This window comes from Anomaloglossus baeobatrachus, chromosome 2, assembly GCF_048569485.1.
Source record: "Anomaloglossus baeobatrachus isolate aAnoBae1 chromosome 2, aAnoBae1.hap1, whole genome shotgun sequence".
NCBI lineage: Eukaryota > Metazoa > Chordata > Amphibia > Anura > Aromobatidae > Anomaloglossus > Anomaloglossus baeobatrachus.
In genome coordinates this window covers 724,109,523-724,253,701 of record NC_134354.1, presented here as the reverse complement: position 1 = coordinate 724,253,701, position 144,179 = coordinate 724,109,523, and positions in this window count along the sequence as shown.

Genomic DNA, 144,179 nt, shown 5'->3' with positions numbered 1-144,179 from the left:
TCCTGGATGAGAGGTCGTTTGGCAAAAATCCTCTTTTATATCTTCTATCTTCCAGGCTATGGGGTGTGTACTGCCCGGAAGATACAGAAAAACTGTGGAATGCCCTACCATAAGAGGTACTGTAGCAATGGCAGATGCTAAAACAGCATTTTAAAAAGGGCTGAATGTTTATTTGAGAACAAATGGCATTGTAGGTGATAAGTAATCTAACAATAAAAAATGTACTGGTGGAGAAACTATGGCCTTGACAGACTTCAGTCTTTTTCAAGCTGCATAATTATGTGTGGGACATAAAAAAAGGGGCTGTGGGGAACATCACAATAAGGGCTGTGGGGGACATCACAAGAGGGGCTGTGGGCGACATTATATGAGGAGCTGTGGGGGATAACACATTATATCACAGGCTATGGGGGAAATTATACTTGGGCTGTGGGGACAACACACTGCATGGGGGCCTGTGGGTAATATTATACTGGGAGCTGTGGGGGATGTTTTACTGGGGCTGTGGAAACGTCATACTGTATAAGGCTATGTGCGCACGTTGCGTATTTGAATGCAGTTACGCTGCGTTCTGTCTCATGATACATAAGGTGGTCCTTTGTGTCCTATCCTGTCTCTTAGTTATACTCAGGGCTGTAGTGACTATATTGTATAGGGTGCTGTGTGGAATATTATACTAGGGGCTGTGGTGACTACAGTTCAACAGGCCACATCATACTGTATATATTATTGGCTGTGGAGGGCATTATACTGGTGGTGCATCATACCCTATGGGGGACAGTGGGTGCCATAATATTGTATGGAGTGCTCTGGGTCCATCATATTGTATATGGAGGGCTGTGGTAGTGACCATACTATATAATGGGGGGCTGTAATGATCATCATTCTGTGTAATGGGACAGTTGAAGGAGGGTGTATTGTTTGGAGAGGGCAGTATGAGGGAGCACAGAATGGAGATGCTGATTGTCAGTGTGAAATAGGGGCACAGTATGGAGAGAGGTTAACATGTTGGGGAGACAGTGTGGAGATACAGAGCATGCAATGGAAAACAGTGGAGAGGGGACAGCCATGGTATAGTCTATGGTTCATAAGGGTGCATGGTGTGGTGGTTATAACTGATAATGGCAGGACAGCGGAGAGGTATAGATCATTAAGGCGGACAGTGAGGTGGATGGAACTCATAATGGCAGACAGTGTTGAGGCTGTAAACTATAGGATGCTTATTTAAGACACCGTATGGACAGATATTTTTATGCAGAGGGCATTTTAATAACATCCTTATTTTTAAGGGCACCGTTTTGGGATGTGCTGCAGAAGAGCGGGGAGGATGGAAGTCTGGAGAAACGAGCTGTGCTTGAGAAAAGTCATTATGGAGTCTGGATAAAATGGAGACAAAAAAGAAAGAGAACGACTCAATCAGAGAAGATGTTATCTATAAGTCTGCTTTCACACCTCCGGTTTTTGCTATGCGGCACAATCCGGCACTTTGCAGGAAAAACGCAACCGTTTTTTTTTTGCTGCCGGTTGCATTTTTCCTGCATAGACTTTAATTAGTGCCGCATTGTGCCGCATGGCCTTGCGTTCGGTCCGGTTTTTGCCACATGCGGCAGATTTAGCCGATGCGGCGGCCGGATGGAATGTTGCCTGGCACGTTTTTTTGTGCGGCAAAAAAAACCGCATCGCGCCGCATCCGGCCGATGCAGCGCTTTCCTTAATGCATCCCTATGGATGCCGGATGCGGCGCGATGCGGCAAAAACCGCATCCGGCCGCCGCATGTGGTTTTTGCCACTGCGCATGCTCAGTAGCATACCGCAAGTGGCAAAAACCGGACGGGCCGCATGTAAAAAACTTATGCAAAGGATGCGGTGTTTTCACCGCATCCGTTGCATAGGTTTCACAGCCGGATTGAGCCGCACGTCTCAAACCGGATGTGTGAAAGCAGCCTTAGGCATCTGGATGTAAATGTTAATGTGTGATTCTGCTTGTGTATCATCAGTCATCTGGTTACTGTACGGTCTGCAGTTTGATGACTGTTAACAACAACTCCCAATATCTCCTTATCATTGTTAAGGACATTCTGGGAGTGGTAGGCGATACAAATGTACATGGAGCTGATTTGACAGCATTAATAGTGGTACTAAACTTGGTTCTTGAATTAAAGTACTTACGTTGGTTCTGGTGGTATTTTCATGTACTGATGATGGTTCTGGTGATGCATTAATTTGCTGATGATGGTTCTGTTGCCGTATTCATATACTGATGGTGGTTCTGGTAATGTATTCATGCAATGATGATGTTACAGGTGTTGTATTTATTTTTGATTTACTGATGGTGATTCTCAAGATGTATTTATGTACTCTTGATGGTTCTGGTGCCATATTCATGTACTGATGGTGGTTCTGGTGCCATATTCATGTACTGATGGTGATTCTGGAACACTGTATTGTCCTTTTCATACCCATAGTACTCGTGTATGTGAAGGAACTTGTCTTCTATATTGCTCACATATAGCTCAGCATTGAGACCACCATCGATCCTGGTGAAGTATCCAACACCTTTGACTGTGAAACATCCCCATATCATCAAGCTTCCTCCACTTGACAGTTTCTTCAATTTCTCAATCCATTCATCTCTTTTTCCCCTTGTTTCTTCCACTCCCATGTGAACCCATCAGAGCCTCGTCTATTGACTTTGTCTCATTGACTTTGTCTTTGTTTCATACTTTTTTGCAAACTTGAGCCAGCACTTATTATGACAATATTGAAGTTAGGGTTTCTTCACCTTTTTGCAGGTCACCATTCCATACATGTGATCTCACTCTTACGAAGCATACGAGCCGCCTCCACTGCCGTGTTTGTCGCACCAGAACTGATAGACCATGTGATGAGCCAACTTGTTCAATGGACTGACTTAATTTTGTATTCTTCCATGGCTTCACATGATGCAGTTTGACAATTTTCTTGTCTGAGACACTGCTATTGATGAGCTGGATGATGCTGTTTCTATTTTCTTGGGAAATCTTCATGGCTGCTAGACTGAAACCAGTGACCTTTTGCTTGGGAATCAACCAAATAACACACTGAGCTATTAGGGAACAGGTTGTAATTTGTAGTATACAAGAAGAAAATGTTTTCAAATACAAGGACCAAAACAGTAACAATGCAGTGACATGACAAGAATCTGCATAAATAATTATATGGTAAATAGTTGCAAGTCAAACTTATGTGTGAGATAGCAAAGATGATTGTCTATAAAATCAAGGCAGTCTCATGTTCAAAGCTGTAGTGGATGGTAAGAGATGGACCCTGGAAGTCACAAGTTCAAAACATTGTTACCTTTTGTTACCTTTTTCTTGTCAGTGTGTTCCTTTATCTATAAAGGGGTTTGTTTAGTTTTAATTAAACTATCCACCAATTGCTGGACACCTTAATTGAAACCAAACAGACCCCAATATAGTTAAGCTATATTGTTTCCATGCCTATCCTTGGGTCTGAGATTTAAAATATAAGACGTCAGGGATGAATATCGCTATTTGTTCCTTGTTTAGTGTAAATAGTCTGTAAACAATTAATGATTCTATATCTAACTTTGAAATTGTATTCCTTTTTACCCTCAATCATAAAGTCCACTGCTTTTCATCTTTTGCTAGTATTTGTTTTTATGAAAAAGGCAACAATGCCTTTCTTGAAAAATTTAATATTACCAGTTATGTATATTAGATTTTATGACAGGGTATTGATCCAGGGAACTAGTCTGATTGCCGGATGTGGAGTCAGGAAGGAAATTTTTTCCCCATTGGAACTTGTTTGCCACATTGGGTTTTTTTTTGCCTTCCTCTGGATCAACATGTTAGGCTACGGGTTGAACTAGATGGACTTAGAGTCTCCCTTCAACCTTAAAAACTATGATACTATGATATTATGAACAATTCTAGTGAAAGTGGTTGTCAAAGCTTATTATCTGACCCATCAGAGGATGGGGATGTGCATTAGGGGTTCTGTTATCTTTGTCTCTAACCTATTCCTTTTGCATAGAGTGGGTGCCATTGGTTTTGGGAACTTAAAAACCTTGTGCCAGGCTTGTGCACAGGGAATCATCTAAAGTAAGGCCAGCCCTGGAAAAAGGTTCATCCTAAAGACCTGTACCCATCATGTCTCAGTCTTCATTCAAATAGGCAGGCATAAAGTGACATACAGTATGTCTTTCATTATTTCTCAATGTGAAAAAAAACCCAATAAACATTTCTTTTGGAGGATGGTTCTGCATAGAATAATGTAGTCAATGAGGCGCATCAGACCAACAAGACATTTGGACACACTTATGTTCTTTGTTGGGTGAACGGAACCTTATAGATACATTTTACATACAGTTAGGTCTAGAAATATTTGGACAGTGACACAATTTTCGCGAGTTGGGCTCTGCATGCCACCACATTGGATTTGAAATGAAACCTCTACAACAGAATTCAAGTGCAGATTGTAACATTTAATTTGAAGGTTTGAACAAAAATATCTGATAGAAATTGTAGGAATTGTACACATTTCTTTACAAACACTCCACATTTTAGGAGGTCAAAAGTAATTGGACAAATAAACCAAACCCAAACAAAATATTTTTATTTTCAATATTTTGTTGCGAATCCTTTGGAGGCAATCACTGCCTTAAGTCTGGAACCCATGGACATCACCAAAAGGCTGGGTTTCCTCCTTCTTAATGCTTTGCCAGGCCTTTACAGCCGCAGCCTTCAGGTCTTGCTTGTTTGTGGGTCTTTCCGTCTTAAGTCTGGATTTGAGCAAGTGAAATGCATGCTCAATTGGGTTAAGATCTGGTGATTGACTTGGCCATTGCCGAATGTTCCACTTTTTTGCACTCATGAACTCCTGGGTAGCTTTGGCTGTATGCTTGGGGTCATTGTCCATCTGTACTATGAAGCGCCGTCCGATCAACTTTGCGGCATTTGGCTGAATCTGGGCTGAAAGTATATCCCGGTACACTTCAGAATTCATCCGGCTACTCTTGTCTGCTGTTATGTCATCAATAAACACAAGTGACCCAGTGCCATTGAAAGCCATGCATGCCCATGACATCACGTTGCCTCCACCATGTTTTACAGAGGATGTGGTGTGCCTTGGATCATGTGCCGTTCCCTTTCTTCTCCAAACTTTTTTCTTCCCATCATTCTGGTACAGGTTGATCTTTGTCTCATCTGTCCATAGAATACTTTTCCAGAACTGAGCTGGCTTCATGAGGTGTTTTTCAGCAAATTTAACTCTGGCCTGTCTATTTTTGGAATTGATGAATGGTTTGCATCTAGATGTGAACCCTTTGTATTTACTTTCATGGAGTCTTCTCTTTACTGTTGACTTAGAGACAGATACACCTACTTCACTGAGAGTGTTCTGGACTTCAGTTGATGTTGTGAACGGGTTCTTCTTCACCAAAGAAAGTATGCGGCGATCATCCACCACTGTTGTCATCCGTGGACGCCCAGGCCTTTTTGAGTTGCCAAGCTCACCAGTCAATTCCTTTTTTCTCAGAATGTACCCGACTGTTGATTTTGCTACTCCAAGCATGTCTGCTATCTCTCTGATGGAATTTTTTCTTTTTTTTCAGCCTCAGGATGTTCTGCTTCACCTCAATTGAGAGTTCCTTAGACCGCATGTTGTCTGGTCACAGCAACAGCTTCCAAATGCAAAACCACACACCTGTAATCAACCCCAGACCTTTTAACTACTTCATTGATTACAGGTTAACAAGGGAGACGCCTTCAGAGTTAATTGCAGCCCTTAGAGTCCCTTGTCCAATTACTTTTGGTCCCTTTAATAAGAGGAGGCTATGCATTACAGAGCTATGATTCCTAAACCCTTTCTCCGATTTGGATGTGAAAACTCTCATATTGCAGCTGGGAGTGTGCACTTTCAGCCCATATTATATATATAATTGTATTTCTGAACATGTTTTTATAAACAGCTAAAATAACAAAACTTGTGTCACTGTCCAAATATTTCTGGACCTAACTGTATATTGCTTATACTAGACAGGTAGGGCTCAATTGCAATGTGAACACTGCCCAAAAAGATATGCATAAAGTATGCCTTAGGGTACAGTTCCACTTGCTATGACTCATGCGAGTCTCGCATCGGTATCACCCAGCACGGCCGTACACTCTCCTGCCAGGAGTGGGTCGGCTGCATGTATTGCTATGCAGCTGAAGCGCTCGTGTCTGGAGAGTGTAGAAAAAGTTTGAGCAGCAAGAGTGGATTTCATTGAAAGTACACAGGCAACAACTTCAATTAGTGTAAATATATAAGAAAAGACAGAAGTCTTTAAATTTGCCTAAATATATCCATACATCCCATGATCAAAAGATAAACAAGAAAAAGCTCTACGATGAACATAGAAATTTATTGGAACATAAAGTACATGGGATATAAAAGTACAGAGAAGTATATCATAACCAGAAAAATGACACAAAAAGGTGAAAAACACCCCATGTGGGGCCACATGTCAAGACAACGTATATACTTGCTCCCTAATAAAGTGCTGAGTGAGAAAATCACATATACAGGTAAGAAAGCCGTTTGCTGCAAAGCACCTTACTAGATACACTGAATAAAGTCAGAGGGCTGCATGCTGCAAAACAGTAAAGCATGAGTATCACCACAGCACTACACTTAAAGTGAGGGAGCTTACCAGGATAAAACACCTTGCATGTGGACACACATGGGGACAAGTCCCAACACGTGTTTTGTGTGACTTCCTCAGGGGACCGTGCATCTGGAGAGTGTACAGCCTTGCCGGGTGATACTGATGCGAGACTTGCACGAGTCATACGCAACTGAAACTCTGGCCTTAATGGCAATCCCTGAGTGGACACCCTCTACAACAGGAATTGGAACCTATTTTGGCTGAGAGAGCCATGAAAGCCACATATTTTAAAACATAATTCCCTGATAGCCATACTCACCAGGGGGAGCAGCAGTGGTGGAGTGGCTCAGAAGGTTCCAGGAGGCAGGATAGGTGATGCTGTGGGTGCAGAAGAGGGGGTGTCGCGGCTCAAGAGGGTCAGTGTGCGGTAGGTCAGCAATACTGCTGCGGGCTCGTGGGGTGTCATGGCGGTGGGCACCATTGATCTGCTGACGGGCTGGGTTGAATCTCCCACAGTTGACGAGATCAACTTCAACAAAATGGCCATGGCATGTACACAGATCGACGCGATGAACTTCAAGAAAATGGCCTGGAGTCCTAGCTGCGCACACGCCGCATCCGCTACCATTTTCTTGAAGTCGATCTTGTCAACTGCGGGAGATTCAAAGCAGCCCACAGAATAATGGCGCCTGCTGACGCGACACCCCACGAGCCTGCAGTTCGCCGACCCTGCTCCACAAATGCCGCCCCTGTAAGCCATATGCAGTTTGTAGCCATCAAATGAACCACATCTGGCTCGAAAGCCATAGGTTCCTTGACCGCCGCTCTACAACTATGATTTACTCCTTGGAGCTTTCTGTACATGTGTTTAGATAGACCACACTCAGGAGCAGATTCCACTTCATATAGGGCAGGTGTAGGCTGTGTAATACAGCTTGTCCCTGTCCCTAACATCAGCGATTGGAGCTAGCTCAGATTGCTCCTGTTTAGATGACTTAGATGACACTGTCATTCGATGACTACGAGTTTAAGTGGTTAGATCCTGGAGGGGTATGATTCTCTCCATTGCCGCCATCACAGGTGCTGATCAGTTATCATGGCAGCAAGAGGTCTGCTAAAAACCCCTATCGCTGCCATCTTGATAGTCTTTTTAAATTCCAGCCTGTGGCTTTGCTTCATTTAAGATGAGAAAACTTACAATATATTACAAAATATCAAACAATTTCAGGTTCAAGTTCCCCAATAATTTTTTTTTTCTATTGAAAAATTAAAAAAAGTTTGTATTAACGCCCTTTACCCATTCTAAAAAAAAAGCATATTTGGTGTCCCTCTGTCTATAAAAATTCAGTGTTAAAAATATATAGAAAGTGATAAAAAAATGGAAGCTATTATAAATAATACTCAGTGCACCAAACAATAACCTCCATCAACGGAAAAAAAACAAATATGCATCTCAGTAAATAACAACATAAACTATTTTTTAACATCTGAATTTGTTAAAGCAGTTAAATATAAAACAAAATATATCAATTTAGTTTGGTCGTAACTCGTAATAATACAGACCTCGGGAATCATGTTGCCAGATCATTTTTACTGCCCAATGAACGCCATTAAAACAAAACCCAAAAAACAAATGGCGGAGTTGCATTTTTTTCACTATTCACTCCATTTGGAATATTTTTCCTGTTTTTCGTTACATTTTATGGTCAAATGAAATTAGTAAAAAAATAATTTTTCAGGAAAAAAAAATCAAAAACCTTGGAAGAAGAGAAAGAGAAGAAGAAAATAAAGTGTAAAAAGGGGCTAAGCAGAAGAAACTGTCTTGTTATAAAACATAGATAGGATCTCAGATTCAGGATAAATTCTGGGTGTGAAATTTGTAAATGGATGACTATACATAATGCAAAATAATAATAACCTTCCTTTATGTTCTTCAATTATACTTAACATAATGTTCCTGTTATGCTGTAGATTCTCGGTCTGTTCTGCTTCCAATTATAAGTATGACAATACTTGCTATCCCTTTAATCCCGCTTGCTCATGGTTGGACATAGGCTGAACCAGCCTCTATTCCTTTGTGTGATGTATTATTCATTATCGTTGCAGAATAATGAAATGATCATTTGAATAACAAAGACCTCCAGACTCCTTCCATGAACTGCTTAAAGGATAAAACATAGATTTTGGTTGTTATTATTAACTGCACATTTTAACCGTAATAGCCCCAATAACTGCATGAAATGCATTTTCTGCTCTATTGTGTTTTATTCCTGAAATCATTGAAAATACCGTATTAATTTAAAAGGATATATCACATAGGAACATCTATTACATTATCAATATCTGCTTTATGGCGCTGTTCCCATTGTACAACTCCCAAGTGTGCTATACTCAATTTACCCCAAATTTTAGGGAGTTTTATGAGATAGACGGAAATAAATACATTTATATATATATATATATATATATATATATATATATATATATATATATATAGAGCGAGAGTGTGAGAGAGAGATAATATACACACACACACACACACATGTGTATATATATATATATATATATATATATATACATACAGTACAGACCAAAAGTTTGGACACACTTTCTCATCTCTAGAACAACTATTCAGAGGAGGGTTTTTTTGCAGCAGGCCTTCATGGTAAAATAGCTGCTAGGAAACCACTGCTAAGGACAGGCAACAAGCAGAAGAGACTTGTTTGGGCTAAAGAACACAAGGAATGGACATTAGGCCAGTGGAAATCTGTACTTTGGTCTGATGAGTCCAGATTTGAGATCTTTGGATCCAACCACCGTCTTTGTAGAAAAGGTGAACGGATGGACTCTACATGCCTGGTTCCCACCGTGAAGCATGGAGGAGGAGGTGTGACGATGTGGGGGTGTTTTGCTGGTGACACTGTTGGGGATTTATTCAAAATTGAAGGCATACAGAACCAGCATGGCTACCACAGCATCTTACAGCGACATGCTATTCCATCCGGTTTGCATTTAGTTGGACCATTGTTTATTTTTCAACAGGACAGTGACCCCAAACACACCTCTAGGCTGTGTAAGGGCTATTTGACTAAGAAGGAGAGTGATGGGATGCTACGCCAGATGACCTGATCTCCACAGTCACCAGACCTGAACCCAATCGAGATGGTTTGGGGTGAGCTGGACCGCAGAGTGAAGGCAAAAGGGACAACAAGTGCTAAGCATCTCTGGAAACTCCTTCAAGACTGTTGGAAAACCATTTCCGGTGACTACCTCTTGAAGCTCATCGAGAGAATGCCAAGAGTGTGCAAAGCAGTAATCAAAGCAAAAGGTGGCTACTTTGAAGAACCTAGAATATAAGACATATTTTCAGTTGTTTCACACTTTCTAAAGTACTTCATTTCACATGTTTACATTCATAGTTTTGATGTTTTCAATGAGAATCTACAATTTTTAGAGTCCTGAAAATAAAGAAAACTCTTTGAATGAGAAGGTGTGTCCATACATTTGGTCTGTACTGTGTATATATACAGTGGGTATGGAAAATATTCAGACCCCTTTACATTTTTCACTCTTGGTTTCATTGCAGCCATTTGGTAAATTCAAAAAAGTTCATTTTTTTTCTCATTAATGTACACTCTGCACCCCATCTTGACAGAGAAAAAACAGAAATGTAGAAATGTTTGCAAATTTATTAAACAAGAAAAACTGAAATATCACATGGTCATCAGTATTCAGACCCTTTGCTCAGTATTGAATATGAGCACCCTTTTGAGCTAGTACAGCCATGAGTCTTCTTGGGAATGATGCAACAAGTTTTTCATACCTGGATTTGGGGATCCTCTGTCATTCTTCCTTGCAGATCTTCTCCAGTTCCGTCAGGTTGGATGGTAAACGTTGGTGGATAGCCATTTTCTGGTCTCTCCAGAGATGCTCAACTGGGTTTAAGTCAGGGCTCTGGCTGGGCCAGTCAAGAATGGTCACAGAGTTGTTCTGAAGCCACTCCTTTGTTATTTTAGCTGTATGCTTAGGGTCATTGTCTTGTTGGGAGGTGAACCTTTGGCCAAGTCTGAGGTCCAGAGTACTTTGTAAGAGGTTTTCTTCCAGGATATCAATGTACTTGGCCGCATTCATCTTTCTTTCAATTGCAACCAGTCGTCCTGTCCCTGCAGCTGAAAAACACCCCATAGCATGATGCTGCCACCACCATGTTTCACTGTTGGCATTGTATTGGGTAGGTGATGAGCCGTGCCTGCTTTTCTCCACACATACCGCTTAGAATTAACACCAAAAAGTTCTATCTTTGTCTCATCAGACCAGATAATCTTAATTATCATAGTCTGGGAGTCCTTCATGTGTTTTTTTGCAAACTCTATGCCGGCTTTCATATGTCTTCCACTGAGGAGAGGCTTCTGTCAGGCCACTCTGCCATAAAAGCTGCAGTGGAGGGCTGCAGTGGTAGTTGACTTTGTGGAACTTTCTCCGATCTCCCTTCTGTATCTCTGGAGCTCAGCCACAGTGATCTTGGGTTTCTTCTTTGCTACTCTCATCAAGGCTCTTCTCCCATGATTGCTCAGTTTGGCTAGACAGCCAGATCTAGGAAGAGTTCTGGTGGTCCCAAACCTCTTCCAAGGATTATGAAAGCCACTGTGCTCTTAGGAACCTTGAGTACTGCAGAAATTCTTTTGTAACCTTGGCCAGATCTGTGCCTTGCCGCAATTCTGTCTCTGAGCTTCTTGGGCAGTTCCTTTGACCCCATGATTCTCATTTGGTCTGACATGCACTGTGAGCTGTGAGGTCTTATATAGACAGGTGTGCGCCTTTCCAAATCAAGTCCTATCAGTTTAATAAAACACAGCTGGACTCCAATGAAGGAGTAGACCCATCTCAAGGAGGATCACAAGGAAATGGACAGCATGTGACTTAAATATGAGTGTCTGAGCAAAGGGTCTGAATACTTATGACCATGTGATATTTTAGTTTTTCTTGTTTAAAAATTTGCAAAAATGTCTACATTTCTGTTTTTTTTCCTGTCAAGATGGGGTGCAGAGTGTACATTAATGAAAAAAAAATGAACTTTTTTGAATTTACCAAATGTCTGCAATGAAACAAAGAGTGACAAATTTAAAGGGGTCTGAAAACTTTCCATATCTACTGTAACTCATTAGTGTTACAGGTCTCAGGTGGCAATGGCGGAGCAGGTGTGGTAAATTTGGTGTTATATCTCACACACTCTCTCATACTGGTCACTGGAAGTTCAGCATGGCTCCTCATGGCAAAGAATTCTCTGAGGATGTAAAAAAAAGAATTGTTGCTTTACATAAAGATGGCCAAGGCTGTAAGAAGATTGCCAACACCCTGAAACTAAGCATGGTGGCTAAGATCATACAGTGGTTTAACCCTAGTACGCGCAACCATAGAAATCAACCATAGAAAACAAGTAACCTAGCAGGCCTGCGAGGCCCCAGGTAAGTGTTCTAGGGTTAACAAGACAGGTTCCATTCAGAACAGTTAGTTAACAAACTTGTCCAAAATTAAATCATAAAGCATCACTCCAATTCAACAATCTTCAACTTTATCTCATGATTTAATCAGGAGATACCCAGAGTATATCGATGCAATATACAAAAATTCCATAAACCTTTTTTTGTATAAAACCCAAAACTTTATTAAGCAATTAAAATACACATTAAAATAACAGGAAGACACACCTTTTGAAGGACGGAAATTATGCCTCTAATTAAAGCACACATAGGTATGATAGTCAGATTAAACGCAATTATTCGAGACTTTAATGTCTACAAGCATTGATACAAACATAGCAGATGTATGTCAAATAAATATCGCTACTATTGCCGAATTTATCAAAAAATTGGACAGTATAAATGGCGGTGCGATAGTTTCTAAATTATATGAGGATGTAATAAAGTCCTCACCTATATATACGCCATACCATTGATACAATCCAATATTGCAATTAGCCTAAAGCATGTTAGCCACATATAGACTAGTTGTTTTAATCACCATCAACTGTCTATGCGTTGGATGTGACCATGTGCACACAGTAATCCTGAATTTGGACGGTACAAGCGGCAATGTTGCGATTATTCTCTCATATAAAGGTGTAGTAAAAACTTTCACCCATATGAGCGCAACACCGCTAATATCATCCAACTAAACATTATTACTAGCATGGAATATATTGGCAAATATATGCAATCAAATTACGGTGATAGCGCCCCTCCACGTTGTCAGTTGTCCACAGATTAATTATAATCTCATGTACAAGATCATCAAGAAAATTGGACCACACAAACAGCAATTCAACAACTTCTTTTAAATATATACAGTGTGAAAAAATTGTTACCTATAAGTACGTATTGCTGTTAATACAGTCAAACCAATTGTAGTCCTCTACATAAACTATGTTATAATATCTGATCACTTTGACAAATTGAATGTGCACCACCAACTGTTTGTAAATTAAGAATATCCCCCTGCACAGAAACAACTATTCTATATGTGCGGTATATTAATGCTGGTGAAAATTCACCTATTGTGTAGCGATCTGCAGTATATTTGTGAATAAAATAGCACACCTGTTATAAATCACTGAGTGCACATGTGAGACCAAATGCTGTTAAGTGCTTGTAAAGTATATATGGCAATGCCTGTATCTGTCACGGCCAGGTGGACGGGCAGACCCAGGAGGTGGATCCATTGGGCCGAACTCCTAGATGGTAGTAAAGAGTCCGGTAGCTGGAACACTAAAAACAGCAGAACAGTCCGTGCACACGAGTATAGCGGAGAAGTCCCTGGGACCACGGAGTCACGGGTGGTAGTCCGGGTGACGCAGCTCAGGTTCGGAAGCCGAGATGATGTCAGGCGGGGTCCGGAACCTTTGGAGCGAGATGACGGGTCACCGCAGGGATCCGAGATGGTGCGGACTGTCAGGATGGCAGATGGACAGCGTTCGGGGTTCAGGATACGGCAGGACTGGATGGCGAGGCAGGCACGGCTCTACAAGAGAGATAGGTGAGTATATGCACAGAGACACCAGGAGACCTGACTCCTAGCTTAGGAAACACGAAGATCAGGCCCCGCCCCCTTGGACAATAACCCCCTTTATACCCTGTACCTGTTTAGCCTCATTTCCTGTTAATGGACGCTGGCCCTTTAAGAAAGGGTCAGTGACCGCGCGCGCGCCCTAATGCGCATGCGCGCCGCCCGGGTGCCAGAAGCCAGGGAAGGAAGCTGAGAGGAGGACGCAGGGGAGCCGGCCAGGGCCTGGGAAGCCGTCGGGCGCCGGGATCGGAGACCAGGGGACCTGGGAAGGACGGGCACCGGAGGCTGGAGAGCGGGGAGCGTGGCAGGTGAGCCGGGGAGCGGGGGTGAGGACCCGGGGAGCGGAACCGAGGACCCGGGGAGCGTGACAGTACCCCCCCCCACGGCCCCCTCCCCGCAACCGGGACATGAAGGCACGGATCAGAGGAGTGCCCACGTTCTCCCTGGGCTCCCAGGACCTATCCTCAGGACCATACCCTTCCCAGTCCACCAGGAAGAACTGTCGACCTCGTACGGTCTTCATGGCCACGATATCCCTTACCGCATAGATGTCGTCATCGGCAATAGGTGGAGGAGCCGGACTGGCAGCAGCGGAGAAGGGACCAAGGACAACCGGCTTGAGCAGGGAGACGTGGAATGAGTTGGGTATCCTCATCGTGGCCGGGAGCTGTAGCTTGTAGGAGACCTCATTGATCTTGTTGAGGACTTTAAACGGCCCAATGTAGCGAGGACCCAGCTTGTATGATGGTATCTTCAGGCGGACGTACTGGGAAGCAAGCCAGACGAGATCTCCAGGAGAGAAACACGGAGGGTCCAGACGTTTCTTGTCTGCGTGTCTTTTCATCCGCAGGGAAGCACGCCCAAGGGACGCTTTGACAGAGTCCCAAATGGTTGCAAAGTCACGGGCTACTGTATCTGCAGCAGGGACATCCGAAGAAGGGGATACAGGCAATGGGATGGAAGGCTGAAGTCCGTAAACGACATGGAAGGGAGAGCTGGAGGACGACTCACTGATGTGGTGGTTGTGGGAGAATTCAGCCCAAGGAAGAAGAGCGGACCAGTCGTCGTGATGGGCGTTAACATAGTGACGTAAGAAAGAGGTCAAGATTTGATTGACCCTCTCTACCTGGCCATTAGACTGAGGATGGTATGCAGATGAAAAGTCCAGAGTCACTCCCAGATGTTTACAGAGAGCCCTCCAGAAGCGGGAGGTGAACTGAGTTCCTCTGTCGGATACGATGTGTAATGGAAAGCCATGCAAGCGGAAGATGTGTTGTATATAGGCGTCCGCGAGTTCCTGAGCAGAGGGCAGTCCAGCCATAGGGACGAAATGGGCCATTTTAGAGAACCGGTCCACCACGACCCATATGACTGTGTGTCCGGAGGACAATGGCAAGTCCGTAATAAAGTCCATTGCTATGTGTTGCCACGGAACTGAGGGTATCGGCAGAGGCAGAAAACGGCCATATGGGAGGTGTTTGGGCGTCTTGTTCCTGGCACAAGAGGAACAGGCGGATACAAAAGCAGCGACGTCCGTGCGAAGGGATGGCCACCAATAATGACGTACAATCGCACCCCATGTCTTTTCCTGACCAGCATGACCGGCTGTTTTCGAGGCATGACCCCAGTGTAACACTTTTTCCCTGTCTACCTCGGAGACATAGGTCTTCCCGGGCGGTATCTGGGCCAGGGTGACAGGGGCCACCGGAATGATTTTACTAGGACAAATGATGGGTTGGGTAGTCTCTTCCTCCTGCTCCATGGGCATGAAAGACCTGGACAAGGCATCAGCGCGTACATTCTTGTCCGCGGGTCGGAAGTGAAGCTGGAAATCAAACCTGGCAAAGAATAGGGACCACCTGGCTTGCCGTGGGTTCAGACGCTGAGCGGACCGTAGGTATTCCAAGTTCTTGTGGTCCGTGTAAATAATCACGGGGTACACTGCACCTTCCAGGAGGTAGCGCCATTCCTCCAAAGCCAGTTTGACTGCCAAGAGCTCTCGGTCACCGATGGTGTAGTTGCGTTCAGGCGCTGAGAAGCCCTTGGAGAAGAATCCGCAAGTCACCATCTTCCCGGAGGAGGACTTTTGCATGAGCACTGCTCCGGCTCCTGAGGAGGAGGCATCCACCTCCAAGGTGAACTGGCGGTTTAACTCCGGACGGTGGAGTACAGGAGAGGAAGCAAAAGCCCGCTTCAGAGAGCCAAACGCGGCGTCAGCCGCAGGTGACCAGTCCTTTGGATTAGCCTCCTTCTTAGTCAAAGCGGAGAGAGGAGCAGTCAAGGCAGAGAAGTGAGGGATAAACTGGCGGTAGTAGTTGGCGAATCCCAGGAAGCGTTGGATTGCCTTCAGTCCAGAAGGAGGAGGCCAGTTGAGAATGGCGGAGACCTTCTTGGGATCCATCTGCAGTCCAGTATCAGAGATGATGTACCCCAGAAAGGGGAGAGAAGACTGCTCAAAGACACACTTCTCATACTTTGCGTACAGACGATTCTCTCTCAGTCTTTGTAGAACCAGCTGTACGTTTTCTCTGTGGGTTTGGAGGTCCGGAGAGAAGACAAGGATGTCATCTAGATACACTACCACACAGATGTAGAGAAGGTCCCGGAACACGTCGTTCACCAGTTCTTGAAAGACGGCAGGAGCGTTACACAGGCCGAAGGGCATCACGCAGTATTCATAATGTCCATCGCGCGTATTGAACGCGGTTTTCCATTCGTCACCAGAGCGGATGCGTACCAGATTGTAAGCACCCCGAAGATCCAGCTTGGTGAACACACGAGCTCCTCTAAGCCGGTCAAACAATTCGGGAATGAGCGGCAGAGGGTACTTGTTTTTTACGGTGATTTGATTCAGACCCCGGTAGTCTATGCATGGGCGTAAGTCGCCCTCTTTCTTCTTGACAAAGAAGAAACCTGCTCCAGCAGGAGAGGAGGATCTCCGAATGAACCCCCTTGCCAGGCTCTCTGAGATGTAAGCAGACATTGCCATTGTTTCGGCTGGAGATAAAGGATATATGCGTCCTCGTGGTGGTGTTGTTCCTGGGAGCAGGTCGATGGCACAATCGTATGGACGATGTGGCGGCAGTACCTCGGATTGCTTTTTATCAAAGACATCTGCAAAGGACCAATAGGCCGAGGGCAGCCCCGGTAGGTTCTCTGGAACTGGAGGTCGTCGGATGGGTTGTATGGACTTTAGGCACCTCTCATGACACGAAGAGCCCCATCGGGTGATTTCGCCAGTGCCCCAGCTAACTGATGGTTCGTGTGTCCGCAACCATGGAAGTCCCAGCAGGATCTGGTGGGACATGTGTGGGAGAACGTAGAAAGCGATGTTCTCGGTGTGAAGGGCACCGATACGCAGTTCGACCGGCCTGGTGATCCAGGAGATGGTGTCAGAGAGGGGTCTCCCATCCACCGAGGCAATCACTAGGGGCTTGTCGAGTGGAATAACAGGCACCCGGTACTTGTCCACCGTGGCCTGCTGGATGAAATTGCCTGCTGCCCCGGAATCGAGGTAGGCATCAGCCGTGAACCGCGTCTCTCCCGTTGTCACTTGCACTGTCCATGTAACCGGGTCAGAGAGAGTCCCAGCACCTAGGGTGGCCTCTCCTACCAACCCTAGGCTTTGGAGTTTCCCGGCCTCTCTGGACAGGAGCGTAGCAGGTGTGTGTCCTCACCGCAGTAAAAGCAGAGACCCTTGGCGAGCCGCTCTGCTCGACGTTGTTCAGACTGACGCACTCGGTCGATCTGCATGGGCTCGTGGACGGGAGCCCCAGCTGTCGATGACTGAAGTACGGAGGGTTTCTGCGGAGGAGAGGAATGCCGTACTGGACGTCTCTCACGGGACACTTCCTTGGATCGCTCCTGAAAACGAATGTCCACTCGAGTCGCTAGGGCAATCAGGGCATCCAGGGTGGTCGGTACGTCACGACCCGCCAGCTCGTCTTTAATTCGCCCTGAGAGTCCTTCCCAGAAGGCGACGGTTAGGGCCTCGTTGTTCCACCCGAGTTCTGAGGCCAGGGTGCGAAACCGGATCGCGTATTGACCCACCGTCAGAGTCCCCTGACGTAACCGGAGAAGAGACGAAGCAGACGCGGAGGCGCGTCCGGGCTCATCAAAAGTACCACGGAATGCCTGCAGGAACTCCTGGATGTTCGTGGTCACAGGATCCTCTTCTCCCACAAGGGGTTCATCCACGCCAGTGCCTCACCCTCTAGATGGGACATGATGAAGGCGACCTTGGCTTGGTCGGAGGCAAACAAATGCGGCAGCTGCGTGAAATGGAGGGAGCATTGGTTTAAGAATCCCCTGCAGGTCTTGGGGTCTCCGGCGTACCGGGGTGGTGAAGCCAACCGAAGTCTGGTGGTATCTGAAGAAGTCGCCACAGGAGCTGGATCCGTGGATTGACTAGTGGAAGCCCGGGATGTTGAAGTCGTAACTGCCGTTTGTAGCGTGTTCAGGCGGGCGTCCACAGAAGACATGAATTGCAGCATGCGGGTCTGGACTTCACGCTGGCGTTGGAGTTCCTCCTGTACGGCTGCTAGTGCTGCAGCGGGATCCATGGCCTGATCTTACTGTCACGGCCAGGTGGACGGGCAGACCCAGGAGGTGGATCCACTGGGCCGAACTCCTAGATGGTAGTAAAGAGTCCGGTAGCTGGAACACTAAAAACAGCAGAACAGTCCGTGCACACGAGTATAGCGGAGAAGTCCCTGGGACCACGGAGTCACGGGTGGTAGTCCGGGTGACGCAGCTCAGGTTCGGAAGCCGAGATGATGTCAGGCGGGGTCCGGAACCTTTGGAGCGAGATGACGGGTCACCGCAGGGATCCGAGATGGTGCGGACTGTCAGGATGGCAGATGGACAGCGTTCGGGGTTCAGGATACGGCAGGACTGGATGGCGAGGCAGGCACGGCTCTACAAGAGAGATAGGTGAGTATATGCACAGAGACACCAGGAGACCTGACTCCTAGCTTAGGAAACACGAAGATCAGGCCCCGCCCCCTTGGACAATAACCCCCTTTATACCCTGTACCTGTTTAGCCTCATTTCCTGTTAATGGACGCTGGCCCTTTAAGAAAGGGTCAGTGACCGCGCGCGCGCCCTAATGCGCATGCGCGCCGCCCGGGTGCCAGAAGCCAGGGAAGGAAGCTGAGAGGAGGACGCAGGGGAGCCGGCCAGGGCCTGGGAAGCCGTCGGGCGCCGGGATCGGAGACCAGGGGACCTGGGAAGGACGGGCACCGGAGGCTGGAGAGCGGGGAGCGTGGCAGGTGAGCCGGGGAGCGGGGGTGAGGACCCGGGGAGCGGAACCGAGGACCCGGGGAGCGTGACAGTATCTATACACGAACATCTAATCACATAATGCACATATATATGTGAAAGCGCAACTACATTAGAAGCAAATCTGACAATAAATCTGACACGAATTCATTACCTCGGTGTGGGGCTACCCGTCCTTCCACCTTGACGTACGTTTTACATTAACTTCTTCACAAAGAGGCGTTTCGTGTCAGATTTATTGTCAGATTTGCTTCTGCTTTAAAAACAAATTGCACATAGATGACAAGTGAGAAAAAAAATCGGACCACTTTGCCGGATGAAATTCGGAACAATTATTAATACAAAGTTTCCTCAGTATTTTTGATCAGAGTGTCATCAGAGTTTTTACCATCAGAGACTGCTCAGAGTTTCATCAGTTTTCAGTTTTTCTCAGTTGAAGAAAAAACATTTCTCAAGTTTCTCCTCTCAAATAATCTATGACTATCGGACAGCACATAGATGGCATCCAAGTGATGTCCAATTTTTTCACTCACTTAGGCCCCCTTTACACGTCAGTGATTCTGGTACGTATGTCGCTGTTTTTATACGTGTCGTAATCACTGACATACGCAGACCCATTAAAATCAATCACACATCAGTGTTTTCCCAAGGACCCTGTGTCCGTATGGAGACACATGTGTCCGTGTGCTCTGCACTGCGACATATCCGTTTTTCTTCAGCAGCACTGATGTCACACGGACCACACCTAGTGATGTGATCCGTGTGACATGTACCAGAGAAAACACGGTTTTGAAGTAAAATGAATTTCTATACTCACCTGTCTTCAGCACTGCTGTCAATTTTTTCAGGGTCCGCTCATTATGCTCATGAATATTCACTGCACCGCAGACCCAGAAGCAGCAGTTCTGGAGACATCAGCAGCACGGACCGGTGAGTAAAAAAAACTTTAAGCACACGGAGAACCATACGCACGTCGATGAAAAATATGCATGGTGAGATTGATCTGAGAATCGGATCAATATCAGACAAGTCTCCATTCTTTTGTGCGGACCACCTAGTCTGAGAAAAAAATCAGACTACTACCCCATAGACTATCATAGGTACAAATTTACGAATTCTATCTGTGATAAACAGAGATAACACTTGTACAAGACAGAAAGACGTGAAGGAACCTTCTGCCTTGGTAATTTCTAAAGTACAGTTAGGTCCAGAAATATTTGGACAGTGACACAAGTTTTGTTATTTTAGCTGTTTACAAAAACATGTTCAGAAATACAATTATATATATAATATGGGCTGAAAGTGCACACTCCCAGCTGCAATATAAGAGTTTTCACATCCAAATCGGAGAAAGGGTTTAGGAATCATAGCTCTGTAATGCATAGCCTTCTCTTTTTCAAGGGACCAAAAGTAATTGGACAAGGGACTCTAAGGGCTGCAATTAACTCTGAAGGCGTCTCCCTCGTTAACCTGTAATCAAGGAAGTAGTTAAAAGGTCTGGGGTTGATTACAGGTGTGTGGTTTTGCATTTGGAAGCTGTTGCTGTGACCAGTCAACATGCGGTCTAAGGAACTCTCAATTGAGGTGAAGCAGAACATCCTGAGGCTGAAAAAAAAGAAAAAATCCATCAGAGAGATAGCAGACATGCTTGGAGTAGCAAAATCAACAGTCGGGTACATTCTGAGAAAAAAGGAATTGACTGGTGAGCTTGGGAACTCAAAAAGGCCTGGGCGTCCACGGATGACAACAGTGGTGGATGATCGCCGCATACTTTCTTTGGCCTCTGCCACACTCACGTGAATTTCACGCACGTGCCGAGAGACACGTATTTTCCCTGCGTGTTGCGTGCAGGTAAGTACGTGTCTCTGGTACGTGCGTGACACGTGTGTTCTACGTGTGCTATCCGCGATAGCACACGTAGAATCAGTAATTATTATACTCACCTGGTCCTTCCTGCTGTCCGCGCTGCTGTCCGTGGTGCTGATCCGCGGTCTCCAGCCCTCCCGTCTCCCCGCTGCTGCTGCTGCCAGGCAGTGAAGTGAATATTCTATGAGATTAATGAGCGGCGGTCGGCAGCAAGAGGCAGCAGCGGCAGAGACAGGAGGGCTGGAGAAGGTGAGTTAATGTTTTTTATTTTTTTCCCTGACATGTGTGTTTACTCCGGCGCGTGTCACACGGGACCGCATCCACACTACACCCGTGTGGTACGGGTGCGGGCCGTGTAACACCCGTGCTGCCGGAGAAAACACTGACATGTCAGCGCTTTGAAAATCGCACACACGTACAAACGCACACGGACACACGTTCCGTGTGGTTTTACGTGTGTGTGCCTGCTACAATAGGGTAGCATTGGTTAAAGTGTCTCCGTGCCGCCGGTACGTGTAAAAAATGACAAACACGTGCCGGCAGCACGGATGTGTGGCACAGGCCTTTGGTGAAGAAGAACCCGTTCACAACATCAACTGAAGTCCAGAACACTCTCAGTGAAGTAGGTGTATCTGTCTCTAAGTCAACAGTAAAGAGAAGACTCCATGAAAGTAAATACAAAGGGTTCACATCTAGATGCAAACCATTCATCAATTCCAAAAATAGACAGGCCAGAGTTAAATTTGCTGAAAAACACCTCATGAAGCCAGCTCAGTTCTGGAAAAGTATTCTATGGACAGATGAGACAAAGATCAACCTGTACCAGAATGATGGGAAGAAAAAAGTTTGGAGAAGAAAGGGATCGGCACATGATCCAAGGCACACCACATCCTCTGTAAAACATGGTGGAGGCAACATGATGGCATGGGCATGCATGGCTTTCAATGGCACTGGGTCACTTGTGTTTATTGATGACATAACAGCAGACAAGAGTAGCCGGATGAATTCTGAAGTGTACCGGGATATACTTTCAGCCCAGATTCAGCCAAATGCCGCAAAGTTGATCGGACGGCGCTTCATAGTACAGATGGACAATGACCCCAAGCATACAGCCAAAGCTACCCAGGAGTTCATGAGTGCAAAAAAGTGGAACATTCTGCAATGGCCAAGTCAATCACCAGATCTTAACCCAATTGAGCATGCATTTCACTTGCTCAAATCCAGACTTAAGACGGAAAGACCCACAAACAAGCAAGACTTGAAGGCTGCGGCTGTAAAGGCCTGGCAAAGCATTAAGAAGGAGGAAACCCAGCGTTTGGTGATGTCCATGGGTTCCAGACTTAAGGCAGTGATTGCCTCCAAAGGATTCGCAACAAAATATTGAAAATAAAAATATTTTGTTTGGGTTTGGTTTATTTGTCCAATTACTTTTGACCTCCTAAAATGGGGAGTGTTTGTAAAGAAATGTGTACAATTCCTACAATTTCTATCAGATATTTTTGTTCAAACCTTCAAATTAAATGTTACAATCTGCACTTGAATTCTGTTGTAGAGATTTCATTTCAAATCCAATGTGGTGGCATGCAGAGCCCAACTCGCGAAAATTGTGTCACTGTCCAAATATTTCTGGACCTAACTGTATTAGGCCTCCTTCACACATCGGAATAAAACACGTATGTGAAAAAATAATGGTGTCAGTCAGTGTTTTGCATCCATGTGTCATCCATATGTAAATTTTGACCATCAGTCAGCAGTGTTTTTCAGGGATGGCTAAAGAAATGAAGAAATTACACAGCTTATCCTATACTGTGCAAGGTTGAACACCGCCCGCAGCATCACCGCACTCCAGCACCACCCCTGCCTCCTGTGACCCCCACTCCACCACCGCTGCCACCCCCTCCCTGATAAGACACCACCGGATTATAAAACAGAAGCCATATTTTTTTAAATTTTTATTTCTCTAAATCTTGGGTGCATGTTATAATTCGATGCATCTTATAAAATGAAAAATACGGTATTCCTTTTCTTAAAGACTCTACTTTATTTAAATTGTACTGATTCTAAGATATATCTAATAGCGAGTGCTTATCTAGTGCAATCTAGCTATTGAGATCAAATCTGTCAGTACCCCCTCCTGTTTGTGTCTGTACAAATCTTTTCTTGACGATTTCTCTTCTGTTGAATGTAGTCTTCAAACCCAGTATCGCTCAGTCATCTTTCTTTTGTAGGAAAAAAAAGATCTCCCAAACTTTCTGTAATGCGGTGTTCAGTTCCACACTCGCAGGGTGCCGCTACAGTGTCGGACTTTGTTCATATTGTAGCGTCTGAGAAGCAACCTGAGGTCTCCTAGTTGCTCAGCCAGAGCCGTGCATCGGCTGATTCACTTCCATTGCTTCCCAGCCCTGCACTTTCTCCTGTTCACCTCCCCCTTATGAAGCTTGAGGCGAGACGCGTAGGGTCACACGAGTTGTGATTTTACCGGCACAGTCTGACATATGGGTAAGCCTGATTGGTTGTATATGTATTGTTCTGAAATACTCCGTGCAATTTTTTCTGGAAACATTGATTTAGCCATTAATATATAATTATATATGGAGACTTCAGTTATCTAAACTTGGAGTGTAATTACCTTCTACCTCCATTAATCCAACCAATCTGACTTGCCCTGCTATCCCCATGGTATACTACCTTTATGTATGATCTATTACTAACTTCCATGGGTGAGCTCATTATTAGCCTGTTATACTTTACATGCTTGGGTTAATGTGCTGCTTTTTTTTCTGTCCTCATTTTCACTGTGATCACAAATACTCTGTACCAAAGTATATTTATATATTATGAAAATCCAACCTGCTTTTTATATATCTTATAATAAAAATGACTTTTTTATGCATTACTTGAGGTTGTGATTTTGATTTATTATGACGATTCTGATTTTTTGCACGTTAAGTCCTTTTTTCCTCTATTCATTAAAGAGTTAATTATTGTGGATTTGTGTGTGACTCGTAGGAGCACACACAGCTGTCTCTTGTCCTATTTAAGGTATGATAGCCTGTGGTTCTGAGCCAATAATAGTTCAGCGTTTCAGCAGTGCTACCGATCCTATTGTAGTGATCCCGAGCCTGGTGATCTGTCATGTGCTTTTGTGCCGCCCTGACACATCAGGTAGTCACACTTAGGCCCCCGCATAACACCTTCCCTCACAGGGTTACATTCAGCCAACCTGAAACCCTAATCACCTCCCCCAGGGAAGGATAGGCACACCAGTCGGCGGGACTAGGCGGATGTAGAACGCCCACCTAGGGGTCTGGAGAACCCGGGGCGGGAAAAGCAGTCAGTCTAAGTCAGAGTTGAGCTTGGGAAGTCAAGTGGAGTAGTAGTGGAGGAGTAGCGTGAAGGTGAAGCTCAAGTACTGAGAGCAGAGGCGCCGGGTTTGGAGCCCCGGTGCATTGGCTAGGTGGCAGACGGTGGTCTGTGTCTGACAGGAGACGGGAAGACGGCAGCCGGAGATCCGAGGTGGACCGGGGCAGGGTTGGAGCTCGCCGGTGCACAGAGGGGGTACTTGGACCCTGAAGCCAGGACCGGAACCAACTGCCTAGCTAATTAACCAAATGGGCAGGATTATAGGTCCTGTCCCAACCAAAGTCCCAAAAGCAGACAACCATCCGCCAGGGTCCGGTAGATCCCACGGGTCAGCAGCAGTGGGCACAGCTCCCAACAGAAATAACGGGAGCAGACTCCCGCGTTCCACACCGGGAAGTTCACCACATCACAACACAGTGCAGAGGAAAGTGACACAGGCCACCAGCCCGGGTGGGGGACCAGAGTACACCCGGCCACGGCGGCCGGCCACCAGCACCTTGGTTAACCACTGGACTTGTCTGATTTATTTAACAGTGAGTAAGCTGAGACTCCCTGGTCTGACTAGGCGCGCCGGCCCCTGTCATCACTGTTCCCTGCACCGAGTCACCGGGCCCCGGGGCAACCATCCCTACCCACGGAGGAGTTAACAACCAGCTGCCATCCCATCGCCCCTGGGTGCCCCACAGCAGCAGCGGTGGTGCCACACTTCACCACACACCGTGGGTGGCGTCACAGACTGATTACGGCAAAGCCCTTTTATTTGGAGTGTCCGCGTGACCCCCGGGTCCGGAGAATCCCTCGAGCCACACTGCGTATCCGGATCCAAGCAGCCCGGCTGCTACTCACGTGAGGGCGGCACACTTTCAAGTGTGGTGTGAAAATGAAACGCCCATGCTGGAGCCTGCAGGGCTTACACGGTCACTGGGTCGGTGGTGTTCAGGGTCAAGCTGTGAGTGGCCCGACCTGACTTCTGTGACCCCGGCGGGTTTCATTAAAAGAGTTCGATAGTCCGGTGTAACAAGCGGGTAATGGAAGGAGGGTGACGGGGTTCCTGGGTAGCATGTCACCGGTTGCAGCGGCGACTGGGGTCTTGGCCTCCTCCCCCACGGACCCCCTCCACCTGCAACTCTTCTCTCTCCCAGGAGTGGTATGGGACGGGAACGGGGGTTGCTAGCAGCACCACCCGTGGTATGCAGCCAGGTGATTAGCTGCCGCTGCACAGTCTGTCTCCGGGGGAAAGGTGTCAGGTGCAGCCGGGATAGTATCGCTCCCCACGGGTGGAGCGGGGAAGCCCCGGGAGGTTAGTGAGAACCGGGGGCGGCAGTCCACGGAAGCACCGCATGTACTCACAGAGTCACCGGGTGCAGGTTTCAGATTCTTTTTATTCACTGGTCTGTTCAAAGTCGCACCCGGGTGCTGGTCATAGCCGTTGTAGCCTCCGGTCGGTCCCAGGCAGGACAGAGGCAGAGTCCGGCAGGGTAATCTGAGGGTCTTTCTTTTGTGTGCGGATTGTTCCGGTACCCGTGGCCTAGAGCAAATGGAGACTCGCCTGCTTTTCTCTCTCTCTCCCTTCTGCAGCAGCCCGGGGACCAATAGGCGCTACCAAGTACATTCCCCATGATCACCCATACCAGTTCCCCTTCCTCTGGGTGTTACTAGCCCTGGTCTGGCTGGTTCCCCTCTGCCGGAGCTGCCCCTGCAGAGGTCTGTGCTGCTTCACATCACAGATGGTTCAGACTGGATTTCCTGTTTGCCCTGCATCTTGCTCCTAGCTCAGGCCCCTCACCCTCACAGGAATTCAACATGTTGTCATGGTGACCTGTCTGTGTGAGGCCACCTGCTTCCCAGTCTTTTAAGAGACAGGATGTGTTATGCAAACCTAAGCTAGATTCTGGAAAATTATTAACTCCTTCCTGGTGGTGTGTATGTGAACTTACCAGGGTGACATCTTCCTGCCCGGGAAGGATATTATGCAATACCCTGTAACGACCAAGCGACAGGGGCGTTACAGAAATATTTCTGTTCTTAGTTTATTTCATTCCTGTGTTTTTGTCAGAGTTCCGGGATTTCCAGTTTGCTTCTGAAGGATCTTGCCCTTTGTTAACATGGAGTTTTCTGTTCTGTTGCCCTACTTCCTGCTCATCTGTTTAAAAGCCCGCCCCTAAGCTTAGTCTAGTTGCTTGAGTATACTGCTTCCTGTCTACTCCTGCCCTGCTGCTCTTGGTTCCTGATTGCTATTTTGGATCCTGTTGAAACACCCGACACCGGCTCTGGACTTCACCTGGTCTCAGCAAGCTGTGCCCTCGCTGGTCCCGGACTCCGTCTGCCGTCTCTTGTCGGCACTTCCGCCCGGTTCCTTCCGTTTCATATCCACCCTAGGACTCACATCAAGTACGGACATTTTTGGACTATACCTGTTGCCCTTTCGTGTCCCGGCTGCTGCGCATTTAGGCCTTCTGGGGTGATTGCCAGACAGCCCCTGTATAGGGGTTCGCTCCTGGTGGTCTCCCTGGGGGAGTCCGGTGTGCGGCCCCGGGAATTCCCCTTTGTTCCGAACCTGGCAGGTATTTACTGTGTTTATGTTCTACTGTGTTTATGTTCTGTTCTGTGTACATATTGTTGGTTGCATATTATAAAACGTCTTTGCACCAAGAACCCGTCTCTGACTGTCTTTGCCCTAACGCAATCGAAATCCTCAGTTCATACAATAGTATTACAGTTTTATTTTCTCCTGGGTTCGTATTGTCTCTCCCGTGTCTGATTGTAGTGTTTATGTGTTTTGGTTTTTCCCCTGTCTGGGTTATTTGTGGGGTTTACTTCTCCAGTCCCGGTCCTCTCCTGGGGTGGGGGAGACAGAGTGTTAGTTCAGGGTACGGACAGGAGTTAGGGTCACACTGGCTGTCCAGACCTGGCTACCATTAAGCCTACCTCTGGGATAAGAGAGTGCAGCGTCCTTTGTCTGCGGGCCAGTTTAGAGGTCACTGCTCCAGTTACCCCTAAACTCCCATGATACTTTCCTACAGCAGAAAATATTGCTTTATAGGCACTCAAAAAAGAAATTGAGTATTTCCAATAACAATCCATTGAATTGTGATTTCAGCTCTGAGATAAAATATATAGTGTGGGTGAAATGAGGAAATGTGTCAAGCAATATGGCCTTGAAATTGCAGAAAAAAAAGTGGAATTCATGGTAGGTGACAAATGTATTTTTTACAATTACTTTATCTCTAGTGTCTAGAAAAGAAGCAAGACGAAAGCAATGAAATCGTAACGTGTCATTCCGTGGTGCAAAATATTGGCAAACCTGTAGGTGTACAGCAGTTATAGATTGACATTAACTGGGAATAAATTGCATTTTCTCCAAAAAACTTAAAAGAGCAGCCTTTTGTACATATATATATATATATATATATATATATATATATATATATATATATATATATACAGTGCCTACAAGTAGTATTCAACCCCCTGCAGATTTGGCAGGTTTGATAAGATACAAATAAGTTAGAGCCTGCAAACTTCAAACAAGAGCAGGATTTCTTAACAGATGCATAAATCTTACAAACCAACAAGTTATGTTGCTCAGTTAAATTTTAATACATTTTCAACATAAAAGTGTGGGTCAATTATTATTCAACCCCTACGTTTAATATTTTGTGGAATAACCCTTGTTTGCAATTACAGCTAATAATCGTCTTTTATAAGACCTGATCAGGCCGGCACAGGTCTCTAGAGTTATCTTGGCCCACTCCTCCATGCAGATCTTCTCCAAGTTATCTAGGTTCTTTGGGTGTCTCATGTGGACTTAAATCTTGAGCTCCTTCCACAAGTTTTCAATTGGGTTAAGGTCAGGAGACTGACTAGGCCACTGCAACACCTTGATTTTTTCCCTCTTGAACCAGGCCTTGGTTTTCTTGGCTGTGTGCTTTGGGTCGTTGTCTTGTTGGAAGATGAAATGACGACCCATCTTAAGATCCTTGATGGAGGAGCGGAGGTTCTTGGCCAAAATCTCCAGGTAGGCCGTGCTATCCATCTTCCCATGGATGCGGACCAGATGACCAGGCCCCTTGGCTGAGAAACAGCCCCACAGCATGATGCTGCCACCACCATGCTTGACTGTAGGGATGGTATTCTTGGGGTCATATGCAGTGCCATCCAGTCTCCAAACGTCACGTGTGTGATTAGCACCAAAGATCTCGATCTTGGTCTCATCAGACCAGAGAACCTTGAACCAGTCTGTCTCAGAGTCCTCCAAGTGATCATGAGCAAACTGTAGACGAGCCTTGACATGACGCTTTGAAAGTAAAGGTACCTGACGGGCTCATCTGGAACGGAGACCATTGCGGTGGAGTACGTTACTTATGGTATTGACTGAAACCAATGTCCCCACTGCCATGAGATCTTCCCGGAGCTCCTTCCTTGTTGTCCTTGGGTTAGCCTTGACTCTTCGGACAAGCCTGGCCTCGGCACGGGTGGAAACTTTCAAAGGCTGTCCAGGCCGTGGAAGGCTAACAGTAGTTTCATAAGCCTTCCACTTCCGGATGATGCTCCCAACAGTGGAGACAGGTAGGCCCCACTCCTTGGAAAGGCTTTTGTACCCCTTGCCAGCCTTGTGACTCTCCACGATCTTATCTCTGATGGCCTTGGAATGCTCCTTTGTCTTTCCCATGTTGACCAAGTATGAGTGCTGTTCACAAGTTTGGGGAGGGTCTTAGGGGTGCTTCACACACAGTGAGATCGCTACTGAGATCGCTGCTGAGTCACGGTTTTTGTGACCTCATTAGCGATCTCGCTGTGTGTGACACTGAGCAGCGATCTGGCCCCTGCTGTGAGATCGCTGCTCGTTACACACAGCCCTGGTTCGTTTTTTTATTGTTGCTCTCCCGCTGATAAGCACACATCGCTGTGTGTGACAGCGAGAGAGCAACAATCCTGAATGTGAAGGGAGCAGGAGCCGGCGTCTGACAGCCTGCGGTAAGCTGTAACTAAGGTAAACATCGGGTAACCAAGGTGGTTACCCGATATTTACCTTCGTTACCAGCCTCTGCAGCTCTCATGCTGCCAGTGCCAGCTCCTGCTCCCTGCACACACAAAGCTAAGCGGTGTGCGCTGGTAACTAATATAAACATCGGGTAACCATACCCGATGTTTACGTTAGTTACCAGTGTCCGCAGCTTCCAGACACCGGCTCCGTGCAAGCGCAGCGTCGCTTGCACGTCGCTGCTGGCTGGGGGCTGGTCACTGGTCGCTGGTGAGATCTGCCTGTTTGACAGCTCACCAGCGACTATGTAGCGATGCAGCAGCGATCCTGACCAGGTCAGATCGCTGGTCGGATCTGCTGCATCGCTAAAGTGTGAAGGTACCCTTAATTAGTCAGAAAAGGCTGGAAAAAGAGATAATTAATCCAAACATGTGAAGCTCATTGTTCTTTGTGCCTGAAATACTTCTTAATACTTTAGAGGAACCAAACAGAATTCTGGTGGATTGAGGGGTTGAATAATAAATGACCCTCTGAATAAACTTTTCACAATTTAAAAAAAAATAAATAAAAAAAGAAATAACATTCTTTTTTGCTGCAGTGCATTTCACACTTCCAGGCTGATCTACAGTCCAAATGTCACAATGGCAAGTTAATTTCGAATGTGTAAACCTTCTAAATCTGCAGGGGGTTGAATACTACTTGTAGGCACTGTATATATATATATATATATATATATATATATATATATATATATTATATATTTATTTATATGTATATATATATCCGGTATATACATCCATGTATAAATAAATGATGAGGAGGTCTTATTGAATGGTAGAATTAGCTTGGAGTGGATCAGAAGCATCATGTGCAGCCAGTTAACAGTCTACAGATAAATGTGCATGTCATTTTACAGCACAATTGTTCTCATTTCAGACCTGATGATTTCCCAGAATTCATGAATTATAAAGGATGTTGCTGTGTCACCTCTCACACACTGCAGGGGGTTTATCTCAGCAAAGTAGGAACGTCTTTTAAATCAAGCCAGCGCGTGTTACATGTTTATGGCTGAGAGGCAACGAGTGCCATATTTTTTGCCTACAAAATAAAGACACATTGAAAGTGCAAATGTGACGCACTGGCAAAACCAGGTAGTTACAGTTAGGCCCCCGCATTACACCGTTCCCTCACCAGGAAACATACAGCCAACCAGAAAACCCTAGTCACCCCCCCCTTAGGGAAAGATAGACACACCAGTGGACAGAAGACAGAAGACAACAGCCCACAGATTAGGGATAAGAGGTCACCGCCAGGGCCCATAGATCCCACGGGCCAGCGTCTGCGGGCATGGCTCCTTAGGCCACAACCAGCTGAGAGCGGACTCCGGAGTTTCACACTAGGAAAGTCCACCTTACACAAAGCAGTGCAGGAAAAGGATAGAGACCACAAGCCAGGTAGGGGAACCGAACGCAAGCGGCCACGGCATCGGCGACTATCACCTTGGTTTACCAGAGACTTGTGTGTTTTACTAACAGTGAGTACCCTAACATCGCCTGCGGTCGCCATCCCCTGCACCGAGCCACCGGGTCCCGGGGCCACCATCCCTGCCCACGGAGGGGTTAACAACTTGCTGCACAACATCTCCCCCGGGTGCCCCATAACAGCAGCGGTGATATCCCTCCTCACCACAAACCGTGGGTGGCGTCACGAACTTACTACAGCCTAGCCCGTACATCTAAAAAAGCTGGGGAGCGGGTTACCGGTGGGAATCCATCGCTACCAACAACCGTATCTAGGTGCAGGGAAGAGACAGTCACCGCTAACTTGCAGGGAACATCTACACCGCAGCCGTCCGAGGGACCCGTCCAACCAGCCATTTGTTTACCGTGAACTGTGTCTTCATCCTTGGGCTGAGTGAGTACCTCCGTGCCGTGCGGCACAGCGCTGCCCCTGCGTCCCTGCACCTCCACAGGCCCCATAACCCGCCTGTCAACCATCCTAACTCCCCATCATCGGGCCCCGGGACCACCAACCCCCTACCCACGGAAGGGAGGGCCAACATCTAGCTGCTCCATACCACCACTCCCGGGATCCCCATACAGAGCAGCGGTGGTGTCCACACAATCACCACAACCGTGGGTGGCGTCACGGACAATAAATCCCCCAAAGACCAATTCCCCTTTTCACTCACGGGCGAGGAGCGCCGCTCGAGTCCCCGGGATCCGGCCCATCGCTCGAGCCACCGAGCAGCAGCGGCCGCGGCAGCAGCAGCAGCCGGACCCGAGCAGTGGGAGAGCGCGGCGTCCCCTCCTCCGCCCGCGACAACTTGGCGTCACGAACAGGATCTTACCGCTCTGCCGTCTGGTAGAGGTGCGCCTTGTTACCGCCGGAGGTGTCCGGCCAGAAAATTTCAGAAGCCGCCATCTTTGGCGCGAAAAGTTCCCGCTCGAGCGTCTTCTCGAGTAGTGGAGGCGCGAAGGCCAAAACCCGCCCCGATAGAGGAGGAGCCGGAAAAAGGCTAAGGGGGACGGAAACAAGACGGAGCTGCTGGAGGAGCGGCGGTCGCAGCCAAAGCGGCACCCGTGGATGGGAATGGGCCTGCCCAGGTCCCGGCCGTGCTGGCGGGGGGTGCCGCGGCCCCAGGTCTGGCTCAGGTAATGCCGTTATCCTTGCCCTATGTGCCCGGAGCTACCTGGCTACCGCAGTACGACGGGAAGCCTGATGCGTTACAGGTTTTCCGGAAAAAGCTTAACCCGCTCCTGGAATTATACCCCCTGACTGATAAGCAACGTGTAGTGGTAGTCCTGGGCCAGCTAAACGGCGCGGCTGAGCAGGAGGCGGAGACCTGGGCCGACGGGGACCGGTTCTCTGTAGCCACCATCTTTGAGAAACTACAGACTGCCTTTGAGACCCGTACCGAAGCTGAGCTGAGGATGCAGTTTTACCAATGCCGGCAACGGTCCGTGGACAGCATTCGGGACTACGCTTTATGTCTGCAAACCGCCCTCCGCACACTGAAGCGGGTGGACACCATCAATGAGGCGGACAGCAACAAAATGTTAGTAGAGCAATTTGTGCAGGGGATGAGATCCTCTGAGGACCGCAAACAACTCCGGCTGTGGGCCCTAGAACACCCTGACGTGGACTTTGCAGTGTTAAAAGAACGGGCCATTAAAGCTCTGCAACCCCCAGCTTCGGAAGTCTTGCAACCAGCCCCGTGGCCAGTTGAGACGGCCCCCATCGTGGTGGCCCCTGCCCTACCAGCCTCTCCAGTACCTTCAGCTCCAAGCAGCACAGTGGAAGAATTGGCTGCCCAGGTCCGCCGCATGGATGGAGACCTTGCCAAGATTCTCGCCGCACTCCAACCTCTGACCAGATCCCAGCCTCCAGCCAAGATACAGCTCGCCGACAGTCCTGAGGATGTTCCCTGGATGCAGCGGAGAGGTGCTAACAACTCGCGGAACAGGTCTCCAACCTGCTACAAGTGCAGCAAGCCTGGCCATTACTTCCGACAGTGCCCGTTAAACGAGCAACCCCTGGGGCCACGGGCCAATCCTCAGGAGTAGAACCCCGTGGCCCCCCAGACTGGCGGGACCGGTATATCGGGGCCCGGCCCATCATCCCCGTAGCTGTTCACGGCGTACCGGTGATGGCTCTCTTGGACACTGGATCGCAGGTAACCACCATACCATACACATTGTACCAACGGTATTGGGGGACAGACGAGCTGGCTCCCCCAGATACTAGTATAACACTAATTGCTGCTAATGGATTCCCATTGACCCAAGTGGGGTATAAACAAGTGGCCATGACAGTGGGGCAAGCTGAACTGCAACGCCAGGGTATGATTGTGATCATGAATGAACCCAGTGATCATAACCCGAAGATAGTGCTGGGAACCAATGTGATGGAACACTGTATGAGTGATGTATTGGCCCTACTGCAGCAGCTAGCCGCCACGGCGGCGGGGAGCCGACAGAGAGCTGTGCAGCGTGAGATCCGAGCCTTGATGTACCGCCAGCATGTAAAATCAACAGGAGGAGAGATTGGTGGAGTGAGAGTGATGGATGCCGCCCCGTTGACTGTGCCCCCCAGGAGTGAGATGATGATTTGGTGTAGGGCAGCAGTAGGGCCTCAGGGGTGTGACTACCCTGCCATGATAGAGCCCATGCCCTCTGAACACTGGCCCACAGTAATGGCCGCCCAAGGGGTGGTAGATGTAAAAAAGAGGAGAGTGCCCGTGAGGGTGCTGAACTGTGGGGAGGAAGAAGTCAAGCTTCCCCGGTATGCTACACTTGCCAAGTTGCTCACCCTAGATCCCCACACCATCCATGACGCAGCTCCTCCAGTCTCACTACCCACTGCCAACACTCACCCGCCCCAAGGAGAGTTAGAGGGGTGGCACAAACAGTTACACGTGGGCACTGACGAGACCCCTACACATCACAAAGAAGGGGTATACAGGGTGGTAAGGGAGTATGAGCAAGTTTTTAGCAAACATCCCCTAGACTTTGGTCAGATTAAAGGGGTCCAACATCATATCCCTACCGGTGAACACCCCCCTATCAAGGAGAGGTACAGGCCCATTCCCCCTGCACACTACCAGTGCGCCAAAGACATGTTGAGGAATATGAGGGAGGCAGGGGTTATCAGGGACAGCTGTAGTCCCTGGGCCGCCCCGTTGGTACTGGTTAAGAAGAAAGACGGCACCATGCGGATATGCGTAGATTACCGGAAGATTAACCAGATAACACATAAGGATGCCTACCCTCTGCCCCGTATTGAGGAGTCTTTGTCCGCGCTGAGAACCGCCAACTACTTCTCCACCCTTGACCTCACCAGTGGGTACTGGCAGGTGGCTGTAGCGCCCGAAGACCGAGAGAAAACTGCCTTTACCACCCCTATGGGACTCTGTGAATTCAACAGTATGCCGTTTGGGCTGTGCAATGCCCCGGGTACCTTCCAACGGCTGATGGAGTGCTGTTTGGGGCACTTGAATTTTGAAACCGTCCTGTTGTATCTGGATGATGTAATTGTGTATTCACAGACGTATGAAGCCCATCTGGAACACCTAGCCGAGGTGTTCGCGTCCCTTGCCAAGTATGGGATGAAGTTGAAGCCCTCCAAGTGTCATCTGCTGAAACCCAGGGTGCAGTATCTGGGGCATGTGGTGGGAGCAGAAGGTGTCGCCCCCGACCCCGAGAAGGTCACTGCCATCCAGGACTGGCCGAGGCCAACCACCGTGAGGGAAGTAAGGCAGTTCCTGGGTCTGGTGGGGTACTACCGTCGCTTCATCAAGGGATACACGAAGATGGCTGCCCCCATGCAAGACCTCCTCGTGGGACAGACCAAGGGTGGTAGACCCATCGGAGCCCCACTGGTGTGGAAGGAGAGGCATGAGGAATCTTTCCGTCAGCTGAAAGCGGCCTTGACCGGGGAAGAGATCCTGGCTTATCCTGATTATAGCCACCCATTCATCCTCTACACCGATGCCAGCAATGTGGGCTTGGGGGCCGTCTTGTCCCAGGTCCAGGATGGGAAGGAAAAAGTGATTGCCTATGCTAGCCGAAAACTTTGACCGACTGAAAGGAACCCTGAAAATTACAGCTCTTTCAAACTGGAGCTCCTGGCGCTGGTGTGGGCTATCACCGAGCGGTTCCGCCATTACTTGGCCGCAGCAAAATTCACCGCTTTCACGGATAACAATCCGTTGACCCATCTAGACATGGCCATATTGGGTGCGTTGGAACAGCGGTGGGTGGCCAGGCTAGCCAACTACGACTTCACAATTAAAAGCAGGGCCGGTCGTGCCAACGTTAATGCTGATGCACTCTCTCGGATGCCCCACTTGTCAGAAGAAGGGTGCAAAGATGTTGACCTCGAAGAGATTGAGTTGCCTGCATTTCACCAGCCACCAACTGAGAAGGTACATGTCCACCAACAACGGGTAAACCTGGATCCACTGCCGAGCCAGGAGTGGCAGGAAGCTCAAAACCAGGCGCCCGCTGTCCGCCTAGTCAAAACTCTGGTGGAGCAAGGCGCTGCTGGAATAGACCCTGCCGCCCCAGCTGAAGCCCAACGCCTATGGAAAGAACGGACCCGGCTGTATCTACACCAAGGGAAGTTGTACCGCGAGCTGGTTAACCCAAAGACTCATGAGAAAATCCGCCAGTTGGTGATTCCCCAAGCTAATGTGTCCACCATTCTACAAGCGTACCATGATGGTGCCGGACACTTTGGATGGAAGAAATTGGTAATGCTACTGAGGGAGCGGTTCTATTGGAGTGGGATGCGGGAGTCTGTGGAGGCCTGGTGCCGAGAGTGTGGCCCATGTACACTGAGAAGGAAGGACGAGGCCAGCCAGAAGGCACCCCTGCACCCGATCGTTACACATCAACCGCTGGAGCTGGTCGCCCTGGACCATGTGAAGCTCACCCCCAGCCGAAGTGGGTACACTTACGCTCTCACCATAGTGGATCATTATTCAAGATTAATGGTGGTTGTCCCGGTCAAAGACCTAACCGGCCGTACCGCCGCTAGAGCGTTCCAAGCTTACTTCTGTCGACCACATGGATACCCTGAGAATGTGCTCACTGACTAAGGACCAGCCTTTGAAGCAGAGGTGTTCCATGAGTTCTGTCAGCTGTACGGCTGCAAGAAGATCCGGACCACGCCTTATCATGCCCAAACCAACGGTATGTGTGAGAAGATGAACCATTTGGTCCTTGGCCTCCTCAAGACGTTGCCGCTAGAGGAGCGGAACCTGTGGCCGGAGAAGCTGCCTGACTTGGTCGATATGTACAACAATATCCCATCCAGCTCAACGAAGTGCACAACAGCATATCTGATGAGGGCTCGCCCCGGCCGACTGCCGGTGGATCTGGAAATGGGACTGGAAACCCCAGAGACACTCCCCTCGACGGCTGAATGGGACACCCGGCAGAGGGTTCAGTACCGACAGATTCAAGAATATGTGGAGAAGAACTTAAGCCGAAGTCGAGAACAACAGGAGCGGCGCTTCAATCAGAAGGCGTCTGCTGGCCCTTTCCAGCCTGGAGATGTAGTGCTGAAACGGAAGAGGAGAACCCACAAGCTGGATGATCAGTGGGAATAAACCCCATACATCATACAGCCCACAGGATGGGAAGATGGGAAGGCTTACCAAATCAGTCGTGACCAAGGGGGCACTTTAGCTACGGTTTCCCGGGACCATCTGAAAAGGTGCCCACCAGCATTGAGGGCAATGGCTGAAGTACTGGTTCCTCCACCAGCAGAGAAGGCAAAAGAGGTAATCCACACCGTGATGGGTGACTTCCCAGCAGACTGGCCTACACAGAACGGCGCAGTGATTCTTCCAGTGATACTGTTCCCACAACCCGTGGATGAAGAAGTGATGGAGGTGGTCAACCGTGAGCCAGAGCCAGTGCCAGTGCCCAGGGATGAACCTGTGCCCAACTCCCCACACATTAGCAGGGAAGAGGAACTGATTGTTCCCTCTCCCCCACTGCCTGCCACCACTGACACCGGACCCCGGAGGTCCACTCGTCCCAACCTAGGTAGACCCCCACTTAGGTACAAGGAAACTGTTCTTTAGAAGTGTGTGTGTTTGTTTTGAAAAGTTTAAAAGTTTTGAGAAAATGAAAATGATTACCGAACAGTAACCTGATTGTCTGCATTCGTGATTTGCAACCGGCCGTTGCCGCCACCGTTGTCCCCGTGGGGACCGCTCAGAGTTGCGTAAGGGACTCCTTACGGACAAGCCCGTGAACTTGTAGGGCAACCACAAACGTTAGTGGCTTGTAAATAAAATGTTTGTTACCGCTGCCACCATACCGCCTCCGGAGAGGCAGATTGGAGGGAGGGCCCGCAGTGGAGCAGGCTGGGGCCCAGCCACCACAGGAACCGGTGGCTACGCTCTGGAGGGGAAGGACAGATCCCGCTCGGGTAACTTGGTTCAGGACTGGGGTCAAGGGGTGCTGCCTGTTTCTTAGGGGCAGCATCAGGGCCAGGTTACTTGGGTGGGAGAGAGCGGCAGCAGCAACCGTTTAAAATGTTACCGTAACGTTTAAGGAAAGTGCCTCCCGCTGTGGGATGATGTTAATATAATTGTATGTGTTACCGTTTTCTATCTTTTCAGAAAAAAAAAAAAGGAAAATAAAACCGGTGTTGGACGGGCAGCCCGAGGACGGTCTGCGTTTTGCTAAGGGGGAATGTGACGCCCTGGGCAAGCCAGGGGTCACAGGTCAAGACACCACCACACACCACACATTCCCTGCAGGCACACCAAGGTCAGAACACAAATCCTTGTTGCCTTCCTCCAGGGGCTGATGTCCACACCAGGGGGTGGGCCAGGCGGTTGGTTCTGCCCACCGAGGAGTTCACAGCCCTTGAGGCGGGAAAACCGGGCAGATTAGTTAGAGAGTTGAAGGAGGTGGTAAAGGAGCAAGTGAAAGGAGTGGAAGTGAAGGAGAAAGTGACAGCAACTGAGCCTGAAGTTGGTCCGGGTGTGTGCCCCGGACTGAGACAGCAAGGTTGACAGACGGTGGTGACCGTCTGCAGGAGTGGCCTATTGGAGTATACCGTAAGGACCGTGGACGGGTGGTGGCCCGGCAGTACCGGACCGGTACACAAAGAGAAGCCAGCACCATTGGCAGGGGCCTTTCGGATCCCGGCAAGGCTTGGAGTCGCCGTACAATTTGCCAAATCCGTCAGTGAAGGGGACCTCCGGGTCTCCCAACAGCCAAAGTCCCGATTGAAGGCAACCGTCCAACCAGATTGGAGAGACACCGCCACCGCCAAGGCACCAGTTTCTCAGGGCCAGCGCCTGCGGGCAAAAGAGGGGCTCCTCCGGCTCATATCCAAGCTGGGGAGCGGGTTACCGGTGGGAATCCATCGCTACCAACAACCGTATCTAGGTGCAGGGAAGAGACAGTCACCGCTAACTTGCAGGGAACATCTACACCGCAGCCGTCCGAGGGACCCGTCCAACCAGCCGTTTGTTTACCGTGAACTGTGTCTTCATCCTTGGGCTGAGTGAGTACCTCCGTGCCGTGCGGCACAGCGCTGCCCCTGCGTCCCTGCACCTCCACAGGCCCCATAACCCGCCTGTCAACCATCCTAACTCCCCATCATCGGGCCCCGGGACCACCAACCCCCTACCCACGGAGGGGAGGGCCAACATCTAGCTGCTCCATACCACCACTCCCGGGATCCCCATACAAAGCAGCGGTGGTGTCCACACAATCACCACAACCGTGGGTGGCGTCACGGACAATAAATCCCCCAAAGACCAATTCCCCTTTTCACTCACAGGCGAGGAGCGCCGCTCGAGTCCCCGGGATCCGACCCATCGCTCGAGCCACCGAGCAGCAGCGGCCGCGGCAGCAGCGGCAGCCGGACCCGAGCAGTGGGAGAGCGCGGCGTCCCCTCCTCCGCCCGCGACACATACAGGTGGCATAAAGGTGAAATTAACCATACCTGTATGCCTGCTGGATGAGAGGTCATTTAGCAAAAATCCTCCTTTACATCTTTGATCTTCCAGGCTATGGGGCGTGTGCTTCCCGGAATATAAGCCGGCCTCCAGTCTCCATTATACAGGATTCTTCCTCCCCTTCTCTTCCCTCACGTCCCTGTGACGTCAGGAGTGCAGACGGAAATCTCACGCCGGCACATTCTGTTTGTCACCTCTCCCCTGCACTGTGAAGTAGCAGTAACTCCCCGGTGCCTCCGCAAATCTAAATTGAAGCCTTTGCCCACAGAATGGCAGAATAGTGCAGGGAGGAATGGCAGGCAGATTGTGCAGGCGAGAGATTTCCGGCTGCACACCTGACATCACAGGGACATCAAAGACGAGGAGGAGGAATCCTGTATAATAAAGACTGGAGGCGGGCTTATCTTACAGGTAGCAAATGCCCCTTAGCCTGGAAGATAGAAGATATAAAAGAGGATTTTTGCCTTACAGGAGGCATACAAGTATGACAAATTTCACCTTTATGCTACCTGTATGCCCTTATTAAGAACTGAAAAAACACAATAGTGTGACAGATTCTCTTTAAATATATGTATTGAGTGTTAAAAGGGAACCTGTCACCACTTTTTTGGCCTATGAGCTGTGGCCACCACCACCGGGCTCTTATATACAGCATTCTAACATGCTGTATATAAGAGCCCAGGTCGGGGGTATAACATAAAAAACACTTTATAATAATTACCTAACGGTAGCGCGATTGGCCTTATAGGCGTCTCCGTTGTCCGCTGCCGGCACCGCCTCTTTTGGCCATCTTTGTGTTCCTTCTTCTCTAGCCGCGGTGCATGACGGGTCCGACGTCATACACACTCGCCGGCATTCAGGTCCTGAGCAGGGCAGATCAAAGTGTTGTAGTGCGCCTGCGCAGGACCAGCGAGTGTGTATGCATGCACCCAGGCTTCAGAAAGAGGACGGAGATGGCCAAAAGAGGAGGTGTCGGCACCGGACAACGGAGACGCCCATAAGGCCGACAGTGCAACCGTTAGGTAAGTATAATAAAGTGTTTTTTATGTTATACCCCCGGCCTGGGCTCTTATATACAGCATGTTAGAATGCTGTATATATGAGGGCGGTGGTGGTGACCGCAGCTTATAGGCCATGAAAGTGGTGACAGGTTCCCTTTAAAAAGAAATCTGTTTTGCAATTTGCTTCTTTAAAAATTTTGCACTATTTTTCTTTTAAAGATTCTTTGTTTTCCTGAACTTTGATGGGTTCTGTGGTCATAAATAAACTGAGAAGAGCTGAAAAACAAAACAAAAAGAGACATCAAAATACGCTCACTGACAAATTCTCAGTTAAACCATTTTGAAGCCAACAATAGACAGTGCAACACAGGAAAGCAAAATTCCGAATATTATTTTTAACTAAAAACACAAACAGGAGAACACAAAAAGGACCTTTCAAAATTATGTTGCTCTAGTAAAATAAAATATTTTTTTTACCTCTCCTCTAACGGGTGTGTCATGTGTGACAGACAGTCATGTGGTTTTTGGTGATAGAAGGTCACAGCACTTGGCTGCGCACAATGCTCCCTGAATTTCCATTGCTCCTGCTGTCACTATTCATTGGTATAGGCAGTTTTCCTGTTAGATTCATCTCTCTCCCTTTCGGACCCAGGAGGAGCTTGCCTTCCACCCAGCTGCTGCTTATCAGTATTCCCTTGGTGTTTAAATACCCCTTCCTTCCTTTTGTAGGTGCTGGTGATATCTTCAGTTCCTGAAGCCTTGGTAACAAGCAGGTGGCTTGTACTCCTCTGTGGCATTATTGCTGAAAGCTCTGCTGAACTTCTGCCTGAGTCATCTGTAGATACATAGTTCATGTTTTTCCTCCTGTGTGTCTTCCTTGTGTCTTCTATAGTTGTTTAGTGGGGTTGACGAAGAGCAAATCCCATCTGTTCCCTTTATGGGGCCCAGCACTAGGAAAACAACCTTTAGGTGCGGTTTATAGTTGTTCCTGGCTGTGGTCTGCAGTGGTCGTCTCCTTTTGTTGTTTCAGAGACTTCTGCTGCTTCTAAAATGTGTTTGACTTTTGCACTCTACCGGCGCTCAGGTGGTAGCATTTGTGTTTCCCCTGTATTGTTTCCTTTTGTCTCCCTTATCATTAGTGGTGTTGACAAGCGCTCATACCCTCCATCCTTACTTAGGGCCCAGATCAGGGTTTGCATAGAGTGAGGTATTCCAACTCGGCGACAAGTGCGGAACCTGTATAGGGTTGGTGAGGGCAGTGAGGGTGAGCTGCAGGGTGTATTCAGGGGTCACCACTTCCCCTTTTCCCTACCAATAGGGCATTCCTTTCCTCTTCCTTTTGTATTGTACTATTCGGCCGGTTTAGCTTCTATCCCCTTCCGTGACACTGGTAGAGTGACTGTTGACACTGCTAGAACGGTGCCGGTACCAGAGGTGAGTATAAATGTTTTTATTTTACTGGGGGGCAGACACTCAGATTAAGAAGGGAGTGTCTAAGTAGTGGATGTTAGATGGGCGACGGGGTGCGGTGGTAGTCGTGACAGATACTACTGGTTTACTGCAGCGCAGCCCTGGTATAGTCCTCTGCACCGCGTCCGCCCCTCTAGTACAGGAGAAGGGTTTCTGGGACTTGTGGTGCGGTGCACTTACTTGCAGGCTGAAAGCCAGGACTTGTTCCAACTTCAGGACCACTTCCCAGCTGCCGGTTGCAGCAGGTCCCAGTGCCCACACACCAACACAACACCACACACTGACAGTCAAAAACATCTGTTTACCTGTAACATTTCGCCAGCGGCGGGCATATCACTTTTTATTTACAGGGGACATCTTTCTTAATAAATGCCGTCCTTTGGACATACACTTCGGTCTTCCTCTTCGGTCATTGCCATTAGCGACAGGAGCCACTTTTAATTTGTACATTTCTCCGGTCAACCGCTTCCCTGGTACTTGGGCTCCCGTTGGGGTCCCTAAGCTCCTCTTCCTCCCCTTCAGCTTCACTGTCCACAGCATACTCAAGCGTCTTTCCGGTCAGTCAGGACCTACTCCTCTCTCAAGGGTTCATTGACCTTTCGCTGATTGAGGGGATTCGTTAGGTCTTCGCCAGGGAATGGCCCCCACCCGGGCCGACCTGCGTGTCCGGCACCCGGATTCGACCCAGAAGGTCACGCCAAATTAAAGTTATTGGGGTTTTCCTCCACCACGCCTCTCACAGATGCGATCTGTTGCTCTTGTACCGCCCCTGCAGCAGTCGGACTGCTCGGATCCGGGGTTGCTGTAGCTCAAGGGTCTCGAGACCCGGGGGCTTACGGCCACTCGAAAATAAAAGGGGGTTATTTACAGGGATTAGTGTTCGTGACGCCACCCGTGGTTCGCGGTAAGGGGAGTACCGCCACTGCCGATGGGGAGTACCCAGAGGAGATGGAGCGGGGCAGCCAGATGACGTTCCCTACACGGGTAGGGGAGGCCCCGGGACTCTGGATGGTGGAGGTGGAGGGGAGCATGGTGCAGGCCAGGCGGGCAGACTCAGCGGAGGCCATTAAGTTGGTGCGACCATTAAGCAGACTCTGGAGTTACACAGGAGTAAACCAAGTCTCTGGGTGCCGCTGACACTCGGGGAAGCTCGTCCGAGAATCCGTCCCCATTGGTATTGCTGATGTTTCTGGACCTGTGTTTAGAAGTTTCTGAGTGACCGCTTGGTCTGAAGCTGTCGGTGTCCTACTCCCTGTAATTAAATGGAGGAGCTGTGTTCTCGATAGCTGACACTTGGGATTTCAGTGGGCTGCATAAGCTGGAAAGCCCTATTCCCCTTGTTGTGTTGGTGCCTTCGATCTCTGAGCTCTTGGGGAAAGTTCATGAAGAGACTATCCTCCACAGGTTAATTATCAGGTTGCGTGAAGCTACTCCCTGATCTAGGGTCCAGTACCCCGCTGTGCTTGATCCCAGAACCATGGAGGGTGAATTCTGCACAATAAGAGAAAGGAGTGCAGTTCCCTGGGACACCCTGATAAGGTCAGGGGCGTCACACACTCCCTCAGGGACTCTCCTCACACCAACTGACTCTTTAACCGTTATGTTTCAAAATAAGCCCCCCTACTTCACTAACTCCCTCTACCCGGAAGTGCCAGGGAAGCAGCTTACGCGCTGTGGCCACCTAGTGGCCGTTTACCAATAATACACAGTATACCAGAACAACATACAATATATTGCCGGTTTGCAGGTCTGGGGTGGGCTGAGCCTTGCCCCCCCCTTACATGGACAACCCCTTTAATATAGCTTTGAGAAAATGGAACAATGCTGTAATGCCAGGAACCGCCTCTACTAATAGTATAGAGCTCTGCTTGGTAAGCAATAAAAGGGTCCCTGCATTTGTCAGACATCAGTAATTATTGGAGCCCCACTGTGGCCAGAACTTTTCTATCTCCTCTTTTCTTTGGATCCATTACCATTTTGGGCTGTCACTAAAGCTGCTCGAAGCATCATTGTAGCACCCCTGAAGCCACCAAGGAGCTACAAGGTTCTGCATCCCCACCAGGATGCAGGGCCTACAACCTAGGGCCCCGGAAGACCAGTGCCGGTCACACACAAACACTTCACAAAATCCCAGTTTTTCCCTAACAATCCCCCATAGTATTGTACAAAGCTAGGGTCAGACCAATGGATGGCTGCCTAGAGGTGGAGACAGTCCAGTCCACTTGTTGACCAGGTGGGAGGGGCAGACAGTGGACAGTCAGAGTAGTTTGAGTAGGGAGTCAAGCAGTGAAGGTGGACGTGAGGAGACGCACTGACTTAGAGTGAAGTAACCTGGTGCCCAGGACGGTAGTTGCTGGTAGTGTGGCGCCCTGGCCTAGCCAGGTCGTCACAGACAACATACAAACACCCCACTCCCATCAGACAGGGACATCAGCCAAACAAAAACCCTTGCTGCCTCCCTCCAGTGTCTGATGTCCACACCAGGTAGGGCGGTGCTAAGCGGTTGGCCCCACCCACCGAGGAGTTCACAGGCCTGGAGGCGGGAAAAATGTTAGTTAGGAGTTAAGTGTTGGAGTTTGAGGAGAAGCAAGCACTTGGGTGTCTGGGTTTGTGGCCCAGGCACTGACAGCAAGGTTGGCAGACGGTGGTGGCCGTCTGCAGGAGTGGTGGAGCAACGCGGAACCGTAGGACCGGGGACGGGCGACGGCCCGCCGGTACCGACTGGGGAGCGAAGTGAAGCCAGCACACACAGACAAGGCCATCGGACCCCGACCAGGCTTGGAGCCGCCAACAATAGTCAGATCCGAATGTGACTGGAACCCCAGGGGTTTCACAGCAGCAAAAGTCCCCATTGAAGGCAACAGCCCACACCGTGAGGGTATACAGCTACCGCCTAAGGCTAGAGACCCAAGGGCCAGCGTCTGCGGGCAAATGGGCTCCTCCGGTACCCATACACCGGGGAGCGGACTACCGTTGGGAATCCATAGTAGTCAAAGAAAGAACATTAGGTGCAGGGAAAGACAGCCGCCATCACCTGTCCGGGGAGAAGCACTGCAGCCGGCTGCGGGACCCGTCCATCCAGCCGTTTGGTTTACCGAGGACTTTGTACCTTTCTTGCTGAGTGAGTACACCCGTGCCATCCAGCACCGCGCCGCGCTGTCCCTGCAACCCTGCACCTCGCCAACCCTGCCTCCCCATCACAACAACATCACCGGGCCCCGGGACCACCGACCCCTACCCACGGAGAGGGAAAACAACATCCCAGCTGCTCCCTACCATTGCTCCCAGGATCCCCGTCACCAGCAGCGGTGGTGCCCATCTTCACCACGACCCGTGGGTGGCGTCACGGACTAAATCCCCAAACAAACCAACCACCCCTTTCACTCACGGGCGAGGAGCGCCGATCGAGTCCCCGGATCCGGCCCACCGCTCGAGCCACCGAGCAGCGGCAGCAGCCGGACCCGAGCGTTAGCGAGAGCGCAGCAGCGACAGCGTCCTCCCCGCCCGCGACAGTAGAGTATGGTGGAGCACTCCCAGAACTATGCACCAATGGGGTACAGGGCTTTAAATCAGGCAAATGCTCCAGGCAGGCCTGATAACACCTGCACAGCGAGGGGACCATCAAGGACCTTGCTGACCCTAAAAATCCTAGACTCAGTAGCAAAGAGAGAGCCAGAACAGGACCAGAGACTCCAACCCCACAGGGTTCACGCTACCGTCATACGGACAGCAGTGGAAAAACCACCGGACGGGGACCCCAGTTACTCTACGCCACGGGGACCCATCAACCAGAGACAGGTGCAGGGGAAGAAGGTACCAGATACTACACTGACAGTGGGACAAAGATGGTGAAACCAGCCGGCCTCAGATGACCAGCTACCACCAGAAAGTGAGTAAAGAACCAGTTGCACTGAACCCCTTGTGTGGACTACCTTCTTCCGACACCCGTCATTATACCTACCCTCTGGGGCCTGGCCTTGTTTGCAGAGGGTCTAACATCCAGGCTGCCATTAATACCAGCCCCAGTATTGGACATTGTGCAGCGGCAGTTCCATCTACATAGCCGCAACACCGCAAGTGGCGTCACATGTGAACACTAATCTAATCCCCTGTAAATATTCCACTTTTCAAAAAGCACCCAGGGCACGGGACCGGCATTTTATTATTAAAATAAAGTCCAAATAAAACTAATTTCCATGCAGTGACTGCGGCTTATTGCCTTAATTTAGTGTACATCTATCATCAAGCTGCAATTCTGAACACAAAAAGTAAAAACAAACGTATGTACAGTGACAATGTTCCTTCTGTAGACACATTATAAAGCTATTTGTTATCTGTGTCTAATAGACCTCGCATGTGCACAATATCCATGATCCTACTGTCTCCTGTACCCTGCAATTAGAGTCATTCTATCATTATAAAAGCCATTGCACAAAAGGCTTCTACTGCACCAAAACATTCAGTCCTCCAGCGTCGGCACAGATCCGTATTGTTTGTTTCATTCTCTCATATAGTTAAATATGTGACTAGTAATTGTCTGCTTTCTAAAAGGAAAAAAAAGGAGGACACCATGGCCTTGTGATACTACGATGCGCAACAAGTGGTGATATAGAGTCATGTTGCAAAATAAACAGGGCAGGTGTGCTAAAGGGGACGGGCGGTCTTGTGAAAAATACAAATGTAGGTGCTGATCCATTTTTTGCAGGTCTTGTAAAAAGTGTCACCTACAAATGAATCTCAATGAATTAGAATATCATCAATAGTTAATTTATTTCAGTAATTTAATACAAAAAGGGAAACACATATACAAGGGGCTGCTGATAAGTCTTTTGCTTTGTGATCTTTACTTGTTCCTATGGTAACGAATGTTACATCACATGACAGCCTTATGTGTCTAATATATGTTTTCAAAATGTTGTGTTTGTTGCTTATGGCAACAGTTTTCTACGCAAGCGGGAAAACAAAATGGCGGAGTCTAATGCGATATTCACTGAGAGCAGAGGAGTGATAAAATTCTTGTTTCTGCAAGGATAGTCCTCGAAGGATATTCATGGTGATATGTCGCAGACATTGGGGGATCAATGCCCTTCATATTCCACAGTTAAGAACTGGGTTTCCAAATTTAAAACGGGCCTCCTTCAGCACCAATGGTGAGGAACATCCTGGACGACCGAGAGTGGTTGTTGTTCCGGAGATCGTCGATGCTGTGCACAACCTCATACTGTAGAATCGATGAATTTCAGCTAAAGCAATAGCAGACATCATGGGGCTTTCCCGTGAACGTGTTTGTGTCATTATCCATGAACATTTGGACATGAGGAAGCGATCTGCAAAGTGGATCCCCAAATGTTTGACAATCGATCAGAGAAGCAGCGAGTGAAAACTTCCCGGTCCATTTGTCAGTATTTCTGGACTGATAAGAACTTCCTGGATCGACTGGTCACTATAGATGAGACCTGGATTTATTTGTATGACCCTGAAAACAAGGAGCAGTCAAAAGAGTGGAGGCACAGTGGTTCTCCTCATCCAAAGAAGTTCAGGGTGCAAAAATGAGCCACTAAAGTGATGGCGTCTGTTCTGGGATAAGGAGGGTGTGCTGCTAGTGAACTACCTTCAAAAGGGTTCCACCATCAACATAAAGTATTACATTGAACTTTTGGACCAATTTTAGGCAGCTCTGAAGGCCAAAAGGTGTGGCAAGCCGTCCAAAGGAATCTTGTTCCTGCAAGACAACGCCTCCGCTCACACTGCAGAAGCGACCACAGCAAAACTGGCAGAGCTGGGCTTCCAGCTGGTTGACCACCTCTCCAACTATCATTTGTTTACAAACCTGAAGAAACACTTGAAGGGTACCTAATTTCGCACCATTTCTGATGCCATGGCTGATACAGATGCCTGGTTTGAAGCACAATTGAAATCCTTCTTTTTGCTAGGCTTACAGAACTTGGAATACCAATGTAAGAAGTGTGTTGACATCAGTAGAGAGTATGTGAAATAAATGTAAAGTTTCATCATACTATTTCATTTTTTTCTGGATAAAGCCAAAGATTTATCAGCAGCCCCTCGTGTTATATAGAGCTATTACACACAGAGTGATCTATTCCAAGTGTTTATTTCTGTTATTTCTGTTAATGTTGATGATTATGGCTTACAGCCAATGAAAACCCAAAAGTCATTATCTCAGAAAATTAGAATATTATATAAGAACAACTGAAAAAAATGATTTTAAACTCAGAAATGTTGGCCTACGGGAAAGTACAGCTCTGGCAAAAATTAAGAGACCACTGAAAAATTGTCAGCTTTTCTGATTTCTTTCTTTATAGATATATTTTTGAGTCAAATGTAAATTGTTCTTTGATTCTATAACCTACTGACAACGTCTCCGAATTTCCAAACAATACATTTTGTCTTTATTTTCTGAAAATGAGAAATGGTCAAAATAACAAAAAAATGCATTGCTTTAACACCTCAAATAATGCAAAGAAAACAAGTTCATAATAATTTAGAAACAACAATACTAATAATGTTTTAACTCAGGATGAGTTCAGAAATTAATATTTTGTGGAATAACCATGATTTTTAATCGCAGCTTTCATGCGTCTTGGCATGCTTTCCACTAGTCTTTCACACTGCTTTTTTGTGACCTTATGCCATCCTTGGTGCAAAAATGTAAACAGTTCTTCTTTGTTTGATGAATTGTGACTATCCATCTTCCTCTTGATTACATTCCAGAGGTTTTCAATGGGGTTCAGGTCTGGAGATTGGGCTGGCCATGACAGGGTTTTAATCTGCCGAATTTCTACAGTAAGCAAGACCTGAAATAAATAAACAACATTAATTATCAATATTGGTGGCAGCTCGGTATTATACCCATTCTCTCCTTTTTCAATATCCAAGAATTTCCACATGGGACTGCGGCAGCCGCATTATCTTTTTAGCTTACAGAGGAGTTGTGCTATTCACAACCCGGCCAGGTGAGTGTCTCTTCACATGTACCTCACTTTTTAATCAGTTAAAACCTTATTGCTCTCTCTATTTTTATAGTTTCCCTTTTTGTATTGAATTACTGAAATAAATTAACTTTTTGATGATATTCTAATTTATTGAAATGCACTTGTAGAAAGTCAAGAATATGTTAAGGAAATAAAAAAAAAATAAGCAATAACTCTGTTCGATCCAACATCTGACCTTGTCCGACATTATGATTGTTCTATTTTGCTCTGAATATTTGAAGTTGTCCAAAACATTTGTTGCACTTTTTCTGATTAGTGCTGCCTTTAGTCAGCAGATAGCACAGGTTCAACTCTGTTTCTCGGTAGACCTTGTGTTTTGAAAAATCAGGAAAAAAATGAATTGGAAAGGTTTAATAGCCTCCTCCAATGGCTAGGAAGCCACAAATGCAAGAATATATAATGCTCATGTGCCGCCCCCGTGCCAGCAGCCGCCGCTGCTCAGATCCGGACCTTCTAATGGGGTGGCTCAAGGGTCTCCACACCCGGGGGTCTCGCGGACATGCCGAATAAAAGGGGGGATGTAGATGTACAGGCTAGGCCGTATTAAGTTCATGACGCCACCCACGGTGTGTGGTGAGGTGGGACACCACCGCTCCTGTTATGGGGTACCCGGGGGAGATGTAGTGGCAGCTGGATGTTAACCCCTCCGTGGGTAGGGATGGTTGCCCCAGGACCCGGTGTCTTTGTGCAGGGTATGGCGATGGCAAGGGCCAGCGCGCCTGAGCAAGCAGGGGGATGTTTGGTTACAGTAAATGAATCACATGAGTCTTTCGGTAAACCAAAGGTGCTGGTGGCCGGCTGCCGCGGCCGGTTGCATTCAGGTCCCCCACGCAGGCTGGTGGTCACTGTCCTTTTCCTCTGCACTGATTTTGTGTAAGGTGGACTTCCTAGTCTGAAACTCAGGAGTCCGCTCCCAGCTGGATGAGGCCTAAGGAACCGTGCCCGCAGACGCTGGCCCGTGGGATCTATGGGCCCTGGCGGTGACCTCCTATCCCTATCGGTGGGCTATTGTCTTCTATGAGGGACTTTGGGTGGGACGGGACCTCTAGTCCTGGCCTCAATCGGTTAATTAACCAGGCCGCTGGTTTCCGGTCCTGGCTTCAGGGTCTGAGTATCCCCATTTGTGCTTCGGTTTCTGGGTCGGTTCCCCGTGTCGGTACCGGCGGGTTACAACCATGTCCCGGTCCACTTCGGTTCTGCCAAGCCATCTTCCCGTCTCCTGCTGACGAAGACCACCGTCTGCCACCTAGCCAAAGGCACCAGGGCTCCTACCCTGGCACCGTTCAACTTGAATCTCCTCTGCTGGAGCTATACCTAGCTCCAACCCACAGTCCTCTCAACTTGAGCTACAAACTTAATCTACTTGTTTTCCCGCCCCGGGCTGTCTAGACCCCTGGGTGGGCGTGTCCAACCACCTGGTTCCGCCCACTGGTGTGTCTATCTTTCCCTAAGGGCGGTGACTAGGGTTTCAGGTCGGCTGTGTGTTTCCTAAGTGAGGGAAGGTGTTATGCGGGGGCCTATCTGTGACTACCTGGTTTTGCCAGGGCGTCACACTCAGTTGTACATTACGGTAGTTGCTGTCGCAACTGTGATGAGTTAGACGCAGCTTAAGCTAGGCCTGTATCATTGTAAGGCTATGTGCCCACGTTGCGTTCTGTCCCTGAAGAAATTTCTGCAGCGATTTGAACAGCACACGTGCGCTTCAAATCGCTGCAGAAACACTGCGTACTGAAAAGCCGATTTCATGCGCTCTGGATGCAGCCTCTCCCATAGACAGAGCGGAGGCTGCATCCAAAGCGCATCAAAGAAGTGACATGTTGCTTTTTAGAACACAGCGATTTGGCAGCATGCAAATCGCTGCGTTCTAAAACGCAACGTGTGCATGAATAATGCACAATCTTCATAGATTGTGCTGGGGACGCAGGACGCATGCAGTTACGCTGCCGTGCAGAACGCAGCGTAACTGCATGCAATAGACACACGTGGGCACAGAGCCTTAAAGTGCTAAGAGCGCAGTATTAAAAATGGCACTTGGTAGATAGAAGACCCTGTTACAATATTTGCAGTTTTTCAGACTATTTCTTTGTGGTTGTTTTCCAACACAGATTGTTTAGTTCCTAAAAACTGATCCCTGTGATGGAATTGACAAGGACAAGCTCCAGCACCTTCTGACTTTGTTCGCCAGACACACAGATTACAAGAGCACACTGATATATCGCTGGTGAGCTTCGGGAAAGTGGTTCTCTTACTTCGAATGATGTGATGCTGAATTTTTGGTGACACTCTAAATTGCAAGAGTCTTTATCAAAGTAGCTGTAACTCGTGAAAGAAGTGCAACATCAGCAACCCTGTAATTTTTTTAATGCCTGTTGGGCATCACTGTCCCAAAATTACACATCCAACTTTAGTCCCAGAAAAATTGAACTTTTTTTTTAGAGTGTAACCTAAAGGTGTATTCTCAAGTTATCTCTTAAGCAGCTCAGAGCAATATAGCCTCCTTGCTTCTTGGTTTCTGGGGAGGTGGCTCTCCACTTTTTTTTTTAACTGTTCTGATCAGCAGCAGAACTGAATTATTAGTAGAGCTATAAAGTTCTACACTAGTTCTGCTACAAAACATTCAGCTATTGGTGATTTGTTTTGCAGTCTAGACTGTTATCACTCTATTTACACAGAGATAACAGGGCTGGAACAAGCACAGGGCTCAGTGAGAGCTGTGAGAATGGAGAACTGCTCTGGGAAAAGCTGATGCTGTGAGGCACATGCACTGAAGCTCATCTGTGGGTGGAGCTAGTGCGCAGTGTGCTCCCATCCCACAGATGAAGAGAGGAGCTGCAGCACCATCTAGACTCCCCCAGCACAGTGTATGCCCCACCTCCTGCCCCTACCGAGCTGTATGGCCCCCCAGAGCTGTATGCCCCCCACCTCAGTAACGTCTGTGCTCCCCGAAACATCTATGCCCCTCAGTAATGTGTATGCCCTCTCAATAATATGTATGCCCCTTAGTAATATGTATGCCTGCCCAGTAATGTGTATGCCCTTCCAGTAATTTGTATGTTTCCAGCTTCTCCTGTGATGTATATACTATAGCCCCCAGCCCCTCCTATGATGTACAGTTAGGTCCAGAAATATTTGGACAGTGACACAAGTTTTGTTATTTTAGCTGTTTACAAAAACATGTTCAGAAATACAATTATTTATATAATATGGGCTGAAAGTCCACACTCCCAGCTGCAATATGAGCGTTTTCACATCCAAATCGGAGAAAGGGTTTAGGAATCATAGCTCTGTAATGCATAGCCTCCTCTTTTTCAAGGGACCAAAAGTAATTGGACAAGGGACTCTAAGGGCTGCAATTAACTCTGAAGGCGTCTCCCTCGTTAACCTGTAATCAATGAAGTAGTTAAAAGGTCTGGGGTTGATTACAGGTGTGTGGTTTTGCATTTGGAAGCTGTTGCTGTGACCAGACAACATGCGGTGTAAGGAACTCTCAATTGAGGTGAAGCAGAACATCCTGAGGCTGAAAAAAAAGAAAAAATCCATCAGAGAGATAGCAGACATGCTTGGAGTAGCAAAATCAACAGTCGGGTACATTCTGAGAAAAAAGGAATTGACTGGTGAGCTTGGGAACTCAAAAAGGCCTGGGCGTCCACGGATGACAACAGTGGTGGATGATCGCCGCATACTTTCTTTGGTGAAGAAGAACCCGTTCACAACATAAACTGAAGTCCAGAACACTCTCAGTGAAGTAGGTGTATCTGTCTCTAAGTCAACAGTAAAGAGAAGACTCCATGAAAGTAAATACAAAGGGTTCACATCTAGATGCAAACCATTCATCAATTCCAAAAATTTAAATTTGCTGAAAAACACCTCATGAAGCCAGCTTAGTTCTGGAAAAGTATTCTATGGACACATGAGACAAAGATCAACCTGTACCAGAATGATGGGAAGAAAAAAGTTTGGAGAAGAAAGGGAACGGCACATGATCCAAGGCACACCACATCCTCTGTAAAACATGGTGGAGGCAACGTGATGGCATGGGCATGCATGGCTTTCAATGGCACTGGGTCACTTGTGTTTATTGATGACATAACAGCAGACAAGAGTAGCCGGATGAATTCTGAAGTGTACCGGGATATACTTTCAGCCCAGATTCAGCCAAATGCCGCAAAGTTGATCGGACGGCGCTTCATAGTACAGATGGACAATGACCCCAAGCATACAGCCAAAGCTACCCAGGAGTTCACGAGTGCAAAAAAGTGGAACATTCTGCAATGGCCAAGTCAATCACCAGATCTTAACCCAATTGAGCATGCATTTCACTTGCTCAAATCCAGACTTAAGATGGAAAGACCCACAAACAAGCAAGACCTGAAGGCTGCGGGTGTAAAGGCCTGGCAAAGCATTAAGAAGGAGGAAACCCAGCGTTTGGTGATGTCCATGGGTTCCAGACTTAAGGCAGTGATTGCCTCCAAAGGATTCGCAACAAAATATTGAAAATAAAAATATTTTGTTTGGGTTTGGTTTATTTGTCCAATTACTTTTGACCTCCTAAAATGTGGAGTGTTTGTAAAGAAATGTGTACAATTCCTACAATTTCTATCAGATATTTTTGTTCAAACCTTCAAATTAAACATTACAATCTGCACTTGAATTCTGTTGTAGAGGTTTCATTTCAAATCCAATGTGGTGGCATGCAGAGCCCAACTCGCGAAAATTGTGTCACTGTCCAAATATTTCTGGACCTAACTGTATATACTGTAGCAGCGTCTTTAAAATCTCAGCAGATACACCGGTGTCTAAAAGAGGTTATGTGCACAAAAAAAACATATAGAACTATATCAAAAAAGAAAAACCTACCAGAGGTGCCAGACCAGATATTGTATGCACAAACAGAATGTAGTAGACCTTCCTCTTGAAGGCGGCCGCAGCCCAGGTGAAAGATGCTGATGTTACAGCCACTCAACCCATTCAACCTAGAGGAGAGGGGGACGGCTGCTTAGCAAAAAACTTGCACACTAATAAGGCTTGCACTGGGAGCCCGTCATATAGGTGTGATGCACAATGTCTGAACTGTGACCTATAGATGACGCCAGAAACCCAGGTCAGGTGGGCTAATCAGCACTATACAAATGTGTGACGCCCTGGGCAAGCCAGGGGTCACAGGTCATGACACCACCACACCCTACACCCCGGATAGGTACACCAAAGCTACACAAAAATCCTTGTTGCCTTCCTCCAGGGGCTGATGTCCACACCAGGGGGTGGGCCAGGCGGTTGGCTCCGCCCACCGAGGAGTTCACAGCCCTGGAGGCGGGAAAACCAGGCAGAACAGTTAGTGAAGTTGAAGTGAAGTGGTAGAGGAGCAAGGGAGAGGAGTAAAGGTAGAAGAGAAAGTGACGGTTGAGAAAGCCTGAAGTTGGTCCGGGTGTGTGCCCCGGACTGAGAGCAGCGAGGTTGGCAGACGGCGGTGACCGTCTGCAGGAGAGGCTGCTTGGAGGTTGCCGAAAGGACCGTGGACGGGTGGTGGCCCGGCGGTACCGGAGCGGTATAAGGAGCCAGCACCATTGGCAGGGGCCTTTCGGATCCCGGCAAGGCTAGGAGTCGCCGTGAATTTGCCAAATCCATCAGTGAAGGGGACCTCTGGGTCTCCCAACAACCAAGTCCCGATTGAAGGCAACAGTCCAACCGTTAGAGAGAGACACCGCCACCACCAAGGCACCAGTTTCTCAGGGCCAGCGCCTGCGGGCAAAAAGGGGCTCCTCCGGCACATATCCAAGCCGAGGAGCGGGTTACCGGTGGGAACCCATCGCTACCAACATAGACTTAGGTGCAGGAAAAGGGACCGTCACCGTCAACTACTGGGGAAAAGCAACAGCTGCTGTCCGTGGTAACCGTCTTTCCAGCCGTGTGTTTTACCGAGAACTGTGTCCCCGTCTCAGGCTGAGTGAGTACCACAGTGCCGTGAGGCACAGCGCTGCCCCCGCGTCCCTGCACCCCACCAAGCCCTGCACCGGCCCCGCCATCCCTCATCCCCCAACTCATCACTGGGCCCCGGGACGACCACCCCCTACCCACGGAGGGGAGAACCAACAACTTTGCTGCTCCCTGTCACCGCTCCCGGGATCCCCATACAGAGCAGCGGTGGTGTCCATACAATCACCACAACCGTGGGTGGCGTCACGGACAATAAACTATCCCAAAAACCAAACCCCTTTCACTCACGGGCGAGGAGCGCCGCTCGAGTCCCCGGGATCCGGCCCATCGCTCGAGCCACCGAGCAGCAGCAGGCCGCAGCAGCAGCGACAGCCGGACCCAAGCAGTGGGAGAGCGCACCGTCCCCTCCTCCGCCCGCGACAACTTGGCGTCACAAACAGGATCTTACCGCTCTGCCGTTGGGTAGAGGTGCGCCTTGTTACTGCCGGAGGTATCCGGCCAAAAAAATTTCAGAAGCCGCCATCTTTGGCGCGAAAAGTTCCCGCTCGAGCGTCTTCTCGAGTAGTGAAGGCGCGAAGACCAAAACCCCGCCCCGATAGAGGAGGAGCCGGAAAGAGGCTAAGGGGGACGAAATGGCGACTAAGTGCATGTAGCCGCGGCTATAAAAGCAGGGACGCCAGGACTCTGCAGCCATCTTGTTCCTGGGAGAAGCTGCCAGCAACATGTGGATGCCGTCCCGTAGCACCGAAGCCCCCGCGCCTGGAACCGCGGCGTGGGTGGAGATCCGGACCGCGCAGCTCTACCAGAGGCTGCAGGTCAAGATGCAGCTCCTCATGGAGGAGTGGGAGACCGACATGGCGGAGGTTATAGCGGCCATGCGGAGACGCGAGGAGGAAGCTGAGGAAGGGAGGGTGAGTGACCCACGCCCCGATGCCCTTGAAGGGCCGGTCATCGCGGCTGCGGGACCCGGTCTAAACCCTCTCACTCTGCTGCCTCCCTTGCCACCCGTCTCGGAAGCCGTGACCCCGCCACTAGGCCCGCTGCCACCGCAACCGGTAGCGATACCCAGCATGCCCGCCCCGGCGGGCCGACCTGCAGCCGGAGCCCGTAGCTGATTGGAGGTGCTGCCATGGAAAGCCCCGAAAACCGAGCCGGAGGTGTCCCCCGAGAAGTCCCCCGAGCCGGAGCCGACAACCCGCTCTGTGCCGGAGGCCCAGCAGCGGAAAGCCCCTGTGCCCATCCCCCACACCTCGGCCGAGGTTGCGCCGGGTTGCCGCTGCAAGGCGGCGCCCAAGGCCAAGACACCGTGGGGCCTGCCGCCCAAATCACCAACAGTGGGCAGTATCCAGCAGGTCCCGCGGGGCCTGATCCGTGCGCCGGAGCTCGCAGCAGCGCCGTACTGGGACAGGGAGCCGGTACCACTGGGCCTGGAAATCGGTGAGAGAGAGAGGAAGAAGGCAGAGATGGTGGCCCGTACAATCCGGGAGAAAGAGAGCCTGAGGCAAGCTACCTTCCGGGTCCGGGGCCCGCTGTATGAGGGGCAGGTGAGGCGGTTTGATGTCCGCCGGGGCTATGGATTTTTTTACGAACCGGGCCTGGAGGCCGAAGTGTTTATAGCCCGGCAGGATGTGAATGCTCACCTGCCAGAGGAGCACCCAGGCCGTAACCTGATGCCGGGCGACATAGTTCAGTACACCCGGCACTGTGGGGAGAGGGGGTGGTTCGCGCTGGATGCCAAGCTACGGGGCAGCCAGGAGGCCCGTGTGAGCGCCGCGCCCCCTCCCTCAGGTGATGCCAAAGAATCCGAGTAAGGCAGCGGAGCACCGTTGCACCGTCCCCGTTGGGATCACCAGTGTTTGTTTACAAGTTACAGATTTGAAAAGATGAGTGATCAACCGATGAGTCACCCGATTTACACCGTGATTGGAACCGGCCGTTGCCGGCATTGTTGTCCCCGTGGGGACCCTTCAAAAGGTTGCATAGGGAACTCTCTATGAACAGGACCGAGAACTTGCAGGGCAAACACAAACATTAATTGCATCATTTGTCCAACTCTAGAACCAACATTACGTAGGAATAACACCTAATAACTGCAAACACCACAGAAAGAACACTTGGGAAGGTGCATAACCTAAATATATTCTTTTATTTCAATTATTCCAATCATAAAATTCCATATACAAACTGCACATATGTATACAACTGGGTCCAGTTCGTGATCACACTGGACTGGCTCCTATACCGCATTAGTAGGTTTCAAATTGCTGCATAAACTGTTTATGGCTTATAGTAAGCCTCCACTAAATTTCTATTACTTTTTCCTTAATATATAATGACTCTCTCCCTTCTAACCAGTTCTCTGTAAGTGCATTACCCAGAGCCTGCGGCCGCACAATGCATCTGGGGATTACTACCTTAATCCGATCACTGTATATAGCGATAGTGGTGAAAAGTGGAGCGCAGCTGAAACTGACCTGTATAGTGTTACTAGCGGTTGTGCCGTCCTCGGTCCCGACGCGCGTTTCCCTAGTTCATCAGGGGACGTGTGCCTGGTATGCCGTGAGATGGGCTATTTTATGCGGGTGCTGTGAGTAGATTATCGTCGTCACCTGTGTAGTGACGTCAATGGGGTTTCCCTTTGTGACGCGTAGCCCCGCCTACTTCCGGGACTATGTGCCGATCCGGATTTCCGGCTTTTGGAGCGCATTTTGCGTGTCAGTCACCACGGTATCGCTGCCATGGAGACCGAACACGCGCATGCGCGCCAAGTTTGCCGTACTGACAGGATCGGCGCCCCGACCAGCAGGAGCGGCCACGCAATCAGGGCGGACTTACCGTTCTAATTACATACAGTAATAAAGCTCAGTGGTGCCAGGGGAATGGAATTCCTAATTTAATATTATCCCAAGTCAAATCATAATTATAACCCCAGTATCCTCCAGATTAATTTAATACTATCGATAATAATACTACTTTATACTACCGGGGGAATGGAGTCGGGAATTTAGTATGGCAAGGATGCCCTGATGTCTAATCATAATTATTACCTCAGTGTCCCCAGATTGATTTAATGATTTAGTGGTCAATGTACATAGTAATAATATTAATATTATAGTGACAACAGTATCACTGTTTGCAACAATACTCAATAATGCCGGGGAATTGGAGTCAGATATGCTGGATGACAGTGATGGGGGAGGAGGGGGGGGGGGGTGTTTACTTAGGGTAAGGGGTGCCCACTCCTGAATGCGTTAGATTTCTCTATCCCTATAAATGTCTATATAAACTAATACCCCCACAATTCCTTATGCTATATTTTATTCTTATTTTTCTCCTTTTTCGTTTTTATATTATTTTTACAGGGATTATTAGCTACTCCCACCATTTACATGAATTCCATCTTTAAATATTTAAATATTTAAATATCCACCACCCTTTAACCTCACCACCTCTCTGTTAGCTTAGTACCCCCAATTCTCAGGGCCTATAATAACATCCAACAACCCGCTAATCTAAATCAGTTTTTAAAAGAACAAGGAGAAAAGAATCATTACATTCTGTAAAAAGTGTCCTTTTTAGTTATATCTAGGAAGGGACTACCAATTTCTTCCCTTGAATCCCATTTATTCTTTTTTTCTTTTTTTCTTTTTTTCTTTTCTTATTTTTTTCTTTTTTTTTTTTTTTTTTTTTTTTCTCTCTCCCTGTTCTTCTTATTCTCCAATTTCTCCAGGATGGTCCATGGTTGTCAACGCCTTCTCCGCCTGGGGTGCGGGTCCCAACAATTATGAATACATCATAATTAATCCAGTTCTAGAATAGACAAGCAATCAATTATTACCTATATAAGACACCATATCCCTTCCCAATTCCTCCGATAGACTGTCTACCCCAGTATACTTCTGTCAGCAATACCGCATAAAAAGTCCAGTGTTCTACGTATGTGTGTTAGCTAACTTATGTCTACTATTAAAACCTGTTCTAAAACCTTCTGTACTAAATCTAAAATCAGAAGGGGTTCCTACAAGAACCCTTAGTGATACCGGATCACTCCAAAAAAGAGTTGAAGCCAAAGTGTTCATTCAGTCCCTGGGGCGTGACCGTACCTAACCTGAAAATCCATTGGCTTTCCAACCGTGCCAAGGATTTGCTAACATCGCCCCCCCTTGGTCCCAGATTAATTTGATCAATGGCTTTGACTCTCAACCCTGTTGGATTGCATTGATGCATTTTTTGGAAGTGTCTGGGGATTGATTTAAGATATTCACCTTCCTTAGCTGTCTTCGCTTTCTCAATATCTCTGATATGCTCCCTCACCCTTATTTTCAGATCTCGTGTGGTGAGGCCTATGTATTTAAGTCCACAGGGACATTCTGCATGGTAGATTACATTTTTCGAGGTACAGGTAAGGTGTAGTCTAATAGCAAAGATTTTAGAGTCCTTATTTCCCTTGAACGAGAAGGATTTATCCATATTCCTACACCCCTTGCATAAACCACAAGGAAAGAAACCTGGTGTCAAATGCAAAGGGTTGTTTCCAATTTTTTGGTGATGACTGTGAACCAATAAATCCTTGAGATTTTTAGTCCTTCTAGCTGTTACTTTCGGGTTGTCTGGGATGCATTTTTTCAAAATGGGGTCTGATTGCAAAATATTCCAGTGTCTTTTTAAAATAGATCGGAACTGTCCCCATTGATTATGAAAGGTTGTAATTAGCCTTACTGGTTGTTCCTGCACCTCCTTAGGACCTGGGTATAGAAGGGCCTCTCTTGTTGTTTTTCTAGCTCTACTGTATCCTTTTTTGATACATCGCCTGCTGTATCCTCTGTGTATGAAGCGATTTTTTAGGATCTTGGCCTGCTTATGAAAATCTTCCTCAACTGTGCAGATGCGCTTAGTTCTCAAGAATTGTGAGACAGGAATTCCCTTGATTGTGGATTGTGGATGACAAGATGTTGCATGTAATAGCGTATTCGTTGCTGTCTCTTTCCGAAACAGATCCGTTATCAGATCTCCTTCTGTTGTGGCTTTTATTTTTATGTCAAGGAATTCAACTTCCCTGCCATATTTATATGTAAGTTTTATGTTCTTGTTGTTTTGATTTAAATTATCCATGAACATCTGGAGGCCTCTTTCATCCCCCTCCCAGATGAACCAGATGTCATCGATGTATCTGATCCAATTTTGGACCAGACACATCGACTCCACCGGGTCCACCTGGAAGATGTTCCGTTCCCAAAGCCCTAAAAAAAGATTTGCATACGAGGGGGCACAAGAGGCCCCCATTGCTGTTCCCTGTATCTGAATAAAGGTCTCATCATGAAAGAGAAAGCAATTATGTGTTAGTATAAAATTCAATAGATCCAGAATTAACCGTATCAATTCTGGATCCAAATTGCTGGAGTGCAGAAAAAAGGAACTAGCCTCCAATCCGTCCTGGTGTCTAATGGACGAATAAAGAGCCTCCACGTCAGCTGTGACCATCAGTGATGTTTCTCCTATATTGAGGTTATCCAGGCTTTGTAGGGCTGCGGTGGTATCTTTGATATGTGATGGAAGGGCCTCTACCAGTGTCTTCAAATAAAACTCAATGAAGTCGCAAATTGGTTCATTAAGACCTCCGTTTCCCGAGACTATGGGTCTCCCTGGAGGGTCTTTTGAATCCTTGTGAAGTTTAGGCACCAAGTAGAAAGTGGGCATTCTCGGACAAGGTCTCAGAATGCCCTCCTTCAACTTTTTGGTGATGATCCCTTGTTCTACCGCCTTTCCCAAAATTTCAGTTAGCTCCTCCCGGAACTCACTTAATGGATTATATCTCAATTTTCTGTAACAATTGTTATTGTGCAAGATTTTATATGCTTGTGCCTCATAGAGGGAGTTAGGCCAAATTACTAAATTCCCCCCTTTATCCGCTGGTTTAAACGAAACGTCGGACCATGCTTTCATTTCCTGTAATGCCTTTCTTTCTAACAATGTTAGATTGAATGGCCCCTGCGGTTTTCTATGCATTTTTTCTATATCATTTGTAACCATCTTTACAAAAATATCTATAGCTGGGCATGTACTTAAAGGGGGGAATCGTTTAGATTTTGGATTTAAATGAATTGGCAAAGGTGTAACTCCTAACTCTGTTGTCACAGTAGGAAGGGATACATCCAAGGTGTTTATCTCCTCATTGTTCTCATTAGACTCACCTTCTTCAGCCAGGGACGTCAAGATGGATAGTGCCTCTTGTTCCGCTTTTGTATATGGGAGTTCTCCTGAAGCAGAGCGATGGAAAAAACGTTTAAATATGAGTTTTCTCGCAAAGAGATGAACATCTTTTATAATTGTAAATTTATCCATAGTATTGGACGGTGCAAATGATAACCCCCTCTCCAATACTTTCAGTTGTGTATTTGTTAAAACATGAGAAGAGAGGTTAATTACCTTTAGGCGATCATCTCTCTGAAAGCCCTGATGGTGGTAAATTTTTGGTTGATTAACCGTCTTTCCATCGTTCCTACTTCGGAGATATCGTCCCTCCCATGGTTCACTATCCACTGATGATGTCTCACCTTCACTCACTGAGGTCATTGAGGTAGATGTTGCCTGCTGCCACTGGATTCCCTGATGAGCATCATTTTGTTTTTTAATCTGCCATTTAAATATCTTATTGGCCTCAAAATCTGCAATATCTCTGTGGAATTTCTTCCCTTTACTCTGACTAATGTCTCCCTCCCAATTTTCGATATCTTTGTCTAATTCCACAAAAAAAATTTTTAAATTATCCTCCTCTACTTGTTGTTCCATTTTTTTCTGTAATTCATTAATGTCCTGATCAATTTTTTCTAGTATGGTAACATTTTTCTCCACTATAATCTGCATAAACTTATTAGAACATTCAACTGCTGCTTCAATCCATTTTTTTGTAAGCCCCGCATCATCCAATGCAAAGGCAGGGAAGGTTTGTATTCTCAATCCTCTGGGGACAATTTTAGATTCCAAATAATTTTCCAGCGAAATTTTGGTCCACCAGACTTTCATCCTCCTGTGAGTCAAGTTTTTATATGCTATAAAACTCTCTTTGTTTGTAATCCTGGTATCATTTAAAATAACTGAGGACCCATGTTTGAATACATTTGTGGCTTTGCTCCGCCAAGAAAGTTCCTTGGCTTTAAAGTCCATGTTAGACAATAAGGACACCCCTCTGTAATAAAACAGATAACGAATTAATTGCATCATTTGTCCAACTCTAGAACCAACATTACGTAGGAATAACACCTAATAACTGCAAACACCACAGAAAGAACACTTGGGAAGGTGCATAACCTAAATATATTCTTTTATTTCAATTATTCCAATCATAAAATTCCATATACAAACTGCACATATGTATACAACTGGGTCCAGTTCGTGATCACACTGGACTGGCTCCTATACCGCATTAGTAGGTTTCAAATTGCTGCATAAACTGTTTATGGCTTATAGTAAGCCTCCACTAAATTTCTATTACTTTTTCCTTAATATATAATGACTCTCTCCCTTCTAACCAGTTCTCTGTAAGTGCATTACCCAGAGCCTGCGGCCGCACAATGCATCTGGGGATTACTACCTTAATCCGATCACTGTATATAGCGATAGTGGTGAAAAGTGGAGCGCAGCTGAAACTGACCTGTATAGTGTTACTAGCGGTTGTGCCGTCCTCGGTCCCGACGCGCGTTTCCCTAGTTCATCAGGGGACGTGTGCCTGGTATGCCGTGAGATGGGCTATTTTATGCGGGTGCTGTGAGTAGATTATCGTCGTCACCTGTGTAGTGACGTCAATGGGGTTTCCCTTTGTGACGCGTAGCCCCGCCTACTTCCGGGACTATGTGCCGATCCGGATTTCCGGCTTTTGGAGCGCATTTTGCGTGTCAGTCACCACGGTATCGCTGCCATGGAGACCGAACACGCGCATGCGCGCCAAGTTTGCCGTACTGACAGGATCGGCGCCCCGACCAGCAGGAGCGGCCACGCAATCAGGGCGGACTTACCGTTCTAATTACATACAGTAATAAAGCTCAGTGGTGCCAGGGGAATGGAATTCCTAATTTAATATTATCCCAAGTCAAATCATAATTATAACCCCAGTATCCTCCAGATTAATTTAATACTATCGATAATAATACTACTTTATACTACCGGGGGAATGGAGTCGGGAATTTAGTATGGCAAGGATGCCCTGATGTCTAATCATAATTATTACCTCAGTGTCCCCAGATTGATTTAATGATTTAGTGGTCAATGTACATAGTAATAATATTAATATTATAGTGACAACAGTATCACTGTTTGCAACAATACTCAATAATGCCGGGGAATTGGAGTCAGATATGCTGGATGACAGTGATGGGGGAGGAGGGGGGGGGGGGAGGGGGGGGGGTGTTTACTTAGGGTAAGGGGTGCCCACTCCTGAATGCGTTAGATTTCTCTATCCCTATAAATGTCTATATAAACTAATACCCCCACAATTCCTTATGCTATATTTTATTCTTATTTTTCTCCTTTTTCGTTTTTATATTATTTTTACAGGGATTATTAGCTACTCCCACCATTTACATGAATTCCATCTTTAAATATTTAAATATTTAAATATCCACCACCCTTTAACCTCACCACCTCTCTGTTAGCTTAGTACCCCCAATTCTCAGGGCCTATAATAACATCCAACAACCCGCTAATCTAAATCAGTTTTTAAAAGAACAAGGAGAAAAGAATCATTACATTCTGTAAAAAGTGTCCTTTTTAGTTATATCTAGGAAGGGACTACCAATTTCTTCCCTTGAATCCCATTTATTCTTTTTTTCTTTTTTTCTTTTTTTCTTTTCTTATTTTTTTCTTTTTTTTTTTTTTTTTTTTTTTTCTCTCTCCCTGTTCTTCTTATTCTCCAATTTCTCCAGGATGGTCCATGGTTGTCAACGCCTTCTCCGCCTGGGGTGCGGGTCCCAACAATTAGGGGTCACAGGTCATGACACCACCACACCCTACACCCCGGATAGGTACACCAAAGCTACACAAAAATCCTTGTTGCCTTCCTCCAGGGGCTGATGTCCACACCAGGGGGTGGGCCAGGCGGTTGGCTCCGCCCACCAAGGAGTTCACAGCCCTGGAGGCGGGAAAACCAGGCAGAACAGTTAGTGAAGTTGAAGTGAAGTGGTAGAGGAGCAAGGGAGAGGAGTAAAGGTGGAAGAGAAAGTGACGGTTGAGAAAGCCTGAAGTTGGTCCGGGTGTGTGCCCCGGACTGAGAGCAGCGAGGTTGGCAGACGGCGGTGACCATCTGCAGGAGAGGCTGCTTGGAGGTTGCCGAAAGGACCGTGGACGGGTGGTGGCCCGGCGGTACCGGAGCGGTATACGAAGAGAAGCCAGCACCATTGGCAGGGGCCTTTCGGATACCGGCAAGGCTAGGAGTCGCCGTGAATTTGCCAAATCCGTCAGTGAAGGGGACCTCTGGGTCTCCCAACAACCAAGTCCCAATTGAAGGCAACAGTCCAACCGTTAGAGAGAGACACCGCCACCGCCAAGGCACCAGTTTCTCAGGGCCAGCGCCTGCGGGCAAAGAGGGGCTCCTCCGGCACATATCCAAGCCGGGGAGCGGGTTACCGGTGGGAACCCATCGCTACCAACATAGACTTAGGTGCAGGAAAAGGGACCGTCACCGTCAACTACTGGGGAAAAGCAACAGCAGCCGTCCGTGGGAACCGTCTTTCCAGCCGTGTGTTTTACCGAGAACTGTGTCCCCATCTCAGGCTGAGTTTGTACCACAGTGCCGTGAGGCACAGCGCTGCCCCCGCGTCCCTGCACCCCACCAAGCCCTGCACCGGCCCCGCCATCCCTCATCCCCCAACTCATCACTGGGCCCCGGGACGACCACCCCCTACCCACGGAGGGGAGAACCAACAACTTTGCTGCTCCCTGTCACCGCTCCCGGAATCCCCATACAGAGCAGCGGTGGTGTCCATACAATCACCACAAGCGTGGGTGGCGTCACGGACAATAAACTATCCCAAAAACCAAACCCCTTTCACTCACGGACGAGGAGCGCCGCTCGAGTCCCAGGGATCCGGCCCATCGCTCGAGCCACCGAGCAGCAGCAGGCCGCAGCAGCAGCGGCAGCCGGACCCGAGCAGTGGGAGAGCGCAGCGTCCCCTCCTCCGCCCGCGACAACTGCATCTCACACAGATAAGCGAGATGCACAGTGTCTGAATTGTGGCCTATAAATGACGCATAACACTAGGCCAGGCGGGTCAGTTAGCACTATAAAAGTGCATCACACATGACACATCTTTTTTGATATATTTCTATATGTTTTTTTCTTGATAATTTAGTGTAAGGACCCGCAAGTGTGAGAATCCGTGACGTGGATTGCGGGCTTCCATATTTTGGACCTAAATATCAACTAATATCTCACAATTGAGGTATGGCACGTTTTATCCATTTTTGCAGGATGTGTGTGAACCTTTTGATTTTAGGTGGTATATTGGTGAGCCAGTCATGTGTGATGCACTTTTATAGTGATAACTGACCTGCCTGACCTAGTGTTGTGTGTCACTTATAGGCCATAATTCAGACACTGTGCTTCTCGCTTATCTGTGTGAGATGCACCTGTATAGTGCTGATGGGCCTGCCTGACCTGGGTTTCTGGCGTCATCTATAGGTCACAGTTCTGACACTGCATCACACCTATCTATATGACGGGATCCCAGTGCAAGCCTTATTAGTGTGCAAGTTTTTTGCTAAGCAGCCGCACCCCTCCCCTCTAGGTTGATTGGGCTGAGTGGCTGTGACATCAGCATCTTGCAACTGGGCTGTGGCCGCCTTCAAGAGGAAGGTCTACCACATTCTGTTTGTGCGTACATCATCTGGTCTGGCACCTCTGGTAGGTTTTTCTGTTATGTGCACAAACCCTGACATACCACACCCTCTATTATGGCTAGTTTAGAGTGTATATGTTTTTCATTGAAGTTAAAATGCTTTTATAACAAATGAAGAGGATATGGCCCTAACGATAGTGTTGTGGCAAGAGTTGAGCGAGAAACCTCACTATTCATACTCGTTATACTCATAATGAGTACTGTCTAATACTCGTGTATTCATTCTGAATAGCGTGTGCAATGCAAGTCATGGTGGAGAATTCGCAATGTAACAAGTAACCCGAATGCCGTATTATTAGTGCGAGTAACGAATAGTACGGCATTCGGGTTATTTGTTATGTTGCAAGTATTCCCCATTGACTTTCATTGCACACGCTAATCGGAATGTATACGCGAGTAGTAGACAGTACTCGTTATAAGTACGAATAGTGAGGTACTGGCTCAACTCTAGCTGTGACTCCTTCACTGTGTTGATCTGCGGTCAACAACAAAATTACTTAGTTATATTTATAATAGGGAATGTAGTTCCATTTTAATATTTAGTGTAGCTCTCCATCACCTGTCATATTGGAAAGTAAGAGCTAATTTAGACGTCTGGGACAATTGGTCAAAGGACGGATCGGTAAAGAATGGACTGCAGTGCCACGGCTCTCCCGACCCAAGAGTGACAGCTTCATATATTGAGACTGTCACGCTCAGGTCAGGAGAGCCGCGGTCAGTCCGTGCATTGCAGTACAAGATCGAACCAAATAAAAGCCACAGATATCTGAATAAACCCTTAAGGCTGCTTTACACGCAGCGACATTGCTAGCGATGTCGCTAATGATAGTGTGGCGCCCTGGACAAGCCAGGGGCCACAGAGAACAACACCTACACACCCCACACTCCCGGTCAGGCACACCAAAGTCAGACAAAAACCCTTGTTGCCTTCCTCCAGGGGCTGATGTTCACACCAGGGGGTGGGCCAGGCGGTTGGTCCCGCCCATCGAGGAGCACACAGTCCTGGAGGCGGGAAAAGCAGACAGTTGAGTTCAGTAAGGCAAGTGAAAGTGAGAGGAGTGAAGTGGCGGTAGAGCAGACTGAAGTTGGTCCGGGTGTGTGGCCCGGATGGATCAGCAAGGTTGGCAGACGGTGGTGACTGTCTGCAGGAGTGGCCTATCGGAGTTTACCGTAAGGACCGTGGACGGGCGGTGGCCCGGCGGTACCGGACCGGTACACAAAGAGAAGTCAGCACCATCTGGCAGGGGCTTGCGGACCCCGGCAAGGCTAGGAGACGCCGTGAATTTGCCAAATCCGTTAGCGAAGGGAACCTCCTGGGTTTCCCAGCAGCCAGGTCCCGACAGAAGGCAACCGTCCAACCGAGAGAGGGAAACACAGTCACCGCCAAGGCTACCGTTCCCAGGGCCAGAGCCTGCGGGCAAAAGGGGCTCCTTCAGCAACCTTCAAGCTGGGGAGCGGGTTACCGGTGGGAACCCATTGGAACCGTTACACTACATAGGTGCAGGGAAAGGCAGTCACCATCAACCTGCCGGGAGAAACAACACCGCAGCCGTCTGTGAGACCCGTCCATCCAGCCGTGTGTTTTACCGAGAACTGTGTCCTTATCATTGGCTGAGTGAGTACCACCGTGCCGTGCGGCACAGCGCTGCCCCCGTGACCCTGCACCTCACCAGGCCCCGTAACCCGCCTGTCACCCATCCCTACCCCATCACCGGGCCCCGGGACAACCAACCCCCTACCCACGGAGGGGAGAACTAACAACAAGGCTGCTCCCTGTCACCGCTCCCGGGATCCCCGTCCTGAGCAGCGGTGGTGTCACCAATATCACCACAACCATGGGTGGCGTCACGGACAATAACCAAATCCCCACAATCCAATCCCCAGCCCCTTTTCACTCACGGGCGAGGAGCGCCGCTCGAGTCCCCGGGATCCGGCCCACCGCTCGAGCCACCACCGAGCAGCAGCAGCCGCAGCAGCAGCGGCCGGACCCGAGCAGTGGGAGAGCGCAGCGTCCCCTCCTCCGCCCGCGACAATAGCACCTGTCCCCGTCGTTTGTGCGTCACGGGCAAATCGCTGCCCGTGGCGTACAATATTGCTGGTACGCGTCACACATACTTACCTTCCTAACGACGTCGCTGTGGCCGCTGAACAACCTCTTTTTTAAGGGGGCGGTTCGTGCAGCGTCACAGCGACATCACTCAGGGGGTCACAAATAGAAGCGGAGGGACGGAGTGTAGCCGCATGAACGACACGCCCACCTCGTTGCCGGAGGTCCGGGGCCCGCTGTATGAGGGGCAGGTGAGGCGGTTTGATGTCCGCCGGGGCTATGGATTTTTTTACGAACCGGGCCTGGAGGCCGAAGTGTTTATAGCCCGGCGGGATGTGAATGCTCACCTGCCAGAGGAGCACCCATGCCGTAACCTGATGCCGGGCGACATAGTTCAGTACACCCGGCACTGTGGGGAGAGGGGGTGGTTCGCGCTGGATGCCAAGCTACGGGGCAGCCAGGAGGCCCTTGTGAGCGCCGCGCCCCCTCCCTCAGGTGATGCCAAAGAATCCGAGTAAGGCAGCGGAGCACCGTTGCACCGTCCCCGTTGGGATCACCAGTGTTTGTTTACAAGTTACAGATTTGAAAAGATGAGTGATCAACCGATGAGTTACCCGATTTACACCGTGATTGGAACCGGCCGTTGCCGGCATTGTTGTCCCCGTGGGGACCCTTCAAAAGGTTGCATAGGGAACTCTCTATGAACAGGCCCGAGAACTTGTAGGGCAAACACAAACATTAGTGGCTTGTAAATAAAAATGTTTGTTGCAGCTACCGTTACCGCCTCCGGAGAGGCAGATTGGAGGGAGGGCCCGCAGTGGAGCAGGCTGGGGCCCAGCCACCACAGGAACCAGTGGCTACCCTCTGGAGGGGAAGGACAGATCCCGCTCGGGTAACTGGTTCAGGACTGGGGTCAAGGGGTGCTGCCTGTTTCTTAGGGGCAGCATCAGGGCCAGGTGGGAGAGAGCGGCAGCAGCAACCATTTAAAATGTACCGTAACGTTTAAGAAAAGTGCCTCCCGTTGTGGGATGATGTTATTCTGCTTGTATTGCTTCTTTTTATCTTTTCAGAAAAATAAAACCGGTGTTGGACAGGCAGCCCGCGGATGGTCTGCATTTTGCTAAGGGGGAATGTGACGCCCTGGGCAAGCCAGGGGTCACAGGTCATGACACCACCACACCCTACACCCCGGATAGGTACACCAAAGCTACACAAAAATCCTTGTTGCCTTCCTCCAGGGGCTGATGTCCACACCAGGGGGTGGGCCAGGCGGTTGGCTCCGCCCACCGAGGAGTTCACAGCCCTGGAGGCGGGAAAACCAGGCAGAACAGTTAGTGAAGTTGAAGTGAAGTGGTAGAGGAGCAAGGGAGAGGAGTAAAGGTGGAAGAGAAAGTGACGGTTGAGAAAGCCTGAAGTTGGTCTGGGTGTGTGCCCCGGACTGAGAGCAGCGAGGTTGGCAGACGGCGGTGACCGTCTGCAGGAGAGGCTGCTTGGAGGTTGCCGAAAGGACCGTGGACGGGTGGTGGCCCGGCGGTACCGGAGCGGTATACGAAGAGAAGCCAGCACCATTGGCAGGGGCCTTTCGGATCCCGGCAAGGCTAGGAGTCGCCGTGAATTTGCCAAATTCGTCAGTGAAGGGGACCTCTGGGTCTCCCAACAACCAAGTCCCGATTGAAGGCAACAGTCCAACCGTTAGAGAGAGACACCGCCACCGCCAAGGCACCAGTTTCTCAGGGCCAGCGCCTGCGGGCAAAGAGGGGCTCCTCCGGCACATATCCAAGCCGGGGAGCGGGTTACCGGTGGGAACCCATCGCTACCAACATAGACTTAGGTGCAGGAAAAGGGACCGTCAACTACTGGGGAAAAGCAACAGCAGCCGTCCGTGGGAACCGTCTTTCCAGCCGTGTGTTTTACCGAGAACTGTGTCCCCGTCTCAGGCTGAGTGAGTACCACAGTGCCGTGAGGCACAGCGCTGCCCCCGCGTCCCTGCACCCCACCAAGCCCTGCACCGGCCCCGCCATCCCTCATCCCCCAACTCATCACTGGGCCCCGGGACGACCACCCCCTACCCACGGAGGGGAGAACCAACAACTTTGCTGCTCCCTGTCACCGCTCCCGGAATCCCCATACAGAGCAGCGGTGGTGTCCATACAATCACCACAAGCGTGGGTGGCGTCACGGACAATAAACTATCCCAAAAACCAAACCCCTTTCACTCACGGACGAGGAGCGCCGCTCGAGTCCCAGGGATCCGGCCCATCGCTCGAGCCACCGAGCAGCAGCAGGCCGCAGCAGCAGCGGCAGCCGGACCCGAGCAGTGGGAGAGCGCAGCGTCCCCTCCTCCGCCCGCGACAACTGCATCTCACACAGATAAGCGAGATGCATAGTGTCTGAATTGTGGCCTATAAATGACGCATAACACTAGGCCAGGCGGGTCAGTTAGCACTATAAAAGTGCATCACACATGACACATCTTTTTTGATATATTTCTATATGTTTTTTTCTTGATAATTTAGTGTAAGGACCCGCAAGTGTGAGAATCTGTGACGTGGATTGCGAGCTTCCATATTTTGGACCTAAATATCAACTAATATCTCACAATTGAGGTATGGCACATTTTATCCATTTTTGCAGGATGTGTGTGAACCTTTTGATTTTAGGTGGTATATTGGTGAGCCAGTCATGTGTGATGCACTTTTATAGTGATAACTGACCTGCCTGACCTAGTGTTGTGTGTCACTTATAGGCCATAATTCAGACACTGTGCTTCTCGCTTATCTGTGTGAGATGCACCTGTATAGTGCTGATGGGCCTGCCTGACCTGGGTTTCTGGCGTCATCTATAGGTCACAGTTCTGAGACTGCATCACACCTATCTATATGACGGGATCCCAGTGCAAGCCTTATTAGTGTGCAAGTTTTTTGCTAAGCAGCCGCCCCTCCCCTCTAGGTTGATTGGGCTGAGTGGCTGTGACATCAGCATCTTGCAACTGGGCTGTGGCCGCCTTCAAGAGGAAGGTCTACCACATTCTGTTTGTGCGTACATCATCTGGTCTGGCACCTCTGGTAGGTTTTTCTGTTATGTGCACAAACCCTGACATACCACACCCTCTATTATGGCTAGTTTAGAGTGTATATGTTTTTCATTGAAGTTAAAATGCTTTTATAACAAATGAAGAGGATATGGCCCTAACGATAGTGTTGTGACAAGAGTTGAGCGAGAAACCTCACTATTCATACTCACTATACTCATAATGAGTACTGTCTAATACTCGTGTATTCATTCTGAATAGCGTGTGCAATGCAAGTCATGGTGGAAAATTCGCAATGTAACAAGTAACCCGAATGCCGTATTATTAGTGCGAGTAACGAATAGTACGGCATTTGGGTTACTTGTTATGTTGCAAGTATTCCCCATTGACTTTCATTGCACACGCTAATCGGAATGTATACGCGAGTAGTAGACAGTACTCGTTATAAGTACGAATAGTGAGGTACTGGCTTAACTCTAGCTGTGACTCCTTCACTGTGTTGATCTGCGGTCAACAACAAAATTACTTAGTTATATTTATAATAGGGAATGTAGTTCCATTTTAATATTTAGTGTAGCTCTCCATCACCTGTCATATTGGAAAGTAAGAGCTAATTTAGACGTCTGGGACAATTGGTCAAAGGACGGATCGGTAAAGAATGGACTGCAGTGCCACGGCTCTCCCGACCCAAGAGTGACAGCTTCATATATTGAGACTGTCACGCTCAGGTCAGGAGAGCCGCGGTCAGTCCGTGCATTGCAGTACAAGATCGAACCAAATAAAAGCCACAGATATCTGAATAAACCCTTAAGGCTGCTTTACACGCAGCGACATTGCTAGCGATGTCGCTAATGATAGTGTGGCGCCCTGGACAAGCCAGGGGCCACAGAGAACAACACCTACATACCCCACACTCCCGGTCAGGCACACCAAAGTCAGACAAAAACCCTTGTTGCCTTCCTCCAGGGGCTGATGTTCACACCAGGGGGTGGGCCAGGCGGTTGGTCCCGCCCACCGAGGAGTACACAGTCCTGGAGGCGGGAAAAGCAGACAGTTGAGTTCAGTAAGGGAAGTGAAAGTGAGAGGAGTGAAGTGGCAGTAGAGCAGACTGAAGTTGGTCCGGGTGTGTGGCCCGGATGGATCAGCAAGGTTGGCAGACGGTGGTGACTGTCTGCAGGAGTGGCCTATCGGAGTTTACCGTAAGGACCGTGGACGGGCGGTGGCCCGGCGGTACCGGACCGGTACACAAAGAGAAGTCAGCACCATCTGGCAGGGGCTTGCGGACCCCGGCAAGGCTAGGAGTCGCCGTGAATTTGCTAAATCCGTTAGCGAAGGGAACCTCCTGGGTTTCCCAGCAGCCAGGTCCCGACAGAAGGCAACCGTCCAACCGAGAGAGGGAAACACAGTCACCGCCAAGGCTACCGTTCCCAGGGCCAGAGCCTGCGGGCAAAAGGGGCTCCTTCAGCAACCTTCAAGCTGGGGAGCGGGTTACCGGTGGCAACCCATTGGAACCGTTACACTACATAGGTGCAGGGAAAGACAGTCACCATCAACCTGCCGGGAGAAACAACACCGCAGCCGTCTGTGGGACCCGTCCATCCAGCCGTGTGTTTTACCGAGAACTGTGTCCTTATCATTGGCTGAGTGAGTACCACCGTGCCGTGCGGCACAGCGCTGCCCCCATGACCCTGCACCTCACCAGGCCCCGTAACCCGCCTGTCACCCATCCCTACCCCATCACCGGGCCCCGGGACAACCAACCCCCTACCCACGGAGGGGAGAACTAACAACAAGGCTGCTGTCACGCTCCCCGGGTCCCCTGCTCTGTTCCCCGGCTCACCTGCCATGCTCCCCGGCTTCCCTGCGTCGCTCCCCGGTTCTTCTGTCCGGTCTCCGCCGCTCCCCGGTCTCCAGCCTCCATTGCTTGCGGTTCCCAGGCGTCCTGGTCCCCGCTCCCGGCGCCCGTCGGCTTCTCAGCCCCAGCCCGGCTCTGCTGCTTCCTCCTCACCGCTCCCTGCCCTGGCTTCTGGCACCCGGGCCTCGCGCATGCGCATTAGGGCGCGCGCGCGGTCATTGACCCTTTCTTAAAGGGCCAGCGTCCACTAACAGGAAATTGGGCACACAGGTACAGGGTATAAAGGGGTTAAGTGTCCAAGTGGGCGGGGCCTGTTCTTCGTGTTTCCCAAGCTAGGAGTCAGGTCTCCTTGTGTTTCTGTGAGATACTCACCTCTCTCTCTTCTAGAGCCGATCCTGCTTCGCCACCCGGTCCTGCCGAATCCCGAACCCCGAACGCTGCCTATCTGCCATCCTGACAGTCCGTTCCATCTCTGATCCCTGCGGTGACCCGTCTGCTCGCCCCATCGGTTCCAGACTCCGCCTGACAACATCTTGGCCTCCGAACCTGAGCTCCGTCACCCGGACTACCATCAGTGACTCCGTGGTCCCAGGGACTTCTGCATTCTCCTCTTGTACACGGACTGTCCTGCTACCTGTAGTGCTCCAGCTACCGGACCCCTTACCATCATCAAGGAGTTCGGCCCAGTGGATCCACCTCCTGGGTCTGCCCGTCCACCTGGCCCTAACAGTAAGAACAGGCCATGGATCCCGCTGAAGCACTAGCAGCCCTGCAGGAGGAACTCACACGCCAGCGTGAGACTCAGACCCGCATGCTGCAATTCATGTCTTCTGTGGACGCCCGCCTGAACACGCTACAAGCGTCGGTTACATCTTCAGAATCTCGGGCTTCCACTAGACAATCCACGGCTCCAGCCCCCGTGGCAGCCTCTTCGGATGCTTCCAGACTTCGTTTGGCCTCACCACCCCGGTACGCCGGAGATTCCAAGACCTGCAGGGGATTCATAAACCAATGCTCCCTCCATTTCACGCAGCTGCCGCATTTGTTTGCCTCCGACCAAGCCAAGGTCGCGTTCATCATGTCCCATCTAGAGGGTGAGGCACTGGTGTGGATGAACCCCTTGTGGGAAAAGGAGGATCCTGTGACCACGAACATCCAGGAGTTCCTGCAGGCATTTCGTGGCACCTTTGACAAGCCCGGACGCGCTTCCGCGTCTGCCTCATCTCTTCTCCGGTTACGTCAGGGGACTCTGACGGTGGGTCAATACGCCATACGTTTTCGCACCTTGGCATCGGAACTCGGGTGGAACAACAAGGCTCTAACCGCCGCCTTCTGGGAAGGACTCTCGGGTCGAATTAAAGATGAGCTGGCTGGTCGTGACGTAGCGTCCACCCTGGATGCCCTGATTACCCTAGCGACCCGAGTGGACATTCGCTTTCAGGAGCGATCCAAAGAGGTGTCCCGTGAGAGACGTCCGGTACGGCATTCCTCTCCTCCGCAGAAGCCCGCCGTACTTCAGTCAACGGCATCTGGTGTCTCCGTCCACGAGCCCATGCAGATCGACCGTGTGCGGCAGTCTGAACAACGCCGAGCAGAGCGGCTCGCCAAGGGCCTCTGCTTCTACTGCGGAGAGGGCACACACCTGCTACGCTCCTGTCCAGAAAGGCCGGGAAACTCCAAAGCCTAGGGTTGGTAGGAGAGGCCACCCTAGGTGCTGGGACTCTCTCAGACCCGGTTACCTAGACTGTGCAAGTGACAACGGGAGAGACGCGGTTCACGGCTGAGGCGTACCTCGATTCTGGGGCAGCAGGCAATTTCATCCAGCAGGCAACGGTGGACAAGTACCAGGTGCCTGTTACTCCACTCGATAAACCCCTCGTGATTGCCTCTGTGGATGGGAGACCCCTCTCTGACACCATCTCGTGGATCACCAGGCCGGTCGAACTGCGTATCGGTGCCCTGAACACCGAGAACATCACTCTCTACGTCCTTCCACACATGTCCCATCAAATCCTGCTGGGACTTCCCTGGTTACGGACACACGAACCATCAGTCAGCTGGGGTACTGGTGAAATCACCCGATGGGGCTCCTCTTGCCACGAGAACTGTCTGAAGACCATACAACCCATCCGACGACCTCCGGTTCCAGAGTCCCTACCGGGACTGCCCTTGGCCTATTGGTCCTTCGCGGATGTCTTCGACAAAAAGGAATCAGAGGTACTTCCGCCACATCGTCCTTACGATTGTGCCATCGACCTGCTCCCGGGAACTACACCACCTCGAGGACGGATATATCCGCTGTCTCCAGCCGAAACAAGGGCCATGTCTACTTACATCACAGAGAGCCTGGCAAGGGGATTCATTCGGAGATCCTCCTCTCCTGCTGGAGCAGGCTTCTTCTTCGTTAAGAAGAAAGAAGGTGACCTACGTCCATGCATAGACTACCGGGGATTAAACCAAATCACCGTGAAAAACAAGTACCCTCTGCCGCTCATCCCCGAATTGTTTGATCGGCTTAGAGGAGCTCGTGTGTTCACCAAGTTGGATCTTCGGGGTGCCTACAACCTGGTCCGCATCCGCTCGGGGGACGAATGGAAGACCGCGTTCAATACTCGCGATGGGCACTATGAATACTGTGTGATGCCCTTCGGCCTGTGTAACGCACCAGCAGTCTTTCAGGAATTGGTGAACGACGTGTTCCGGGACCTTCTTTACATCTGTGTGGTGGTGTATCTCGATGACATCCTGGTCTTTTCTCCGGACCTCCAGACCCACAGAGAGAACGTGCAGCTGGTACTATGACGACTGAGGGAGAATCGTCTGTACGCCAAGTACGAGAAGTGTGTCTTCGAGCAGTCTTCTCTTCCCTTCCTGGGTTACGTCATCTCCGATACCGGACTGCAGATGGATCCGAAGAAGGTCTCTTCCATTCTCAACTGGCCCCCTCCTTCTGGACTGAAGGCAATCCAACGCTTTCTGGGATTCGCCAACTATTACCACCAGTTCATCCCTCACTTCTCTGCTCTGACTGCTCCTCTCTCCGCCTTGACCAAGAAGGGGGCTCATCCAAAGGACTGGTCACCTGCGGCCGACGCCGCGTTTGGCTCTCTGAAGCGGGCATTTGCCTCCTCTCCTGTGCTCCTGTGAAGCCCCACGGGTGTTGTGTCGGTGCATTACCTTCAGGGACTCCACTCGGCTGGATCTTGTCACAGGTAGGAGATCTTCTTCTAGTCGTGACGCCACTCTCAGTATTGCGGCCAGTAGGGACCGCCACTGCAGGTTGAGGGTCGCCTGGGGCTGATGGTATGTGCAGTTAGTTGGAATAGCCTCCTGAGAGTGAGGCAAGCCCCAGGGCCCGGTGTAGGTGCGTAGTACCACAAGGCGCAGAATAACTCCACACAGGCAGAATGTCTTTCAGGGTTTTTACTCACTTCAGGTGGCAGGGTGAGTAACCCGGGCGTAGCTGGGATGAACCAGGCGGGAACCAGGTGTCCTTCAGGCTGACTTGTGAGGGTGACTACTAACTCGCCTTCCTTAGCCCTTTTTGGTTTGGGGTGACCCCGACTTTGAGTCCCTATGGGGGTCACCCAGGGAAGTTGCTGAAGCCTCACTCCCCCTTTTGGTTGCCGTTTGCTTGTTCCCCGGACCAGGCCACTCCAGCTGCTTGCCTCCTGTGACCTATGGGCCCTCACTGCGGTTACGTGGCTGCGGCTTTTGTGGTGTTGTGGCGTGGGCTTTGAGAGCCCCACACCGGCAGGTTTAGCAGAAGAAAGCTGGATCTATCTTCGCTTCGGGATCTGCCGCCCGGTTGGGCCTGGTGCTCTCTAGCAGTCTCCTTACTTCCCACTCCGTGCTTTCTCTCTAGCTGAAGCTGGCTTTCAGGTAGCACTCCTAGTTGACCGTTCTCCCCCGTCAGTAGCCACTGCGCGGGCGCTGTTAGACAGCAACAGCCCCACAGGTCTGCTCCTCACCGAGCCCTACGGAGTTCTCTGCTCTAACTGACTCACTGCTCCTCCTCTCCTGTTCTTGCCTACGCCACCTAGCAACCAGACTCTCTTACCACACCCCTTGAGAGGAGATGGAGGCTTTTGGCCCCCTCCACTATTCCAGTGAAGGTCAAGGCTTTTCCCCCTCCTGGGATCCCCAGGGGTCCTCTCATGGGTACATGTGTGAGACCTGATCACTATGCGCCTGTGTTCCACACCCCTGTCAGCCTTCTGGATTACCTGTGTTGTACTGTCCCCAGCATGGGTGCAGTACTCAGTGGTGCCTGACCAGGTCAGGGGCGCCACATTCCCCCTTAGTTATCACCAGCACGTCCTCGGGCTGCAAGACAACATTTTAAAATGCATAAAACATTAAAACATGTAAAACATTTTTAAAAGCACCAGGTACCATACATCACCACCCTCCACCCACAAGTCCGTTAACCCACCCAAAACCCTTTCACGTTGGCCGCGACTTCAGCCACTTCTGGCAGGATGTAGAGGCGGCTTACATGGGCTGGTGGTTTCAGGGTATACCTGGCCTGGTGGATCCGCGCCTTCAGCCTCTTCTGGCAGGATGCAGAGGCGGCCTCCACAGTTGGTGCTGACCAGGTACCCTCTTTGTGGTGGAGAGCCAGGCCCCATAAACAGGCGTGCTCTCTGGTTGCAGGTGAGCCAAGGCCCTATATACGGACGGGCTCCTCCTGGTTGCAGACGAGCCAAGCCCCTAAACAGGCTGACTCTGGTGGTGGTGGTGCCCTCTGGTGTAACTATTTACACTGCGAGAGTTTGTGGCTATAGCCAGTTCATAGCCTTAAGGTTTATGGTTTTCTCACAATAGTTTTTGTGGGCACATTCTTAAACGTGAACGTTGCAAAACAAAACTTTTCAAACTTCAACTGGTAACTTCTTTCTTTACTTTACTTTACTCCTCTTTACCAGGGCTTGAGCCTGTATGGCGGTGGCACCTGCTGCTTTCCTGCTCTCTGTCGTCGTCTGTGGTCGTCTCATCCGTAGGTTCTTTTTCTCTGCTTTGTCTTCCTTCTCTTTCTTTAGGACTTTGTGTTACGTCCAGGGCATACAATCCTCTTTCACCTTGATGCATAGTAAACTGGACTGAATCTCCCATCTTTAGATTTCTGCCAGGGTGTCCTCTAGGCAGATGAGCTCTCACATCTCTTCTGTTGACAAATATCCCTTCTTTGATACCAGGTGCTACGATGAATCCATATCCACTTCTCAGATTAAAATCCTCCACTACTCCTCTGAAAAGGGGTCCTCTGGCCTGGGCTTTGGACCTTCTCAGGGCTCGTTTTTCTTGCAGGTCTCTGGCGGTGACTTCTCTCTGCTCTGGAGACTGTGGTGCAGGGGACAGTTGCGTTCTGTTGCGGTGTGTCTTACGGGCTGGATTCTGTAGGGTGCAGCTCACAAACTCCCAGGTAAGGCTTTTGGGCAGATCTTCTTCTGCAGATGGTGTCAGGTCTTCCTCATCCCAGCGAGAATAAGGCAGCATCTCTGGCTCTGGGTATGGCTCTGGAGTCAGCTCCTCAGCTTCCTGGCCTCCTCTCCCCCTTAGTTCTTCTTGGCACTCCTTTGGTGGCAGTGCTGGGGATGGGCTTTCTTCAGCTGGTCTGGGCGGTGGACTCTCTGGCGCGGCTGCAGGGGTTGCCTGAATCTCCTTGGGGGTATGCGGAGGGAGCAGATACCGATCCACCATCTCTTGTGGGAACTTAGCTTCCAGGTCGGCTTTTAGCTGCCAGTATGCGGAGTCCTCACCTACCAGGGATTGCCTAGCAGGGACTTCCTGAACCTGGGGAGCCTTGTCTGCTCTGGCCTTGCGGGCCGGGGTAAATGGTACGTCAGCCTTGTCTTGGCGGGCCGCGCCTGGCATGGCGGCGGCCTGGTCTTGGCGGGCCGCGCCTGACATGGCGGCGGCCTGGTCTTGGCGGGCCGCGCCCGGCATGGCGGCGGCCTGGTCTTGGCGGGCCGCGCCCTGGATGGCGGCGGCCTGGTCTTGGCGGGCCGCGCCCGGCATGGCGGCGGCCTGGTCTTGGCGGGCCGCGCCCGGCATGGCGGCGGCCTGGATCAGCGTCGCTGTTGCAGGGGGCTCTGTGCAGGCTGGGCTGGACGTCGCTGCAGCAGTCTGGGCTTGGCGGGCCGCGCCTGGCATGGCTGCGGCCTGGTTCAGCACCTCACTTGCGGCGCGGACGAGCGTTGCTGCGGCGGTGGGGTCTCGGCGGGCCGGGCCTAGCAGGGCGGCGGCCTGGGTCAGCGTTACGCCTGCGACGCGGATGAGGGTCGCGGTGGCAGCCGGTTCTTTGCGGGCCGGACTGGGCGTTGCTGCAGGGACCGGGTCTTGGTGGGCCGAGCAGGGCATCGCTGCGGCCGCTGGGGCTTGGAAGGCCGCACCTGGCGTGGCTGCGGCCTGCTTCAGCGTCGCCGCACCGGACGCCTCTTCGGGGATCGCGGGCGTGGCAGCAGGGGTCGGGGCACTTGCGCTGGCCGGGGCATCACTCGACTCACCCACCGGTGGCAGCATCGGGGTCTGCGTCATCGCCGTCCTGTCTGGCACTCGGCGCGCGGCTCTCCTTTCATAGGCCCGAACCGCCGCGGTCATCTCCAGCATTTCCATTCGTTCTTCCCGGATCTGCTCCACGACCCGGGTCTCCAGTCGGTCGCAGAACTGGGCCAGCTCCCGATACCACCAGGCAGCGGAGCCCGGTTCTGGATTTCTGCGGTCAGACGCCATTTCTTCTGCGCCCTCTTCTGCACGACTCTCCAGCTGTGGACTCGCCGTTGCCTCTGATAGCAAGCTGTTCAGTTTCTGCTCTGCCTCTTTCAGCAGCTCCTCTCCCAGCAGCAGGCTTGTGGCCCCCTTTCTGTCCCGACGTCTCTGGACGCTTCCACTCTCATAGCTGGCAAGGTCAGAACTCTGCAGGGGATCTCTGGGTAGCCACACCTCTTCGTGGGCGGTAACTTCTTCCAGCGCGGGCTGCTGTTGTTTTTCAGCGCGCTTTTCATGGTGGCAATATGGCGGCGCTTCCAATTTTTCAAGCGGACCGCCCAGGCACATGGTCACCTGTCTGGACAGGTCTAGTCCTTATCCTGTTCGTGACGCCAGATGTGAAGCCCCACGGGTGTTGTGTCGGTGCATTACCTTCAGGGACTCCACTCGGCTGGATCTTGTCACAGGTAGGAGATCTTCTTCTAGTCGTGACGCCACTCTCAGTATTGCGGCCAGTAGGGACCGCCACTGCAGGTTGAGGGTCGCCTGGGGCTGATGGTATGTGCAGTTAGTTGGAATAGCCTCCTGAGAGTGAGGCAAGCCCCAGGGCCCGGTGTAGGTGCGTAGTACCACAAGGCGCAGAATAACTCCACACAGGCAGAATGTCTTTCAGGGTTTTTACTCACTTCAGGTGGCAGGGTGAGTAACCCGGGCGTAGCTGGGATGAACCAGGCGGGAACCAGGTGTCCTTCAGGCTGACTTGTGAGGGTGACTACTAACTCGCCTTCCTTAGCCCTTTTTGGTTTGGGGTGACCCCGACTTTGAGTCCCTATGGGGGTCACCCAGGGAAGTTGCTGAAGCCTCACTCCCCCTTTTGGTTGCCGTTTGCTTGTTCCCCGGACCAGGCCACTCCAGCTGCTTGCCTCCTGTGACCTATGGGCCCTCACTGCGGTTACGTGGCTGCGGCTTTTGTGGTGTTGTGGCGTGGGCTTTGAGAGCCCCACACCGGCAGGTTTAGCAGAAGAAAGCTGGATCTATCTTCGCTTCGGGATCTGCCGCCCGGTTGGGCCTGGTGCTCTCTAGCAGTCTCCTTACTTCCCACTCCGTGCTTTCTCTCTAGCTGAAGCTGGCTTTCAGGTAGCACTCCTAGTTGACCGTTCTCCCCCGTCAGTAGCCACTGCGCGGGCGCTGTTAGACAGCAACAGCCCCACAGGTCTGCTCCTCACCGAGCCCTACGGAGTTCTCTGCTCTAACTGACTCACTGCTCCTCCTCTCCTGTTCTTGCCTACGCCACCTAGCAACCAGACTCTCTTACCACACCCCTTGAGAGGAGATGGAGGCTTTTGGCCCCCTCCACTATTCCAGTGAAGGTCAAGGCTTTTCCCCCTCCTGGGATCCCCAGGGGTCCTCTCATGGGTACATGTGTGAGACCTGATCACTATGCGCCTGTGTTCCACACCCCTGTCAGCCTTCTGGATTACCTGTGTTGTACTGTCCCCAGCATGGGTGCAGTACTCAGTGGTGCCTGACCAGGTCAGGGGCGCCACACTCCACCGTCCGGAGTTAAACCGACAGTTCACCTTGGAGGTGGATGCCTCCTCCTCGGGAGCTGGAGCAGTGCTCATGCAGAAGTCCTCCTCCGGGAAGATGGTGACTTGCGGTTTCTTCTCCAAGAGCTTCTCAGCGCCTGAACGCAACTACACCATCGGTGACCGAGAACTATTGGCAGTCAAACTGGCTCTGGAAGAATGGCGCTACCTTCTGGAAGGAGCAGTGTACCCCGTTATTATTTACACGGACCACAAGAACCTGGAATACCTGCGGTCTGCTCAGCGACTGAACCCACGGCAAGCCAGGTGGTCCTTGTTCTTTGCCAGATTTGATTTCCAGCTCCATTTCCGACCCGCGGACAAGAATGTACGCGCAGATGCCTTGTCCAGGTCTTTCATGCCCATGGAGCAGGAGGCGGAGACATCCCAGCCCATCATCTGCCCTAGTAAGATCATTCCGGTGACTCCTGTCACTCTGGCCCAAATACCACCCGGGAAGACCTATGTCTCTGAGACTGACAGGCAAAAAGTGTTACACTGGGGCCATGCCTCGAAAATAGCCGGTCATGCTGGTCAGAAGAGAACATGGAGTACGATTGTACGTCATTACTGGTGGCCATCCCTTCGCACGGACGTCGCTTCTTTTGTCTCAGCCTGCTCCTCTTGTGCCAGGAATAAGACGCCCAAACATCTGCCATATGGCCGTCTTCTGCCTCTGCCTATACCCTCAGTACCGTGGCAACACATTGCGATGGACTTTATTACGGACTTGCCATTGTCCTCCGGACACACAGTCATATGGGTCGTGGTGGATCGGTTCTCTAAAATGGCTCATTTCGTCCCTATGGCCGGACTGCCCTCTGCCCAGGAACTCGCTGACGCCTATGTACAACACATCTTCCGCTTGTATGGCTTTCCATCACACATTGTGTCCGACAGAGGAACTCAGTTCACCTCCCGCTTCTGGAGGGCTCTCTGCAAACATATGGGAGTGACTCTGGACTTTTCTTCAGCCTACCATCCTCAGTCGAACGGCCAAGTGGAACGGGTCAATCAGATCTTGACCTCCTTCTTACGTCACTACGTCAACGCCCATCATGACGACTGGTCCACGCTTCTTCCTTGGGCTGAATTCTCTCATAACCACCACGTCAGTGAGTCCTCCTCCAGCTCTCCCTTCCATGTCGTTTACGGACTTCAGCCTTCCGTCCCATTACCTGTATCCTCTTCCTCGGATGTCCCTGCTGCTGATGCTGTAGCCCGTGACTTTGCAACCATTTGGGACTCTGTTAAGGCGTCCCTTGGACGTGCTTCCCTGCGGATGAAAAGACACGCAGACAAGAGGCGTCTGGACCCTCCGTGTTTCTCTCCAGGAGATCTCGTCTGGCTTGCTTCCAAGTACGTCCGACTGAAGCTACCATCCTACAAGCTGGGGCCTCGCTACATCGGGCCGTTTAAAGTCCTCGGCAAGATCAATGAGGTCTCCTACAAGCTGCAGCTCCCGGCCACGATGAAGATACCCAACTCCTTCCACGTCTCCCTGCTCAAGCCGGTTGTCCTTGGTCCCTTCTCCGCTGCTGCCAGTTCGGCTCCTCCTCCTATTGCCGATGACGACATCTATGCGGTAAGGGATATCGTGGCCATGAAAACTGTACGGGGCCGACAGTTCTTCCTGGTGGACTGGGCAGGCTATGGTCCTGAGGATAGGTCCTGGGAACCCCGGGAGAATGTGGGTACTCCTTTGATCCGTGCCTTCCTGTCCCGGTTGCGGGGAGGGGGGCGTGGGGGGGGGTACTGTCACGCTCCCCGGGTCCCCTGCTCTGTTCCCCGGCTCACCTGCCACGCTCCCCGGCTTCCCTGCGTCGCTCCCCGGTTCTTCTGTCCAGTCTCCGCCGCTCCCCGGTCTCCAGCCTCCATTGCTTGCGGTTCCCAGGCGTCCTGGTCCCCGCTCCCGGCGCCCGTCGGCTTCTCAGCCCCAGCCCGGCTCTGCTGCTTCCTCCTCACCGCTCCCTGCCCTGGCTTCTGGCACCCGGGCCTCGCGCATGCGCATTAGGGCGCGCGCGCGGTCATTGACCCTTTCTTAAAGGGCCAGCGTCCACTAACAGGAAATTGGGCACACAGGTACAGGGTATAAAGGGGTTAAGTGTCCAAGTGTGCGGGGCCTGTTCTTCTTGTTTCCCAAGCTAGGAGTCAGGTCTCCTTGTGTTTCTGTGAGATACTCACCTCTCTCTCTTCTAGAGCCGATCCTGCTTCGCCACCCGGTCCTGCCGAATCCCGAACCCCGAACGCTGCCTATCTGCCATCCTGACAGTCCGTTCCATCTCTGATCCCTGCGGTGACCCGTCTGCTCGCCCCATCGGTTCCGGACTCCGCCTGACAACATCTTGGCCTCCGAACCTGAGCTCCGTCACCCGGACTACCATCAGTGACTCCGTGGTCCCAGGGACTTCTGCATTCTCCTCTTGTATACGGACTGTCCTGCTACCTGTAGTGTTCCAGCTACCGGACCCCTTACCATCATCAAGGAGTTCGGCCCAGTGGATCCACCTCCTGGGTCTGCCCATCCACCTGGCCCTAACAGCTGCTCCCTGTCACCGCTCCCGGGATCCCCGTCCTGAGCAGCGGTGGTGTCACCAATATCACCACAACCATGGGTGGCGTCACGGACAATAACCAAATCCCCACAATCCAATCCCCAGCCCCTTTTCACTCACGGGCGAGGAGCGCCGCTCGAGTCCCCGGGATCCGGCCCACCGCTCGAGCCACCACCGAGCAGCAGCAGCCGCAGCAGCAGCAGCCGCAGCAGCAGTGGCCGGACCCGAGCAGTGGGAGAGCGCAGCGTCCCCTCCTCCGCCCGCGACAATAGCACCCATCCCCGTCGTTTGTGCGTCACGGGCAAATCGCTGCCCGTGGCGTACAATATTGCTGGTACGCGTCACACATACTTACCTTCCTAACGACGTCACTGTGGCCGCCGAACAACCTCTTTTTTAAGGGGGCGGTTCGTGCAGCGTCACAGCGACATCACTCAGCGGGTCACCAATAGAAGCGGAGGGACGGAGTGCAGCCGCATGAACGACACGCCCACCTCGTTGCCGGAGGACGCAGGAACGCTGTTGTTCGTCGTTCCCGGGGTGTCACACGTAGCAATGTGTGCTGCCTCAGGAACGACAAACAACCTGCATCCAGAACGAGCAACGATATTTTGAAAATGAACGACGTGTCAACAATCAACAATTTGGTGAGTATAGTATCGTTAGTGGTCGCTCGTAGGTGTCACACGCAACGACGTCGCTAACGAGGCTGGATGTGAGTCACGAATTCCGTGACCCCAGCGATATCTCATTAGCGATGTCGCTGCGTGTAATGGGGCCTTTACTCAGTAGGGTGGAGACCCCAGTTTAGTCCATGATATATTAGGCCCCAAAGTATATGATCATTGGCTTATATATAGCCTTTGTGAGGCAAAGCGAAATACTAGAGGACACTGTATAAACAATGTGCCTCTAAATACATTAGTTGCATTTTCCACAGTAATCTGAACCTGAACGGGCATATGAAGTGTCGATCTAACTAAATGCTACAGTATATTAAATGAGTGAAGCATTTATTCTCATAAGGGAAGCGATGCTTACAAAAGAAATGGATGAGGAAACCATACATGCCATTCCTAATAATCAACATAATAAAAGTGAACTTAAATTATTAAGTGGCGAGTGTGACAATAATCATCGATTTGTAAATGTTCTGCATTATTAGTTGTTTTTTACATTGAACGGCCAGTAGATGGCGATATGGGGCACAGCCGTTACAGACCCTGCAGCTGCTACATAAAGTGCTGTGTAATTGTCATCGACATGTTGTACATTATCCATTAGAAAGAAAAAAAAATCACACAAGAACTAGCCTAGACTAAACACAACAGAATCCCACAGACCAGGCTGCAATTACACGCTAGGGCTGAGTTCACATGTCCGGTAATCATCCAGTATCCATTTGTTGGCAAAAATTTGTGCGGATGCAACTTTTTTGTCTGTCTTGGAAAAAAATAGGTTTGCGTAGGATTCGTTTTTTAACATGGGAATCTATGCTAAATGGATCTGTTAACCAACTGCCATTTGAAACTGATTCAGTAAGAAAAAGTGGATTGTTTACAAATGCAAGAAAAACGGATGGATAAATGGCAATCAGGTAACGTATTTGTTGTTCATAGACACCAATGTTAAAAAAATACCACATCCTGCAATAATCAATTTTTTCAAAACAGACAAGAAAGTTGTGTTTTCACAATTTTTTGTCAACGGATTACTGCTGGATCTGTTCTAATGGATGATTACTGGACATGTGAACTCAGACTTAGGGCCCCATTACACGTAATGACGTATCTAACGATATATAACGCCGGAATCACGGATTCTGTGACGCACATCCGGCGTTGTTAGCAATGTTGTTGTGTGTAACAGCTCCGAGCGAGTGTTAACGATCAAAAATACGCAACTTATCATTGATCGTTGACACGTCGTTCATTTTCATAAAATCGTTGCTGTTGCAGGACGCAGGTTGTTCGTCGTTCCTGCGGCAGCACACATCGCTACGTTTGACACTGCGGGAATGAGGAACATCTCCTTACCTGTGGCCGCCCACAATGAGGAAGGAAAGAGGTGGGCAGGATGTTACGCCCGCTCATCTCCGCCCCTCCGCTTTTATTGAGCGGCCGCTTAGTGACGCCGCTGTGATGCAGCGCGAACCGGCCCCTTAGAAAGGAAGCTGTTCGCCGGCAACAGCGACCGCGCTAGGCAGGTAAGTCCCGTGTAACGGGTCCTAACGATGTTGTGCACCACAGGCAGCGATTTGCCCGTGACGCACAACTGACGGGGGCGGGTGCTTTCACCAGTGACATCGCTAGCGATGTCACTGCCTGTAAAGCCCCCTTTAGAGCTGGTGTAACGCCGATGTCGGCAGATCACGCAACTGCTATGGGGCTTGTGAGCTGGAGGGGGCCGGTGCCCCCACCAGGCATTTCACTTTCAATTTTATTGGCATCCCGAATGCCGATACAGTTGAAAGCAATGATAAAAGAGGGGGGGCAATCCTCCCGCTGTGTCTGCACTCTGATTTATCAGCAGGGCACGGTAACATCATTACTGCGCCTGCTGTGCTGAGAAGTGCAGAGTGGCAGGACACATGGAGCAGCGGTGGAAAGAGGAGAGGTGAGTATTTTATGTATATGACGTGCTCACGGGGCCAGGGTTTGTACTCTTCACCGGGCCGGTGATGGTTGGGGATGTCACAGCGGCCTGGCCCAGTTCCGTGGTCCCGTCAGAGTCAATAAAGATGGGAAATGGGATGTGGAGGTTGGGAGTAGCTGTCTCATGACGCCACCTGTGGTATAAGGGGAGCCGCCGCTGCAAGATGTCTCTCACTTCTTGGGCTGATGGTGTGACGCAGCTCGGGTGTTTCAGCTCTCCACAGGTAGAGCTTGCCCCAGGTAGGATGATGGTGGTAGTAGTCTAAAGTGCCAGAGCAAAGGGGCGACGGCGCCAGCAATGAAATGCACGACACAGGGTCTGCGGTTCAAGTTCTTTACTCACTGTCAGATTATCATCCTTGGAGTGCCGGTTTCCACCGAGATGAGCTCTAGTCGATCCCGGATCATTTGGAGGCTAGTGTCAGTGTTGTGGACGGTGAGCTCTTCCTTCTTCCGCGGTGTGTAATGGGCCCCCGTGATCTACAGTTACACATGGTCCCTTTTCTGTAATTTTAAGTTCCGTCCTGTTCAGCAGGCAGCGCGAGTCCTTTGATGGGCTGGATCGTGGTCTCAACTCCTGGCTCTCTTTACCGCTGTGCCCCAGGCACTTGAGGGGGGTGACGGAAACCTGGAAGCTCCTCACCTGGCAGAATTATTAAAAGGACATAAAATTCCCCCTAATCTAGGGCTCTGCACCCTGTCTGCGCTGGTTCTGGGGGAACTGACTCTGTATCCCCTCAGCAACCGTGTTCTCCTGTGTCCCACAAGTTCCACCGGTGTTGCTGTTCTTCTGTCTAGAACTGCACTCTCCATGCCTGCCTGTGTCCAGATGGCTCACTATCTGACTGAGTTGTGTCTCCTCTCTCCCCCGGACATCACCCCTCCCCCTTCCGGGTTCCTGAACTAGTAGGTGGGAAGGCCCTTACCATTAGGTGGCTATCCAAATGACCCGACCCTAGCCTGGTCCCCAGCAGAGGAAAGTGGCAATGGTGTGTGTGTATGATGTTGGATGTAGTGGAACCAGCGCTGACCTTCTCCGAACCCAGGATGAATACTGAAAGTAAATAAACACATACACCCGAAAAAATCTTTTATTTGGAATAAAAGACAAAAAAAAACACCCTCTTTCACCACTTTATTAAAATCCCCAAACAGCCCTCCAGGTCCGGCGTAATCCACACGAGGTCCCCCGACGCTTTCAGCTTTGCTATATGAAGCTGACAGGAGCGGCCGTAGAACACAGCCGCTCCTGTGAGCTCCACGCAGCAACTGAAGTGAACCGCGCGATCAGCAATGACGTCACTCTGGTTACCCGCCGCCACCGCTGGATCCTCCAACTGTTACAGCAAGTCGCCTGTTACAGCAAGTGACTGAAGTGAGCTGCGCGATCAGCGATGACATCACTCAGGTTACTCGCAGGGACCGCTCTCTGGTGGAGAACTCCAGCTGAGGGGGTAACCTGAGTGACGGCACCGCTGATCGCGCTGCTCACTTCAGTCACTCAGGGGATTTGCGGTCTCGGATGAGTCCTTCACGGGTGACCGCTAATCAGGACGTGACACACAGACAGAACCGCGGGATGACAATGAAGTCGGGTGAAGTTCATCTGAGTTCATTCTCATCGCGCGACTCTGTCTGTGTCTGCTGTCAGCGAGCATGTTGCAGAGCTGAATTGCCGGGGGACCGCACTGTCAAAAAATGCATGCAAAATGCATGCGTTTTGAATGCATTTTTTTTTTACAAACACAGTGTTTACAGTTGTCCAGTCTGCCAGAGGGTGTGTTTTTTTCTGCACTTGACAGAACGCAGCGTGCGCACATACCCTTACGCCCTGCTGTCCTGGTGGTCTGCTGAATGTCCTAAATGTAAGAGCGTGACCAGCACTCTACCACCCCCATTTTCCCGCTGGTGACTAATGTGTTTTTCTTCATTGTATTTTAATGTATAGTATTCTCCTGTGATACAGTCGGCTGCCACCAGGTGTCACTGGTTCCCGGGTCCCTTAGTGAGAAGGGATGGATAGGGAGTGACAGGGCAGCAGGGGGTTAAGTGAAAGGTTGGCTGATCAGCACAGGAAGAGCTATAGAGAAAGGCATCTTCCTGTTTCAGTCAGGCCTCCGACACACATCCGTGCTGCCACGGAGACACGTACACCAATGCTACCCTATGGTAGCAGGCACACACACGTAAAACCACACGGAACGTGTGTCCGTGTCGTTTGTACGTGTGTGCGTTTTCCAACACGCTCGACATGTCCGTTTCTCGCCGGCATCACGCAGGCACGGACCCGCTAAAGTCAATGGGTCCGTGCCTGCACAAGACGGCACACGTAGCATGTCTATTTTTTATGTGGTTGTCAGTCAATCTCCCTTTTCTTCTGTGATTGTCAGTCAATATCCCTTTGTCGGTCGGTCTGGAGCTCCCCCTGTCTCATACTTACCGATCCCCGATCACCAGCGCGGCGAAGAACAGCTGTGCAAAAGATACGGCGGCTTTAACTATTTTGAAAATGCCGGCCGCTCATTATTCAATTTATTATTCCCTGCTTCCCCTGCCCAACGGCACCTATGATTGGTTGCAGTCAGACACGCCCCCACGCTGAGTGACAGCTGTCTCCCTGCAAGCAATCACAGCAGCTGGTGGGTCTGTCTATATTGTGCAGTAAAATAAATAAATAATTTAAAAAAACGGCGTACGTACCCCCCATTTTTGATACCAGCCATGGTAAAGTCACACGGCTGAAGGCTGTTATTCTCAGGATGCTGAGCCCCACGTTATGGGGAGCCCACCACCCTAACAATATCAGCCAGCAGCCGCTCGGAAAAGCCGCATCCATTAGATTTTTTTATAAATCGGTGAGTATACGGGGAGGCTGGCTGCAGGACACAGGGAGTCCTTGGGGGGGGGGCCTGGCTGCAGGACACTTGAAGTCCTTGGGGGGCTCTGGCTGAATGACACATGTAGGCCCTGGGGGGGCTGGCTGCTTGACACATTGAGTCCTTGGGAGGGCGCTGGCTGCATGACACATGGAGTCCTTGGGAGGGCTCTGGCTGCATGACATATGTAGGCCCTGGGGGGGATGGCTGCATGGCATATGGAGGCCTTGGGGGGCTGGCTGCATGACACATGGAGGCCCTGGGGGGGCTGACTGCATGATACATAGAGGTCTATGGGGCTGCATGATACATGGATGTCTATGGGGCTGCATTATAAATGTTTGTCTATGGGGCTGCATTATACATGGAGGTCTATGGGGCTGCATTATAAATGTTTGTCTATGGGGCTGCATGATACATGGATGTCTATGGGGCTGCATTATAAATGTTTGTCTATGGGGCTGTATTATACATGGAGGTCTATGGGGCTGCATTTTACATGGAGGTCTATGGGGATGCATTATACATGGAGGTCTATGGGGCTGCATAATAAACATGAAGGACACCTTATACATGGACTATATGGGTGCATTATACATGGAGGAGTATGGGGCTGCATAATACAATATGAAGGTTTATGGGGCTGCATTATAATACATATAGGACTATGGGGTCTACATTATAATATATGGAGGACTATGGAGGCTACTTTATACATGGAGGACTATGGGGGTGTGTTATAAAACATGGAGGACTGTGGTGCAGTATGATATATGGAGAACTATGGGGTGAATTATAATACATGGAGGACTATGGGAAATGCATTATAATACATGGAGGACTATGGAGGTGCATTCTAATATATGAAGGGTTATGTGGGACCCTTTATACTATATGGAAGGCTATGCAGGGACCATTATTGTATTTGGAGAACTAATGTATATACGAGGGGGGACAAAGATACAAGCATTGGATGGGAAGGTTTTGTGCTGAGGGAAAAAGTCTCTTTCTCTCAGCACCCAGCTTTCCCATGCTCTGCTATACATCTTCTCTCATCACCCAGCTTTCCCATGCTCTGCTGTACATCTCTCAGCACCCAGCATTCCCATGCTCTGATATGGGAAAGCTGGGTGCTGAGGGAATGATGTATAACAGAGCATGGGAAAGCTGGGTGCTGAGAACAAGATGGATATCAGAACATGGGAAAGCTGGGTGCTGATAGAGGGATTTCAGATCAAGGGAAACCTGGGTGCTGAGGGTAAGAGCCAAGTGTCAGCGTCATTATCCTGTACCCCGAGTGCCAGTGTCATTATCCCGTACTCTAAGTGTCTGTGTACGTGGAGGGGGGGCCCCGGTCCAAATTTTGCACCAGGGTCCATCAAACTCTAGTTACGCCACTGACTATGAGGAAGGCCATAATCGTTACTATTAAATGGGAGAGAAATCTGAAAATTTATATTGTGTGTGTTGAGGGGCATGAAGGAGGACATCGCTACTTTAGGTCAAGTTCACACACTGCAGACTTGGGGAGGGGGGATTTGCAGTGTGATCCCACTGGTCTTGGTGCAGTGGACTTTGCTCAGCAACAGGATGGTGCCTATATTCAGACTCTATGTGGTGATAACATTTGGTCATGGTGTGGCGGCATTATTGTGCAATGTATAGTAGTATTATTGGTCTTGGTATGGTGGCTGCTGTTCAGTAACACTATGTAGTATGTATTATTTGGTAATTGTATGACTAGTTTGTTAGAGCATTACTAAAAAAAAAAGGTAGACATTTATAGATTTGTATTATTTAATTCTTTTTCCGCCGGCAGTAAATGTATCAGTAATTACTGAGAGGCACTGTGGTAGGACTATTTTTTAGTACTGTTTACTCTGGCGGTGCTCAACGAGCGTCAGGCCCTGCGGTGCTCTGCGAGCGTCAGCACTGCCTAGACTGCTCCTCTGCAGATGGAGCCAGGCGCGGTAATACTCTACTTACGGGACTGGTAGTGTACCGCCCTGCGCTCGGCTGCAGCCGAGCCGCTCGGATCCGGGCTCGTTGGTGGGTGGCTCGAGCGCCTCCGGACCCGGGGTCACTTTGCTCTGCAAGGGGTGCTGGCGCTTTTGGTGGTGGTTAGGTAGGTGCACGGCTGGAGCCGTGCTTGAGTTCGTGACGCCACCCACGGGTCGTGGTGAAGTTGGACACCACCGCTGCAATTACTGGGCACCCGGTGGAGATGGTGGTGCAGCAAGATGTTAACCCCTCCGTGGGTAGGGGTGATGACCCCGGGACCCGTTGGGGATAGCTGGGCGGTGCAGGGCGATGCGCGGCCGGATGGTACTGTTGTACTCACAGTTATTGACACACACAAGTCTCTGGTAAACCAAGTTGATGGTGGTCGGTGCCCGCAGCCGGCCGCGTCTGGTCCCCCACCCGGTTTGGTGGTCTTAGCCTTTCTCCTGCACCGTGTTATGTACTTGGGCTGCCTGCGCTTGCAGCGTCAGGAGTCCGCTCCCTGGCCTGGTAGATGTCGGGAGAGCCCTTTTGCCCGCAGATGCTGGCCCGTGGGATCTCTCTGCCTGTGCGGTGGCTGTCTATCCCCCTCGGTGGGCTGTTGTCTAGAGTCGGGACTTGGGTGGGAAAGGACCTATAGTCCAGACCGCAATCAGTTATTTAACTCAGTCCAGTGGATTCTGGACCTCGTTTCAGGGTCTGAGTACCCCCCTGTGTGCTCCGGTTTCCGAGTCGGTTCCCCGGGTCGGTACCAGTGGGCCACTACCCTGTCCCGGTCCACCACCATTCCACTGAGCCGCCTTCCCGGCTCCTGCAGGCTAAGGCCACTGTTTGCCTCCTAGCCAAAGGTGCCCGGGCTCCAACCTCGGCACCTGTCAGACTGTCACAGGCCTGTCCCACAGGCCTGACCTCCTCCACTGCTCAACTTTATAACTCATCTCCCTGTGTTTCCTGCTTCAGGCCCTCCGAACTCCTCGGTGGGCATGGCCAACCGCCTGGCTCCGCCCCCTGGTGTGTCCATCAAGCACTGAGGGAGGTGACTAGGTTTTAATGGTTGGCTGATGACACCTTATTGGGGGACAGGTGTAGTGCAGGGGTCTATCTGTGACTACCTGGCTAGTCCAGGGCCTCACAGTAGATATATAGTCTGGCTAGAATAAAGATTAATTCATAATGTGTATATAATGCCCCTAATAACTTGTATGCCCCCCCCAGTAACATATATGCTGTTTATTATGTTAATATTTTATTGTATTCTTTTTTTTTTATTTGGGGGGAGGGGCCCCTTCAAACTTTTGCTATGGGGCCCCATGATTTCTATGTACGCCCCTGACTAGAAGGGGACAATATGGACACATCACCACAGGGGACTATTTGAGCACATTACTACAGGATGGTGACTTTACTAAAAGATGAGGACCAGGATGGATAAAACTGTGAAATGTTGGCTAAAATGACTATATGGTGGTAATTGTAAAATTATATTACTTACAAGAAAGGGATTAAATGTAAATAAAAAATCAAAATAAAGAATTATTTTTTTTTTTCCCCATGAAAAGTATTTTTAATATATAAACTGGAATTAAAAAGTGCACATTTATTACAATAAACAGGCAACATGTTCAAAAAATGTGATCAAAAGGTGTACAGAAAAAATATTGGATCGCTAAAATGTCACTGGGTTCAGTAAAGAATGTGGCCCCCCAAAGAATTTTTTTTTTCTATGTGCGGCCCTTATACTCAGCCGAGTTTGAGAACCCTGCTGTAGTTTGTAAGTGCTTATAGTCAGCAGTGTCTTCTCTATACTGTAGAGTGTAAGCTCTTATGGTCAGCAGTATCATCTCTATACTGTAGAGTGTAAGCTCTTATGGTCAGCAGTGTCCTCTCTATAGTCAGCAGTGTCCTCGCTATACTGTAGAGTGTAAGCTCTTATGGTCAGCAGTGTCATCTCTATACTGTAGAGTGTAAGCTCTTATGGTCAGCAGTGTCATCTCTATACTGTAGAGTGTAAGCTCTTATTGTCAGCAGTGTCCTCTTTCTCCTGTAGAGTGTAAGCTCTTATGGTCAGCAGTGTACTCTGTACTGTATACTGTAGAGTGTAAGCTCTTATTGTCAGCAGTGTCCTCTTTCTCCTGTAGAGTGTAAGCTCTTATTGTCAGCAGTGTCCTCTGTACTGTATACTGTAGAGTGTAAGCTCTTATGGTCAGCAGTGTCCTCTCTATACTGTAGAGTGTAAGCTGTTATGGTCAGCAGTGTACTCTGTATACTGTAGAGCAGAGGTCTCAAACACGCAGGCCGCGCAGAATAGCTGTCAGCGCTATACCAATGGCTGCTACCCACCAATCAGATGCAAGGAAGTGACGTCGCTTTATGACGTCACCTCCTTGCACCTGATTAGCGGGCAGCAGACAGCTCCTCTGCGTGGCACTGCAAATGAGTCATTTGTAGTAAAGTCCTGCCGGCGCCGACCCACGACATAGAGCTGCGATCATCATGGGGTCTGTGGTAAGGTACGTGCTCACGATCAGGACCTGACCTGCAGGAGACCGCAACGACCCGTGCCCGCAATCAGGGTTCGGAGCGCTGCGGTGCCCTCGCTGTGTTCTCCCTAGGGAGGGTAGTGACTCCGCAGCATAAATTCACATGCGGTTCCTCTGAATGCCGCACCGCAGGTCTGTTTTCACTGCAGGCCATACATGCACAGTGCTTGTACTGTACATCGCAGCATTTTGGACGCAACTGAAATATGGCTCATCCAAAACACTGAAACACTGATCGTGGGCTCGCAGGGAAGGGAGGAAAGGTGAGGAGAATTTTTTGTCTTTGTGTATTACTAAAGATTGGACACAGTACTACAGAGCACAGTACTACAGAGCAGAATATTACAGAACACAATAATACAGAGCACAGTACTACAGAGCACAATACTACAGAGCACAGTAACACAGAGCAAAGTACTACAGCCCACAGTACTACAAGGATGGGCACAGTACTACAAAGCACAGTACTACAGAGCGCAATACTACAGAGCGCAATACTACAGAGCTCAGTACTACAGAGCTCAGTACTACAGAGCTCAGTACTACAGAGCACAGTACTACAGAGCACAGTACTAGAGAACACAGTACTACTACAATACAGTCCCTATGTACAAGAATATATCTACTATAATACTGCTCCTATGTACAAGAATATAACTACTATAATACTCCTCCTATGTACAAGAATATAACTACTATAATACTGCCCCCTATGTACAAGGATGTAACTACTATAATACTGCCCTTATGTACAAGAATATAACTACTATAATACTGCCCTTATGTACAAGAATATAACTACTATAATACTGCCCCTATGTACAAGAATATAACTACTATAATACTGCCCCCTATGTACAAGAATAGAACTACTATAACACTGCTCCCTATGTACAAGAATATAACTACTATAACACTGCTCCCTATGTACAAGAATGTAACTACTATAATACTGCTCCCTATGTACAAGAATATACCTACTATAATACTGCTCCCTATATACAAGAATATAACTACTGTAATACTGCCCCTATGTACAAGAATATAACTACGATAATACTTCCCCTATGTACAATAATATAACTACTATAATACTGCTCCCTAAGTACAAGACTACAACTACTATAATACTGCTCCCTATGTACAAGAATATAACTACTATAATACTGCCCTTATGTAGAAGAATATAACTACTATAATACTGCCCCTATGTACAAGAATATACCTACTATAATACTGCTCCCTATGTACAAGAATATAACTACTATAATACTGCCCCTATGTACAAGAATAGAACTACTATAATACTGCCCCTATGTACAAGAATATAACTACTATAATACTGCCCCCTATGTACAAGAATAGAACTACTATAACACTGCTCCCTATGTACAAGAATATAACTACGATAATACTTCCCCTATGTACAATAATATAACTACTATAATACTGCTCCCTAAGTACAAGACTACAACTACTATAATACTGCTCCCTATGTACAAGAATATAACTACTATAATACTGCCCTTATGTAGAAGAATATAACTACTATAATACTGCCCCTATGTACAAGAATATACCTACTATAATACTGCTCCCTATGTACAAGAATATAACTACTATAATACTGCCCCTATGTACAAGAATAGAACTACTATAATACTGCCCCCTATGTACAAGAATAGAACTACTATAATACTGCCCCTATGTACAAGAATATAACTACTATAATACTGCCCCTATGTACAAGAATATAACTACTATAATACTGCTCCTATGTACAAGAATATAACTACTATAATACTGCTCCTATGTACAAGAATATAACTACTATAATACTGCTCCTATGTACAAGAATATATCTACTATAATACTGCTCCTATGTACAAGAATGTAAATACTATAATACTGCTCGTATGTACAAGAATATATCTACTATAATACTGCCCCCTATATACAAGAATATAACTACTATAATACTGTTACTATGTACAAGAATATAGCTACTATAATACTGATCCTATGTACAAGACTATAACTACTATAATACTGCTAAAAATTAAAAAAAATGACGTGGGCTTCGCCATATTTTTGTATGCTACCCAGGTACAACTAGCAGGTAAGGGCTGCCCCCAACCCCCACCTGCCTATTTGTACCTGGCTGGGAACCAAAAATATAAGGAAGCCCTTTTTTCATGAAATAATTAAGAAAACAATGTGGGCTTTGCCCAATTTTTGTGTCTGGCCAGGTACAACTAGGCAGCTGGGAATTGCAATCCGCAGCGCAGGTTTGCCCACGCTTTCTGGGTCCCCCAGCTGCTAATTGAAGTCCACAGCCACCTCAGAAAATGGTTGTTCAGCTGTTCAAATCAGCTGACATGTGCGGAACTCACTGCTGGTAGCCAGTACATCCAATGTCGGTAAGAGGTTAAAAAAATCTTTTCCAGCAGAGAAGTCTAAAGGGAAAAAAGGTTTCTCATTGTGGAGTGAGCTATATCAGTATAAGGAAACTTTTAGGCCATGCAATGCTCTTTTTCAATTTAAATATGCAAATAGAAAGGAACAAAATGAGGTCTTCAGCTCCACCTATTAAGCTGACACTGACCAAACTCTGATGACTCTGCTGGAAAATACTGATGAAACTTGGATCAACCAATGAGGAATCTCACTTCTTTTAAACAATCTTTTTCTATCTACTGCCTAACACGGTACAAAAATGTATTTCACCTGGATGAAATTCGGAGAGTTTTTTGTGTATGAGAAAAATCACTGATGTGTGAAGGAGGAATAAGGTGCCGCAAATTTATTGAAGGTGGATGACTCTTGATAGATTTAGCGCATCTCAGGCAGCGTTTACACCAGTGACAGAAATCTACTCCAGCCATCAGCTGATACAGACATCTGCTATATGTATGCCAATTTCTGCTGCAAGGTGAAGTGAATCAGTGGCGCCCCTGAGGCTTCAGGCGCCACAGGGTATTGCACATGATTTAAGATGCAGTACCCATCCCGGGTTCCTAGGACATCAGTGCCGGTTCCACACCTCACCATAATCAAAAAACACACAACATTGCCCCTTTCCTGACTGGGGACCAGGCTAGGGTCAGGTCTTATGGTTGGCCACCTAATGGAAAGTGCCTTCCCACCCACTTGTCCAGGGACCCAGGAGGGGGGAGGGGTGATGTCCAGGAAGTGAGGAGAGGCAACCCAGACAGTTAGTAGGAGGGAGAAGTCTGCAGCCAGCAGACGGGATGGTTTAGTTCCAGACAGGGGAGCAGCCACACCAGTGACACTGGTGGGACACAGGACAAACTGTCGCCGCGGGGATACAGTGTTAGTTTCCCCGGGACCAGCGCAGTTTGGGGTACACAGCCCTAGGTTAGTGAAAGCTTCAGTTTCCCCTAATAATTCTGGAGATTTCACGTTTCCTGCACCTACCTACAGTGCCCGGGGCACAGCAGCAGAGAACCGGGAGTGGAGATTGGAATCCAGCTCCCCCCAAAAGGTTTGCGCCACCTGCGAACGAGCCAGGACTTTGACTACACACAGAAGGAACCCCAAGTAGCGTCAGGTCATGGGGACCCGTCAGAAAAGAGCGCACAGATGAAGGGCCCACCAGTCACTGTACCGGCACCAGTGTCCAAATAGTCCAGGATCGTCTGGAGCCCATCTTGGTATAAACCGGCACCCCGTGGGCAAAGAACAATCAGTGAGTAAAGAACTTGAACCGCAGTCCCTGTGTTGTCTACTTGCTTGACGGCGCCCCGTGCTTCGACGTCATAGACTGCCACCTCCATCATCTTCTCTGGGGCCCACTCTACCTGTGGAGAGTGATACTAACTTTGCTGCATCACACCATTAGCTCCAGCAGGGAGAGACACTCCGCAGCAGCGGCTTCCTCCCTCATAGCTGCGTACCACAGGTGGCGTCACGAAGACAACAACTCCTAACATCCCCATCTTTCATTGACACCTCGGGGCCCCGAAGCCAGGCAAGGCCACTGTGACATCCCCAACCATTACCGGCCCAGTGACGAGTACAACCCCTGGCCCCGTGGGCGTGTCAGATCCATTGGGCTTTGATTTGTCTGTAAAGTTTGTGCTTCTTATCTTACTGTAAATACTTCTATGCCAAAACAGACAAAAGTTTTCTCTACTGGCCAATCCAAAAAATATTTGCTTTTGGAGCACAGAGGCTTCTTCATCAGGCAAATTTACAAATTAAATGAAAGCGGATTTCCAGATTATCAGCTGAATAAATAGGCTGCCAGTCACCCGACTAAGGAGCAAAACAATGTCCATCAGGTGACAGAGATGATTGTGCTGATAATTGTCCTGTGCTAGAGTAATTGAGAATCTATTCACAGGATCCAGTCTATTGATCTCGTCAGTAATCGGAGAAGCATCAGTAATCTGAGAGCCCTGAGATCCGCGGAGGAAGGAGATGGTTCTCAGGGCGTCCAGCGGCTACAGATTACTGACATGGCCGATATACTGGGTTGTACAATCGATTTGTACCAACTGTATTCTGTGCGCCTGGAAATGCGATGATCGGCCGGTCTAGAAAGACCATTAAATGACGGACGATCGACTGGATGTGGCCGATCAGTGGTCGTTTAACAGACATGATCGGCCATTGTAAGTGCACTGTGCGTCCCACTGCCTATAAGACTGTATGCAGATGAGAACAACTGGACTCATCATTCCCATAGCTCACAATTACTGGCTGATCAGCCACCAGTGATACACTTTAGATTAGGGCTACACAGCGACATGTGCGGGCGACATCTAGATCATCTCATTGCTACATTGAAAGACAATTTTTTCCAAATGTTTCCAAATGTGTTTGATTTTCTCTTTTTCTTTATTGCAGGAAAATAAAGGAGACGACAGAAAGTTATATTTATGTCATATTTACTATACTTATAAATGTGAGTTTCTTAGTGCACAGTTAAAAAAAAATGTGCAAGCCCATCTGCCAACGACAAGGCAACCTCATCAGATGGGGCCCTACACTAACCTATTTATTGTATTTATAATATTCTTGTTATTATCTTAGTAACCTATTCATTACTATTACAATATTATATTTATTATTACTATCATTACTCTAGAACTATAAGATCACTAGAATTAAAGCTGTTGATCCAGAAGAAAGCGAAAAAAAACCCGGACACATTCAGCCAATTTGTGTCAAGGGGAAAAATTCCTTCTCGACCCTGGGAAAAGGTGATCATTCCGAGGACCCTGGATCAAACCTGTCACTACCTAATAATGTATTATGTTATTATTATATTATTCTTATTAATAATAATAATAATAATGTAATATTACAATTTGTATTTCTATATTAATACTATTTTTTTAAAATACTATTTATGTATTATGTTTTATATTATTCTTAATAATAATGTAATATTATAATATATATTACTATTATTTTTGAAATACTATTTTTATTCTTTCTAATATTATGATTATTATTACTAATATTTCTATTATTTCTCTATTTACTACCGTGTTTCACCGATAGTAAGACACCCCCGATAGTAAGACGTAGTGGGGGTTTTGGGGGGGTCGGCTAATGTAAGACATACCCCGAAAGTAAGACGTAGTAAAAATGTATTTATTTATTTTTTTCTTCTTTACAGTACAGTTACAGCGGCCGAGCGCTCAGCTGAGCGCCCTGACATGCCGGCGGCAAAGCGCTCAGCTGAGAGCCCTGACATGCCGGCGGCAAAGCGCTCAGCTGAGAGCCCTGACATGCCGGCGGCAAAGCGCTCAGCTGAGCGCCCTGACATGCCGCCGGCATTAGACAGCTCTCAGCTGAGCGCTCTGACTTGCCGGCGGCAAAGCACTCAGCTGAGCGCCCTAACATGCCGGAGGCCGAGCGCTCAGCTGAGCGCCCTGACATGCCGCCGGCATGTGACAGCTATCAGCTGAGCGCCCTGACTTGCCGGCGGCAAAGCGCTCAGCTGAGCGCCCTAACATGCCGGCGGCCGAGCGCTCAGCTGAGCGCCCTGACATGCCGCCGGCATGTGACAGCTCTCAGCTGAGCGCCCTGACTTGCCGGCGGCAAAGCGCTCAGCTGAGCGCCCTAACATGCCGGCAGCTGAGCGCTCAGCTGAGCGCCCTGACATGCCGGCGGAAGAGCGCTCAGCTGAGAGCTGACACATGCCGGCGGTCTGGCGCTCAGCTGAACGCCCTGACATGCCGGTGGCTGAGCGCTCAGCTGAGAGCTGACACATGCCGGCGGTCGGGCGCTCAGCTGAACGCCCTGACATGCCGGCGGCTGAGCGCTCAGCTGAGAGCTGACACATGCCGGCGGTCTGGCGCTCAGCTGAACGCCCTGACATGCCGGCGGCTGAGCGCTCAGCTGAGAGCTGACACATGCCGGCGGTCGGGCGCTCAGCTGAACGCCCTGACATGCCGGCGGCTGAGCGCTCAGCTGAGAGCTGACACATGCTGGCGGTCGGGCGCTCAGCTGAACGCTCGGCTACCGAGAAATGTTGAAATGTTGCAGTAATGTTGTCCGTGGTCCATCAGGACCATGAACAACATACAAAATCACGCAGCCTCAGTGCCCTCATGTGCAGCCGCTGGTGGTTAAGTTTCCTTAACTTGCGGTACACTTAAGGTGCAATCGCGGCAAGTCCCCATACGGTACATTGCATGGAGACTTGCTGCGATTGCTGTGGGATTTTTTCCAATATAAGACATACCCCGAAAGTAAGACATAGTGGCACTTTTGGGGTAAAAAGAATGTAAGACACTGTCTTACTTTCGGGGAAACACGGTATTAATTAGATCCCTATTCCTAAAGCTGTTGATCCAGAAGAAGGCAAACACCCCTGGACACATTTAGCCAATTTGTGTCTCAGGGGAAAACTTCCTTCTCGACACTGGGAAAAGGCGATCAGACTGAGGACCCTGGATCAAACCTGACACTACCTAATAATGTATTATGTTATTATTATATTATTCCTAATAATAATTATAATAATAATGTAATATTTCAATTTGTATTTCTATATTATTACTATTATTTTTTTAAAATACTATTTCTATGTTTTTTAACTTATTCTTTCTAATATTATGATTATTAATACTAATATTTCTATTATTTCTCTATTTACTATTAATTGGATCCCTATTCCTAAAGCTGTTGATCCAGAAGAAGCAAAAACCCCCGGACACATTCAGCCAATTTGTGTCTCAGAGGGAAAAATTCCTTCTCGATTCCGGGAAAAGGCAATCAGTCTGAGGACCCTGGATCAAACCTGACAGTACCTAATAATGTATTATGTTGTTATTATTATATTATTCTTAATAATAATAATGAAATACCTATTAATTATTTACTAATTATTCTAGTCATAATAAATACTGTATTATTATTATTATTATTATTATTACTACTATTATTTATGTTATGTTTAATTTGTTGCTATTTTACTGATCTTATTACTATTCTATTATTATTATTCTACTCTGTAATATTTTTTTCTAGATATGTTTGGATTATTGCTATTTTATCATTACTATTATTTCTAACATTTGTATTGATATTTTACTAAAATTATAACTTAGATCCCTATTCCTAAAGCTGTTGATCCAAAAGAAGGCAAAACCCCCCGGACACCTTTGGCCAATTTGTGTCTCAGGGGGAAAAATTCCTTCTCGACCCCGGGAAAAGGCGATCAGTCCGAGAACCCTGGATCAAACCTGCTGAGATTATTTTTCTGGCTCTAATTATCATTATTATACAATTAATGTTAGCGTTACTGCTCTAATGATTATGATATTAGATACTATATTACTGCTCCTATTATATAAGTCTTTTTAATGCTTTTACTACATTTTTAACCTACTTCTAAACCTAATAATTACTATTTTATGGTTGTTATTATTATTATTATACTTACCAGATTTTATGCTGTTTATGTTCTTACAGCTTGTATGTTGGGGCCACAGTCCATCAGCGTCTCATCGCTTTGAAGAGGTTGGTCCATATGGTGTTTTTTATTTTACTGAGGTTGGTGCTGATGTTTATGAATATGGACTGCTGGCAGATCATCTGTCTCTGTGCCGGCTGCTTCTTAACTTGTCTCTTTGCTGGCTTTTTCTGAAGTCTTGGTCTCTTTACCAGGTGGATCTGAAGTCGTTGACTCTGTGCCGGCTGGTTCTGATCTCATTGTCTCTTTGCTGGCTGGTTCTGAGTGCTTATTGTGGTATTCTGCACCATTCGTCGTTTAACTCCTGAACCTTTCTTTTCTTTCTTCTTGCTGTCTTCTTTCTCATCTTCGTCCAGGTCTTTCACCTCTCGATACTTCATTGGTTCAGATACCACCACTTCATTCCACTGCTCTGGCATCTTCTTGGTGTCTTTTTTCTCATTTTCTTTCTGGTCTGTGACCTCCATTGGCTCTCCTATCTCCTCTTCAGTCAGCTGCTCTGGCATCACTGATGGTGGCTTTGGCGTCACTGATGGCGGCTCAGGTCTTTTTTCATACAATGGAAACCGAAGATATTTTTTCTGGGCTTCGCGGTTGGTCGGCATCAGGCGCTGAGAAAAAAAAAGCAAGATAATTGTCTGCTGAGACGTTCCTTTACATCTATGGACATAACACGAGGACATAATATCCGGAGTGATCAGTCACCTCCATATTGAAGATCGGCGATGGGAGGAATCTTGTGCAGTAAATGAGCAGTTGGTTTTCTGCCTCCTCCCTTGTGCTGGGACAAGCTGGAGAGAAAACACAAGCAGATAATGGGATCAATCATACAATGTCCAGAAATCCTTAAAATTACAGGAAAGTTCCTTTAACCCAAATCACTGTGACCTGCTTGATTCTGAATGATTCTGTGCAAAGAAAATTACACAAATTAATATGGAAAACTATTTTCTAACTGACTTTCTGCTCAATCTGCAATGTGCTGTAATTCTGTGCTGGACTAATACATGTTCTTGATTATTAAATGCTGGATTATAGGAATGACACTTTATTCTCAGATTAACTGGAAATTGTTATTAAATAAAATAATAATCTCACATGATAAGTATCCAGAACCGAAGACGCATTCCCGGCGGCGGTAGACGTCCTAAAGAAAACAGAATCCGGTGACTGCCCACTTATTACTCATCAGGAATGGACAATAGAACGAGGGTCCTTGTATAATAAAGCTGCGGACCTCCAGATAGCTGCGACTCGCTGGCATCCTGTAAATCTAGTGCATTGACAACTCCATAGGAAAAACTGTGAATCCAAAAAAGATTTAGTCACAGATCTGATAGAGATCAAACACCACAGCTTCCCACACATATTCATAGTGAGTGTCCCCCCAGGGATCGGACCCCATTACACCCATACATGGAGGCAACATAATCAAATCCAGTCTATTCTGGGTGGTGTTTGTAGAGTCTCCAGTATAGGTAATACCACATGCAAAACATTGTACATTGATGATTGTACTGGGGCCTGTAAATAAAGATATATGGCAAACATAGATTTCTATGTTCTTCATGCAAATAAAAACAAGTAACCCCAAAAAATGACAGCGAAAGTGACTTCATTACCAGCACATAGAGCCGAACCCCCAATAACAGTGCCAGGACACTAATCCCTGTGTAACCTAAACATAAACTTCTGCTTCCCTGCAGCCACTAGGGGGAGCACAGTGCACCAGTAAATACAAATTACACTGATAGCGCCCCCTTGTGGCCGGTGACAGCAGCTGTTGTGGCAGAATTCTCTGCTCTGCCCGGTGTCTCACCTATTTTGAGTTTAGGTGAAATAATAAAATCATCAGCGGATTCCAGATAACAGGAAAGAAGCACGAGGAGATGAGATCAATCAGTGTCCGGTCATCAGGGGATGTGATGGTGGCTACTCACCGATATACAACTCCACTCGTCACTGTCTGTAAAACACTGAGGAGAGCGACAGTTTGTTTGTGTTTATTTCTTCAGATTCAAATCCAGCAATCTTATTGGCTGCTGACCAGTGTCATGCAACACACAGAATTTAAAGGGACAAGACGCTCTTATTTCTTCTCAGTGCATTTCATATAGACGTGTTATAACTCTGCTTAATATATGAAGCTGTGGAGATAATCTGGGGGAGCAGCTTTACATTTTCATACACAGCAATTAAAATGACACTATCGATATCGTCAGAACATTATATTCTACATATTATTAGGGTATCGGTGCATGAAGGAGTTAATTATAAATTATATTATTTTCAATTACCTCTTCCTGAACAGGATATTTTACACAATTTCCTTTTTTCTCACACGGCTGATGGTTATTTCTACATTACTGACATTTAACTTAATGAACCTGACTGCGGCCGAGGTGTCAGCCTGACTGCAATATCATCACTGGGATCCATTGGTTGCAATAAGTTCTGAGCTGATGGGGCTGAGGGATATTTTCTGATTCATGTTCTGTCTTTCATCTGCTGCCGTTTCCTTCACTGCATGTTCAGCGCTCAACATCGCCCATTTCTTGGTGCATCTTTACAATTACTTGAACGACAAATCTTGAAACCGCGTCTGCTTTGAAATTGTTGCCACTTTTTGCTGTGCTCTGTCTTGACATGAAATTGTCTTCATCAGCCTCACCTTTACAGTTGAGTTTGACTTTTCCTCACTTTACTCACATACCTGACTATAATCCCTCATAGTTCCTGACTTTGTGTTATGGGCAGCACAGTGGCTCAGTGGTTAGCACGGCTGCTTTACAGTGCTGGGTTCAAATCCCTCCAAAGACAACATCTACAAGGAGTTTGTATGTTCTCCCATGTTTGCATGGGTTTCCTCCAGGTTCTCCTTTTTCATCCAACACTCTATGACATCTATGGATTATCACACCTTGTATAGTGGTGATCAGAACCCGGGCAATCATTAATCAGAAGTTCCCAGTGGAGCACAGTTTTACAGCAGGGCAATTTTCTATATACAGAGTCACTTGGTTCCTTCTTCTGTAGAGTGTAAGCTCTTATGATCAGTGGGATTCCCTCTCTTGCGTAGAGTGTAAGCTCTTATGGTCAGCAGTGTCCTCTCCATACAGTAGAGTGTAAGCTCTTATGGTCAGCAGTGTACTCTGTATACTGTAGAGTGTAAGCTCTTATGGTCAGCATGATCCTCTTTATACCGTTAAATGTAAGCTCTTATGGTCAGTAGTGTCCTCTCTATACTGTAGAGTGTAAGCTCTTATGGTCAGCAGTATCCTCTCTACACTGTAGAGTGTAAACTCTTATGGACAGCAGTGTCTTCTCTATACTGTAGAGTGTAAGCTTTTATGGTCAGCAGTGTACTCTGTATACTGTAGAGTATAAGCTCTTATGCTCAGCAGTGTCTTCTCTGTCCTGTAGAGTGTAAGCTCTTATGGTCAGCAGTGTACTCTCTATACTGTAGAGTGTGAGCTCTTATGGTCAGCAGTGTCCTCTTTCTCCTGTAGAGTGTAAGCTCTTATGGTCAGCAGTGTCTTCTCTGTCCTGTAGAGTGTAAGCTCTTATGGTCAGCAGTGTCCTCTTTCTACTGTAGAGTGTAAGCTCTTATGGTCAGCAGTGTCCTATCTATACTGTAGTGTCTAAGCTCTTATGGTCAGCAGTGTCCTCTCCATATGGTTGAGTGTAAGCTCTTATGGTCAGCAGTGTCCTCTCAATACTGTAGAGTGTAATCTCTTATGGGCAGCAGTGTACTCTGTATACTGTAGAGTATAAGCTCTTATAGTCAGCAGGGTCCTCTCTATACTGTAGTGTCTAAGCTCTTATGGTTAGCAGTGTCCTCTCTGTCCTGTAGAGTGTAAGCTCTTATGGTCAGCAGTGTCCTCTTTCTCCTGTAGAGTGTAAGCTCTTATGGTCAGCAGTGTCCTCTCAATACTGTAGAGTGTAAGCTCTTATGGTCAGCAGTGTCTTCTCCATACGGTTGAGTGTAAGCTCTTATGGTCAGCAGTGTACTCTCTATACTGTAGAATGTAAGCTCTTATGGTCAGCAGTATCCTCTCTATACTGTAGAGTGTAAGTTCTTATCGTCAGCAGTGTCCTCTCAATACTGTAGTGTCTAAGGTCTTATGGTTAGCAGTGTCCTCTCTGTCCTGTAGAGTGTAAGCTCTTATGGTCAGCAGTGTCCTCTTTCTCCTGTAGAGTGTAAGCGCTTATGGTCAGCAGTGTCCTCTCTATATTGTAGAGTGTAAGCTCTCATGGTCAGCAGTGTTCTCTCTATACTGTAGCGTTTAAGCTTTTATGGTCAGCGGGGTCCTCTCTGTCCTGTTGAGTACAAGCTCTTATGGTCCGCAGTGTACTCTGTATACTGTAGAGTGTAAGCTATTATAGTAAGCAGGGTCCTCGCTATGCTGTAGAGCAGAGGTCTCAAACATGCGGTCCGCGGGCTGCATGCGGCCCCTAAGGATACTTATTGCGGCCCCCAGACACCTAGACCATGTGATGATTGCGGCCTGGTACATAGACGGGCCAATGCCGTCAGCACTTTTATTACAGACAGTATAATCTGCGCACGTCTCTACACAGCTTTACTAATGGCAGCTGCCGCCGGCCAATCAGAGGCCAGCAGCTAACGTGTGTGTATTCTGATTGGCCGGCGTGGCTGCCATTAGTAAAGATGTCAGGAGAGCCGTGCTGCAAATCGTTCCCCAGTAGGAATGCTCTGATGGCAGCGACCCCATGTATGTACCGGGCCGCAATTGTCACAGGCTCTAGCTGCCTGCAGCTGCAAGAAGCAGGTAAGGAGGACAACGAGGGAACGGAGGAAAGATGAGAAAAATATTTGTATTCTTTTTTTTTTTGTGAACAACGTCACATTGGGATATTACAGGATGGGACATTACTACCAGGGGACAATATGGGCCCAATACTACCAGAGCACAATATGGGCACCTTACCACAAGGGGCAATATGGCCACATTACTACCAGAGCACAATATGGGCACATTTCTACCAGGGGACAATATAACCACATTACTACTAGAGCAAAATATGGGCACATTACCACAGGGGGCAATATGGCCACATTACTACTAGAGCACAATATGGGCACATTACTACCAGAGGACAATATCTGCACATTACTACCAGAGGACAATATGGGCACATTATTACCAGGGGGCAATATGGGCACATTACTACCATGGGGCAATATGGGCACATTACTACAAGGGCACAATATGGCCACATTACTACAAGGGTGCAATATGGGCACATTACTACCAGGGGGGAATATGGGCACATTACTACTAGAGCACAATATGGACACATTACCACAGGAGACAATATGGGCACATTACTACCAGGGGACAATATGGGCACATTACTACCAGGGAGCAATATGGCCACATTACTACAAGAGCACAATATGGACACATTACCACAGGGGACAATATGGGCACATTACTACCAGGGGGCAATATGGGCACATTACTACCAGGGGGCAATATGGGCACATTACTACAAGGGGACAAAATGGCCACCTTACTACTAGAGCACAATATGGACACATTACCACAGGAGACAATATGGGCACATTACTACCAGGGGACAATATGGGCACATTACTACCAGGGAGCAATATGGCCACATTACTACTAGAGCACAATATGGACACATTACCACAGGGGACAATATGGGCACATTACTACCAGGGGACAATATGGGCACCTTACTACCAGGGGACAATATGGCCACATTACTACAAGGGGGCAATATGGGCACATTACTACCAGGGGGCAATATGGGCACATTACTACAAGGGGACAATATGGCCACATTACTACTAGAGCACAATATGGACACATTACCACAGGAGACAATATGGGCACATTACTACCAGGGAGCAATATGGCCACATTACTACTAGAGCACAATATGGACACATTACCACAGGGGACAATATGGGCACATTACTACCAGGGGACAATATGGGCACCTTACTACCAGGGGACAATATGGCCACATTACTATCAGGGAGCAATATGGCAACATTACTACTAGAGCACAATATGGACACATTACCACAGGGGACAATATGGGCACATTACTACCAGGGGACAATATGGCCACATTACTACAAGAGGGCAATATGGGCACATTACTACCAGGGGGCAATATGGGCACATTACTACAAGGGGACAATATGGCCACATTACTACTAGAGCACAATATGGACACATTACCACAGGAGACATGGGCACATTACTACCAGGGGACAATATGGGCACATTACTACCAGGGAGCAATATGGCCACATTACTACTAGAGCACAATATGGACACAATACCACAGGGGACAATATGGGCACATTACTACCAGGGGACAATATGGGCACATTACTACCAGGGGACAATATGGGCACATTACTACTAGAGCACAGTATGGGCACATTACTTCCAGGGGGCAATATGGGCACATTACTACGGGGACAAATATGGGCACATTACTACAAGGGGCAATATGGGCACATTACTATAAGGGGGCAAAATGGGCACATTAGTACAAGGGGACAATATGGGCACATTACTACAAGGGGCAATATGGGCACATTACTATAAGGGGGCAAAATGGGCACATTAGTACAAGGGGACAATATGGGCACATTACTACAAGGGCGCAATATGGGCACATTAGTACAAGGGGACAATATGGGCACATCCACAGGGGACAATATGGGCATATTACTAGAAGGGGACAATATGGACACATTATCACAGGGGATAATATGGGCACATTACTACAAGGGGGCAATATGGGCACATTACCACATGGGACAATATGGGCACATTACTAGAAGCAGTGGCATACCGTCAATAGAGGCAGGCCACGCCACTATGTTGCCCATGACCTGATAGGGGCCCCATGATGGTGGCCCGCTGTGTCGGCGATTTCACTTTCCTCATTCCCAGCATGGGCTGCCCGTCACCAAGCAGCTGATTAAGGCCGCAGGGGGCCCCCACTGTTTGTATAGCGGCAACACAGAGGAGCAGACTCGCCGACACTACACACCACACGGCCTCTGCTGAAGAGGAGGTAGTGGCCAGGCGGCATCTTCTTCCAATCAGAGAGGTGTGCTAGTTGCCAGAACGAGAACAGCCAATCAGGAGAGGGAGCGGAGCTTGTTCAGTAAGACCGGGAGAAAAGAAAATCTAGAAAGCTAAGCAGGGCAGAAGGAGCAAGAGACTTGAGCATTGCAAGCAGAGAAAAGAGGCAGAAGGAGCAGAGAAAACGAAGAGAAGCGAGAACAGAAAGAATAGAAAGAAAAGCAAAGGACAGGATCTGAACACAGACTGGAGGACTGACAGGAAGTGCAGCATGAGGCCGGAGGCTGCCACTAACATGATCTCTCACAGCACAGGAGCAGGTGAGTATAATGTGCAAATGTTACTGCCCTGTCCTGTCACATCCCTGTGTGTGTTAACCCTGTACTGTGACATCACTGTGTTTGTTAACCCTGTATTGTGACATCACTGTGTGTATTATCTCTGTACTGTGACATCACTGTGTTTGTTACTCTTGTACTGTGACATCACTGTGTGTTAACTATGTACTGTGACATCACTGTGTGTTAACCATGTACTGGGACATCACTGTGTGTTAACCATGTACTGTGACATCACTGTGTGTTAACCATGTACTGTGACATCACTGTGTGTATTAACATGTACTGTGACATCACTGTGTGTATTAACCATGTACTGTGACATCACTGTGTGTATTATCCCTGTACTGTGACATCACTGTGTGTTAACCCTGTACTGTGACATCTCTGTGTGTGTTAACCCTTTCCTGTGACATCACTATGTGTTATTCCTATCTCTGTACTGTGACATCACTGTGTGTGTTAACCCTGTATTGTGACATCACTGTGTGTATTATCCCTGTATTGTGACATCACTGTGTGTATTATCCCTGTATTGTGACATCACTGTGTGTATTATCTCTGTATTGTGACATCACTGTGTGTATTATCCCTGTACTGTGACATCACTGTGTGTATTATCCCTGTACTGTGACATCACTGTGTGTACTATCCCTGTACTGTGACATCACTGTGTGTATTACCCCTGTACTGTGACATCACTGTGTGTATTATCCCTGTGCTGTGACATCACTGTGTGTATTATCCCTGTGCTGTGACATCACTGTGTGTATTATCCCTGTGCTGTGACATCACTGTGTGTATTATCCCTGTACTGTGACATCACTGTGTGTATTATCCCTGTGCTGTGACATCACTGTGTGTATTATCCCTGTGCTGTGACATCACTGTGTGTATTATCCCTGTGCTGTGACATCACTGTGTGTATTATCCCTGTACTGTGACATCACTGTGTGTATTACCCCTGTACTGTGACATCACTGTGTGTATTATCCCTGTGCTGTGACATCACTGTGTGTATTATCCCTGTGCTGTGACATCACTGTGTGTATTATCCCTGTGCTGTGACATCACTGTGTGTATTATCCCTGTACTGTGACATCACTGTGTGTATTATCCCTGTGCTGTGACATCACTGTGTGTATTATCCCTGTGCTGTGACATCACTGTGTGTATTATCCCTGTGCTGTGCAGCGATTTTATTATGGTACCGAAGACTATGAGGAAGGTCATAATCGTTACTATTAAATGGGAGAAATATCTGAAAATGTATATTATGTGCGTTGAGGGGCATGAAGGAGGACATCGCTACTTTAGGTCAAGTTCACACACTGCAGACTTGCGGTGGGGGATTTGCAGTGTGATCCCACTGGTCTTGGTGCAGTGGACTTTGCTCAGTAACAGGATGGTGCCTATATTCAGACTCTATGTGGTGATAATATTTGGTCATGATGTGGCGGCATTTTTTTGCAATGTATAGTAGTATTATTGGTCTTAGTATGGTGGTTGCTGTTCAGTAACACTATGTAGTATGTATTGTTTGGTAATTGCATCACTATTTTGTTACAGCATTACTAAAAAAAAAGGTAGAAATTTATAGGTTTGTATTATTTAATTATTTTTCCGCCGGCAGTAAATGTATCAGTAATTACTGTGAGACACTGTGGTAGGACTATTTTTTAGTACTGTTTACTCTGGAGATCTTTGGTTTGTTGGCTGCGGCTGATTCCACTGTGTGCAGGCCCTGCGGTGCTCAGCGAGCGTCAGACCCTCCGGTGCTCAGAGAGCGTCAGGCCCTGCGGTGCTCAGCCAGCGTCAGGCCCTGCGATGCTCAGGGAGCGTCAGGCCCTGCGGTGCTCATCGAGCGTCAGGCCCTGCGGTGCTCAGCGAGCGTCAGACCCTGCGGTGCTCAGAGAGCGTCAGGCCCTGCGGTGCTCAGCCAGCGTCAGGCCCTGCGGTGCTCATCGAGCGTCAGGCCCTGCGGTGCTCAGCGAGCGTCAGGCCCTGCGGTGCTTAGCGAGCGTCAGGCCCTGCGGTGCTCATCGAGCGTCAGGCCCTGCGGTGCTCATCGAGCGTCAGGCCCTGCGGTGCTCATCGAGCATCAGGCTCTGCTGTGCTCAGCAAGCGTCAGGCCCTGCGGTGCTTAGCGAGCGTCAGGCCCTGCGGTGCTCATCGAGCATCAGGCCCTGCGGTGCTCATCGAGCGTCAGGCTCTGCGGTGCTCAGCAAGCGTCAGGCCCTGCGGTGCTCATCGAGCGTCAGGCCCTGCGGTGCTCAGCGAGCGTCAGGCCCTGCGGTGCTCAGCGAGTGTCAGGCCCTGCGGTGCTCAGCGAGCGTCAGGCCCTGCGGTGCTCAGCGAGTGTCAGGCCCTGCGGTGCTTAGCGAGCGTCAGGCCCTGCGGTGCTCAGCGAGCGTCAGGCCCTGCGGTGCTCATCGAGCGTCAGGCCCTGCGGTGCTCATTGAGCGTCAGGCCCTGCGGTGCTAAGCGAGCGTCAGGCCCTGCGGTGCTCAGCGAACGTCAGGCCCTGCGGTGCTCATCGAGCGTCAGGCCCTGCGGTGCTCATCGAGCGTCAGGCTCTGCGGTGCTCATTGAGCGTCAGGCCCTGCGGTGCTAAGCGAGCGTCAGGCCCTGCGGTGCTCAGCGAACGTCAGGCCCTGCGGTGCTCATCGAGCGTCAGGCCCTGCGGTGCTCATTGAGCGTCAGGCCCTGCGGTGCTAAGCGAGCGTCAGGCCCTGCGGTGCTCAGCGAACGTCAGGCCCTGCGGTGCTCAGTGCATCTTACACAGTCACAAGACAGCAGCGCAGGCGCACAGCACTGCCTAGACTGCTCCTCTGCAGACGGAGCCGGGCGTAGTAATACTCTACTTACTGGACTGGTAGATGTATAGCCTGGCTAGAATAGAGATTAATTCATAATGTGTATATAATGGCCCTAGTAACTTGTATGCCCCTCCCCCAGTAACATATATGCTGTTTATTATGTTAATATTTTATTGTATTCTTTTTTTTTTTCTATTTGGGGGGGGCCTTTAAACTTTTGCTATGGGGCCCCATGATTTCTATGTACGCTCCTGTCCAGGAGTGCTCCTACCTGAGGCGTCATCTGCTGGTACCTGTGGGAAAGCAGTTGCGGCGGTAAGGCAACTGTCTACGTCTACCCGTCCATTAGCCGAGTCAAGGGTCCCAAAAACATGCTGGGGGAGTGGGTCCGAAGAGGGAGGTTAATTCGCCCCACCATGGCTGTCTCCACTGTGTCTGAAAGATGATAATGCTGATGATGATGTCTTTGTAATGGAGAGATGTAAAATATGTGTGAAACAGCTATGCAGTAAAGTTTTCCCAGTGGTCGCCTGTTTACTAAACGCACAGGGCACGAGGCCCATGACAGTGAATGGAGGCCAGAGAAGCCGTCCGAAGATTCAAAGATACAGCAAACAGCAGGCACCACCTCAACACCATCACCGCATACCACCTACTCCACTCTGCCCCCCGTGTCTCTACTTTGCCGGGGTGGGTTGAGGACCTCTGCAAAGACCCTCGCTTATGACTGCCCCTTTCCGGCGCTTTACATTTTTCTGAAACTACCCCTCTAATATCTCCTCCTGTCAGGTTGGAAAGAATTGTTAAACAGGTGGGCAAAGGGGTAGTTTGTCCCTCTTTCTATTCTGCAACAGTTTGGAGCTATGGTCATATAATGACCAGAGATAATGTTACAGTTTTCCTCATGAGAAAACAGGACAGATACAGTTAGGTCCAGAAATATTTGGACAGTGACACAAGTTTTGTTATTTTAGCTGTTTACAAAAGCATGTTCAGAAATACAATTATATATATAATATGGGCTGAAAGTGCACACTCCCAGCTGCAATATGAGAGTTTTCACATCCAAATCGGAGAAAGGGTTTAGGAATCATAGCTCTGTAATGCATAGCCACCTCTTTTTCAAGGGACCAAAAGTAATTGGACAAGGGACTCTAAGGGCTGCAATTAACTCTGAAGGCGTCTCCCTCGTTAACCTGTAATCAATGAAGTAGTTAAAAGGTCTGGGGTTGATTACAGGTGTGTGGTTTTGCATTTGGAAGTTGTTGCTGTGATCAGACAACATGCGGTCTAAGGAACTCTCAATTGAGGTGAAGCAGAACATCCTGAGGCTGAAAAAAAAAGAAAAAATCCATCAGAGAGATAGCAGACATGCTTGGAGTAGCAAAATCAACAGTCGGGTACATTCTGAGAAAAAAGGAATTGACTGGTGAGCTTGGGAACTCAAAAAGGCCTGGGCGTCCACGGATGACAACAGTGGTGGATGATCGCCGCATACTTTCTTTGGTGAAGAAGAACCCGTTCACAACATCAACTGAAGTCCAGAACACTCTCAGTGAAGTAGGTGTATCTGTCTCTAAGTCAACAGTAAAGAGAAGACTCCATGAAAGTAAATACAAAGGGTTCACATCTAGATGCAAACCATTCATCAATTCCAAAAATAGACAGGCCAGAGTTAAATTTGCTGAAAAACACCTCATGAAGCCAGCTCAGTTCTGGAAAAGTATTCTATGGACAGATGAGACAAAGATCAACCTGTACCAGAATGATGGGAAGAAAAAAGTTTGGAGAAGAATGGGAACGGCACATGATCCAAGGCACACCACATCCTCTGTAAAACATGGTGGAGACAACGTGATGGCATGGGCATGCATGGCTTTCTATGGCACTGGGTCACTTGTGTTTATTGATGACATAACAGCAGACAAGAGTAGCCGGATGAATTCTGAAGTGTACCAGGATATACTTTCAGCCCAGATTCAGCCAAATGCCGCAAAGTTGATCAGACGGCGCTTCATAGTACAGATGGACAATGACCCCAAGCATACAGCCAAAGCTACCCTGGAGTTCATGAGTGCAAAAAAGTGGAACATTCTGCAATGGCCAAGTCAATCACCAGATCTTAACCCAATTGAGCATGCATTTCACTTGCTCAAATCCAGACTTAAGACGGAAAGACCCACAAACAAGCAAGACCTGAAGGCTGCGGCTGTAAAGGCCTGGCAAAGCATTAAGAAGGAGGAAACCCAGCGTTTGGTGATGTCCATGGGTTCCAGACTTAAGGCAGTGATTGCCTTCAAAGGATTCGCAACAAAATATTGAAAATAAAAATATTTTGTTTGGGTTTGGTTTATTTGTCCAATTACTTTTGACCTCCTAAAATGTGGAGTGTTTGTAAAGAAATGTGTACAATTCCTACAATTTCTATCAGATATTTTTGTTCAAACCTTCAAATTAAACGTTACAATCTGCACTTGAATTCTGTTGTAGAGGTTTCATATCAAATCCAATGTGGTGGCATGCAGAGCCCAACTCGCGAAAATTGTGTCACTGTCCAAATATTTCTGGACCTAACTGTACACTGAAGAAAAAAAAAAATTGGTGCCTTTGATATTGTCACGCTAGGTACAGGGAAGTGACCAGCATACAGCAAAAGGGAAGGGAGACCCTGCGTCTAGGGAAAGGGGAGATGGTGACCCCCTCACCGTGTCTACCGCTGGGCCTTGGATTCTGTCACTGCCCTAGATAGGTTGCGCACCTATGCACCGATCTAGATACCTGGCCCTAGGCTGTCCCTGATCTGGGCCCTAGGTAGGTAGCGGATGGGATGAGCGCTTAGTCAAACCCACTAAGCTCTAAAGAAGACACAGGGATAACAAACAAGGGCTAGAAACAACAACTTATCTCCAGATGCCTCAGAAAGAGGAACCGCAAACAGCAACTAGGATACAAAAGAAGAATGCGAGCCAACTGCTTGCACTGAAGACTTGTTAAGGATAGAGGAGTTATCACCAGCACTGAGTATGGGGAAAAGAGGGCATATATAGACACCAAGAAAGTGCTGATGAAAAGCAGCTGAAAGGGTAAGGAACTCTGCAGAGTCCTAAAGGAAAAAGGGATGAAAACAAAGCAGAGGAGATACATAGGGTACCAAATACATCAAGCAGAAATGATAGACTGCAGTTTGCTCAACCAAACGCTGTGACCTTCTATTGCTGGACACCACATGACTGCCTGTCACCTGTGACAGATATTGAACCTGTTTCTAGGTCAGTTTTTGTTGCCAACTCTAAATCTGACATTATTTTTCTGCTCTCATCTCTAGTTAATGAGATGTGATGTACCTAATGTTAAGCGAGCACTAAAATGCTCAGATGCTCGTTACTCGAGTCGAGCTGGTCAGACGCTCGGATGGGCTCGACTTGAATAACGAGTGTAAAGGAAGTCAATGATTGGGAAGTTTGGCTCTCCACCCATATACAGCCAGCCATAAACAGAGCATTTCAGGGGGAATGAGAGTAGGGGAGTGTTTTTTTTTTTGTTTTGTCTTTTTTAAAACACTACATCCAAAAACATTGTTTAAACCCTCAGTGAGCGCCATTTGGAGACTGCAAATGGCTCTCCCTGGAGTGTCCGGTCACATCATGCAGTGAAGCGAGCCTGTGCTTTGTGTTCGTTTCACGGACAAAACATCCAAGCACCAGTGATATCCGGCTAAGCACTACGAGTACCCGAGCACCCTGATGCTGGATCGAGTACTGAGCACACTTCCCCACATCATTAGATACACCCTATGTATATGTATATGACCGATCAAACACCAGAACTGATGTCTACTAACATTTTTTTTTGTCTTCTTGGCTATTAAAATAAATGTATGCATGTAAATTTATATTATTTATGAAGAATTTACATCTTACATTAGATTTTTCTGGTGAGCTGCGCCGGTGCAATTAACTTGAAAAGAACAGCACTAATCCTCCATCATTTGGATATCCCAGTGTCCTTGGTATTTTTCTTCTATGGTTCTTAAACCTTGGTGAAATCATTTAGGTTACCAAGCTTTTCTGGTAAACGATCTAAGTAGCTGTGGATATAAAACACCTTGATACTCATTGTACAGCTAAGGTGACGGAAAGAAGATAGCATTGTTTCTACTAGTTCAGTATAATTATCTGCTTTATAGTTCCCAAGAAAATTTTGTATAACCGTAGTGAAAGGAGACCATGCATCTGCCTCAGCATTGTTAAATGAATTGTTGACGTGTGGATCTTTCATGAGTCCTCTGATTTGGTGGCCGTCAAATATTCTGCAGATGTAGTCAAAGGATCTTCGTTCTTTGTTTAGAGCCTTTATATGCCAATTTATTTAACCTAATTTGATGTGGAGGGTTTGTAAAATGACCTTATTCCTGTCAACCAGTGGTTCTGCAATTACATTCTTTTCTCCTACTACACCTTGTTCTCTCAGAGGCCTCTGCTTTCTCACCTACTGCACATTTTTGATCTACTATCCCAGAGATAGATAAAACAGGGATACTTCTTGTGTCCACTCTGATATCCCAGAAGAATGTTCACAATCTTTAGATCGACATAGATTGGCCACTGGTCACCGTTGGAATTATATTTTCTGTAGCACTAGAGCAATTGTATTTTGCTCTTCAGTCATCTTTTATTTGAGTGACCTATTGGGATTGATTGATATTTGTTTTCCTTGTGTAAAAGCACACATTTTAGGCTCTGCTTGGACCTGTCAATGAGCAGCCTTTGCTTGGCCCATATTGTTCTATGACCATTTTCATCAGCAAGTATTCAGGTATTTGTCACATAAGATACATATCATCTTTGATTCTATAATTAATACTCCTGTTGATTAAAAAAAGCTCAGATTCATGTGTGAATGTAACGCCCACACTGGCGTCTGCGCATAGGCTCTGCCTCTCTCTTCCAAATCGACCGTCGGCTAGCTCACCCATCTGTCCCTCTTGCCCTCCTTCGGTGGACGCTTTGTTCCCATCCCATGCTACTGTTTCCTGGAGGCTGTGTACTCATCGCAGGCTTCCTGCTTTTGCTCTAGGGACACGCGGGCAGCCATGCCCTCTTTCTTAAAGGGCCAGCGCACTCTTAACTCGGAAGTGCCTCTCGGGAAAAGCTGAAAGGCTGTAGGTATTTAGGGTACTTCCTTCATTCAGGAAGGTGCCTGGGCAATGAGTCTTAAATGTTGCTAGTTCTGAGATCTCTTAGCACTGTGCTGCTGTCTCTACTGCTGCTGTTATATAGTTCTAGTTCTGCTGCTGACATATGTTTATGTTTCAGTGTACTGCTGGTGTTATCCTTTACCTGCTACTGCGGCTACAAGCTGCCACACAGCCACCAGCATGATACCCACTGCTATTAAATATCCTCACCAGCTGTCACATCCATCCAGGTCAAAACCTCAACACCAGCTGCTGCTGTTATCCGTCTCCAGAGACTGTCGCTCCCATACCCCTGGGGCCAGCCGTCACAGCACCAGTCTTCCTGAGTGGCACCCGGTCTCACACCTGCAGCGTAACACCCTCACCAGGTGTGGTTCTGCAGTCAAGCCCCTCGGGGTTTTCTGTGTGCTGTGGCCCAGTGGGTTCACTAAATCCCTGCTCGCCTGGCAAGCATAACAGTGGGTAATTGTACATTATATCAAAAAGTAGAGCTGCTACAAAAAATGATGCCATATTCTGACTCAGAGGACTAAATATACCTACAATCAAGCCTAATACTGAAAGTGTTATTCCCATCTCCAAGATCCTATCCCAATATGTAGTTTGTGTAATAATATTAGCAAATACCTCCACTTATAAATGTAGTATAGTTCTCCTGATTCACTATGTCATTTACTTCATGTGCAGGGCATTGCAGGACCTTACATATCCATGGTTACGACCACGCATATAGTCACAGTTAGTTACTCATGGTTGTAACCATGGATACCTAAGGATTAAAGAACAAACAAAACCGGCTTACCGCATAGAATACATATAGGACTAATCACACTTGATCCTGCACGGATGATCCCAGGTGAGGACGTCTAGAAATCAAATAGAAGGCAAAATATTCAGCGGAACACAGGCGTATTTTCAATAAAAAATGCTTCAATAAAAAATGACTATTATGTCGAAACGCGTTGGTGAATAAGGATGACTTACCTTGTATCTGCTGGATTCCATCAGTAATGGACTTTTAATGTAAGAAATAAGAAGCATTTTTTTATTGAAAATATGCCTGTGATCCGCTGGATATTTTGCCTACTATTTGATTTATGGACACCTAAAGTCCTGCAATACCCTGAACATGAGATAAACAACATACTGAATCAAAAGAACTATACTACATTTCTAATTGGAGGTATTTGCTAATATTATTATTATTACACCTACTACATACTGGGATAGGATCTTGGAGATGGGAATACCCCTTTAAGGCATCTAAAAATGTTTTGTTTTTTCATTTATTCCCAAGTGTTATTGTCACGGGTCCGCTGTGTGGAGCATTGTGCATTTGAAAATGCTCTGCTGTGTGTCTTGTGCACTTGCTGACAGGTTGTCTTTCAGCACTAGGGTCCATGCTGGTTTTTGGAGGTGCCTTTACAGATGTGCCTCATTCCTGGTGACTGCTCTGTTTCTTTACTGGGCTTGCTCTTTCTGAACTTTTCCAGTCATACTTGCTGTTTGCTCAGTGTGATCTTGGCTCCTGATCTTGGCTTCAGACCTCTTCCTGATCACGTCTCTGTGTGCTCCTTGAACCTTATACGTTACTTCCCGGTTTCTGACCTCGGACCTCTTCCTGATCACGTCTCTCACTTCTCCCTGAACCTTATATGTTATCTCCTGGCTTCTGACCTCGGACCTCTTCCTGATCACGTCTCTGACTGTTCCCTGAACCTTAAGGCCCCGTCACACTAAGCAACATCGCTAGCAACATCGCTGCTAACGAACAACTTTTGTGACGTTGCTAGCGATGTTGCTGTGTGTGACATCCAGCAACAACCTGGCCCCTGCTGTGAGGTCGTTGGTTGTTGCTGAATGTCCTGGGCCATTTTTTAGTTGTTGCTGTCCCGCTGTGAAGCACAGATCGCTGTGTGTGACAGCGAGACAGCAACAACTAAATGTGCAGGCAGCAGGAGCCGGCTTCTGCGGAGGCTGGTAACCAATGTAAACATCGGGTAACCAAGAAGCCCTGTCCTTGGTTACCCGATATTTACCTTTGTTACCAACCTCCGCCGCTCTCACTGTCAGTGCCGGCTCCTGCTCTGTGCACATGTAGCTGCAGCACACATCGGGTTAATTAACCCGATGTGTGCTGTAACTAGGAGAGCAAGGAGCCAGCGCTAAGCATTGTGCGCTGCTCCCTGCTCTGTGCACATTTAGCTGCAGCACACATCGGGTTAATTAACCCGATGTGTGCTGTAACTAGGAGAGCAAGGAGCCAGCGCTAAGCATTGTGCGCTGCTCCCTGCTCTGTGCACATTTAGCTGCAGCACACATCGGGTAATTAACCCGATGTGTGCTGTAACTAGGAGAGCAGGGAGCCAGCGCTCAGTGTGCGCTGCTCCCTGCTCTCTGCACGTGTAGCTCCATGCGGTGGTAACCAGGGTAAATATCGGGTTGGTTACCCGATATTTACCTTACTTACCAAGCGCAGCATCTTCCACGCGGCGCTGCTGGCTGGGGGCTGGGACACTGGTTGCTGGTGAGCTCACCAGCAACTTGTGTAGCGACGCTCCAGCGATCCCTGCCAGGTCAGGTTGCTGGTGGGATCGCTGGAGCGTCGCAGTGTGACATCTCACCAGCAACCTCCTAGCAACTTACCAGCGATCCCTATCGTTGTTGGGATCGCTGGTAAGTTGCTTAGTGTGACTGGACCTTTATACATTACCTCCCAGCTTCTGACCTCGAACTTCTTCCTGATCACGTCTCTGACTGCTCCCTGAATCTTATACGCTATCTCCTGGCTTATTATCCCGGCTTGTCTGATTACCCCTTTATTCATACTGCTCGTAGTGTCTAGCATCACAGTTGTCCTTAAAAGTTATTCCAGAGTACAGTTGCCCTTTACGTTTTAGACCTTGACAATAAATGGAGACGTCTACATTAGTTTTCCACTAAGCTCCACTGTTCCCCTTTGCCTCGGAATTTGAGTCATGCGACTACATTTTAAAGCTCGGTGTTCCCCGAGCAGCCGTCTGCTTTGCTCGCTCTAGACTCGTATCACCAGCGTGACAGCAGACAATATCAATTCTCTAGCAGAGAGAAGGATTTGTTTTTCGCTTTGTAGTCTTGTTATAGCAACCAGATATGTGTCAGTTGAAACAGATTTCCTGTTATACATTCTGCGCACAGTCCTCGATGGCAGATGTAAGTCATTGAGCCTCGCACAAACGCCGTATACTCTAGTAAGGCCGCAAAAGCACGTAAGCATCATGTACATGTAATTAACCCGTCTCCTACCCTCTGCTACATGTATGGAGGATGACGCACTGTGGAAGCTGGGAGTCTATGGAAATGTGGCAAAACACAACATCAAGTAATCTGCTGCAGAGGGAATGTTCACAGACATCCCTAAGTATAGATGTGCGGAGGAAGAAAGGCACTAGGCATGACTAAGTAGATGAAATGTGAGGCTTAGCACACTCCCTTCCTGCTAAGTGATGCCAAATATTTGTAATCCAAAGGCATGTTGTGGGGGAGAATCTCAAGTACAGCAATGAGTAAAGACCAGAGAGAAGATACAAATGCCCTTTTACTCCATAAGGGCTGCAGATACCGGCACAAGATCGTGTGTGTTGTGGATGTTCACAAAAAACTAGGTTAGGGTTCCCTCGTAATGGAATGTTTCGTCATTTCCAGACATGAACAAATGTGAAAAAAAAAATCCCTTCCCCGTTAGTTCTCCAAGTTGTGATTCATCCTGATTCCGAAGGAGCGATAATAACAGGAGCACAACAACCAGAACAATAACGGAACTGAACGAATGTGAAGGTATTGGTTAGAATTAGAAATATTAGAGGATTTCCTTTTTTTGCAAATCTTCTTCAGTAAAAACCTCCACTTTGAGAAGACGGCTTGCATGCCGGGATTTGTACCTCCATGTTACCAGGGTGTCTAATCCCTCCTTTTTTCAAAGGAAACCAAATTATAAAATTCATACATAACACGCATTTATCAAATATCAAAGTAGTAAAACGTTAGAAAAAAAAACTATAAAAAGGTGATACTAATGTTATCATAATGGCCTGTAAAATGAAGGTAACTTTATATTTATTAGGAACACTGAAAATAAATCTAAAAAAAAAAAAACAATGGCAAATTTTTCCCGAATAAGGGATTATCTGATACTTTAAATTTAATAATACAAACTGCAAATGTGACGCCCTGGGCAAGCCAGGGGTCACAGGTCACAACACCACACACACCCCACATTCCCTGCAGGTACACCTAAGTCAAACAATAATCCTTGTTGCCTTCCTCCAGGAGCTGGTGTCCACACCAGGGGGTGGGCCAGGCGGTTGGCTCCACCCACCGAGGAGTTCACAGCTCTGGAGGTGGGAAAACCAGGCAGTTAAGCTAGGGAAGTGAAGGAGTAAACAAGCTGATGAGTGTTAGAGTTGAAAGTGAAAGGAAGTGAAGTGAAGTGGTGAAGGAGGAAAGTAGGAGTAGTGACAGCAAGAAGCCTGAAGTTAGTCCGGGTGTGTGCCCCGCACTGAGACAGCAAGGTTGGCAGACGGCGGTGACCGTCTGCAGGCGAGACTGATTGGAGGTTGCCGAAAGGACCGTGGACGGGTGGTGACCCGGCGGTACCGGAGCGGTATACGAAGATTAGTCAGCACCAGGGCAGGGGCCTTTCGGATCCCGGCAAGGCTAGGAGTCGCCATAATTTGCCAAATCCGTCAGTGAAGGGGACGACTGTCTCTCAATAACTAAGTCCCGATTGAAGGCAACAGTCCGACCGTAGAGGGGAGACACCGCCACCGCCAAGACACCAGTTTCCCAGGGCCAGCGCCTGCGGGCAAGAGTGGAGCTCCTCCGGCTCATATCCAAGCTGGGGAGCGGGTTACCAGTGGGAACCCATCGCAACCAAACAACAACACATAGGTGCAGGAAAGAGACCGTCACCGTCGCCTGCGGGGGATATCAACAGTGCAACCATCTGAGGGACCCGTCCAACCAGCCGTTTGTTTACCGAGAACTGTGTCGTGTTGACTGGCTGAGTGAGTACCTCCGTGCCGTGCGGCACAGTGCTGCCCCTGCGCCCCTGCACCTCCACAGGCCCATAGCCCGCCTGTCCACCATCCCAACCCCATCACTGGGCCCCGGGATCACCAACCCCTACCCACGGAGGGGCAACACAACAACTGGCTGCTCCACACCATCACTCCCGGGATCCCCAGCCAGAGCAGCGGTGGTGTACACTCGATCACCACAACCGTGGGTGGCGTCACGGACAATAAACAATCCCCACACCCAAACCCCTTTCACTCACGGGCGAGGAGCGCCGCTAGAGTCCCCGGGATCCGGCCTTTCGCTCGAGCCACCGAGCAGCAGCAGGCCGCGGCAGCAGCGGCAGCCGGACCCGAGCAGTGGGAGAGCGCGGCGTCCCCTCCTCCGCCCGCGACAACTTGGCGTCACGAACAGGATCTTACCGCTCTGCCGTCAGGTAGAGGTGCGCCTTGTTACCGCCGGAGGTGTCCGGCCGAAAAATTTCAGAAGCCGCCATCTTTGGCGCGAAGAGTTCCCGCTCGAGCGTCTTCTCGAGTAGCAGAGGCGCGAAGGCCAAAACCCCGCCCCGATAGAGGAGGGGCCGGAAAGAAGCTAAGGGGGACGCGATGGCGGCTGGCTGCATGTAAACGCAGCTATAAAAGCAGGGACGCCAGGACTCTGCAGTCACCCTGTTCCTGGAAGAAGTCACCAGCAGAATGTGGATGCCGTTCCGAAGCACCGTAGCCCCCACGCCGGGAACCGCGGCGTGGGTGGAGATCCGGACCGCGCAGCTCTATCAAAGGCTGCAGTTCAAGATGCAGCTCTTCATGGAGGAGTGGGAGGCCGACATGGAGGACGTGATCGCAACCGTGCGGAGACGCGAGGAGGAAGCTGAGGAAGGGAGGGTGAGTGACCCACGCCCCGATGCCCTTGAAGGTCCGGTCATCGCGGCTGCGGGACCCGGTCCAAGCCCTCTCGCTCTGTTGCCTCCCTCGCCACCCGTCTCGGAAGCTGTGACCCCGCCACTAGGCCCGCTGCCACCGCAACCGGTAACGATACCCAGCATGCCCGCCCCGGCGGGCCGACCTGAAGCCGGAGCCCGTAGCAAGTCGGAGGTGCTGCCATGGAAGGCTCCGAAGTCTGCACCGGAGGCAGCCCCTGAGAAGTCCCCCGAGCCGGAGCTGATGACCCATTCCGAGCCGGAGGCCCAGCTGCGGAAAGCCCCTGTGCCCATCCCCCACACCTCGGCTGAGGTAGCGCCGGGTTGTCGCTGCAAGGCGGCGCCCAAGGCCAAGACGCCGTGGGACCTGCCGCCCAGATCCCTGACAGTGGGCAGCGTCCAGAATGTCCCACGGGGCCCGACCCGTGCGCCGGAGCTCGCAGCAGCACCGTATTGGGACAGGGAGCCGGTACCGCTGGGTCCGGAGATCGGAGAAAGGGAGAAGAAGAAAGCCGAATTGGTGGCACGGGCAATCCGAGAGAAGGAGAACCTCCGCCAGGCGACGTTCCGTGTCCGGGGCCCGCTGTATGAAGGACAGGTGAGGCGGTTTGATGTCCGCCGGGGCTATGGGTTTATCTATGAACAGGGCCTGGAGGCCGAAGTGTTTATAGCCCGGCGGGATGTGAATGCCCACCTGCCCGAGGAGCACCCCGGCCGTAATCTGATGCCGGGTGACGTTGTACAGTATACCCGGCACTGTGGAGAGAGGGGGTGGTTCGCCCTAGATGCAAAACTGAGGGGCAACCAAGAGAGCCGAGTGAGTTCTGCACCCCCTCCCTCGGATGAAGCTGAATATCCGGAGTAAGGGCAGCCGAGCACCGTTGTCCAGTCCCCGTTGGGACCACCACTGAGTTTTTTTTGCAAGTTTTGAAAATGATAAGAGATGATTACCGAACAGTTACCTGATTGTCATACCGTGATTTGGAAAACCGGCCTTTGCCGGCACCGTTGTCCCCGTGGGGACCATTTAAAAAGTTGCATGGAGAACTTTCCATGGACAAGCCCGTGAACTTGCAGGGCAACCACAAACGTTAAGTGGCATGTAAATAAGTTGTTTTACCATTACCGTTTCCGCAGTTGCCGCCTCCGGAGAGGCAGGTTGGAGGGAGGGCCCGCAGTAGAGCCGGCTGGGGCCCAGCCACCACAGGAACCGGTGGCTACCCTCTGGAGGGGAAGGACAGATCCCGCTCGGGTAACTTGTGCAGGACTGGGGTCAAGGGGTGCTGCCTGGGTTTTAGGGGCAGCATCAGGGCCAGGTTACTTGGGTGGGAGAGAGCGGAAACCATAACCGTAAACCGTTTGCAACGTTTAAGAATTGAACCTCCCGATGTGGGATGATGCCATAAGTTGTAAATATGTTACCGTTTTTCATATTTTTACAGAAAACAAAAGGAAAATAAAACCGGTGTTGGACGGGCAGCCCGAGGACGGTCAGCATTTTGCTAAGGGGGAATGTGACGCCCTGGGCAAGCCAGGGGTCACAGGTCACAACACCACACGCACCCCACATTCCCTGCAGGTACACCTAAGTCAAACAAAAATCCTTGTTGCCTTCCTCCAGGAGCTGGTGTCCACACCAGGGGGTGGGCCAGGCGGTTGGCTCCACCCACCGAGGAGTTCACAGCTCTGGAGGCGGGAAAACCAGGCAGTTAAGCTAGGGAAGTGAAGGAGTAAACAAGCTGATGAGTGTTAGAGTTGAAAGTTAAAGGAAGTGAAGTGGTGAAGGAGGAAAGTAGGAGTAGTGACAGCAAGAAGCCTGAAGTTAGTCCGGGTGTGTGCCCCGGACTGAGACAGCAAGGTTGGCAGACGGCGGTGACCGTCTGCAGGCGAGACTGATTGGAGGTTGCCGAAAGGACCGTGGACGGGTGGTGACCCGGCGGTACCGGAGCGGTATACGAAGATTAGTCAGCACCAGGGCAGGGGCCTTTCGGATCCCGGCAAGGCTAGGAGTCGCCATAATTTGCCAAATCCGTCAGTGAAGGGGACGACTGTCTCTCAACAACTAAGTCCCGATTGAAGGCAACAGTCCGACCGTAGAGGGGAGACACCGCCACCGCCAAGGCACCAGTTTCCCAGGGCCAGCGCCTGCGGGCAAGAGTGGAGCTCCTCCGGCTCATATCCAAGCTGGGGAGCGGGTTACCGGTGGGAACCCATCGCAACCAAACAACAACACATAGGTGCAGGAAAGAGACCGTCACCGTCGCCTGCGGGGGATATCAACAGTGCAACCGTCTGAGGGACCCGTCCAACCAGCCGTTTGTTTACCGAGAACTGTGTCGTGTTGACTGGCTGAGTGAGTACCTCCGTGCCGTGCGGCACAGTGCTGCCCCTGCGCCCCTGCACCTCCACAGGCCCATAGCCCGCCTGTCCAACATCCCAACCCCATCACTGGGCCCCGGGATCACCAACCCCTACCCACGGAGGGGCAACACAACAACTGGCTGCTCCACACCATCACTCCCGGGATCCCCAGCCAGAGCAGCGGTGGTGTACACTCGATCACCACAACCGTGGGTGGCGTCACGGACAATAAACAATCCCCACACCCAAACCCCTTTCACTCACGGACGAGGAGCGCCGCTAGAGTCCCCGGGATCCGGCCCATCGCTCGAGCCACCGAGCAGCAGCAGGCCGCGGCAGCAGCGGCAGCCGGACCCGAGCAGTGGGAGAGCGCGGCGTCCCCTCCTCCGCCCGCGACACATACATTAGTACATTTCCTACAGGGCGGGCAACCATCAAGTCACCATGGCTCGAGATTGAGCTGAAGACCATTTAATAAATAAATAATAAATACATTATTAACTAGATTTTGGACCTGCCGAGACTAGTGTATGTTTTTTGAACATTCATGTCAGAATTGCAATATAATTCTTTATGAAAGGTCAACTCATGCTCTGCTTACCTGTCACACGGTCTTGGCTCTAAACTCGCCAAGTGTCATGGTGGCATCGGATGCTGTTTAAGCTGGAGACTCTTACACTCCACACTATTCTTTCTCTACTGCTTCTGAGTTAGGCTGCGCTCACATCAGCGGTATTTTGCCGCAATACCGGATCCGTCACAAATGTGTTTTGGTTCGGTTCCTTTCCAGTGGAATCGCAGCAAGATGCGGTCACATGCGGTTGCGTGCGTCATACGCGGAGGAATGTGTGGAGAAAACCAGGTACTGTTCATCACCTGCCCAATATAATCCCAACAGTGAAACATGGTGGTGGCAGCATCATTCTATGGGGGTGTTTGTTAGCTGCAGGGACAGAATGACTGGTTGCAATTGAAGGAGAGATGAATGTGGCAAAGTAGAGAGATATCCTAGAAGAAAACCTCTTCCAGAGTGCTCTGGACCTCAGACTTGGCCAAAGGATCACCTTCCAACAAGACAATGACCCTAAGCACACAGCTAAAATAACAAAGGAGTGGCTTCAGAACAACTCTGTGACCATTCTTGACCAGCCCAGCCAGAGCCCTGACCTAAACCCAATTGAGCATCTCTGTAGAGACCTGAAAATGGCTGTTCACCAACGTTGATCATCCAACCTGACGGAACTGGAGAGGATCTGCAAGGAAGAATGGCCGAGGATCCCTAAATCCAGGTGTGAAAATCTTGTTGCATCATTCCCAAGAAGACTCAGGGCTGTACTAGCTCAAAAGATTGCTTCTACTCAATACTGAGCAAAGGGTCTGAATACTGATGACCATGTGATATTTCAGTTATTCTTATTTAATAAATTTGCAAAAATTTCTACATAGGTCTCTTCATCAGGCTCAGTATAATACAAAATCTGAAGAGTCGCATATTTATACACAACAGGACATAGAATGGGGCAGAAAATAAAACAAGTTATGTGAAGCAGAACTGTTTTTTTTCTGACAAGATGGGGTGCAGAGTGTACATTAATGAGAAAAAAAAATAACTTTTTTGAATTTACCAAATGGCTGCAATGAAACAAAGAGTGAAAAGTTTAAAGGGGTCTGAATACTTTCCGTACCCACTGTAATCTCTGCTATACTGCTGGTTATCTTTTGCATCACACATTGTGGGTGACTTAACACAGTTACTCTCGCCTTTTTAAGATGGAGGAATCTGTCTTCCCATGCCGTCTATAGCTTTTGCTTGTTGATGTGCTATAGAACTCCTCTCGCCATCTTTTAATTTCCTCCCTGCTCTTTATTTCCTCCTTATCACATATGGTCTTATATCTTCGTGTGTGCTAGCTGTGGAATAGATTTAGTTTCCCCTGTTGTCCATATGTGTAGGTTTAACTACTCCTGTCCCTGCCCTCTCCTGGGGTTAGGGAGAGGGGGTATTAGATCAGGGCTGTCCAGTAGTAGGTCAGGGAAGGCTCCCCAGACATCTTTACCTTTAGAAGTATTCTGACTATAGCTTTTGCTTATCCAGTCCATGTGCTGTTGTGTGCCATTTGCTGGTGATTTATTGTGTGCTGCTTGGTGTGCTGTGGAAATCCTCTCATCGTCTTTATATTTTGGGTCAAGGAAGGCGGCCCAGACATTTTCACCATTAGAAGTATTTCTGGGATCAGGGACACCCTTAGGGCCAGATTAGGAACTCTGGTTCCCTGTTATCCCCTCACATCCTGTGACACAAACCTGATTGATATCTCCTTAGTGACCCTCCTCCCTGCTGAGAGCTCACACTGCTTAGTACAAGCTGCAGCTGTCAATTAGGCTGGATAGTTAAACACGGAATATACTTGGACTCATGAGCTATTTCATTCTATAGATGAATTTATGAAATTCTCATCTTAGTAACAGGATCACACAGCCGTCCTGGCATGAATTATAAAGTAAATACATCAGCCTTATCAGGCCTAAGAGAAATATTTAAAATTAACATTTAAAGTATCACTACAACGTGTTTTGCTTTTTTTTCAGTGCTGGATTGGTGCTTTAAATGTAAGTCCCCTGCCCACGTCTTATACTCACCGCCCTCTGTTTTCATCTGTTTCCAGCATCGCTCCAGAATGTATACAGTGATTTGTGATTTGCTGGCAGCTCCAGTGTTTCATAGAGTGCTCCCCAGGTCATAGCTCAATATAAGTCTATGAGAGCGTCGTTCTGGCCTCGTTTTGGCTCTTATAGACTTGTATTGAGGACTCTTGATGTAGCGTCTGGCCAATCAGCAGTTACGGACACAGGATGGTGCCATGGGACCGGAACAGTGCCAAAAAGGATGAAAACGTCTGAAGGTGAGTATAAGATAGGGGGTAGGGGCTTACATTTAAAGTGCCACTCCAGAGCTGAAAAAAAACCCAAAACACTGGAGTGGTGCTTTACAGAAATAGCTAACAGCAGAAAAGTTCCCAACATTGGTAATACATTTCGGCAATAATGATCTGGCCAGTGATTGGCTGCAGTGGTCATGATCAAGACCAGAGGGGACACCTGGAGCATCAACATTGGAACTGTAAGGTGTTGAACAGGTAAAAATGTTATTTCTTTTTATTGTATCAACTCTTTCTAATCGTTCTAATCACTTTTATAAAAGTTATTCAAGTATATTTCATGCAATAAAAAATGAATTGCTATAAAAAAACCTCATGTAGTTATGTTAAGGAAAAAAAAAGTTATTGCTTTTGGAATATGGAGCTGAAAAACCCCCCACAAAAAATGGCAAATGTTGCATCCTAAAGGCCCCATTACACGCAACGACATCGCTAACGAGATATCGCTGGGGTCACGGAATTTGTGACGCACATCCGGCGTCGTTAGCGACGTCGTTGTGTGTGACACCTACGAGCGACCGCTAACGATCCGAAAAGCGGCAAAAATCGTTGATTGTTGACACATCGTTCCTTTCCCAAATATCGTTGCTCATTTAGGACGCAGGTTGTTCGGCGTTCCTGAGGCAGCACACATCGCTATGTGTGAAACCCCAGGAACGACGAACAACACTGTTCCTGCATCCTCCTGCAACGAGGTGGGAGTGACGTTAATGCGGCTGCTCTCCGCCCCTCCGCTTCTATTGGTGGCCCGCTGTGTGACGTAGCTGTGACGCCGCACGAACCTCCCCCTTAAAGAAGAGTTTGTTTGCTGGCCACAGCGACGTCGTTAGGAAGGTATGTGCATGTGACGCGTGCTAGCAATATTGTTCGCCATGGGCAGCGATTTGCCCGTGACGCACGCACAACGGGGGCGGGCGCGATTGCTAGTGACATTGCTAGCGATGTCGCAGCGTGTAAAGCGGCCTTTAGGTTCAACTTGATCCAATTTTTTTTTTAGGCCATGTACACATGTTCAATATTTGGTCAGTATTTTACCTCTGATTTTGTAAGCCAAAATAGGGAGTGGAACAATAAGAATAAAAGTACAGTGATACCCCGGTTTTCGTAATCTGTCTGAATACAATCAATGAAAACCGAAACCAATGAAAACCGAAGCCATTATTTCCATAAGAATCAATGTAAATCCTATTAATCCGTTTTAGACACTTATACATACAAAAACATATTTTATAGAGAATAAAGATAGTGTTTAATGCTAAAAACAATAAGAAATGAATATCAAATGAATATAAAATACTAATGTAAAGAATAAATACATTTTATCTTACATTTCTTACATACATTTTTTAAACTGATCGGTGGAGTGATACTCACATAATGCCACACAGAACCGGAGAATGCATGGATCACCCTTAGTTGTCACAAAATTAGCAGCGTAGTCATATGGGCATGCAGACAAAAACAAACGAAAACCAAGGCAAATTTTTAGTGGAAAAAATCAACGAAAACCGAAACCAACGATAACCGATGTCAACGAAAACCGAGGTACCACTGTATAATAGAAACACGGGCACCACTTCTGAATTTATCACCCACTCCTGGTTATGGTTACAAATACTGAGGTAAAAATTCACCAAAGACTCAACGTGCGCAGATACCCAGCCAGGACCTCATCGTTCGTGTAGCATGCTGGGGTTTCAGGGAGCAACAACTCGCCCATGACTACTGCCCCGCACCACTTTGCATTCATATGATGCAGAACATTGAAGCGATTTTCCCAAAAAATCATGGAAAAAGGTTGTTTTTGTTTTTTTTACTTTTTGATCCACTTCTATAAAAATTGTATTAAAAATCGTCACAAAAAAAAGAAAATGGTACAAAAACTGGATTACATGACTACTAAAAGTGCATCGTCATTGACTAGCATGGATTCTTAAATTTTGTCTGTTAGGTAGCAGGTTACATTGGATCCAGTCAATGTAATAAATGGTGAATTGTATGTACGGTACTTATGTGGGGACTGTGCTAAAGAAAACTGAACAAATTCTGCAAAGCTTTAAAGGGAACCTGTCACCAGATTTGGGGCCTATAAGCTGCAGCCATCACCAGTGGGCTCTTATATACAGCTTTCTAACATACTGTATATAAGAGCCCAGGCTGCTGTGTAGAACGTCAAAATCACTTTATAATACTTATCTAAATGGTCAGTGTGGAGCAGATGGGTCGAATGGGTGTCTCCGTTCTCCGGGTCCGGCACCTCCTCTTTCGGCCGTGTTTGTCCTCCTTCTTCTGAACCTAGTGTGGATGATGCATTCGACGTCATCCACAATAGCCGGCATTGAGGTTCCGCCCATGCGCACTACAATACTTTGATCTCCCCTACTCAGAGCAGATCAAAGTGCACCTGTGCAGGACCCCAGTGTCGGCTTGTGTGCATGACGTAGGACGCGTCATGCAACCAGGCTTCAGAAGACGGGTGACAAAAATGGCCGAAAGAGGAGGCACCGATACCGGAGAACAGAGACGCCCATCTGACTGATCTCCATCTCACTGCCCATTTAGGTGAGTATTATAAAGTGATTTTTACATTCTACACTGCGGCCTGGGCTCTTATATACAGCATGTTAGAATGCTGTTTTTAAGCACCTACTGGCGGTGGCGCCAGCTTATAGGCCCCAAATCTGGTGACAGGTTCTCTTTAACGCTAGTCAATGCTGCTTTGAAAACATTGTCAGGAAATTAGGTTGAAAAATCTATGGATGCCTTTCTCCAGGGTCTCTGCATGGGGCACATGTTTATCTGCTATCAACTCTGGACTGGTTGTCAGCAGGAGCAGATCTGTCGGAGGAGATATACTCAGTGTGCTCTTACTAGCAGTCAAATAAGGATGTATGGGTGTCTAGTTTTAAGGCAACTGCGGGACAGGTCTGACTGGCTGAGCGGCTCTTAAGGAACATTTAAAGTTTACAGAAGCTGTGGGAGAAGGTCAGAGCGGAGCAGTCATTCAGCTAAAACTAAACATTATGATAAATATAAAGGAAGGTAAAAATAGATTATTAATCCACACAGCAACTAGGCCCAGGATATTTAATCTCACAGTGTTCCAATGCAATTGGTTGCCTACATAGAAAAAAGCAGTACGTCTAGTAATAAGGCTGATGAAGTTACAAAAAAATGTATTCAGAGGGTCCCATCACTATTGGGACCTCAACCATCAAATGTATTGACATAGGGCTTTACCCGGTTGTAGGTACATAATGTCATGTTCTTCAAATACCTTGAATAATGTTTTTCCAGTATTTTTCAGCCATAATGAATATGTTTGACCTTCTGTAATGCTCCAAAAAAGGCGAGACATTTCTGACTTCTGGGAGCAATTGAGGCCTTCAAAAATCTCCACAAAAGCAAAACATCTGGAAGGGCATAACCATTCATGAGCCCTGTAGTAGGTGTGAAAGAGGGTGAGAAAGTGGCATGGAGGGGTATGGAAGAAGTGTGCCCAGGTACAGTCTAAGTATGTGTTAGCAATTAAGGCCACCTTTGACTAGTCAAAGCTCTCAGTGCTTGGAAGGGGAACATGACACTTGGGGCAGAAGGTGGGCTAACCAGATATGTCAAACAGGAAGAAACAATGGGACATATAAATACAGGTGCATCTCAATAAATTAGAATATCATCAAAAAGTTAATTTATTTCAGTAATTCAATACAAAAAGTATAACGCATATAGAGTCATGACACACAGAGTGATCTATTTCAAGTGTTTGTTTCTGTTAATGTTGCTGATTATGGCTTACAGCCAATGAAAACCCAAAAGTCATTATCTCAGAAAATTAGAATATTATATAAGACCAACCGGAAAAATTATTTTAAGCTCAGAAATGTTGTCCTACTGAAAAGACTGTACAGTAAATGCCTCAATACTTGGTCGAGGCTCCTTTTGCATGAATTACTGAATTAATGCGGTGTGGCATGGAGGCGATCAGCCTGTGGTACTGCTGAGGTGTTATGGAAGCACAGGTTGCTTTGATAGCAGCCTTCAGCTCATCCGCATTGTTGGATCTGGTGTCTCTCATCTTCCTCTTGACAATACTTCATAGATTCTCTATGGGGTTTAGGTCAGGCGAGTTTGCTGGCCAATCAAGCCCAATGATACTGTGGTTATTAAACCAGGTATTGGTACTTTTGGCAGTGTGGACAGGTGCCAAGTCCTGCTGGAAAATAAAATTTCCATATCCAAAAAGCTTGTCGGCAGAGGGAAGCATGAAGTGCTCTAAAATTTCCTGCTAGACGGCTGCGCTGACTTTAGTCTTGATAAAACACAGTAGACCTACAGCAGCAGATGACATGGCTCCCCAAACCATCACTGATTATGGAAACTTCACACTAGACCTCAGCAGCTTGGATTGTGGCCTCTCCACTCTTCCTCCAGACTCTGGGACCGCGATTTCCGAATTAAATGCAAAATTTACTTTCATCTGAAAACAACTCCTTAGACCACTGAGCAACAATCCAGTTCTTTTTCTCCTTGGCCGAGGTAAGTCACTTTTGGCGTTGTCTATTGGTCATGAGTGGCTTGACACAAGGAATACGACAGTTGTAGCCCATGTCCTGGATACGTCTGTGTGTGGTGGCTCTTGAAGCACTGACTCCAGCAGCAGTCCACTGCTTGTCAATCTCCCAAAATTTTTGAATGGCCTTTTCTTAACAACCCTATCAAGGTTGCGTTTATCCCAGTTACTTGTGCACCTTTTTCTACCATACTTTTTCCTTCCACTCAACTTTCCATTAATATGCTTGAATACAGCTCTCTGTGAACAGCCAGCTTCTTTAGCAATGATTTTTTTGTGGCTTACCCTTCTTGTGGAGTGTGTCAATGACTGCCTTCTGGATATGGTCAAGTCAGCAGTCTTCCCCATTATTGTGTAGCCTACTGAACCATCTATCTATCTAGCTATCTAGCTATCTATTTATTGAGCCATTCATCCATCTATCTCTATCCATCTGTCTATCTTTGGACATCTTTAACATATAAAAAAAACTTTCATTTTAGTGTCATGCGTTTTTTTCGGTACATGGCAGACGGATGTCACAGATTTCAAAGGGATGGCACACAAATAGCACACAGATGACACATGTGCATACGGATGGACAAAATGGACCGTGCATCACATGTGATTTTTCAACAGACTTGTGAAGGAGGCCTAAAGGCCTAAGCAACATCGCTAGCAACATCGCTGCTGAGGCACGACTTTTGTGACGCAACAGCGATGTTGCTAGCGATGTTGCTGTGTGTGACATCCAGCAACAACCTGGCCCCTGCTGTGAGGTCGCCGGTTGTTGCTGAACGTCCTGGACCATTTTTTAGTTGTTGCTCTCCCGCTGTGAAGCACACATCGCTGAGTGTGACAGCGAGAGAGCAACAACTGAATGTGCAGTGAGCAGGGAGCCGGCTTCTGCGGACGCTGGTAACCACGGTAAACATCGGGTAACCAAGAAGCCCTTTCCTTGGTTACCCGATATTTACCTTCGTTACCAGCGTCCGCCGCTCTCACGCTGTCAGTGCCGGCTCCCTGCACACATAGCCAGACTACACATCGGGTAATTAACCCGATGTGTACTCTGGCTAGGAGTGCAGGGAGCCAGCGCTAAGCGGTGTGCGCTGGTAACAAAGGTACATATCGGTTTGGTTACCCGATATTTACCTTAGTTACCAAGCGCAGCATGCTTCCACGCGTCGCTGCTGGCTGGGGGCTGGTCACTGGTTGCTGGTGAGATCTGCCTGTTTGACAGCTCACCAGCAACCCGTGTAGCGACGCTCCAGCGATCCCTGCCAGGTCAGGTTGCTGGTGGGATCGCTGGAGCGTCGCTTAGTATGACGGTACCTTAACAGTAACTGGAAGGACCTGGTGCAGGGAGAATAAAACTTCACTTTCACTATGTAGCCACTATTCCACTAATACAGCCAGACAAGATTTAAGCGTGGGAAACTAAAGGAAAAAAAAATCAGGTACACACATAAAATAGACTACAAGAAAGGAGCAAGTGGAAACATGAAATAAAAAAGGCGCAAAACACTAAAACAAGGTCCTATAATGAATTGGGCACTATAAGTTTTTTTTCAGGAAGAAGAAAAGACATGCTGATCAGATGAGACTTTTCTTCTTCTCCGCTAAGAGAAATACAAACAGTTCCCTAAATTCCATATGCAAATATTCAACCCTGCCATCCACCTGGGGATATGTAACTGTTCACCAGCTTAGCAGCTGTGGACACGTCTCTATGACAGTCACACGGCACAGGACAAGAGCAAAAAAACCTGGCCTAATTTATTACAGGATTATAAAGGGCACAAAGCATCCCAGGCGACAGCCTGCTTTTTCTCAATAGTAAATCAAGCGTGTATGATATACACCAGTGTATAGTGATTGGCTGCAGAGGTCACATGTGCACCATATCATATTATCACTGCAGGACAAGTGAAATAGTGTAGGTGACCACAGGAACGGTGACACTTAAATTTTGCAAGGGTGGTCCGGTCACGCTATATTGATGACCTATTCATGGGATAAGTAATCAATATTAGATCAGTAGCGGTCCGACTCCCCAACCGGTCAGCTGTTATTTAATAGAATGCAAGTTATTATTATTATTATTATTTATTTATAGAGCACCATTGATTCCATGGTGCTGTACATGAGAAGGGGGTTACATACAAAATACATATACAAGTTACAGTAGACAGACTAGTACAGAGGGAAGAGGGCCCTGCCCTTGCGGGCTTACATTCTATAGGATTATGGGGAGGAGACAGTAGGTGGGGTGTAGGTGGGGCGGCAGCTCCGCACGGTGGTGGGGCGGCAGCTCCGCACGGTGGTGGGGCGGCAGCTCCGCACGGTGGTGGGGCAGTGAGGTCATTCAAGGTTATAGGCATTTCTGAACAGATGAGTCTTTAAGTTCCGTTTGAAGTTTGCAAGTGTAGTAGATAATCTGACGTGTTGAGGCAGTGAGTTCCAGAAGACTGGGGATGTTCGGGAGAAGTCTTGGAGGCGGTTGCATGAGGAGCGAATGAGAGAGGAGGAGAGAAGGAGATCTTGGGAGGACCGGAGATTACGTTTTGGAGAGTAGCGAGAGATTAGTTCAGAAATATATGGAGGAGACAATTTGTGGATGGCTTTGTAAGTCAGTATTAGTAGTTTGAATTGGATACGATGGAAGATTGGGAGCCAGTGAAGGGACATGCAGAGAGGAGAAGCGGGGTGGTAGTGAGGCGAGAGGTGGATCAGTCAGGCAGCAGAATTAAGGATGGACTGGAGAGGGGCGAGCGTGTTAGCAGGGAGACCACATAGGAGGATGTTGCAGTAGTCGAGGCGGGAGATTATGAGAGCATGCACTAGCATTTTTGTAGATTGAGAATTGATGAAGGGACGGAAAGTTGTTCTGCCGTACTCCGCCTCCAGAGCTAATGACAGCTGATTGCTGTTGGTGTCAGATTTCCACAGATCTGATATTATTGATGACCTCTGCGAAAACTGAGTAATCAATATATGGTGACCAGACCACCCTTTTAAGGGAATTAGTTAGCAGGCGTTGTTTATTTTTTAACATATTACTTACTTTTCCATTCTGTTTTTACAATTTCAAACAACCCTCTTAACATGGGAGTGACAAGCCCCAAATGCTAAAAGCTACCTGTGTAGTGCTCAAAAACAACTTGTCATCATGATTTATACCACAATCTAATGATATGTATGTATAGTTGCTTTAATGCTGAGTAAATATTTAATTTTCTAGTTTTGATGTTATAGAGAATTCCATAGTTGAAATACAGTGGATTAAGTAGAATGTGATAGGCCCCAATGAAAAATTTGAACCTGGGCCCCCACCTGCATGTTGGTCTCTTGTAGCATTCTGAACCCTATAAAGACATATCAGTTGCCCTCCCCATAATGTTATAATGACCCTCATTTTCTACTAATATCACCTATCCTAGGCTCCTTCCAAGTATAATGTTCTTCATCCTGCATCCCTTCTGGTAATAACGTCTCCTTCCTCACCCTGTGCCCCTTCCAGTACTAATTTTACCAGGCCCTTTTCCAGTAATAACCTGTGCCCCTTCCAGTAAACATGTTCCCAATGAATAATCTATGAGAACAGATGAGAGGGCACTCTCCACCATCTAGCCAAAAATCTTCTTTATTGAATCGATGTGCAGGTTAAAACAAGCGGGAGAGGAGCTGGGTGCAGGACCTCTATGGACGACGGCCGTTTCGCGTCTAGTCACACTTCTACAGGTCCATGTGGTTCGCTCCTCTCCCGCTTGTTTTAATCTGCACATCGATTCAATAAAGAAGATTTTCGGCTAGATGGTGGAGAGTGCCGTCTCATCTGTGCTCATGGATTATTCATCGGATGCTTGCTGTTTTCTGTGACGAGCACCCCCATGCCATTGTTCTACGTGGAGTACCTGAGCGGACTTTCTCTCCTGCGACACCTGCTCAGGTATTGCTTGGTGCTGCGTGACCATTTTCTTTTCTAAAAATGTTCCTAATGCTGGGCCCCTTTCTGATATAATGTCTCCCATCCTGGTGTAATGTCCCCATACGGGCCCCTTCTATTCATATATGTCATTTATCTTGGTCCCCTTCCTGGTATAATGTTCCCCATCATGGGCCTCTTGCAGTAATGATGTTTCCCATCCTGTGCCCTTACCAATAATAATGTCTCTCATCAATGTCCCCTATCCTGGTTCCTTATCTCGTATAGTATTCCTCACCCTGGACACTTTCCAGGTGTAATGACTTCCATTCTAGGCCCCTACCAGTTGTAATGTCCTTCATACTGGGCCCCTTCCTGCTATAATGTCCCCATCTTGGTATAATGTCCCAGTCCAGTGCCCTTTCCAGTAATAATACCCCCCTCCTGGGCCCATCCTGTAATAATGTTCCCCATTCTGCAGATGTTTTGTAACAATATATATATATGTATATATATATATATATATATATATATCTATCTAAACTAAAGACCAAACGTTTGGACACACCTTCTCACTCAAAGAGTTTTCTTTATTTTCAGGACTCTGAAAATTGTAGATTCACATTGAAGGCATCAATACAATGAATTAAAACATGTGGAATGAAATACTTAAAAAGTGTGAAAATGTGGCGCCCTGGACAAGCCAGGGGCCACAGAGAACAACACCCACAACACCCCACACTCCCAGCAGGCACAACGAAGTCAGACACAAAACCCTTGTTACCTTCCTCCAGGGGCTGATGTCCACACCAGGGGGTGGGCCAGTTGGTTGGTCCCGCCCACCGAGGAGTTCACAGTCCTGGAGGCAGGAAAAGTAGGGAGTTCAGCTAGGGAAGTGAAAGTGGAAGGAAGGAAAAGTGGCAGCTGAACAAACAGAAGTTGGTCCGGGTGTGTGACCCGGACGGATCAGCAAGGTCAGCAGACGGTGGTGACCGTCTTCAGGAGTGGCCGATTGGAGTCTACCGTAAGGACCGTGGACGGGCGGTGGCCCGGCGGTACCGGACCGGTACGCAAAGAGAAGCCAGCACCATTTGGCAGGGGCTTACGGACCCCGGCAAGGCTAGGAGTCACCGTGAATTTGCCGAATTCGTTAGTGAAAGGAACCTCCTGGGTTTCCCAACAGCCAAGACCCGACAGAAGGCAACAGTCCAACCAAAAGAGGGAGACACCGCCACCGCCAAGGCAACCGTTTCCCGGGGCCAGAGCCTGTGGGCAAAAGGGCTCCTCCGGCCCATATCCAGGCCGGGGAGCGGGTTACCGGTGGGAACCCATTGGAACCGTTTACCGTACATAGGTGCAGGGAAAGGCAGTCATCACCAACCCGCCGGGAGAAACAACACCACAGCCGTCTGTGGGACCCGTCCATCCAGCCGTGTGTTTTACCGAGAACTGTGTCCTCATCATTGGCTGAGTGAGTACCACCGTGCCGTGCGGCACAGCGCTGCCCCTGCGACCCTGCACCTCACCAGGCCCTGTAACCCGCCTGTCATCCATCCCTACCCCATCACCGGGCCCCGGGACAACCAACCCCCTACCCACGGAGGGGAGAACTAACAACAAAGCTGCTCCCTGTCACCGCTCCCGGGATCCCCGTCCAGAGCAGCGGTGGTGTCACCAATATCACCACAACCGTGGGTGGCGTCATGGACAATAACTAAATCCCCCACAATCAATCCCAACCCTTTTCACTCACGGGCGAGGAGCGCCGCTCGAGTCCCCGGGATCCGGCCTACCGCTCGAGCCACCACCGAGCAGCAGCAGCAGCCGCAGCCGCAGCAGCAGCCGGACCCGAGCAGTGGGAGAGCGCAGCGTCCCCTCCTCCGCCCGCGACAAAACAACTGAAAATATGTCTTATATTCTTCAAAGTAGACACCTTTTGCTTTGATTACTGCTTTGCACACTCTTGGCATTCTCTTGATGAGCTTCAAGAGGTAGTCACCGGAAATGGTTTTCCAACAGTCTTGAAGGAGTTCCCAGAGACGCTTAGCACTTGTTGGCCATTTTGCCTTCACTCTGCGGTCCAGCTCACCCCAAACCATCTTGACTGGGTTCAGGTCTGGTGACTGTGGAGACCATGTCATCTGGCATAGCACCCCATCACTCTTCTTCTTAGTCAAATAGCCCTTACACAGCCTGGAGGTCTGTTTGGGGTCATTGTCCTGTTGAAAAATAAATGATGATCCAACTAAACGCAAACCGGATGGAACAGCACGCCGCTACAAGATGCTGTACTAGGCATGCTGGTTCAGTATGCCTTCAATTTTGAATAAATCCCCAACAGTGTCACCAGCAAAGCACCCCCACACCATCACACCTCCTCCTCCATGCTTCACGGTGGGAACCAGCCATGTAGAGTCCATCTGTTCACCTTTTTTTTACAAAGACACGGTGGTTGGATCCAAAGATCTCAAATTTGGACTCATCAGACCAAAGCACAGATCTCCACTAGTCTAATGTCCATTCCTTGGGTTCTTTAGCCCAAACAAGTCTCTTCTGCTTGTTACCTGTCCTTAGCATTGGTTTCCTAGCAGCTCTTTTACCATGAAGGCCTGCTGCACAAAGTCTCCTCTTAACAGTTGTTCTAGAGATGAGAAGTTGTGTCCAAACTTTTGGTCCTTTTGGTACTGTGTATATATATATATATATATATATATATATATATATATATATACAAAACATCATTCTCACATTCCCTCGCTCCCCCGACACCCGGCTTCCCTCTTCAACAGCCAATGCAGAGGCTGGCAGGTGACTTCAGTCTGCTATGGGGGACACATTACGTAGCTATGCGACACCTGTGCCTGGCACGCCAACGTAAACTGCCGGCTTCTGATTGGCCGGCGGTGCGTATTGTAGTGTAGGAACCTGGCACATCTCAGCATTCCAATACATCTTAGATTAATGTGCATCCTAGGACGTACATCCAGCTGAAATAGGCGCTAACATCAGCAAGCCCTTTTCTCGCATGGGACCAGTCACACCCTCTGCGACCGCAATCTTTATGCCCCTGTTGAATGTATGCTAATGAGTAACAGGTGCAGTGGGTGGGTCCTGCACTTACAGCTCTCCTGCTTCTCCCCCTATGCCCCTCCCAGTGCCTGCCTCCTGTCTCTGACTGACAGGTCACTCATTTTCAGTAACTTATCAGTCAGAGACAGAAGGCAGGCAATAAGCAGGGAATAGGGAGAGAAGTCGGAGAGCTGTAAATACAAGAAAGTTAAGGATTTACTCTGTGTTAACGCACCTTTACATATATGTGATTCGTTTGGGATATAAAATGCTGATGACAGGTTCTCATTAGATTAAAATTACTATTTTCATTCACAAAATGCTCATTTTGATATTATTCAAGGAAACTTTCAAAAAGATTTTGAGACATAAATCTCAAGATCTGGTGTAAAATATCTATTTACTAATATTGGCACCCTTGAAATTGTTCCAGAAAATTAAGTATTTCTCTTAGAAAATAATTGCAATTACAAGTCTTGTTATACACATGTTTATTTCCTTTGTGTATATTAGAACACACAAAAAACCTGAGAAAAGCCCAATAAATGTGCCGGACAAAATTGTTCTCACCTTGCAAAATGTGGATAAACAACTTTGTGTCACATATATGATGCTGATTCAATCTCACTTGTGGAAAGTGACAGGTGTAGGCAATATGAAATCACACTTGAAACCAGATAAAAAGTTAGAAGTTGCCTCAATCTTTGCATTGTGTGTCTGTGTGTGCCACACTAAGCATGGAGAACAGAAAGAGGAGAAAAGAACTGTTTGAGGACTTGAGAACCAAAACTGTTGAAAAATATCAACAACCTCAATATTACAAGTCCATTTCCAGAGCTCTTGATGTTCCTTTTACCATGGTGTGCAACAAAACCAAGAGGTCTACAACCCATGCACTGTAGCTAATCTCCATAGATTTTGATGATGGCAGAGAAAAAAAGGATGAAAGGTTTCAACACATCAAATCTGGATGGTGGATAAACAGCACAAATCAAGTTCCAAAGAAATTCAAGCTGTCCTGCAGGCTTAGGGTGAATCAGTGTTGGCGCAAACTATTCAACGACATTTGAATGAAATGAAACAGTATGACTGGAGACCCAGGAGAACTCCACTTCTGACGCAGAGACATAAAAAGATACTGGAGTTTGCGAAAATGTACGTGAGTAAGCCAAAATCCTTCTGGGAAAGCATCTTGTGGATCGATGAGACCAAGAAAGAACTTTTTGGTAAATCATGTCATTCTTCTGTTTATCATAAACGGAATGAGGCCTACAAATAAAAGAACACTGGACCTACAGTCACATATGGTGGAGGTTCAAAGATGTTTTGGCGTTGTTTTTCTGCTTCGGACACTGGGTGTCTTGACTGTCTGCAAGACAACATGAGATCTGAAGATTAGAAAAGGATTTTGGTGCTCAATGTTGAGCCCAGTGTCAGAGAGCTGGGTTTGCAGTCTAGGTCATGGGTCTTCAAGCAGGACAATGACCCCAAACATACTTCATGAAGCCCCCAAAAATGGATGTGACAAAGCCCTGGAGAGTTCTGAAATGGCCAACAATGAGTCCGGATCTAAATCCCATTGAACACCTGTGGAGAGATCTTAAAATTGCTGTTGGGAGAAGGCGCCTTCACACATAAGAGACATGGAGCAGTTTGCTAAAGAAGAGTCCAAAATTCAAGGTGAGAGGTGTAAGAAGCTTGTAGATGGTTATAGAAAGTGAATGATTCTAGTTATTTATTTCAAAGGGTGTGCAACCAAATATTAAGTTGAGGGTACCAACAATCTTGTTAGGCACATTTTTGGGGTTCTGTGTGAAATTATGTCTAATTTGCCACTATTTAACTTTTTGGGGGTTTTTTGTGCTGTTCCAATACACACAAAAGAAATAAACATGTGTATAACAAAACATGTGTAATTGCAATCATTTTCTGGGAGAAATACACTACTTAAATTTCTAGAACAATTTCAAGGGTGCCATCACTTTCAGCCATGACTGTATACAGTTTGTATTATGAAATCTATTGAGAGATCTATGGTACTTATAAAAGTACAAAGAGGCTCATAAAGAAAGCATGATTGAGTGATACAAATGGAGATATTCAAAAGCCCCTGGGAGTAAGATGCTTCAAATGTACTAATAAATTCGTAGCATGTTTTAGTTATATGCCCTTCGGAACCGGATGATAGATGCCACACAACTCCAGGCACATTTAAGGGAGGTGAGAGACATGCAAGTGTCTAGGGATGATCGAATACCTCAAATATTCGGCTTCACGAATATCCGACGAATAGGTCGTCATTATGTGAATATTCGATGCGCAATGTAGGTCTATGGGAATCCCGAATAGTTCCGATTAGTTGTTATTCGGGTTTCCCATAGACTTACATTGCGCATCGAATATTCGCGAATAGTTGAATAGCGGCAAGCTATTCGGCAAATATTTGCGAAGCCGAATATTTGAGGTATTTGATCATCCCTACAAGTGTCACATCAGACCATTCAAAACCGTTTACATCAGCATGGTCTACATCAGGGGTCTCAAACTCAGCTGGGTGTATGGGCCGTGTGGCGCCCCTGAGGTTACTATCGCCACAGACGTACTGCACCTCAGTCAGAGGTGTGGTGCCCTATCCTGGATAAGAAAGAGGCCATCTATCGGTTCATGCACCAAAAACCTGCAGACACCCAATTATTACCTCACACATTAGATCAGGGTCGGGGCAGGTCCCATTAATGCTTAGCAACCAGTAGTCTGGTTATGGCACTTAAGCCCCGTGCACTGTCTCTAGAACCTTCCAGGGGGTGGAGTTTAGTGGGTGAAATGTATGGAGCTAAGTTTGAAAGTTGACAGGTGACAGAGACAGTCAGGAACAGGTAGGAGACCGACTAGGGGTCCTCCTCAACCCTGGTGACGTTGAAGAGAGAATCCTAGAGAATTAGGGGAGTGGTGTCAGACACCCCTAAAGTCTTGTTCCACAAGCAACATCTCCCAGTGGAAGGATTTGGTCGCAAACTGGGTCCCGGTCCATAGGCTAGGAAGAGACTTCAGGACTTTCTAGTAACACCGAAGGCTAGGGTGGCTTTACGCACCTTTGGGCCACAAGCAGCACACAAATCCCCTGGAAGGGGGTCATAGAAGATCAGGGAGTCAAGCCGTCAGAATTCCCTTTAAGGGTCCGCGACCCCTGGGTCAGGGCACTGTATGTGGTGGCGCAGGACCGGCGGAGAGTCAGCGCAGAAGAGACGACCAGGAAAGACAAATAAAGGAAAACCGGTACTAGCCTCAGACTTACTTAGGTTTGGCGGATGCCCATCACTGGGGATCCCAATATACCGTGGTGGACTAATCTGGCTGTTAACTGAGAACCGGTGTACAGTGAGTAAAAGACTGTTATTGCAAAGCCACGGTGTCGTCTCCATTTGTCCTGCGTCACAACCTGCCGTCATAGACTTTTCATATTTCCAACGGTCGCCTCGGGGTCCTGCTCCACCTGTGGGGAGCAATATTACCTCAGCTGCGCCATCATCACCTGCCCCAGGGAACACGCAGCGCAGCGGCGGCCCACATAGCCACAGGACTTTAATAATCTCTAAAAAAACAACTCCCATCATCATCCCCTTTATTATATAAAAGACACCGCCAGGGTCACGGAGCTGGACCCCGCCACTGCTGACATCCCCGGACTAGTCCAGCCTGGTTCCGAGTACCCCCGGCCCTGGAGTTGGGCGTGTCAGCCGCATATAGAACAAAAAATGAGAGGGGCCGCATTCTTTGCAGGACAAAGTGACATTTTTTAATGATTCTATGTTTTTTTCTCTATACTTTGGATCACTTTTTTTTAACATTTTTTGCTTGTTCATTATAACATACCTGCACTTTTTTGTTTAGTTAAGTTTTTATATATATATATATATATATATATATATATATATATAAAAGGCATTTTTAATGGCAAACAAATTTAATGCTTTATTTTGATTTTTTTTTTACATTTTATCACCTTATTGTAATGTTGTTTCACAATTAGCAGCATCATATAGTAATCTTAGCCAACATCTTGTAGTAATGTCCCCCATCCGTGTGCCCTGTGGTAAGATGCTCATCCTTGTAGTATTGTGTCCATCCTTGTGGTATTGTGCCTAGTAGTATTGTGCCCATCCTTGTAATATTGTGCCCTGTAGTAATGTGCTCATCCTTGTAGTATTGTGCCCATCCTTGTAGTATTGTGCCCAGTAGTATTGTGCCCATCTTTGTGGTATTGTGCCCTGTAGTATTGTGCTCATCCTTGTAGTATTGTGCCCATCCTTGTAGTATTGTTCCCAGTAGTATTGTGCACATCCTTGTAGTACTGTGCCCTGTAGTATTGTGCCCATCCTTGTAGTACTGTGCCCTGTAGTATTGTACTCAACCTTGTAGTATTGTGCCCAGTAGTATTGTGCCCAGTAGTATTGTGCCCATTAGTATTGTGCTCATCCTTGTGGTATTGTGCCCTGTAGTATTGTGCTCATCCTTGTAGTATTGTTCCCATCCTTGTAGTATTGTGCCCTGTAGTAATGTGTTCATCCTTGTAGTATTGTCCCATCCTTGTAGTATTGTGCCGAGTAGTATTGTTCCCTGTAGTATTGTGCTCATCCTTGTAGTATTGTGCCCATCCTTGTAATATTGTGCCCAGTAGTATGGTGCCCATCCTTGTAGTATTGTGCCCATCCTTGTAGTATTGTTCCCATCCTTGTAGCATTGTGCCCTGTAGTATTGTGCTCATCCTTGTAGTATTGGGCCCTGTAGTATTGTGCCCATCCTTGTGCCTTGTAGTATTGTGACCAACCTTGTGCCCTGTAGTATTGTGCCCATCCTTGTGCCCTGTAGTATTGTGCCCATCCTTGTAGCATTGTGCTCAGTAGTATTGTATTCATCCTTGTGCCCTGTAGTATTCTGCCCATCTTTTACATAAAAAAATTATTCTCACCTTTCCTCCATTTTCTCTTATTAGGCTGTGTGCTCACGATCAGAATTTGCGATGTTTTGGATGCAGCATGTTTCAGCTGTGACCAAAACACTACAATGTACACTACAAGCAGAGTGGATTGG